The sequence below is a fragment of the Thalia democratica genome, chromosome 5 (genome assembly GCF_965202585.1).
Source record: "Thalia democratica chromosome 5, ktThaDemo2.hap1.1, whole genome shotgun sequence".
NCBI classification, from domain to species: Eukaryota; Metazoa; Chordata; class Thaliacea; order Salpida; family Salpidae; genus Thalia; species Thalia democratica.
In genome coordinates, this window is record NC_139169.1 from 52,903,643 (window position 1) to 53,016,733 (window position 113,091).

The window sequence follows — 113,091 nt, forward strand, 5'->3', positions numbered from 1 at the left end:
CTTAAATACCTAGTTAAAATATCATCATTATCAAAAAGTAGACAAAATGTAAGAAAAAAAGAAAAAATTACAATCAGTAAACTACACTACAGTCATAAAAACTATTCTGAGAATTGAAAGATTTCTTTAAAGTGATTTAAATAAAAGTTTCACACACACCTGAGTTTTCAAGCTTTTAAAATAGCCTGTTTGTGTAGCAACCCAGTTAAAATAAAGTTCACAACATAAAGAAATAACGAAGGTTATTAACAGTAAATAAATTACATGCCAAAAAAATATAAGTCAGCTGGAATGGACAATTAAGATTCTTAAACAAATTTAACAAAAGTATAAAATTCTATTCAGTCATTAGCGAAGTAGAAAAACTTATTTTTTATTAAGCATTTTAGCAACTCTTTATCTGAAATAAGAATATTGTATTTAAAAATAGTAATTGAAAAATATAAGATGAGCTACAAGAATAAAAAATACGTTAGTTAGGAGTTATTGCGAGAAACGATAAAAAACAAATCACCAAAGTCAGTTTTTCCATAAAGCACATGATTATCTTCAGTAACTACAGAATGATAAGAAAAAATTGTTAAGGCAAATTATAAAGTAGCAAAATTTATTAATTAAAATGAGATACCGTTTATAATTGAAGACTTTTCTAAAGAATTTATGTTGGCGGTAATGAAAAGCTTTTGTTTATTTCTTCAATGACAACTAGACGTCGTGTTTAGGAAATGCATTAAGGTTATAGTCGCATAAATCAAATTAGGACTTTAATCAATCTGTTAATATGAGAGCACTGACAAAAAAACTATTGTTCATATGAGAATTTTTATTAGAGATGTTTTTACTAACTTTGATATTTTAATAGAATTTTTTGGTTTAGTTTCAAAGCGAAGCACAACAATCGGTGAAATTTTACAAGTAAAGGTTGAAAGCACCAAAACAAAGTTTTTGAAAGTACAATTCCTTCTTTTATTGTTAGTAGAAAGTTTAATTTAAGTTGATAAAAATGACTTAACAAATATATCAATATTAAAAAATACTGTTAATCTACTTCAATATATTTTCTAATGAAAAATATTTATTTGGTATGTTTTTTGTGTCAAATCGAAATTTTATTACTTTACAGGTTTTTTCAAAAATTCTCAATTTCAAGTTTTTTTCCAGAACTTTTAAGCATAAGTTTTCAAATTCAAAGCTTTTCCGGGATTCAAGTTTTTTGGCAACACTGATTGTTCACACTTAAATGTACACAAAAATATAAATAGCATTTTAAATTATATTAGCTGCAAGACTTAAAATTTAACATATATTATAGCTCAAACTAACACTGTGGATTGAGCAAAACATACATCATAAGTTTAATTTGCCACTCTTTCAAGCAAAAAAGTCAGCCTGAGTCAACAAAAACATCCTGATATTTTTGTATACAAAAAGCAATTCTAGCCAAAAACTTAAAAAATGACTTAGTTGGCTCAAGATTTAAAGTCTTCAAATAGTGATAGTCTGAGTGTGTGACAATGTTTAGTTGTTTATTTGCTTGAATTTGAACTATTTTGATTAACAATGTACAAACTTAATAAACTTACCATCCCTAAATCTAGTTTATATTAAATAGGTAGCTCAAAAAAACAGCAATTGTGTGTATTGATTGATATGCAAGGCATAAAAAGTTTGACAAAAAAATGTTTGAAAAATTAAAATGTGTACCTAACAAAAACTATATTAATTCATGTCATATTGTTTTAAACGTGTGTGTATACTTTATATATTACATGTAGAAACAACAATGTTAGAAAACTAAGCATAAACTAAACTTTAACTAACTAAAGTATTAAATAAAAAGTGGTTTAAAGTATGAGCATCTTTTTAAGTTGGTGTGCATAGAAATTAATTCAAAGTGCAGAGAAAACTTTTAAAAAATTAAAATGTGTCAAAACAAAACTTAAATAAACCTTTTTTCTTATTACTATGTTATTTTAAATGTTTTTACACTAAAACATAACACTTACAAATAAAAAATATATAAAAGAAACTTAGGTATAAAAAATATTGGAAAGAATATCTAAGCTATAAAGAAATGACACTTTAGTTAATTACTGTGCAATACTTTCGTACAAAATGGAAAACATTTGCATTTATTTTATTTAATAAATAGCTATTATATATCTAATTTATTAAATCCGAGCATTCTTTATACTCTTTTTTCAGAAAATTACTTGCTGTTGTTAAAAAGGAGTTATTATGAAACTGAGAAAAATATCCTGTTAGAAAGCTAGTTTGTATTTTTTACATTTTTAAACTAAAGCAGTAACTTCTTCTAATTATTTTTAAATATTATACAGAGACTTAAAACCAAACTAATCAAATTAAATTGAATTACCAAAAAAATTCAACTTGAAATATATTTTTGCTCAGCGGGCCACATTTACATACTCGCGGGCCACGAAATTTTCTTTCGCGGGCCGCATTCCATTCAAAAAAATACCGTGCTCGCGGGCCGCAGATTTACCCTTCGCGGGCCGCAATTGGCCCGCGGGCCGCAGTTTGCCGACCCCTGAGATAGGGGTTTTAATTTGTGAGTGCGATTTACCTTTAAAGATAAGAAAAATAATTGGTTATAAAGCTTGGATAAAATTGCAAAAAATGCTAATCGAGCTAAGTTAACAATAGTATATTTTATTGACCTAATTTAAATTAGCGCAGCTATAAGGTGTTTACCTAAAATATATAATGACTTAGGTGAATACCCTAAGTTAAAAACAAAACTTAAACAAATGTTATTGGTTATCAATAATTAAAAACTTGAGTTTTAGCTAAGTCCTATTAGTAACAATTTAAAATAACTTGATTATAGCTAAGTTTTGAAATTGGCTATTTTTAGTTAATATTTAATCTTGTGCTATCATATAACTTTTTGTAATTAACTAGGATGATGTCGCACCAATATCAAACTGAAACTGTATTCATATTCATTAAATTTAGGCTCTAAACCATAACTTAAGAATGTGCTTTTAACAAAATTAATACATCTATAAGGTAATAATACACATTTAAAGTAACTTTACAGTATATTTTCAATGTTTTTATACTGTTTTACACAGTTTCTTACATTGAAACTCAACTTAAAACAAAAAATAGACTCAAAAATTTGTACTTTAAAAAGTCTGGAAGAAATTTGAAAAAATTTGAAAAAACAAGTGACAACCCTGCCTGTATCAACGCCTCGGGGCCATAATAGAAATTTATGCTAGTCATAAGCAGCAAAGGGGCCATGAGGTCATAAATTGAATTTTACACTAGATATTACACTTACACTAGAGTTGATGAAGAAGAGCAAAAAAAAGGTTTTAAGCGCTTATAGTGGTAGTTTTAAAACTTTTATTAGATATGGTGGTGCAAAATCATCCTTTTTTTCATCCTTGTTAATTACCTTACTTTTTTTAAGTAAGATTTTTCTGAATTTTATAAAATTTAAATAGTGTTAAACAGTACGTACACATTTCATTTTGATGTTCATTATTTTTGTATTGATATTCTTCATTTCATTGTTTGCTTGATGCCAGGGTAAAATAGTTTATATCATCTTAATAATTAAAACAAACTCTATGTTTTATTCTTATTATTAATTTAATATTATACTTTAGGGTAAATCATTTTTAATTTGTTCATGCGCTAAAATAAATATAGTTTATGTAGTTATTGTTAAGGTCTTATATAATTATAAAAATTAAGCTAAAACAACTTATACAATTTACAAAATTTATTTTATTTTTACAAAAGCTATTTTTACTTTCTTAAATTGATGGTGTCTCTTTAAATTTTAGTTATAAACTAAAGACAAAATATGCTTTTTGATGTGATTAACATATAATTACCATTATAATTCACAAATAAACTAATAAAAATACTTTATAATTTTTATCAACTCATATCTTAATTTTTACCTAACTATAAATAAACCAGGGTAGCAAAACTGTACTAAAGTATTTCTAACTGCTTATAAAACAAAACTAACTCTAAATACAATTGTATTTATAATATTTATAAAAAACATATTATTATTTAAGCATAAAAAATATTTATATACAATACAAAGCTGATTTTTATTTTTTATTAAAGTTGAGATTAGTAAAATAGTTTTATCATATTAAAATAATATTTTGTAGCGCAAAAGCAGACTCAAGTTTTATTAATAAAAAATAAAGCAATAATTAATAGAGGGAATATGTAATAGAAAAGCACATTTTATTTTAGTTAGGCAGCAGTAAAAATAATGCATTTTGTCTGTGTTTTTTTATTTTCCTTTTCCTTTGTGTTATAGATAGTAAGTAATAATTTTTTTGCTTTTATACTATTTTTAGATGTCTTTTAAACTCTCATTTACCCTATAATTAAACTCCATGTTTATTATTTCTGTCATAAAATTGTCGTCAAATGCACTAGAAACGTTTTGACAATCTCTGGACTACAGCATTCAAGGATTACGATAAATAAGTGTATTTAACCATTAATTCGTTATTATTTTTTTTTACAAATCATTTTTAAAATAGCAAAGAAAGTTTTTTATTAATAGTTTTAATACTAGTGTTAGCAAACTTTGGCTTGCATATCAAAACCAAAAATATGCATAAAATAAACTTTTAAAGCATTAAATAAGACTTTGTTGCAAAAACTTACAATTAGGCTCTTTATTTCATAATATATATTTTTGTTTTTCATTTTTGATTGTGTTTAGTTCATTCCGCAAAAATTTGTCTAAAAATATTTTCTAGTTACTTTGTTCTAATAAATAAAAATACCAGTTTAATCTAAAATATCTTCTTAAATTGCATTACAATGTGTGCAGTGCAGATGTTTTATTATTTAAAACAGTTAAGTTTATAAGTAAAAAAATGTGTTTTATCATTACTTTTTAGATTAGTCATCAATTTATATTAGTAAAACATATTTTATAAAATAACATTTCAGTTAAATTAATGTTTATTGAACAAAAAAAAACACTCAAAACTTTTGGTCCAAATACCTGGTGTACAAAGGAACCTCTCGGTTAATAATTTAAATACAGTTTTAAGTCATTTTTCAGGACTATATTAACGTGGGACTTGAATCCCACGACCGTTGGATTAAGATTCCAACTGAGCAAGCCGGGCACATCTATGTGAATAATTATAGTCATTAAACCATGTAACAATAATACTGAAGTTAGTTAACTTTGTTTCGTTAAAAAATAAAAAAATAGTTACAAAATCAAAGTTAATTACTTGCAGAATATTACAGAAAATTAATTAGTAAATGTTTAAATTTTAATTTTATAGTCAAGTAAAGTATTAAAAATTTTACAAGTTTAAAGTTACTTAATAGCAAGGTATTGAAATATATTTTTAACTAGATGTTAAATTTTTAATTAACAACTAGTTTTTAGAATTTTTAGGGTGTAATTTTTAATAGTTTATTTTATCATTGTAACAGTTTGAATTTGGCTTCTAATAACAATTTTAGTTTTTATTGAATTTTTTAAATGTTATTGAAATGTTTAAATGACATCATGTACTTTTGAAATAAAGACACTAACCATTACAGTTAGTAATAAAGTATACTTATTTGAACCTGGTATTAAGCAAATAATGAAATAACAACATCACTACAAAAAATAATGAATATCAAAATGAAATGCGTGCAGATGTTTTGTACTCAATAACCATGAGTTTTAAGTATTGTAAATATTCAAAAAAGATTTTTGATAACAAGATTTGAAAGTTTGAAGTGGTATTATAAGTGATATTAAATTAATAAAATCTTATACAAATAGAGATTCTTTGCCTGCAATACTGTAGCAACCAGTAAAAGCAATAAGCAGTAGTTAGTCAACTTTCCATCAAGCAAATTACTTCAATTAACTTTTTTTTAAACTTATTTTTGAAATTGACATTAGACTCTACTTTTGTAACATTTGTTTTTTTAATCAAAAATTTATTTTGTTTAAAATATTATTTTTTAAAAAGTATTAGTAAAGCCTATCTATAATATTGGTCCTTTAGCAACCAGTAAGATGTTTAACGATATATTGTTTATTGAAAAACAGAAAAAAATTGCACAAAATATTTTGTTGTAGGACCTGGTGTACAAAAAACCTTACGGTTATTGTTATCAAGTTGCACACAACTTGGTTACCTTATAACGTCTTGTCCAGGACAGAGCTTAGGGTTTATTTTAGCACATGAAGAAATTATTTAAAATTATTTTATTCAGTGCTCATGGGCAATTATTTTATAAAAGATTTTTATGAAATTTTATAAGTTGACTTTTTAAGTAATTTCATACATATTTATACAAGAAAAACTAATTTTACATTAAGCTATTATTTTACATTAATAATCTCACATTAAGCTGACAATGTCTGAGACATTGAGCTGTAAATGATTTAGCTGTGTCATTTTTTCAACTTTACCCTCAAACGGTCGCTTCAGTGCTTTGTACATAAGCCCGCTTGTTTAAGATCACAATAGCCGTTTCTCGGGACTGTTACTGCCTGATGAGTCCTAATAAGGACGAAACAGGTTGTAGGATTGTCTCGGATGCTGCTGTTGTTGATCTTGCAGTAAAGTTCATTGTTTATTATCAATGGCATAAAACATCTCAACTTTGTTGAAGATGGCCAAAATAAATACTGGCTGGTTTATACAGTAATGCACATTTCTGCTTGACCCCACCTTTTAACCTACTGTGCAGATATGTCTACTGCTTTAAAAAGATAAAGAAAAATTTAATCTACATTTTGCACTTATAATACTCTCTGTAAAGTTTAAGTTTTCAACTGCTTTTTTTTTTCAAATAAAGTTTATTTTTAATGACTTGCTGTACTTGTTTAAGTAGATTTTATTAATTATAAGTTAAAAAAACATGCATCCTAAGTGAAGTGAAATAAAATTCAGAATTCTACACAGATGAAAAACTAATGGAGCTTAAACAAGATAAAAGATACAGCAAGTAAGTTATCATTACTGCTTTTATGTATGTTGTATTAAACTTTCACAAAAAAATTCAAACTTATTAACTTAAAAAAAAGTAACTGTTTTTAAAATGAGAAAGTATTTATTAAATTTTAAGTGAAACAATCAATTTATATTGTATCTTTTATTTAATGACATGCAAATAACCTTATACTTGTTATATTTAAAATCATAACAGTATTAAAGTATATTAAGTTTATATTATATATGTAACTTACTTTTAAAGAGATGACTAATAACTTAAGTTAATCTATGAAAGTGACTAAATAATTGTATATACTCCATTTTATGTTTGCACTAAGTAAGTTTTTCATTTAACCTTATCAATTGTGTTAAGTTTTATTAAAAGGGACTGTATACAATAAACAAAAAGCCTATTATTATAATAAAGAAATACTTTAAAAATTGGTTGAACAATAAACTCTTAATTTTTATTCCAATTAAAACTTAAAGAGCTATTTGAATGTTTGTTTTTATTCTTATCAATTATTATAGTATAGATTAGGGTACATTTTAAATAAATTAACTTAGAATACAATAGTTTAGTTAGCATGCATCTTCTAAAAATAGGATGAAAACTAGACTTTAAACACAGACAATTTGAAAACTTAAAGTAAAACAAATTCCTATACAATGTTTTCTTCAGTTTGAATGTATAAATTTAATGTATTTTAAAAAATTTGAAAAAAAAAATTGAAAATGTATTCAGATATACTAGATAAAAAAAATGTGTTTAAAAATATTTTTTACTCCATTTAGATTTAAGTTCAAAACAAGCTATTTTTTATAAACTTTACTATGAAAGTTTTTAGAAACACTTGCATAAGCCACAAAACACTAAGTGACTGATGGGTTTCAATAATTAACTTACAATATTGTATAGTAGCTAGCTGTGCTTAGAAGCACCTTCTAGTAAATTAATAATTTGTTTCTGGGTTTTTTTCCTAAACGTTTTTTAAAACTTTAGTTGGAACCCTGAATTTTAATGCACTATTAAAATTAATTCTTAACTAGGCTTTGCTTCCAAAGCAGTTTAGGGCTTTAGACATAGTTAATCTTACTGTTACTTTCACATTGTGCAAAGTTTTAATTCTTTTCTTCAAGTTAAATTTAAGTTTATTTGAAATCTAAAGCTAACAAATACATGCCTAATTTTATTTTATACATATTATAGCTACAAGTACTTTACTGTTATGAAAATTATTAGAACATTTAAATAATAACTCAAAAAGTGATTTTGAATAATTTATTTTATTATTTGTGAGTTAATTTATCATTAGGTTAGAATGTATGCTTAACATTTGTAGTACCTTTAAAGTATCACATAAGTGTTTATAAAGTTTGGTATAGTAATCAAACTATTGACTGCACTCAAAATATAATTGAAATGCTGAGAAAAGATGATGCTCCTGAATATCATAGATATCTAGTATCTGATGATAGAAGACAAATGCATTTTAAGGCAATTTCAAAAAGTTCTACAGATATTTTAAATCAAAATAAAATAAGAAAGCAAAAAAGGAGAGCTTCTCTATTCTATTTTTTTCCAACTACAAGGTTGCATAAGTCACTTTTGAAAAAAAAACATGCTTGTTAAAGCTTAAATTACAAAAGTAAAAAATTGTAATCAATATGTTACTAGAGTTTAACTACTGCTTCTTAACTTAATTTATTTTCTGAAGAATTAAATTACCAAAATTTTGACTCCAATCGCCTTGAACTAATAATGAAAAAAGAAACTTGAAAGAGTAGGTTCCTATAATGTTTTTGCTTTATGCATTTTTGATATTGGTTAACAGGTTTGTTTAAAGCTAAATACAGGGTTGCCACTTTACCTGGAAACCTGAAAAAAACTTTAAAGACCTGGAATTTGATAATTAAGGCAAAAAAAAAACTGGAAAAACTGGAGTTTGAGAAATTTTGAAAAAAACTGGAAAAACCTGGAATTTCAAACAAAAATCACTAGAAAAACCTGGAATTTTAACAATTTTCACATGTTTAGTAGTAAAATTTCGATTTGACTCAAAAAATCTATCGTATAAATAAAAACTTTTTGTAATCATCAAAAAATATTTTTATTAAAAAACGTATTTAAAGTAGCTTTACAGTATCTTTTTAATATTTTTATACTATTTAACACAGTTTCTTACCTTTAACTTAACTCTAAACTATAAGCAGACCCAAACATGTGTACTTTTGTAGAAAGAAATTTGGAAAACCTGGAAAAAATTTTGAAAAAGCAAATGGCAACCCTGTAAATAATTAGGCAAGTTAAACTAATATTTTAGTAATAATTGTGTTGTGATAGCTATAAAATGTTTGTTAGATATTAAATATAAAGCTTTCATAATGAAAACAAACATGTTTTGTATTGAAATTATTAAATAATACTCAAAAAAAAGTTTTGCAGGGTATTTTCAAATAATACGTTAGCTAAAACTTTGAAATAGTTTTAAAAAACTGTGAAGTTGTAAATAATGTCTTTGTTACTTTACAAAGTTTGCATTTAAATATTTATGTATAATTATATTTTCTGGTTTATATTTTTTAAGTGTTACTAGAATAATAATAAAAACTGCCAAATTACAAAACTTTAGTTAGCATATTTTTAAAGAAAAATTAACTCATAAGACTTTTATAAAACTACTGATTAAACAAAAATTAAACAAAAAATTATGTTTAAACAAAACTTTTAAATATATTTTTTAAAGTGCGGAAAAAATGTTTTAAGTGAAACTAGTCTTCAAAAAGTTTTTTTTTGAGGCTTAGTTTTCCATTTTGAAAGACACTAAAATTTGATCTATTTAAAAATCCTTCAAATCTCCTCTCATCAAATCTTGTTTTGTAAACGGAAGTTTAAATTAATATCTGAAGCTTTAAATCTGTATTAGTCTTAACTTTTTGGGCATCAGTTTATAAATATTTTTTATAACCATTTAAGGGTCTATTGTATAACAGATATACAGGGATTGGTCAAATATGCACAAAAAATACTTTAGCACAAGTGGCAGGGTTGCCACTCGGTCAGGAAATCAGGAAAAGTCAGGAAAATTAAAAAAATGACAAAAGTCAGGAAAAAGTAGGGGGTTTTGAAAAAAAGTCAGGAAAAGTCAGGAAATTTGATAAAATTTAAGAAAAAGTCAGATTTTTTCAGTTTAAATTTACAATATTCCTTGTTTTCCAAAGCCTTAAAATGGTAAAAATTAATTAAAAGTCCTTTAAAGTCAGAAACAAAATCCAAAATTTTCCTAGAAATTTTCAAAAATATTTAATTTTATTTCCAATGCCTTCATCTGGTATAAAATAGTAAAATATCCTTTACAAAACTGCAAAAATTTTCTGTTAACATATTGTTCAAGTACCCTACTTGAACAAGCAGATTTTGTAAGCATTTTAGTATTGATAATCTGTAGCAAGGTCACTTCCATAGTGAAACTATGGTATATACACAAAAGTTTATCTAGCATAATTTTAGAATCAAAGTGTTTTTGTTTATGTAAATAACTGAGTTTTTTATAACTAAGCAGCTAGTTTAGTATTTCATGTAACAAGTTGATAAGTATACTTTACCTCTTTATAATTTTTTTAAAGTTGTTTAAATTTATAAAATAAGTTATAAGAGAGGTATATGCCAAGATTAAGTTTACTTATAATTTGTATTTTTTGTAGAGTAACTTAAGTTTTTAAAGTAAATAAGAGTATATTTATTTGTTACAAATTTTATACTAAATGATAAGAGGAAATATTTTATAAATGGAAGTAAAAATAAATGAGTGCTAAAAGAAATGAAGCCCACAAGTTGTGGCTTGATTTAGAGAAAAGGTTCTCTTCAACAAGTGAAGGGGCAGTAGATGAGAGCGATTTAAATAAAATGAGGCAAATGATTTTAACTGCCAAGAAAATGAAGCGAAATGCAGTTCAGATGAAGGAAACCATATATTCATTAGATGAAGAGGTTAAAGTGCTAATAAAAAAACAGAGAAAATAAATTTTAGTACATACATTTAAAAAAACAGTAAGTTCTTTATTGTTTTAATGTTTTAATTGTAAACGTTTATAATTGTTTTAAGGTTTGATTTGTGAAAGTTCCTTATTGATTTAAGGTTTTAATTGTAAAAGTTCCTTATATGTCGTTTCGTTTATTTAGATACATTTATGCTAGGAAATTCTAAAAAAATATGTTCTTTATTGTTTTAAGGTTTCAACTGTAAAAATTTGTTATTGTTTTAAGATTTTAGTTGTGAAAGTTCGTTATTAATTCAAGGTTTTAATTGCAACAGTTCCTTATATGTCGTTTGTTTATCTAGATACATTTATGCTAGGAAATGATTAAAATTTGTGTCTTTTTTCAGACAAGTTGTGTTTATAAGGTAATGATACAAGTATTTTAATGATAGAGCTGTTTATTACAAACACCAATCATACACAGATGGTTTAAGTGATGTACTGGAAGTTTGATGATAGAATTCAGCAAAAAACTGTTGTTTTTAACCTGTATTAAAATTAGATTGAAAGCTTTATATACTTTAAAGTGTTAGATTATTTATTTTAGAATAAGTTTAATTTAAGAGTTTGATTTAGAAAAGTCGTAAATTTTGGTAAAAAGTCAGGAAAAGTCAGGAATTTTTTTCTCAGCTTGATCAGTGGAAACCATGAAGTGGTCACTTTTGCACAGAGAAACTTTTTCACAAAAACTCATTTTTGCACGAAGGGTAAATTTTGCACAAGAGTAAAATAAATAGTAATATTAGAAAAATTACAGACAAATGGTAAGGGGTAGCAGTGGTATTAGATAAAATATAACAAAAATACCAAAATAATAAGAAGAAAAACTTTTACTGATTAAGGATAAGGGTTAGGGGTAACAATGATAATAATAAAATAAACAAATTATAAAATAAGAAAAAAAAAACAATTAAAAATATAAATAAATAAAGTGTCTACCTGTGCAAAAGTGACCCCACATGCAAAAGTATCCCTTCGTGCATACCTACCCCAGATATGTACCTACACGCACATATTTATTGTGGTTAACAGAAATTAAAATTAAATCCTTGATTTGCCTGTTAATTAATAATTCTCAGTATAGTTTTACTTCTATTATTAGGAATTATACAAACAATAAAAAATAAAAATAATAATTTTAACAAAAAAAAAAAACTCAATTTATGAAAAACTAATTGAGTTTTCATATTTTAGATTAATAAAATAGTTGTTTTATTCGGATGTTTTATTAGAAAATGTTACTAGCATTTAATAGTTTTATATAACATGGTAATTTTTATGTATATATTTTTTAAGTTGTTTTATAGTTTTGGTTTAACTAAATATTTTCTGAGGATTATGTGAGACATTTTTATAAACAATATCACATCAAAACAATTGTAAAAAAAATCGTTTATTATTTAAGTAAATAAATTCATTATTGTTCTGATGGTATGCTTAAAGCATAGAAACTATAGTAAACAAATTAAAAAAGATGCTCTATAGATTATGTTTTTATTTATTTTTAATTGAATAAATAAATAAATAAATATATATATATATATGTATAATTACTGATTCAGCTTTATGATAACAGCTAATTACAAAGGTTATTTAAAATATGAAAAGACTATTATATCAAAAAAAAGATAACGAAAAGTAGATATTATATTTTTAAACCCACTGTTTAGTTCAACTGTAAGTTCTAAGATAGGCAAACAATTTCAAGTTTAACTAGCACATCTTTTGATAAAAACCATCCATATAAAAAGTATTCAACCGAAACACAATTAAAGTATCATACAGTTGTACAAGCAATTTTAGAAGCAAAATGATAGCACACAAAAATAAAGTTTTAAATAAAAACATATGTTATTTAAGTGATAAAAGTAACACAAAGTATAAATTTTGCAAATGTCACAAAGAACCCTGCCCTTTAAACAACTAATGCCTATTTTCTAACATATTCTATAGATCAACAGTAGCATCCAATAAAGCAATCAAACAGTACGTGGGTCTAAGGGAAACAGTTAAAGTAGGAAAAGATGTAGGAATCACAGATTTTCATTCAATAATATTGACAAAAGACATGCAACAGAAATGCAGGGTTGCCACTCGGTCAGGAAATCAGGAAAAATCAGGAAAAATTAAAAAAAATGACAAAAGTCAGGAAAAATCAGGAAATTTGATAACATATTTTTTAAAAGTCAGATTTTGTCAGTTTAAATTTACAAAATTCCTTGTTTTCCAAAGCCTTTAAATGTTAAAAATTAATTAGAAGTCCTTAAAGTCAGAAAAAATTTCGAAAATTTTCCTAGAAATTTACAAAAAATTTTAATTTTTTTTCTGATGCCTTCACCTGGTATAAATTAGTAAAATATCCTTTATAAAACTGCAACATTTTTCTATTAACATATTGAACAAGTTCCCTACTTGAACAAGCAAATTTTGTAAGCTTTTTAGTATTGATGATCTGTAGCAAGGACACTTCCATAGTGAAACTGTGATATATACACAAAAATTTATCTAGCATAATTTTAGAATCAAAGTGTTTTTTGTTTAAATAATTGAGTTGTTTGTTACTAAGCAGTTAGTTTAGTATTTTATGTAACAAATTGATAAGTATACTTTACCTTTTTATAGTTTTTACAAAGTCGTTTGAATTTATAAAATAAGTTATAAGAGAGGTATATGCCAAGATTACTTATTATTTGTATTTTTTGTAGAGTAGCTTAAGTTTTTAAAGTAAAATTAATTTTGCTAAAATAGTATTTTTGGTAATGAATGCATCTATTTTGTCTTTTGCTTTTCTTGTTTAGTGCTATGTTCTTGTCTGATTTATCAATTTCGACTTTTTCTAAGTTGCAAATTCTGCAGCCGAATTTAGTATTAAGTTTTTGTTTCGTTCTGTTTAGTATTGCCGATTAAATTATATAGTATATGTTATTATCTTTTAAATTCCAAATACAGTTTGCCAGTTTTGTTGTATGCCTTTTGTTAGTGTTGTTGAATGAACACTTGTGATTCCTATATCTTTGTTTTAAACTATTTCCTGTAGATCTCAATTACTGTTTGGTTGCTTTATTGGATGTTACTGTTGCTCTATAGATTATGTTAGAAACTAGGCATTGATTGTTTAAAGGGCAGGGTTCTTTGCAGCAATTTAAAAGTTTATCATTTGAGTTACTTTTGTTGTTTATATTGTTTTTCTTTAAAATTTTATTGTTAAGTGCTCAGATTTTGCTACTAAAATTGCTTGTACAACTGTAAAATATTTTGATTGTGTTTCGGTTGAATATTTTTTCATCAAAGGAGGTGCTAATTAAATTTAAGGATTGCTTGCCTATTTTAGAACTTACAGTTAAACTAAACGGTGGGTTGAAAATATTACATCGTTTTTTCATTGTTTTTTGTTTCTTTTTGATATAATGTTCTTGTCTTATTTTAATTTATCTTTATAATTGGCTGAAGCTAATGCTTTTTGGTATTCACTTTTTACATTGTTAAAAGATCTTTGATTGTTAGATAGTTTTATGAGTCTTCTGTTTATTGTTCGGGTAGTTGTATTAGTACATGTCAGGGTGATTGGAGCTGTTCTTTACATATAAAAATGGTGAGTTTGGTCTGTTGTAGGGTTGGTAACTGAGTTCAATATGTTCAAAGATACATCTAAAAAAATTGGTTTGGATTAATCCGGATTTATTTGTTATTTTATAGCCGTTTTGTTTAAATAATTTAAGTAAATATTTAGCAGTAATTTCAGCTGATCGCAATGATTTGCTTCTTATTATCCGTAGTCCGTCATCTCTATATAATCCGACTTCATTATCTGTGAAAATTTTACTTTTTTAAATTTCATTCAGTAAAAATAACCATATCAAATTGCAATTTTCTGCCCCATTAAATGATCCTATGCTAACATTAAACAACTGGTCTAAATTTTTTTTTCCAGGTTTGATGGTTATATGTTAAAATTGTCTTACAAGAGTGTATGATTAGATTCATATATTTATCTATTTTTGGGTAATAGTTTTAGGCGAATTCTAATGCTTAAATTAAACAATGTTGTTTTATAGTTGGGTAAAATTTAGTAATATGGAAATTTATGAATCTGTAGTATATGTTAAATTTTGAATTTTCGAACCAGGTAATTACTTCGTCTGAATTCTATTTGAATAATCATTTATATTATTTTTAATGACAATATAAGATGAAATTTAAAAACTTCATACGTCGCAACAACAAACAGCCTTGCACAAGTTGTCTTTGAAATAAAACTCAACTATTATAAGGAAAAGACCTTGGAAATTCTCAAGAGACCTATCAAGCTTTACAAAATAAGCGAAATCCCCAAGTTTCAACCAAGCTATCCGTACATACTTAGCTGGTACAGGGCTCTGCTCACAGCAAAAGAATGCCTTGTTCCAATCAAACGAGTTCTACAACGTCTGGTCTAATTTACTAGGCTTTTTGTGCTTTGCGGCGTTTTTAGTTTACGATCAAGCCGTTGCAGTCAACGCTGCCGGAGGTGGTCTAGCGGACAAAATAGTCTTTTTGGACTTCTCCGTCTTCTACCAAACCTTCAATTGTCATCTACATCTGGGAGTCGTCGCAACTTTCCTATCCATGGACTTGCTGGGAATAGTAAGCGCAATACTCGGGTGCTACATTGTGGGCCTCTACTACATTTTACACGACCAATATTTTTTTCATGAGGTCCTACATGCTGGTCAGCTCTGTCGTGATCGTCAGTTCGGTTCCAGTGGTCACCAGCAAAAGTTACGTTGCCTGGAAGCACTTTTATCGGTTCCTTGCACCTATCCTGCGTCTTCCTGATTATATCTCATATACAAAACGGTCGTCTAAATCTATTTGTTTATGATATATTCTAATAAATAAATAAATGTATATATAAGATGTAACGTTATAAGGCGTTAAATCCTGGAGATCCTGATAAGCTAAGCTTATCGGAATGTATATCACAGATGTTCTTGTGCTAAAACTTTATTTCGACTAACGGCGTTTCACTGCTCTCAAATAAATTTAAGAACAGATCTACGGAGTCTATAAAATGTTAACACACATTAGAAAAAAAGCAGAAAAAAGCATGTATAATTATTTATAGTGTTTATCTAGGTAGTAACTATAAATGGACTTTATGGTTTAAAAACAAAGTTTGGGATAAAAGCGTAAAATTATAAAATTGTCTACAAAAAAAAAAAAAAAAAAAAAAAAAAAACAAATTTAATAAAAAATTTTATTAAATTTGTTTTTTTTGTAGACAATTTTATAATTTTACGCTTTTATCCCAAACTTTGTTTTTAAACCATAAAGTCCATTTATAGTTACTACCTAGATAAACACTATAAATAATTATACATGCTTTTTTCTGCTTTTTTTCTAATGTGTGTTAACATTTTATAGACTCCGTAGATCTGTTCTTAAATTTATTTGAGAGCAGTGAAACGCCGTTAGTCGAAATAAAGTTTTAGCACAAGAACATCTGTGATAAATGTATATATATATATATATATCTAAAATGTCTGAATGAAGTTAATTTCAGGATAATTAAACTATTGAAATTTTATGCTATCTCAGTAGAGTATATTTAGTGATAACTATATTTAGTATAAGTATTTAAATATGATAGTTATGATTTTTATTTGAAAAAAAAAATGTAGAACGAATTTGGTTCCTTAACTTCCAAGGTATTTGCTTGCTCAACTATTTCAAAAGCATGTTGCTAATGCAATTAAACATTAGATTGAAAAAAAGTTCAAATGAAATTAAGATATATACTATTGCTTTAATTTATTTTAAATAATTAAGTTGTAAAATTTAACTACAAGAATGTTTATGACTTTTTGAAAACTAATTTATTCACATTTAATCAACAAATTACAATTAAGTACATTATAGAATTAAATACTTTTTAAACGAAACAAATCTTAACTAAAACACTAAATATTTTTTTGTGCATTGTTTTCACATTAAAATTTAATAAGATGGCTTTACAATACGTGCAAATTTATTTAGTTTAAAAAAAAGTTTTAAAAGTTTTGATAAGATACATTTTATTTTGTACTATTATTTAATTTATTTATTAACTTAAGGACATAAGGGGGTCTGACTTTTTTTTTTAAACTAAAAACAACATTGTATCTTATATGAAAGCTTAAAGTTCAAACTACAAGCCAGTTTTTATAGAATAAAAAATCTTGTTTAACTTTTGAGGTATTTTAAATTTTATTAAAAAGTTTCCAATACAAACAAATCTATCTTCTCCTTTATTTTTTGAGCTAGAGACCTCTAACTTTTAGCAAACATTTCTTTTCTAGTTTAAAATACTTTGAATGTTGCGATTAAAAAAAAAAAATAGGTGATTTTTTTCCAATAAAAGTTTTGTTTTTCAAATTAAAAAAAAATTTTGCATTTAACCATTTTAGAATTTAATAATAGACTTTGTGTGAAAGTTTTAAGAAGATTGCTTAAAAAATGAAGGAGATAGATTTTTAGTGAAATGGTCTTTTTTTGTCTTTTTAGTTTTCGCCTTCCATTAGGAACCTATTGAGGTAACTGACTTTGATTGCTCATATCTCAAAAATTACTTTGAATTTTACAAGCGGTTAAAAATATCTGATAGCTTAGATAAAACTCTATAAAATAAGATCAACTTGTCAAAATCAAGGTGGACCTACCTATGCCCTTGAAGAATGTTAGATTAGCTAAATAAATTCTGTTTTCAATTTGATTACTATATCATAATACTCATAACTTATAGCCTTGCATTAAACTTCTCATCGTTTCTTAAAATGCAGTTTTTAATATTTGGTGTCTTTAAAAAACCTGAAAAAAGTCAGAAAACATTGAAAAAATTTACAAAAAACCTTTGGTATCCCTGTAATTATTAGACCTGAAGCAGTTGTATAAGATTTATTGTTATCTTACACTACAAATTAGTTTTATTGTATATAAAAAAAATCTAATTTTAATTTGTTTATAAACCAACAAAAGTTAAATTTATGGTTTTGTCACATTTATATAAGCATTGTTAACTATAGTTATTAAAATACAGTATCATGTTACAGTAATTTTTAGTTTCTACATATAAAGTATGCATCAAATCTATTATGATTTTAATTAAAACTTTTTGTGTATCTACAATGTTTAGTACAGGGTTCTGCAGCCTTTAAAAAATAATGGTCAATATTGGTGGCCCAACATCTAAAGCCTCAGTTTGGTCAGGGTGACTTACTGTGGGCAGATAGTCAACCTGACCTTTTTGTTCATACTTTTCCTGCAAGCGGGGTGACCTTCTAACAGGCTTATTTTCAGGACCCGCTGCAAGCAACTTATCATTAATATTCTCTAAGTTAGACATAGTACTATAACTAATTTATAAGTGCTAATTTGTAATTATCAGTGGCCAATATATATAAAACACTTAAAGCTACTCTAGGCTACTTTATATAAATCAGACAGACAGTTTTAAGTGATGAATCTTTTATATAAAACACAACAAGAAATAATAGCATATACAAAACTATAAATTACTATGACAAACTTTTTAGAAATTACAATCTATTTAAGTCTATTTAAAAGACTTTAAACAATAAACTAAATATTAAATAAAACTTTTAGTAAAGAAGAAACTGTAAAAGAATAAACTATTAACTATAAACCTGGCTTAAATATTTAAACAATTAAATACCAGTTGAAATATTCACTTTTAACACAAAACAATACTTACAATACACAATCACAAATCAGTTTAAGCTAGTTCCAGCTGCACACAAAACTATCACGCATTGACGCTACGTTGCATCAGTATTTAGTTTCAAACATTACATCAGATGATTCTCATTGGCTCGTGCATTCAAGCATAACTAACTCAAAACAATGACAATGCAAGGAATTTTGCACTGTCATTACACAGAGAAAGTTGTTTTCAGTAAATTATTATTCCGCGCGCGGCAATTATTATAGTAATAATAATACATAGTACTTTAAATCAAAAATGAAATAAACAAGGACTAGTAATTACTTATCATTAAATAAAAGTCTTGTGTATGTTTTATTGTTGTAAAAAAAGGCTGCACTTTGTTAGCCCCTGGTATAATCAGGGTTGCCACTCGGTCAGGAAAAGTCAGGAAATTAGGAAAAGTCAGGAAAAATTTAGAAAAGTCAAAAGTCCGGAAAAGTCAGGAAAAAATGGGGGGTTTTGAAAAAAAGTCAGGAAGAGTCGGGAAATTTTATAAAATTAAAAAAAAAGTCAGATTTTGTCAGTTTAAATTTACAAAATTCCTCGTTTTCCAAAGACTTCAAATCGTAAAAATTAATTAAAAGTCCTTTAAAGTCAGAAAAAAATTCCAAAATTTTCCTAGAAATTAACAAAAATATTTAATTTTATTTCCAATGCCTTCATCTGGTATAGATTAGTAAAATATCCTTTATAAAACTGCGAAAAATTTTCTATTAACATATTGAACATGCACCCTACTTCAACAAGCAGATTTTATAAGCTTTTTAGTATTGATGATCTGTAGCAAGGTCACTTCCATAGTGAAACTGTGATATATACACAAAAGTTTATCTAGCATAATTTTAGAATCAAAGTGTTTTTTGTTTAAGTTAATAATTGAGTTCTTTTATAACTAAACAGTTAGTTTAGTATTTTATGTAACAAGTTAATGTGTATACTGAAGCGGAATGCAGATCAGATGAAGGAAACCATATCTTCATTAGATGAAGAGGTTGAAGTGCTAATAAAAAAACGGAGAAAATAAATCTTAGTACATACATTTAAAAAACAGTATTTGATAAAGTTTTTTATTGTTTTAATGTTTTTAACTGTGAAAGCTTGTTATTGTTTTAAGGTTTGAGTTGTGAAAGTTCCTTATTGATTTAAGGTTTTAATTGTAAAAGTTCCTTATATGTCGTTTCGTTTATTTAGATACATTTATGCTAGGAAATTCTAAAAAAATATGTTCTTTATTGTTTTAAGGTTTCAACTGTAAAAATTTGTTATTGTTTTAAGATTTTAGTTGTGAAAGTTCGTTATTAATTCAAGGTTTTAATTGCAACAGTTCCTTATATGTCGTTTGTTTATCTAGATACATTTATGCTAGGAAATGATTAAAATTTGTGTCTTTTTTCAGACAAGTTGTGTTTATAAGGTAATGATACAAGTATTTTGCTAGTAGAGCTGTTTATAACAAACATCAATTATACACAGATGGTTTAAGTGATGTACTGGAAGTTTGATGATAGAATTCAGCAAAAAACTAGTGTTTCTAACCTGTATTAAAATTAGATTGAAAGCTTTATATAGTTTCAAGTGTTATATTATGTATTTTAGAATAAGTTTAATTTAAAAGTTTGATTAATAAAAGTCGTAAATTTTGGTAAAAAGTCAGGAAAAGTCAGGAAATTTTTCTCAGCTTGATCAGTGGAACCATGAATTTGTTTATGTATTTTTTTAATTAGAAGTGTCTTTTATTATTTATGACTTAATATTTGAGAGTGGTTTATAGGTAATTTGTTGTATTTTTTTTGATTATAAATTATTTAAAGTTTAATAACGCTTTGTCACGTACACATTTATGTTCTGAAATTAAAGCTTTTACTATTAAAAATCGTTATTGTTTATAATGTAGTTAATAAACTTAATTAATTATCAAATTATACTTATGTTTTAAATGTATGTTACTTTGTATTTTTTAATATTGAAAAGAGCTACTATCTAAATTTTAGACGTATTGCTCTATGACGTATTAATAAAATTAATTTATTCAGAAAATTAGCGCCAACTTCTTTTTACAACAAAATGTACTTTTTAACTTTATAAACTTTTTTAGAGATTGAATATCTCCTTATTTATCATAAAAAATGAGCAGCCATCTCGCATCCCCAAGGGGTGCGAGCACCCCTGGTTGGGAACCCCTGATCTAAAACTTCAATAATACAAACATTAGTTTTTGCAAATTTTAGTAACTAATTAACATAAATAATCTAAAAATTTTATTAAAACAGTAATATTTTGATTAGTTATTTTAAATACAATAAATTATAAAAAGTCTCAAATAAAACTTTATACATGTATTAAACTAAAAATCATTAATGAGTGAAAAAATATAAATTAATAAAGATAAGAATATTCAAACGATTGTTATACAATGTAATATAAAGAAATGAAATTTTAATGAAATAAAAATATTTTTAATCAAACTAATTTTTCATCTCACAGCACAGGCTTGTTTAAGTGTAAAACAATTTCTTTAATTTTACTAAATCCTTTATATGAATTTATTCTTTCAAGAATTTATTTTACAAACTAAGTTTCGGTCAAAGACCTCGTCAGTGCTTAAATAGATCTAAAAAAGATATGTGACAGTCATGGAAAATAGCATTTAAACAATTAAATTAAAATAAAACCAAATTTATACTCCAAATTTTTACTTAAGAAACTAAACAAATCAAGTTTTAGTATTAAGACAGAGTTTAATGTAAATTTTAGATTTTAGTTAAGTTTTAAAATCAATAAAATAATTTCAACAATAATAATAATAATAGCTGTATGTAGCTTTCTTTTTCTTCTAGTTAATTTACAAAGTAAACATTGCTTAGGCAAAAGTGTAATTAATAAAGTGAGCTTAAAATTGAGTTGAATTTAATGTAGATTATTCTAATTGTGACGTAACTATTGAAAATTTAAATAATTTTATGCTTGTAATTGCTATGAAAATTTGAAATCCCGCTCAAATGCTTTATATAAAGCCTTATAGTTCAAACAAACTTTACCTAGAAACAAAACAAGTTAAATTATAACACTAAGATAATAGAATTTGTGGCAAAGTTTAAATTTTAGTTAAGTTTAACAATCAAAGAACAACACAAGAAAATAATAAAAAAATCTGTGTGTAGCTTTCTATTTTCTTCTAGTTGATTTTCAAATAAACATTGCTTAAATAAAAATGTAATAGTTATAAGTGAGCTTAAGTTAAGATGCATTTAAATCAAGCTAATTTTTGTTATGACTTGAATATTGAAAAATTTAAGTAATTTTGTGCTTGTAATAGTTACGAAAATTTGAAATTTTGCTTGAATGATTTATATAAAAAAAAGTAATTTAGCTTAAAGAAAATAATAGCTACACAAAAATTAAAAAGCATGCATAAAACCTGTATTACGGGTGACTAAAGATTCGAAGTGGAGTTTTTGGAAGTGCGGGCAGGAATAAAAGAGCTTGTACCGTTTGTTTAGATCAGGGGTCAGCAGGTCAAAAAGAAACGTTTTTTTTATGTGCTTTAAAAACATATTTAAAGACAATTTTTTGAACAAAAAATAAAAAAGGCGATATAATATCCTTTAAATTTAACACTAAAGTTTTATTTTTGAGTTTTCGAAAATATTAGTATATTAAACTAGCTGAATGAAAATTTTAATGTGGCCTGCGGGCCGCAGTTTGCCGACCCCTGGTTTAGATTGTCCCTTCTGTCTGCTTTAGCGATCGTAACCTTTTCTAATATGCAAGTTCTGCAAATGCTTTGTGGGTATTTGGCTTTGCCAATATGGTGGATAATTTCCCAATCTATTTTGTAGTCAGTATTGTTATTTTTAAGCTTCCATATATTCTTTGATATTTCTGTTCCGTTCTCTTTATAGTTTTTAAAGTCACTAATATGGTTGTACCATCTTTTTTTTTTTAAATTCCACCTGTTGAGCCCAAATAGTTTTTTGTTCCGTTTTCCGATCTGATTGTTGCTTTATATACCACATTTTCAACTAAGCATTTATTCTCAAGGAAACATTTGTTTTTTGTTTGACAGTTGCAAAGTGTTTCTTTATGTTCATCGTTTCTTGTTTTTAAGTATTTTCGATTATATTTTTGGATTAGTCTCTTAATATTGCTCATGCAGCTATATGAACATTTCATAGCAATTACAAGCACAAGATTGTTTAAATTTTCAATAGTTACGTCACAATTATAATAATCTACATTAAATTCAACTCAATTTTAAGCTCACTTTATTAATTACACTTTTGCTTAATCAATGTTTACTTTGTAAGTTAACTAGAAGAAAAAGAAAGCTACATAAAGCTATTATTATTATTATTGTTATTGTTATATTGATTTTAAAACTTAACTAAAATCTAAAATCTACCTTAAACTCAGTCTTAATATTAAAATTTGATTTGTTTATTTCTTAAGTAAAAATTTTGAGTAAAAGTTTGGTTTTACTTTAATTTAATTGTTCAATGCTATTTTCCATGACTGTCACATATCTTTTTTAGATTTATTCAAGCACTGACGAGGTCTTTCACTGTAACTTAGTTTGTAAAATAAATTCTTGAAAGAATAAATACATTATTTCTCCTCCAGTAGTTGAGATCTCTCTATTTGTTTTCTTAAAACCAAAACATTTAAATCCTTTATATTATGATTAATCATTAATATTACACTTAGAATCTTGACATTTTATAGTTTTTTGTACACTTTGAGTTAATTATTGAATAATCTGAAATAGAATACATTTTCACCATATTCATAATAATTTAAGTTTTTCTAAGTTTTTTGTCTCAATAAAAAATATTTATTTGGAATATTTTCTATAGTTCTCGTTTTCAGATGTCTAAAGTCTGGCTTATATAACTCCTTTCACAGGAGCATTCAAATTTGTATATCAAAATACTTTTTATCTAAAATTGGTATCAAATCTAGCTTTAAAACTGAAATTGAGACACAAACGATTCTTAGATTGAGTGCATTGTCTAAGTATTACAGTAGCTACATAAAGAGGGCAAACAAAGATTGGCTTACTTAAGTTTTGAAAACTTCTTTAAATAATTGATGTCACAAAAAGCTAAGAAACCAAATAGATAAACTTGTTTTTAAAGCAAATACAGTTGCCACTACCCACAACTACAATAATTGAACTCCTTAAAAGAATTCGGCTTTTAATTCTTAATAAACAATCTAGGTCATTGAAATATTAAAAATAATATCAAGTTGATGCTCATCATACCACATAATAAATTAAAATGTTTTGCTTAAATAATAATTATGATAATAATAGTAGGCCAGCTTCAGCCGAAATTGGTTATGCATAATGTAGTTGAGAAAGATAAATTATTTACAAAAAAACAACAACAAAACATAAAAACACAGTGATGCAACAAAAAAACAAATTATCAAAATAAAATTTGATTACCATTTCTTTGTCTGCTTCAGTTACTTAAAGCTATTTTTTGCTTTCTTTTAGTCTTTTTTATATAAAAAATTGCAATTTGAAACTGTCATTAGCATGCAGTAGGGTTCTAATAAAGTGTACAACCACACTAAAAACCACAATTAAATCTATACTTAACTTATACTAAATGCTACTACTAAATAATACTTAGGGCTATTGTATATAAAACTAGGCATGACATGAATGAATATATTGTGTTGAAGAACAATTGTAAACACTAACAGATATATAAAGAACATCAAATTAAGAAAATACTTTAAATTTGGGCAAAACTTTTACATAATGATTAAATCTAACAGTAATTATACTTTGAGAATGTTTAAATTGAAATGAGAGTTAACTGTTTGAAACTAAAATTATAAAAATATTTATGAGAAGAGAACACTGTTATATAAAAACTTTACACAAAACAATCAAACAATATGAATGTCAATTCTCGAATGACATGTTTACTGCAGCAGGCTGTGACTGGAATGCCTCCTGCTCCAACTGTTGAGACTTTATATAGGGTTGTGTATAGTAATGCAAACTTGCATCAGTAAACTCATAACTGCTCTTTATTTTCTTTTTATCTAAACTTGCATCAGTATAAAACGTAGCCTTGCTAGCTTTCACTTAAACGCTTGGATGAACAGGAACTTTAACTTAAAACTTTCCATTAAATTTAAACAGTTATCAAATGCAGTTATAATGCTTCTCTCACTCGTCAGTGCTGAAATTTAAGCTCTAGGTCGCTTTTCAAAACGTCCTTAAAGTGTTGTTCAACCGCGTTTGCCAATGACCAACTTTCTGTACAGCAGAGAGTTTGGGTTTTGCTCTTTGCCTATCCATAGAATAGAACATGACTAAGCCAGCAAAGCTTGCGCTGTCTAAGGGTAAAGTACATGGTGGTGAGAGTGTAATGAAATACCAGTTACAGTTGCTGTTCCATTTAGTTGAATATTTAATAATTTAAAATCAGTCAACTGGAACGTAAGTTACTGATGCAATGTTGGTTAAAATTTAGAAGAGATATATAAACCAGCCGCAGAGATCAGTAAAACATTTAAGTCACAAGTGTCCCGCATTTAGTGCTGAGTCAACCTAAATTCCAGAAATTGACTTTATATTGTTTCATTGCCTAATATAGCCTAAATGAATTTATACAGGTAATTATCTGAATTTCAGTCACATTGTGGTCTGAAACGAAAAGTCAATCTAACAAGTTAAATACATTGTTTCATTGTGCACATTTAATCTGTTTTCCGCAATTCTTTGAAGAAGAAATTAGTAACATTAAGGCCTTTAGAAATTAGTAACAGAAATAGGTATCCTCCTAAGTTAGTAAGTAAAGCTATTAAATATCACCTAAATAGTTTTTAAAAAGATAAGGAAGTTAGACCAGGAAATTGTGTAATCACCTTGAAAATTCCTTACATAAGTAAAAGATCTGTTTGTTTAGAGAAGACTATTAAGCAACTACTAAGTTCTACTTTTTCAACTGCAAAACTCAGATTGAAGTAGTTTTTACCTCAAGTCCTATGATGACATCTGAAGGCAAAGACCATGTACCAACATTTAATAAATGGTGGTTAAATACCAATTAAAATGCTATTGCAACAGTAGCTATACCGGTCTTACAACTAGACAGCTGAAGAAAATGGTCAAAGATTATATATCGGCTTGCATTGAAAAGTTTTTGAATTTAACTGAAAATGACAAATAAAAGAATTTTAATAAAATTATGAATGCAATAAAAAGATCTGCTATTGCGGAACATTTAGTGAACGATCAGAGTTAAGCTAAACATTTCAATTTGGAGAGATTAAAGATAATTAAAAGTTGTTATAAAGTGTTTAACATAGTCAAAATGGAAGCTATATGTATTTTAAATAGAAAACCTACCCTTTGTAGCCAAAAAGAGTTTGAATATAATGTTGCTTTATTTACTTAATGCTCTCATTGATGTTTATATGTTTGTATTTAATCAGCTTTAATGATTAGCATTTTGATTAGTTTTGTGTAATTGACTTTGCATATAATTAATATTTGTTTATGATGATTACTACTCTTACTATATAAGTTAGATTTATCTTTTATTTATTGATATGTATTAACTGATGAAAGTAGCATTAGATATATCTGGATTGTTGCACTGAGTGTCTTTTGTATATTGTTTAAAAATTAAATTATGTGTTAGATCCAGTTCTAATTTAACATTTAAAATACACAGCAAAAGCTTTATTAGAGATAGTTGATAAAATTAGACAACCAAACTCAGATAATACAGTCTTCTAATCTTGTGATGTGAAGAAGCTCTTCATCAACAACTCTTAAAACGAGGCTAATTGAATTAATCCTAACATGATTTGGAACAACTAAGTATTGAGAAAAAGTTCTTTTTTAAATTTATTAAAATTGCCACAAGTGATTTTTAGTTAAGTTTCATAGATGAAATATTTTACCAAATTATAGTGATATATTTTAAATAAATAGAGTGACGTAGTTCCCACCTTAGATAATATATTTTAGGTTTCTTGGAATAGAAATATAAGCATTATTTAAATAAAGTTTTGATAAAACTAAATAAAATTAGTTTACTATAATCAAAAAAAACTAATTTAGAATAAAAATACACGAATATCTTATAATTATTTTTAACTATAGCTAAAAGCTTAAATAAAATTGTTATACTTTTTTTTTTTTTTATAAAGAATCAGATTTTTTAATGTAAAACAGCTTTTTATGCTACCAAAAAGCTAAATTAAAACTAAACTAATGTCTTCCTTATTTTTTTTTACTTTTTAAATGCTAAATTTTGAAATACTTAACGACTTTTCATGTAGTTGAGATTTGTTTTTTAAATTTATTATAAGCTGGATAGTTTTAAATAACTATTTATGAAATTGTAATAGATTTAGCTTATTAAAAAAGATAGATTTAGTTACAAAAAGTATACAAAAATATTTATATAAATTAAGTAGTAAAAATAGTTAGATAATGATAATAATAATAGTTATAATTAATTTTATTGTATAACCATTTTAACATTTTAGTATTTTGATTGTTTATAACAGATTTATGATTGGTTTAGTCTACAAATAGAAAAAAAAAATTTGAAAATAATGTAAAGAGTTATGTAGCTCAATATATTATATTGTACTACATATTATTATCTCTACAAGTTTGTTGATTTAAAATTAGTAATTAAAAAATATTGTCTATATATTTGCAGTGTACAATATGTTGATACTGTATTTTTATAGACTAGTGATATTTATAAAAAGATTGATTGTCTACTTCTTACTTTTGTTACTTGTTTTTATTATTTGTTATGGAAGTTATATCACTTTTTTTAGATAAAATTTTGTTATTTACATTAAGATTATGATAGTTAGCTATTTAAAAATCAAATAGATGATGTTTTTTAAACAACTCATTTAGTTTAAAAGTGATTAAATTAAGTTTTAAGCACTTACGATGTATATAATGTAACTAAAGATGTTAAGTGTTATTTAATAAATTTATTTGACAATTTCATTAAATATGTTTAGGCATTGGTTTAGTTAAGGTCATTTAAAAAAAGGTTGTTAAGAATGTTTATTTTTAGTATTGGGTAAAAACATTCACTTATATACATTGAAAAATTAAATATACGACTATTGTTTCAAGTTATAAAAGTACAAAAATTTCTAAAAATCAAGGTATATTTTTAAAAGTGAAGTTTGTAAATAATTGTGTATTAAAAATATTTTATTATTTTATTTGTTTAATTATTTAAAAACTTAATACTAAAAAACAATTGTATTTTAGTAGATTTATTTTAACGCTACCTTAAATTATCTTGAAACAGCTTTTTTATTACAATTTGTTTGACACAACAAATATAAAATTTGTTATACGGTATTATTAAAACATTAAGTATTATTTATAAGTGCATAGTGTAACACTTTAAGGTTAATTAGTTTTATTATTAAGTAAAACTCTCTTCTAAAAATTTTTTTCTACTAAATAATAATAACTAAATATATGCTAAATTTTTGAGTTGTATAAAATTTTAATTAGAAACGTTAGTGTTTAATATTATTATTTTCAATTATTTTATTTTTAGTTTAGCCTTGGTGTTTAATTAAAACAGAAGATGTTACATAAGACTGTGTGAATTATTGTTTTTAAATTAATAATTAATCCATGTACTTTGGTCTGGTGTCATATGGTAGAATAAAAATTCAAAGCAGCCTTCTAATATATCATTTTTTAATCAAAATGAACAACGTTGACAAAGTTTTAGCAAGGTATTGTTAGACAATTTAAATTTTCATATTTTTAATTAGTTGTTATGATTAAATAAATAAAAATTAATACGACTACTTTATCTAAAATTATCTATTCTGATAAGTTTATTTGCTGTAAGTTTATATTGTTATAACGATAGCTAATTATAAGCAAGAGTGAGTTTTACTTATATATAACAGGTTTTTTTGGTTTTGTTTAAGTAGTTGTATGTTTGAAGTGTAAAAGTAGTTTCTATTCAAAAAATAAGTTCATCATTGCAAGGTTTTTTTAATTAGCATCTCGATAAAAAGCTTTATACTATGTATATACAGTTTGGATTAGTATATTAAATAAATTTTAAAAACTATTGTTTTATCCCTTTTTAAATAAGCTTTCCATTATCTTTAAAAACAATACAACTATTGAACTTAAGTTTTACTTTATCAGAATTACCAAAACAGAAGAAAATTTTTACCTGTCTTAAAATGTTAAAAAAGCTTTATAAAGACGTTTATAACATATTTTTTAAATGAACTCTCTTATCTTTTGATTAGTTTTTCGAACTTCTTTTGTAGATTTTTAAATTGCTGCTCCTTGTCAAGTAGTATAAGTTAAATTATAAACAACTTAGTTAGTAATTAACATTGATGGACTTATGCACCATCAGTATATCAGTTGCTTATGTATTTGTTACAGTTGATATTTTTGAAGGCACATAAAAGGTAGCATTAAAAAAACTTGTTAAGTTTTTTTATTGTAACTCTTATGTTTTATTAGTTAAGTCATAAAGTATAATCTTAAAAATAATGTTTGAGTTAAACCATAAATATGATTTTTAGTTGGTTTGTAAACATTTAAATTATATTAAAAGACATTTTTCTTACTAATAACTTGACTGTACAAAATGTAGCTTCGTTTTATTTGTATGAAACTAGTATTTAGTACGAAAACATCATTGAAGTTGACTTTGTTTTTCTTAATATAATTAAGTTTAAATATGTATATAACCTAGTATTAGTTATTTAACAGAGATTGAGTTTGAAAAAATATTGTACCTTAAAAACTTGCCTTATTGCTATTACAAATAATATTTTATGTTTATTGTAAGTTTATTTAATTTTGTAATCAATATATAAATTTTAAAGTACAGTCACCTCTCGTTAATCTACGCACATTGAGTTCACAGTAAAAGTGCGTAACTAAACAACAGAACGTAACTAAACGAGAGGTAGCAGACGTACCTGCTATATTGACTGTTTTCTTATAATGCATTTGACCAAATACAGTTTTAAGATTTTTCAACATATTTTTCACAAATCTAGTTTTCTTTCAAGTTGTACATATATGTGAATGGTTTTTAATAAAACATTCTATCTGTATACAATTTTTTTCTACTTTATTCCTTCTTAATCTAAGAATAAACTTGTGTTGGATGGTATTAGAGAAAGATCTTTCACAAATAAATAAGTTTATAACTAAAATTTACAATATAAAAATATGTTATAATTATTTGTAGAAAATTCTAAAATGCGTAACTAAACAAGAGTTCGTAGGTTCAAGAGTTCGTAGGTTCAAGAGAGGTGACTGTAACTAGAAATGTGAAAAAAAGTAATAAAAATAACACTCGAAAGTTATAAATATATAATTAGATTATTTGAGTTTAAAATTTTATATTTTCCTCAAAAAAAGGTTTTATTACTTGTTTAACACTCGTAAGGGTCCTTTTTTAGATATAAACTAATTTATTCTTTTGATAGTAAATTAAAAACAGTCACAATGTAGTTATCAACGCAGCTAAACTATTTATATAACAACGTTTGCTAAGCTGCTATAATAATTTTCTACCAACTTCCTTTTTACTTTTTGAGACTCTGGTTTTGTTGATTAACTCAGTTTATGATATTATTACTTGTTCTACTAACGTATGTTTTATTACCAGAAGTTTATAGATTAAGTTTCTATCATTGTGGAAGAGTAGTTTATCTTTTTTGTTAATCTTAAACATATTAATTCTAAACTTGACTCTTAAAGACTAAGATTTAACGTAATTTTCCAAAATAATTTAAATATGATAATTGAGAATTGTTATAGATTTGTGAATTTAAGAAAGTATTTTAGAACTTAGTTTTAGTTATTTACTTTCAAATGCGACATCGTTTTATTACATCTGTGTTTACCACGATATAAAACACTGATAAACGTTGTAAAAAGTACTTCTGTTTAGATTATGTGTTTTGAATAAAACATATGTGTAATAATCGAATACGTTGTTTGATTTGTATTAAGTACTTAATAATATTTGATAAATATTGATTATTATCAAATTCTGTTATAGTCAGAAATTAAGTTTGTTTATCAATAAGATAAACTTAAAATTGTAATTTGTTATAATTTATGCCCTACACTTTTTTTATTCTATCTAAGTATTTTTGAAATGGAAAATGTTACAAAACTTTAAGAACAACTAAAAACTATATATGTTGCTGTAGGAATTTTAGAGATTCACTTTAAATTCAACACTTGTTTTATTGAGATTATATATAAATTTTTAAACATCTAAATCACAAGTATTGTTGATAAACCCTAAATATTTTTTTAACTTATATAACATCTAGATTTTCTACGCGAAGACCTTCATCAAAAATAATTAACCAACAAGGGAGTTTACAAGAAAAAAATACTGTTTTAGAAGATAATAATCAAAAAGAAGACAATTTAGTTGAACAAGTCAGTCGCTTGCTATCTATTTTATACCAATAAAATTTGGAAAAATTTAAATAATTAAAGTAAATTTTACTTTAAAAAATAATAATCTATGTACTATGATTACATCTTCAAGGTTTTTTATTTATTTGCACGAGTTTTTCTGTATAACACAACAAAAAAAGTATTTAATTTGATATTTTCGCTACAAACACAAACTCATCTGTTCTTTAATTCATTTTTAAATTTCTTACACTTATAGTGTTTTTCTTGTATAGCTAGTTTTAAATCAGTGAACTAAATAAGAACATAGAATTATACGTACATCTTTTTAGAATTATCAAAATGAAAAATTAAAAAGTGTTATAGCTTTAATTTAATACTTGATTTACTATAAAATTATAATTATAAAAAACTTTTTTTTAATGTTTTCTTTTAATTTTTACCGTGTGTTTAGATTAATACGTATCTAATTTTCTATCTTTTTTAGAATTTATGCTGTTCGTTTTATTTAAAAGTTAATAAGAAGTTTAAAAATTAAAGTAGTGTTTATAACAGTATTTAAGTGAAAGGGTTTTACAATGTTTTATTTTTATTTTTAATGTTTAAAATCTTTTAATGGTAGGCAGGGTGGCTATTTAACCTGGAAAAACCTAGATAACCTGGAATTTGATAATCTGGCTAAAAACTTGGTATTTTGAACAAAAACCATAAAGCAACCTAGAATTTTAGACTATTTTACATAAGAAATAATGTATTTTTAATCATATAAAAATACTCGAAAATATATGTTTACTTATATTATTTTTTATTATACGGCATAGTTAATGTTTATTTTACAATTTTATTGATTCGTAAATTTATTTATGAATCAATGTTTCACTCATTAATAATTAATGTTAATGTGATCCTCAGTTAAAATAAATATCTTAATCAAGTTGAATTCTAGAAATGAATCAAATTAAACATTGAACATTTTGGCGAAAAGTTCGTACTCATACAGTAGATTACTTTTTTTTTTGTAAAAAAAAATTAAAAAAATATTTATTAAGAAAATTATAAATCCACAAATACTTTATTATTTTTTGTTATTTTTACAAGATCCGCGAAGTCACTATTGTTTGTACTCTTTTTTTAGAACTTGTACAAACAGAAATATACTTAACAATAAATATTTACTTTGGAGTTATAAAACTATTGAATTTATTTTAACTGTAAACAAACGAGTTTGTTTTAGTTTTGACTTGGACTTTTAAAAAATATTTAAACATTTTAAATTTTGTTGTTTTCAGTTTTTTTTAAGTTATAAAGTCATAAAAAAGCAAGCTTTAAAATTGTCTTCAAAAGTACAGCCACCTTTCTCTTGAGTACGCACCTGGAACAAAACCCAAAAAAGCGTACTCCACAAAAAAATCGTACTCGAAAAATCCCGTTTTTTTTTTTTTACTTAAAGCAAATTTTTAAATGTTAAATCCCTAATGTTATGAAGAAATCTAAAGTCCCCTAAAACGAAATATAAGCACTCACAATAAACTTTTTTCTACTGAATCTATTAAAATATGTTAAATTGTTCGAGTATGAGAGTAAGTTTTAAATAAAAAGAAATTTGTGTTTCTCCTAAATTTAAGTATAGTAAATGATTGTTTGAATGATTGCTCTTACCTAGAATAATAATTTTTAGCACAAGAATAATGGAATTTAGTTTTAAAATTAAGTAGAATTATTTTTTGAATAAAAACTTGTATAGAATTTGTTTTTCATGGCTTATTTCCTTAGTTTTTTTTTTAAACTCCATTATATTATTTACAATTTACAAAGTTTTTGTGACTTACTTATAACTCTATGTTATAAGGCTATTTTAAAATATTAAATTGTTTAAGCCACTTCGGCTGAGCTAAATTAAATACCCGTGCCTTTTATTTAGTTACACACAATTTGAAATTTTTCTATGTATAATGCGTCTTTATTAAAGTGTTGACTTGTAACAAAACTAGTATTTTTCTGATAATCTTACTATACGAGTTTTTAAGTCTTACACTTGAAACTCTTCGTTTGCTAATCTCTAAGTTTTACTAAAGTTTTAGTCAACTTTTTTTAATTAATATTCTTTACTGTCAAAAACATTAAGTTTGACTAAAAACAGGTTTAAAAAGTAAGTTGTATGTAAATTAACTAAAATTGCAATTAGACAAGGCTGACTTCAATAATTATAAAATCAAACGTTAGCTTCATGGTAAAACATTTTGAAATAATTGTAAATAGACGACTGACTGATGAGTATCAATAAAATGAGACCAATGTCTCAGTTTACCGAAAGCTTTTGGTGAGATGATTAAAGCGGTATAATCAAAAATTTATGTTCATTTATGCTAGTCTCGCGACATAAGAAAGTCCAGGCTTTGTCTCTGATAGACTTTCGCCGATGTTTTCTTTGATCATAAATTGACTTGAGTTGTAAAAATAACAAAGTTTGTTTATAAATAATTTGAAGTTACTACAACAAGTTTATTTACAGTTAATAAAAAACAGGATATTTTTGTTACTTATATTACTAAAAAAACTTGAAGTTTATCTACCAAATTTTGTTTTACACCTCTTCAATTGGTATAGTGCTTACGGTGGTTTTGAAATTCTTATTTTTTACCAAAACTCTGTCAATAAAAACTAGGTATTTTATTTTGATTTCTATTAGAACATTTGTTTTGGTATAATATTCAATATTTATCTTTATTTTTTAGATATCAAGTATTTTGTTAATAGAAGATTTTGAAAAATAATTTAAGGGGTTTTGTTAAAGATTTAACGTAATAATGCGATAAGTCCAAACAAGCAGAATCTGTCTAAAATTTAGAACAACAATTTTGTACGCAAATACTCAATTTAAACGACAGTGCTATGCTGCTCATAATAAACCACTCTAATGGGCTTTGAAAGGATAACGTAAGTTAGATAAAAAAGTTTTTGTTTTAGATATGATAACAAATTTAACTTTTGATTTAACATATAATAATAGAATATAATTTTTTATATGTTACAGTAATTTCGTACTATATATTTATACTGTTGTTCTTTAATTAAACCTTAAATTTAAACACTACAATTCAGTTTTTACTCTTATATAAAAAAGTTTGTATTTTGTTTGTATTTACAAATATATGTATTTAGTAAATATATCTTAAACATTATTACATGTTTTCGTTTTTTTTTTTTGCATTGTACTATAATTTTTACAGACTCTGTAAAGCTGTTCATTAAAGCAGCAAAACGCCATCAGTAAAACAAGGTATTTGTGTACAAATACAGTTGTTTTAGGATTTTAATTTTTTTTTTGATTTGTAACTATTTTTTATGATTAATAGAAAGTTCTGTTTACTTGATTTGGTAAAATTCATTTCTGAAAAATAGTTGTTACTAAAACGTTTTTTACCTAACTTTAAATTTTAAATTGCACATCTTGTTGAAAACCTAAAAAGAATCAAAAAACTTAGGCAAGCTATCATCTTTGAAACTGACGATAACTATTTAAATTATACTATTAAAGTCTATAAACAGCAGAGAAAGACTAGAAAATAGCATCTAAATATATTATTATAGTTATCTTAAGTTTTACCTTTTAATATAAGTATGTGTTTTTTTGAGACTAGTTTAAATATTTACATTAATAAACTAATTGGTCAAAATTTTGTTTAACTTTATTTCATTAGTACAACTAATAATAATATAAGGTCGTAGAATGTCTACTGGATTGTTGTTGATGGTCTTGCAGCTCATTTTAATGCTTAATTCGTATTTACTAACTTTTTTTTGTTTTATATCTTATAAATTTAATGTAGCCAATAAAAATTTAAACAAAACTATTTAAAAACATTTACACTTATTATTGGTGAAAAAAACTTCTTAAAAACCTTTAAAAAAGGTTATAAAACGATTCAAATAACTTTAAAGGACCACACCTGAAAAATTACTTGAAATTAAAAAAACAAATAGTGTACCTGAATGTCTAATTTATAAAGACTATAAAGGTAGAAAAAAATTAGAAAAAAGTGTTTTTTAAAATTTGAAATTAATGGACTTAAAGTATTCATATCTTGGTAACTTATAATTTCTTTAATCTCAAAAAATAAAAAAAATACCTGAAGTCGAATTAATAAGATAATTATGATAAAAAAATTGAAAATAAAAACTGAAATAAAATAAAATAAAAATTGAAAAAAGTTTAAGTTATAATTAACAATAACTTATAATTGAAAAAACTTGAAATAATGGAATTTAAAAAGTTGCACACCATTAAAAAGTACTAAAATTAAGTACTTCAATTTAAGATTTTAAACTATAGAATATTTAATTTATCATTGATACTCCCTTAAGTATTCGTCAGTAGTCATTACATTGTATAAGATCTGATAAGCTACTGTAAAATGTTATATTTTTAAATTATACTGAAGTGTAGTCTTATATTTAATGAATTAACTTAAACTTGCTCTTTGTATTAAAAAAACCTTTAAATTAAAAGTTTCATCAAGTGGCTAAAAGTCAGCTACATTAACTTAGCTGAAATATTTATAAGGTTTTCGAAAGATAATAATAAATAAGTTAGTGGTGTGTATTATTATTAGAGCACAATGACTAAAATATTGTCATACGATACAAGCGTTGTCATTGTTTACATAATCACAACTTTTGTAAAATGAAATAACCGGCAACTAGTGTTTTATTAGTATTCTTTAGTTCTTAGAAAAGATGTTTGAGTTCGCAAAACAAAAGTTGAAACGGAAAAACTCCGAAGTTAGATTTTTTTACTGAAATAAAATTATTTTTTTGTAAAAGTTTGAAAACGTAAATTTATATTACTTTTTAGTTTAAAAAACTAAATGATAGTTTTGGAAAATCTACAAATTTTCGTTGCACAAAACGTATATACATCTTTAATGTATACAAATCTTGTAAAAATTTCTATAAAATACTACTAGTAATTATACTACTAAGAAAAGTATTTGCATATTAATGCTATTAACTACTAAAATTTGTTTAATATTCTATTTAAATTTATTTATAGTTTTTCAAATATTAATATTATTATTTATTACTTCAACTAGTTTTGATTCGTTCAATAGTAAGTAATATGGTTATAAAATAAAGTATGTTATTTTTGTTGAAGAAGTATACGTATTTGAATATAGTAAATACAATCTTAGGATGAGAGTAATTATTTTTTAATACTTAGTTCTTATTTATTACATTCAAAGACTTAATATTTTTTGTAAGCCTAGTATAGCTACAGCATTTAATTGACAAAGAATACTATAAAAGTTTTATATTTTATTAATAAAAAATAATAGTATGAAAATGCTTAGTTGATATATTTGTAATGATAAAATCAGCATAGTATTGTTAACTCAGTAAAGTTTTTTTTTTAATTAAATAATATATTTTTCTCATTATCCATAGAAACATTTCTTAACTTTTAAAATTTTATTGTTTTAAATGAACTAAATAACATAAAATAAAAAGTTTATGTTCTTATAAGAAACCTTTTTTAATTATCTAGTTTAAATTTCGTTATCTTTATTTTTTAACAAAACAAAATATGTTGAAACATTGTTTTTAATTGAAAAAATCATATGTTTAAACTGAACTTTTCAAAGAAAATAAGCTTTGTTTTTAACTGCTGAAACTAATTAAACTAAAATGAATTTCTTAAGCAACGTATTTTGTTAAGTATGTTTATTACAACAGGATGGAATGACGCTACTTAAAAATTTACTTTTAGCATTATAGTGATTATGTGCATAGTTATACAACTTAATTTATGTATGCTTATAGTTTATCTTTTTGTTTCTTGACAAATTTGAAAAGCTTATTTTGCTAACGGTCAAGTTTGCAACTGTTTAGATATTTTTTGTCAGGTTGTCGTGCATTCTTTTTATTAGAGCTGATTTTTTTTTATTAACTAAAAGTTATTTATTAATTTAACTTTAAGTAAAAAAATAATAATAATCATGTAATAAATGAAATGTCATTATTATTTTATTTTTATGGCCAGAGCTAAAATTATACATTCTTTTAAACAGATGAAATAAGAATTTTTTTTTGTACTTGACTAAACCTGCTATAAATAAAATATGTTAACGAGTAATTTTTTAGACTAGTACTTTACATGTAATTCTTTAAAGTTAAAAATACTAAGAGGTTACTATTTAAAATATTAATTAACTTATTGTTTAAAATTTTATATAATTTTTTATATAAATTTAAGCAATTTATATCAAACACGAACTTTATTTAAAAAGTTATAAAGTTTATAAAATTTAATATATTAAATATACTTTTGTGTTACAACTTAAGAACTAAATTTATATAAATTAATTTATAAATTCTTGCTAAACTAAATAAAATACTACCTAATATTTTGTTATTTTTGTATTTCAATAAAATTAACATCAAGTACTAAAGTTTTATTTTAATAAACACTTTTTATTCAATGCAAAAACAATGCGGCATAATTACGTTTTCTCTTTACCTAAGCACGCTAATATGGCGTGATGTTTGCAGTATGGTGGCAGTATAGAATTCAAAGCTGCTCTTATTCTGGGTGTTTTAAGTACAAAAAAGTAGTATTATAATATTTTTATGCTTTAATATTTTAGATAGTTTTTTAGACTGTTATTAATAAAAGATTGTTTTATTTTTTATGAAAAGTTTTTAGAATGAGTATGATAGACAAAAGCTTAACTGTATTTTTAAGTTTTAGTATTTTAGGTATTCATTTCATTACAAATTTATAAAGGTATCAAAAATGTTTTGTTTTAAATTTCCAAATTTAGTTTAGAGTGACTTAATTTTACTGATAAGTTTAATTTTGTAACTATATATGGTTAATAAACTCGTACAGTACATAAAAGCATTTTTGTTTTTGAAAATTAATTTACATAAAAGTAATTTAAAAGTGATAGAATTTTTCTTTAACTACATAACAAAACTAATAAATTCTTTTTTCTACAACTAAGCCGTATAAACTAAGAGTTTAGGAAAATAGTTAAAATATATATAAAATTATTAAAGTATTTGGTTTCAAAATATGTTTACAATTTATTTCATTCCGAATTTATAAATTCGTGAGTCAATAAAACTTTTATTTTTGATTGTAATTGTTCTTGGATGCAAGTTGAGAATTTAATTTCATTATACAAAAAACAATACATAACTTCAAAGATAATGAACAACATAGTTCAAGTTATAACAGAACTAACTAAAAAAATGTTTTCTTAAGTTTGTCTACTTGATAAGAAAGTAAGAATTTAAATAGTTTTCTATTACCATAAATTATTTTTAACGTGTTTTAATTGAGTTTAAGTGTTGTTACTAGATTAGGCAAATTATTATAATTAGAATTATTTAACTACTTTTTTTTTTTACTTTACTTAGGATTACTTTAATGATAATAAATATAGCAGGGTAAATAGTTATATTAATAGTTTTTGATTAAAAGTATAACGAATTTTGTTATAAGTATTTAAACTGTACACATTTTGCTTTGAAAGCTATCTATAATTTAGTAATTAAAGATTTTAAATCTAAAGAGTCACACTGAATCTTTTATAGTTAAGTAGTTATACAAGTATAATGTTAAGCTCTATTTTAGACTTTAAGTTTGATTAAGAACAAGTTTTTGAGCTAAGTACGCTTCTTAAAGTATGTAGTGTTTTTTTTTGCTAGAAAAATCTAACCTATGATAAAAATGATAAGAATCTGTAGGTAATATCTATATACAAAAAATTTTTTGAGATCATTTATATAACTCAATACTTGTTTCTTGTATAATGTAATAATATATTTTCTGATAGAAATCTAAAATTATATTATTTACTAACAGTAGTGTTTCGAGCAACTTGACCCTGATAATGTAAATAGTTTTTTTAGTTAAAAGTTATTTGAAATTCATTAATGCTTGTTTAGTTGACATATTTTTAATTTTACCAAAGACAGTTTGCATTTTTTAAGAATTTTACTTACTTCATTTGATTTAATTGGTTCGCATCAACTGCATATGTTAAAGTATATGAAACTAGACTGTACAGAAATTAAAATTGTTTTAAAGCTGTATTTAAAAAAAAAATTTGTTTTTACCGTAACATTTACAGTTTGAAATACTACAAGCGTTTAACAATAAGCAGCTTAACTTATTACAAATACAATCATACCACAATATGCCTAATCTAAGAAGTGCAATTAAAAACCATGTTAAAAAAATACAGAAATCCTTAGTGAGTATTAGTTGCAAAATTAAACGTTTAAATCTTTTTGAACTTTAATGCATTAGTTTAAGTATTTAATAAAATAATCCTTTTTTACAGCTGACTTTTAACTTATTTTTTTTATTACTTAAAAACTTTATAAATGTACGCTTTTCGATATCTATAATATAAATATGTCGAAATTTTGTACTGCTTAACTTTTGCAATGTAAGAATAATTCACAATTAATCATCTGTAACTTTTTTTCAACAGAAATCAGAAGGACTTATAGAAAAAGTCATTTCTGAAAAACTTGTGGATGCACCCTACAATATAAATAAAAGTATGCTTAATTTTCTACAGTTAACACTAATGAAACCATTTTTTTACTTAAAATTAGAAACTAAAACACTTTATAGACTTTTTTGATTAAAAAATATACAAAACTGATAATTTTTTAATTTGCAGTGCTAGCTTAACTAATAGTCACCTTAATTTTCTGTAGCTTTAATTAGACAACATATTCACTACTTAAGACTAACCTATACTTATATACAAGGTTGCCAAAAAATCTTGAATCCTGGAAAAACCTGGAATTTGAGATATTTTGAAAAAAATCTGGAATTTAGAACAAAATCACTAAAAAACCTGGTATTTTAAACAACTTTTAAATGTTAAGTATTAAAATTTTAATTTCACACAAAAAATCTATAGTATAAAAAAAGTTTTTCATCATCATCAAAAAAATTTTTTAAGATAAAACACATTTAAAGAAGCTTAAAGCTATGTTTTAAATTCCGTTATACTATTTAGCACAGTTTTTATCTTAAACTTAATATTAAATTTAGAATAGACCCTAGAACGTTTAATTTAAAAACATGGATAAAATTTGTCAAAAACATTTGGTGACCCTGTATATACCTTTATTTGATTTTTTCATTCTAAGTTGTTTTTTTTTTCTAAAACACTTATAAAATACCTTTAAATAAATTATTTGTTAACAAATTTTTATAAAACGTAGAAATTTAAAACTTATAATAGTTATAACTTTTTTATACTAGAAGATCAATCACCGGTAAGACAAAAACCACCATCAACATTAAATTTGCAACATACAAACAACAAAGTAGACAGTTTGATTAGCACAAGTTCTCAAAACAACTCACCTATGCCTAAAGTTTATATCTAATATAATCTTTCACATGAATTTGATTATTTTGTACTGGGATTAGTTTTTAATTATCTGTACTACACTACAAAAATTGTATTTTAATTGTACATGTTTTTCGCATGCTTTTTAATTATAGTTTCTGTAATTTTTATCTGAAACCTTTTAAAACATAAAATAAACCTTTTTTTAAAATAAGTTAAACTGGTAATATTAAAAGCAAGGTTTCCAAAATTAATCATCAAAATCGTCTACATTTTGTTTTAAAAATAAAAGTTGCCCCACTGACAGAACATATTTTTAGCTGAATATTTAAAATGTTACAATATGTTCTACAACTACCATATAGAAAAACTGGTATTGTTATAAATATATTTTAGTATGTAGAGCAATGTCAAATGTTTTGAAAGTTTTAAAATCTATGAAAAAGGCTAACTAGCAAAGAATAGTTTAAAATTATTTACCAAATATTAGTAAAATAACTAACTCAGGGTTGCCAAAAATTTAGGTAAAAAAACCTGTAACTTGAGTAATTTTGAAAAAATCTGGAAGTTTAACAATTTTTACATGTATAGTAATAAAATTTTATTAGATACGATCAATCTATAATATACTACAGTCCTTTTTTGAAACCGTTTATTTATTAAAAAACACTCGTTAAGTAGCATTTCAGTATTTTTTTTAATGAAATAAACAAAACAGGTTGTTTTTTCAAAAGCCTGCAAGAAATTCGAAAAACCTGGAAAATAAAATCAAAAAGCCTTTGGCAACTCTGGTTTTTTTCAGTTTATTACTTACTGTTCATGGTAAAACTGTTTCATAGACACTACTTATATAATTAGGCAGGAAGAGTAAGAATAGGTATCAAAAGTAAAAAAAAAATACCTACAGTAGTAAAAAAGATTTTTTAATCCAAGAATATATCAATATAATAACTTAAGAAATTTTAAGGAGATTAAGAAATTAAAACATTTTACAAAAATATTTTAACATAAAAACTATTTTTATGTTTACTCATTAATTGTCTATTGATTAGAATTATTTAGTACTTTTTACTTCATTTAATGAAACTAAAGTTGATTAACTAAGTTCTAATTTAAAATTCTATACAAAATATAAAATTCCCTTAAACTTAAAACGCCCTTGCTTTTGCCGTATTGCACTAGGAAATAATAATTCTCCACTTTGGAAACCCTTGTCTAAAGTATTCTTTTTTTTTTACAAAAACATAAGCTACAGTTATTCAAAATTTTGTCATATATTTTGAAGTGTATAAAAAACAGTCATTAATAATTAATCTTAAAATGCTTTACAATCGTTTTCAGTCTTCTCGTTTTTAAAAAGATAAATTTTGTCTAATAACTTTTTAAAAATTGAAATTGTGTATTAGTATTTTTCTAAAGCAACGTTTTTATCCTAAGGAAAATTCTTGATTTTTTTACCAGAATTACCTAACAGCACTACTTAATATTACATAACTATTTTACTTGATTTTTATTTAAAAGGAAAACAGAGATTCAAACCCCCGTAGTGCTTCTCCTTCGAAACAAATGAATAGTCCAAGAAGAAGAAAGAAAAAGGTTTGTTGCTTACTCTTTGTTTTACTGCAGTTATATAAGATTGGTTTTTATTTTTTGCTAAAATTTCAACTTGGTTTTTATTTTTTTTTAAATAGTTCAACCTGGAAATTTTCTTAGCAATGTTTTTCTACTTTTCTGTTAACAAGTTATCCTATTTTAAAAATTTTATTGAAAATTAGTTAAACTCTATTTTTCGTGGATTTCGGTTTTGAGTTATAGTGATATGATAAATTTTGTGCACTTATTTATCCAAAAAAAAAAAAAATTTTTGCGCGCTTTATAATACCAAAAAGTTAATTAAGTTTTATTTTATTTTTTATATTTAACCTTGCTTTTTTACTTTAAAAAAGATATATTTTTTTAAGTTTAATTTTAACTCATCTAGTTTTTTTTTCAATTTTAAGCATGTCTTTTAAATGTTAAGTGAAATTTATTTATTTTTATATTTGAGTTATGTTAAACGTATATTAAGCATATTTATTTGAATTTAATGTAACAACAGCAATAATATTAAGACACTTTTATGATCAACTAATCTTATTTATTGTAGGCAGTTTCAATAAATACTAAAAAATCATGTGATTTTTGATATTTAAGTTTGCATTCATCAAGTTTAAACAAGATGTAAGAGTTTTTTATTACAGGGTTGCCACACACTCAGGGATTTCAGGGAAACTCAGGGAATTTTCAAGTTATAGAAAATCTCAGGGAAACTTAAGGTATTTTGATTCTTTTTTTTTAACTCAGGGAAGCTCAAGGCAGTTTCAGGGAAATTTTAAGATTTTTTTAAAATATCAGGGAAATTTTTTTTCTAGATCTAAAATGGGATTTAGTTAATCCAGTTTCAATATTGTTTTCCAAACAGTTAATTTATTTATTTTTAGATGGTTATTTAGAATTTTTTTAGCCTTGCGGCTAGTATTTCAATATTCTTAGAATTAACATTGTAATTTTTTAATAAATAATATAGTTTTTAAGGATTTTAAAAAAAAACTCAGGGAAGTTTAAGGTTACTCAGGGAAGTTTCTGGTCACTCAGGGAAGATTTTTTTAATTAAAGAGTGGCAACCCTGTTATTAAAAACTTTTTAAAACAAATTTTCCGACTGAAAAAAATGTAGACTATACGTTTTTATAAGAAACTATACTTTTTTATTGTTATATACCAAGAGCTTTTTGGAATTTTCACCATAAAATATAGTTTAAGTTTTATACCTAATTCATTAAAAGACAATGTTAATTTTACTTAAATTTCAAACCCTCTTTTAAATTAGTTAATTTTTTTTGTTGTTTTACCAGATAGTATAGGAGATATTAAAGTGAAATATTTAAGTAATTGATATTTTTAAGCTACATAAAATTGTTGTATATTTATAGTTATGTTTTCAACTAATTAAATGTTTTATTTAAACTAATTGTTGTTCTTTAAAATTATAAATTATTACTTTTATGATTTCTTTTTATTTTGTAGCGTTCTTCTGCATCATGGTATAATGTGAGTTTTTGTTATCATTTTTTTCTATCGAATCATGATTTTTGTTTATGTAACAATATTATGTAATTCAGTTTATGAATTTACTTATGTTTACAAAGAATACTAATTAAAGTTTTTTTTTGCATCGAATTAAAAATATCTCTTAAGTTGTTGAAATACTTAAGAGTTTCAATTTTTATTACATAGCATTAAGACTGTTATAGTTAACACAGGGTTGCCACAACTCAAGGAAACTCTGGGAATTTTCAAGCCATAGAAAATCTCAGGGAATTTTGATTTTTTTTAACTTGTGGCAGTTTTGATTTTTTATAAAAATGTCAGGAAATTTTAAGAATTTTTTTTTTAATCTCAGGGAAAAAATTTTCTAGATCTTAAATGAGTTTTAGTTAATCCATTTTCAATATTTTGTTCAAAAAAATTAATTTTTTTTTTTTTTTAAGTGCTTATTTATAAAAATATTTAGCCTTGCGGCTAGTTCATTAATATTCTTAGATTTAACATTGTTTTTTTTAAGTTTTAAATTTATATTTATCATGAGGAAAGTTGTTAAATAAAAACAAAAAAGATTAGGTATTAAGTTTTAATTTGATATGAGGTATTTCTGATGTTAGTTTTTTAAACTTTTTTTGCAGGTTTTTTTCCAGTATGGTTAAGCTTTTAAACTTAGTTTACTGCTTTCAGAACAGTTGTTAGGAAAGACATACATCGAATTTATTATTTATGCATTTAAATGAGTACTTCATGTGAAAGTTATTATTATAGAATAATTAAAGTTTATCAATTAAAATGTCAAAAAAGTTAAACTATTTTTATTATGTATTCTGTAAATTGTGCACAAACTTTGTTTTTCAATCTCAATACATTTCACCTTTTAGCATTGAATTTTTGAAAACAGTTTTTTTTCAAAAGTTTAGTCAGCATCTAATAAAGAAGCATACGCATACAACCTTCCTTTTATCATTGAAGAAGAAAAATGAGCATGAGGTTTTAGTAATTTGCTCCAGAAACAAAATAAAAGTTTTAAGGATTTGAAAAAAACTCATGGATGTTACTGGTCACTTAGGGAAAATTTTTTGACTCAAATAGTAGCAACCCTTTTATCAAATGGTCCAACAATATTCTTGTTAAAGTCATCAATATCTTCAATTTATACAATAAATGTATTTTAAATATAACTTTAATTTAGTTTGTACCACTTATTATTTTTGTATCTCTTTTACTATTACCCGATCAATATTTAGTTTTAATAAGTTAGAAGTTTCGTTTCTAAAACCTTGTTTGGCAACTAGTAAGGATTTGACTATATTATACAAAAGTAAGTTTATTATATATACTTTTTTTTCATAATAAAGTAAAGTAGATGCAATTTTTTTAACTATGTCATTATATTATATTTATATAAAAGCAAATTAAGTTGATATATGTTCAAGTATTTTCTTATTATCGGTAAATTTCAATTTAGCAGTGTTATAGTTCATACTCAGACTTGATATCTTTAAAATCTTTGTTCTCACAATACTAATTTTTGTCGAGTGTCAACTAAAATTTAGACTTTATATTTTATAGTATATTGTTAGTAAAGCATGATTCACTAATTTTTCGTATTACAAGTAAAAAAATAATCTCTTTAGATTAAAATTTGATGTATAGAAATCAATATTCTTTATTGAAAATTGTGTTTATATTTTTTTCATCTTAGGTTTTAGAGAAATAGTGGTATTATAGAATAAATTTTTTTTGTTTTTGGTATATCAAAATAGTCAAATTATTCTATTTTTTTTTAGTTTGTCGATGTAATTATCGTTAGTTTTACTATAACTAAACTTCAGATCTTTTGTATGAAATCACGTACTTTCAAATGCAAATATATGATTATATAACGATATCAAAAGAGAGAATAAGTAGTAAGGAAATTACAGGCTTCAATGCTCACACAAAAGGCATTTTTTATTCCGCATACGTTGCAATGTATGCTTTGCAGATAAACAGTGTTTTGTTTAACAATTTTAACCAATTATTTTATTTATAAAATTTCATTAATAATCAAAAGACTTTTTTAAAACAGTTTTAGTAATCTTTTTAGCATTTAAAATATTATACAGTTCTAAAAGTCATTAATATCATAATGAATATTAAACTCTATAACTACCAAACCAATGTTTTTGTAGATATCTTGTATTTTCTTACAAACGAAAAACCTGTAAATCTAGTCAGTTTTTTTAACCTAACAAATCTAATGGCGGAAACTAAATTGTTGCAAAATTTTAATGAAAATAGGGGAAACTTGACAAGATGGTCATCAACAGACGATTTGCTGCTAAGTGTAAGCAATTCACCACGTTCTAGTTTTAAAGAAAAATCAAAATTAAGACAAAGTTTTTCTAAAAAGAGAATGAAACAAATATACAAAAATGCAAAAGCTGACAGTATACAGGTTATAATTTTTAAGTATATTTTTTAGCTTGATTAGTAACAGCTAGGTTTTGCATTCTTATTTTTTGACAGTCTATCATAGTTTTGTTTTACTACTATTTTTATCTTTATGTTTGTAAGTTTTGTTTACAGTTGTTTTTTATAAAGTTATTTAGTTTTATAAGTATTTTTATCATAGTTCTGCTTTTGAGAAAATTTGTAGCTTTTTTTGATTTAGGCAGTTTATAGACTTAAATAGCTTATTTTTTATAAAAATAAATTCAGTATTTACTTATAACAATTGTATACATAGTATTTCAAATACTAACATATAGAAAAGTTAGAGACATATAAATTTTTATCTCGTCTAGTATTTTACTATATAACTTTTATAAATGACTCAGAAGTTTAGTTATGTTATATCATTATTTTGTTCTTAATATTAAGAAATATATTTTAACTATTCAGAATTTAAATTTAATCGTTTGCTAATAAAGGTCCTAGCGAAACAAGCTCACTGGAATATATAATAATAAAAATAAAAGCTAAAGTAGGTGTATATATGTGTATATTAAAATAAGAATAATTACTATAGATTATTGTATATAGATTAATGGTTAATAATAGATTCAATATATAATGTTAAATTCGATTGTTATATTGTATCTATTATTAACCATTAATCTACAATAGTCTGTAGAGTAATTATTCTTATTTTAATAAACACACATATACACCATGTTTAGCTTCTATTCTTTCCTAGCAGTATTTATTTTTTACAGAGCTCCGTTGAAGTGTGTTAAGTTGTTAACACGCAGAAACATATGTTAGTTTAATAAAGAAAGACTACTGTTTAAGTTTGATATTATGAAACATATTTTAATGTATTTACGTTTTATAAACTGATATTTCATCAATTTTTTTTGTTAACTCAATGTCAAATAGTTTATTTTTACTGATAATTTATATTAGAATAGTACTAAGACTTTTCATATAAAGGAATGTTCTAAAAAGTTGTTATTGTTTGTAACTCAATTAGTTTTATTTGTGTAAATTTTAAATAGTATAAAACTAAACCTTTTATATTATTTTATAATAAAAATGAAGTATATTTAGTAGTTTGAAACTTTAGGTTTTGAGCCCAAGTTATCGACAAAAAAATCTCGATTTTCACAAATTTTTTAAAGACATTCCTGAAAATGAACGTCTTATTATTGGTTAGTTTTTTTTTATTACACATTTCCTTAAATTTATAGTATATATTATATAAATTAATGATTTTAAGCAATAATCAAGTTAATAGAAAACGTCTGTAGAAAATTTAATTTTTATAAAAAATGATTTTGTTTACAATTTTATGTACCAAAAGTATTGCTTTTATAAGTTTAAAATTGAGATTTTTTAAAGATTGGTTTTTAATTTTAAGCAGAATTTTAACAGCTTTTACGTTTGTTTTGTAATTCAAGTTTTATAATGGGTTGCCAAAAAACCTAAGAACACCTATAAAATACCTATACAATCTTAGATTTTATACAATTTTCATGATATTGTAATTTGCTTTGAATTAAACAATTGAAAATTCTCAGCTTAAGTAGCTTTATAAGATTAATTATATTTTATTTTCACATTTTATTATAGACAAAACAATGTTTTATTATTATATTAAAATATAAGAGATCATCAGCTGTTAAAATAATTCTGAAAAATAATAAATATAGTTTTTAAGCTATAAGTTTTTCACTACCTAGTTTTATTTTTTACTTATTATTTTTTTATACAGCATCCATTTATTTGTTCAAAAACGTTTTAAGAATTATTTTAACAACTGGTGATATCCTATATCTTCATATGAGAGTGAAACATTGTTTTGTTTATAATAAACTGTGAAAACAAAATATAACAACTTTTATATGTAAAATAACGAAACCTAGACTAGATTCAGGGTTGCCACTTTACCTGGAAAAACCTGGAATTTTGATCGAAAAACCTGGAATTTTTAATAATTTTAACATTGTCAGTAGTTAAATTTCGATTTGACACAAATAATCTATCAAATATATTAGATTTTTTTGTCATCATCAAAATTTTTTTTATTAAAAAACACATTTAAAGTAACTTAACAGTATATTTTCAATGTTTTTAAACTATTTTACACAGTTTCATACATAGAAATTAGCTTAAAAATAAAAATAGACCCGAAAATGTGTATTTCTAAAAACCTGGAAGAAATTTGGAAAACCTGGAAAAAATTTTGAAAAAACGAGTGGCAACCCTGCAGATACTAAATATTTATTATAAACAATCATTTTTATTAACTGTTTATATTTTTTTATTATAGAACACATTTAAAGTAGATTTCTTTTCATATTATATTACAAAAATAGACTAAAAAATATGTACTTTTAAAAACCTGGAAGAAACTTAAAAAACCTTGAATAAAGTTTCAATAAAACCTTTTGCAATCTTGCTTATAGTAATAACTTGCTACATAAACAGTTTCTAAAAGTTTAAATAATCTGACTAACATAATGTGAAACTACAGTTAGTAGCAATGTAAAGTATTCACTTTAACTTTAAATTAAGTTTAGACAAAAAAGTAATAAAATTTTTAAAGCTTTCAATAATAAATTTCATATTACTAAAATTCTAAAAATCATTATAAAGTTTAATCAAAAAATTATTAAGTTTAATAATTTATCATTAATACTTAAATAGATTTTTACAAACCAAAATGTTGTAATATTTTATAAAACAAACTAATTAATGAATATGTTACTTAATTTCTACAGATGCTTCTTGTGCTTTAGTACACGATATTTTAGTTCAAGGAAGGTTGTATGTTTCACAAAATTATGTTTGCTTCCATTCTAAGATTTTAAAGTGGCAAAAATCTGTTAGTTTTTGTTAAGTCTTAAGTAAATAGTTTATTTAGCCTGAGATAAGGTGTATTAAGCTTTGTTTTGATCCATTAGTACTTTACAACACAATTTTTAAGTAGAAACTATACTTTTTGAAGCAACTGTAGTTAAATTTAAAAATAATAATGTATATTTGTTTAGTAAAATTTTTTATATCATATACATATTTTGTATAAGCATCAGGGTTGCCACTCGGTCAGAAAAAGTCAGGAAAAATTTAAAAAAATTACAAAAGTCAGGAAAAAATGAAGGGTTTTGAAAAAAAGTCAGGAGATTTGATAAAATAAAAAAAAATCAGATTTTTCCAGTTTAAATTTACAAAATTCCTTCTTTTTCAAAGCCTTCAAATAGTAAAAATTAATTAAAAGTCCATTAAAGTCAGAAAAAAATTCCAAAATTTTCCTAGAAATTTACAAAAATATTTAATTTTATTTCCAATGCCTTCATCTGGTATAAGTTAGTAAAATATCCTTTATAAAACTGCAAAAATTTTCTATTTACATATTGAACAAGTACCCTACTTGAACAAGAAGATTTTGTAAGCTTTTTAGTATTGATGATCTGTAGCAAGGAAACTTCCATAGTGAAACTGTGATATATACACAAAAGTTTATCTAGCATAATTTTAGAATCAAGGTTTTAATTGTAAAAGTTCCTTATATGTCGTTTGTTTATCTAGATACATTTATGCTAAGAAATGCTAAAAAATTGTGTCTTTTTTCAGACAAACTGTGTTTATAAGGTAATAATACAAGTATTTTGCTGATAGAGCTGTTTATTACAAACATCAATCATACACAGATGGTTTAAGGATGTACTGGAAGTTTGATGATACAATTCAGCAAAAAAACTGTTGTTTTTAAACTGTATCAAAATTAGATTGTAAGCTTTAAATAGTTTCAAGTGTTAGATTATGTATTTTAGAATAAGTTTAATTTAAGAGTTTGATTTAGAAAAATCAGGAAAATTTTGGTAAAAAGTCAGGAAATTTTTCTCAGCTTGATCAGTGGCAACCATGAAGCATACAATAAACTACATATTAGTTTGTATACTTTTATTGCATACTTTTAAAATTATATTAATTAAACTTAAACTTAACTAAAACTTAAACTAAAACTGTTTAAAACTTAACTAAAAAACAACCTAACTAAAAAGTAAAACAATGTTTTCAATGAGGGTTATTTATTTTTTCTAAATGTTTCAATATTTAGGTTGTTATAAAGCTAGAAGAATGCGAAAAGATAAGCAAACAAAAGTTAGCAAAGGTAATTCCAAATGCAATTTGTTTTCTAACTTCTTCTAAAGGCGAGACATTGTTTACAAGTTTTACATCTAGAGATCGAACGTTTGCTGCTATTAACAAAGTGTGGCAGTTCAGCAGAGAAAACACTGTTAGCTATTTTAATTGTTTTTTTTAAGAAAATTCCAAAAGAAAACCTTACTATTTTATAGATTTTTAGTTCTCAAAATGCGCTGTGTTTTTTCATTTTCATGAGAACACAAAATTTAATATTCATTTAATGCAAAACAGTTATATTATCTTATTTTGTTAATTTATCTATTCAACTTTTTTTTTAACTTGTAAAACGTATTGTTGTTCATGAGTTGAGTATTAGTACTTATTTAAGTATAAACTAATTAAATTAGTGGTTTGTACTACATCTTTTCTAATACACTTACGTTTAATTTATATAATTTTAACAGCCAATGACCCCACAACAATTATGGGATAATGTTAGAGAGCAATATGGGAGTGACCTCGGATGTTCTTCTGAATCTGATTATGTAAAACCTGGTTAGTAATACACACATTTAATTTGTTTTTACGTATAAAAAACTATTCGTTGTCTATAGTTTTCAATATGTTACAAATTAAAGTAAAGTAAAGCACATATAGAGATTTGAGACAAATAAATCAAGTTATACATAATAGGTAGTTTTAATTGTTATTTATTACAAAAATAGTATATTTAATATAATCTATTGTTATAATTATTAAGTGTTTTTTTCTTTATTACTTATTAAAAATATTCATATTTATACGTTTAGTTTTTAATTACTAACTAAACTTAATTTTATGTCTTATTAACTTAATTATACGTAGGTACAGCAGTTGACCTTTTAAATCGATTAAACCATTTTAGACTTATAAGCTTCTTATACTTTTTAGAAATAATATATCACAAAAGAGTAAGTATATTTGTATAGTTACAGTGGTTTTATGCTACTTAAACTAACTTCATTTATTTCATTATCTCTATCATAGTAAATTAGCTTTTTAACATACTACTTATTTATTCGATTGAAAATATTATATTGATTTGAAATTTTCTCAGACTCAGCCGAAGAAGAGAGTAAAAAGCATAAAAAGAAGAAAAGTACTAAGAAAAAGGTATGTATTTCTAATAACTTTTGAAATTTTGATATACATATGGTATTTATTTTTAGTCACCTAAAATAAAAATACCCACCATAAAAAACTTAAGGTTTTTACAAATTTTTTCTTTCAACGACTAATTTTTTGAAATTTGAAAATATTTTTTTCTAAATGTAGTATAAAATACTTGTGTGTTCAAATATTTTTCACTGCCGTTTTTAGTAAGTTTTGTAACACCATAGTTATAGTTTTATGACACATATATCAGGAGTTTTATCTGAGCTATCAGAAAATTTTAACCATTTAAAAAAAAATCCAAAGTAATATTTTGAGATATAAGCGATCAAAGTATGTGACTTCAATAGGTTCCTAATGGAAGGCGCAAACCAAAAACGCGAAAAAGGACTATTTCATTAAAAATCTATCTTCTCCTTCTTTTTTTCACCAATCTTCTTCAAATTTTCACAGAAAGTATATTATAAACTTTGAGAATATGTAATGCAGGGTTTTTTTTAATTGTGAAAAATATAAAACAAAACAAAAACCACTTTTTTTTTTTTTTTGTCTACAAATTTTATTTTTTAATGTTTTCAAAATAGAAACATTAAAAGTCTTTTATACTATAAAAGGAACGTTTCCTAAAAGTTTTAGGTCTCTAACTCATAAAATGAAGGAGAAGATAGATTTTTTGTAATTTTTAAAATTTCCAGAAAATTGAACCCGAACAACTTGCAGTCTTTACATTTGTATCGGAAACTTTTTATAAAAATTACAATATCTCAAAAAATTTATAAATATTTTTAATTCTATAATAACTGGCTTGTAGTTTGTAGCTTTTAATAAAAAAATAAATTTTAAACTCTATGCTCCCCTATGCACTTAAAAAATGATATTTATAACATGATAAATCTATTTATATTTTTAATAGCACTTAACGGCTTTTTGTACTGAAAGATTAAAATACTAAACGTATTTTTATAGTCAATTTAAAATTAGGAACATTTTTACTTAGTACAACTTAATTTCTCATAAATTTGTGTAAAGTACTGCAACAATTTACTCATACTTTGTACTAGTTAGTACAATTGTATTACTACTAGTCGTTTATTCATAAAAAAAATTAGCTGAGTTTCTAGTCATAGTTTTAATCCGTAATTCATAGTTCTTCTAGTGCTTGTAATTATATTTGAAAAACTAAACTTCAAGCAATCAAAATTTCTAACGTTTATGCTAAATTTTGCCTTTAATCAACTAACAAACAAATTAAACTAACATATTTTTTACTAATACCCAAAGGTGTTGCTTTAACTAAAATAAATAGGCCTCAAATAACATATACTTTAAGTTTGTTACTTCTTATACCTTATTGTCTTTTTAAATTGTTTACCTGTAATTTTCAATCCTCACGTTCACTGTTCTGCTGCAAAACAGTATAAAGTTATTGTGATTTACGGACTAAAACTGAAACTTCTTTTTAACTTAAATGGACTAGTCCTAAAATTATAAATATGCTAGTATAATAGCATAAACAGTTATAATCATGATTACTATTCAATTATAAATCCTACAATTACTCATAAATAGAAGTTTAAAAAGGATTTCATAAGTTTTAATTGTAGTTTAAAACTTAAACAAAATACTGCTTTATTAAAAGTTTTTTACTAAAATGCATCTTGCTTACCAAAGCTATTTATCTCTTGTAGTGCATTGTATTTATGTGTGCATATATTTAAATAAAAAATCACTAAACAGTCAAAATCAACCCCCGGAGACGATTTTAACCCAACGGTTTTTACACCTCATCCTTCCACTATAAACACTACCAATTTGCCGGTTGGTTGCTTGCTTATTCTGGTATATCTCTGTTATAAGGTTAAATTTTATCAAAACCATAAGACTTTTTTCAATTTATTCTATCACAGACAACCACAATTGACGATGCCATTTGTAATGAAATCGAATCTCAAAACTCTGTTGTTTCTGAAAGTTCAACAAAGAAGCAAACGGATAGTAGTTTTGTTGGATGCATTTCAACTGAGTTCGTAGATAATGATCCTGGTTTGTTTGACAATCTTAATTTATTTTAAAATAGGTCACCTCTCGCGAATCTACGCAAGTTGTGTACATAGCAAAAGTGCGTAACTAAACGAGAGGTAGCAAATATACTTTCTATATTGGCTGTTTTCTTATAAGGCATTTGAACAAATACAGTTTGGGATATTTTCTTTTTTTTAGTTTAAAAAAATATGTTTTATTCAAGATGTTCATATTTGTGAAAAGATTTTTAATAAAAATTAATTACCTAAAAATAAAGGACGCCTAAGATATAAAGAGCAAAGCCATAAAGTTCAATATGTTCCTTATGAAAGGCACAATCTAGAAATGTAAAAGTATTAATTTCATTTAAAATCTATCTTCTTCTGTTCATTTCTAAATATATACTTAAATTTTTCTTGAAATTTTACATTTATAGTTGTTGTCAAAAAACCTTGAATCATGTAAAAACATAGAAATACCTGAAGTTTGACAGCTTAGGCAAAAATTAAGTTGGTAATTTTAAACTTGAAATTTTATTTTGAAAACCTGAAGTTTTGAACAATTAAAGTATTCAATTTATATATAGAAATTTAAATATATTGTTAACTCAATACATCCAATGTATTTACAATAATATTTATATTTAATTTTTTTTTTTTTGCAAATTCTAAAAATGCTAATTAAACGAGAGTGCGTAACTAAATGAGGGCGTAGATTTGCGAGAGGTGGCTGTAGATTAAAAAGCATTAAAAAGTTACAAGTTTATTATTTTCTAAACCAGCGGTAACACTTCTAAGCAGAAGAAGAAATCAGAACTAGAATGAATTCAGTTTTTAAGTTTTTTATTTTGTCTTCGTTTTTAATGTTGTGTATTTTGTACATGATTAATTTTTTGAGCACAACAAACGTAACTAAACTTGGCTGATAGCGAGCATATTATTAAATTAGTGGTGGTAAATGTTTAATAATTTTTTCTTAACATTTTTGCTGTGAAGTATATTTTACATTTTTATTCCTCGTTTACAAAAAAAAAGGGTGGGCTGTGAAAGAATTATTGTTTAAAATACCGTATGCTACCCTTATACATATATGAAACGATTTCGACTTATTTTTGAAAAGTATGTAAGTTACATTACTTAGTTAAGATTATGTTTTTTGTTTCCTTACTTTTTTCTGGTACATAGTTTTATTATACTCACTTAACAACATACATTTCATAACAATTTTTATTGAAAAGATATTTCCAGGGTTGCCAAAAAACCTTGAATCCTGAAAAACCCTGGAATTTGATAATTTCGGTAAAATAGACTGGAATTTGAGAAATAAAGAAAAAACCTGGAAATTTAAACAATTTTTCGTGTAAAATTATGCAGTTTAGGTTAGATACAAAAAATCTACACAGTACAATATTTTTGTTTTTGTTATTAGATTTTTTATTATATAGCATATTTAAAGTAGCATTACAGTATCTTTTTAATATTGTTATACTATTAAGACAGTGTTTTTACCTTAGATTTAATTTATACTAAAAATGAACCAAAAAACTTGTTTTTTAAAAACTCCAAAGAAAATTACAAAAACTTTTGGAAACCCTGTAGAGATATTACTTAAACAACTAGAACTTAAACTTACGAAAACATTTTTATCATTGCAACTTTCTAATATTTTATGAATTTTGTCATGTAATTTGAGTATTTGAAACTAGAATTACGCTTATTCACAAAAAATATTTATCACTGTTAACATAAATTCTGTTTTAGTTTATATTGCAGTTTTGTAAAAAAAATAATTATCATTTCAGGACCGGCAAAGCACGTGACAACAAATTTAAAGAATGTTTACATCAATGAAAAATACAAACTATCACCAGCTGAAGTTTTTAATGTAATTTATGGAGATAACAGCTCTTTTTACAAGCAATACCTTGAAAGTCAAGGAACGAGAGGTTAATTTTAATTAACTGATAAAATTTAGAAAAAAAATAAAAACAATATCGTTACAATATATTTTTGTTCTTTTTATTTTACAATATTTTTTAGTTTATTTTTTTCGAGGTCGCTTTATTTTTATTTACTTTGAAGTTTGTGATATGTACTGTAAAATAGGCTTAGTTAAATTACTCTGAAATTTAAGAATAAAACACATAAAATCCCGAATAAAATCTTAATTAAAGCTTTCTTTGCAGAGATTAAATATGGTAAATGGCAGCCAATTTGTGAAGATGGAACTAGAATCCGAGTATTAGATTATGTGCTACCATTAACTAGTTCTATTGGACCTGATTCTTCTAGAATTGTTGAAAAACAAGTTAGTTGTGTAAATTTTTATTGTATTTTTTCATGTACTTCTAAGTTTTATATTTAGAAAAGAATGATCTAAAGTTTTTTATATTTGTTGTTAGTGTATTATAATAGTTTTGTTGTTTTATAGTCTAAGTATTTTTTGTTTACAACATTTTTCTGAAAATCGATCTTTTAAAAAGTTTTGAGATAAATATTAAGTTTTCCTGCACTTTACTTAATTCAAAATAAATAATTGACAATAATAAGTACTTCTAACTAGCGTTTGATAACTCGCGTACAACAAACGTTTAATAGCTAATGAAGAATGACATCACTAGTTGTAATTTCACTTAGAAATATCTATTACTTTTTTATTCTTAGATCTAATATCTAATGAGAAACACTTTTAGTTTTGCTATGAGTAAAGCACCTATAGCTACGCGTGTTGACGTCGAAGAGATTACTAGCAGCATCAACTAGTTGTTTTACATATTTTTTTGTAATTTTAATATAATCTGCATGTTTACGTATAACAAGGGTGGCTATTTTACCTCGAAATACCTGGGTTTTGAGAACTTTTCAAAATAAATTAAGAAACCTGGAATTTTTAACAAGTGTTAGGTATAAAAAGATAAAATTTCGATTAGATAAGAAATTACTATTATTTATAATAATAATTATACATTATTCAAAGTTTAAAAAATTATAAAACACATTTTAAGCAGCATTACAGTTTATTTTCAGTAGTTTTGTACTATTTAAGTGTTTTTAACCTTAATTAACAGGGTTGCCAAAAAACCTGGAATCCTGGGAAAACCTGGAGTTTGACAATTTAGGCTAAAAACCTATAAAAACCTGGAAAAATTTTGACAAAAAGCTTGGAAATAATAAACAATTAATACATGTTAAGTAGTAAAATTTCTATTTGACACAAAAAAATTATCATATAGATTAAAAAAGTTTGTCATCATAAAAATAAGAATTTTGTTAAAAAGTACATTTAAAATAGCTTTACAGTATCTTTTCAATGTTTTTATACTATTTAACACAGTTTTTTTTACCTTAAACTTAACTTTAAACTAAAAATAAATCCAAAAATGTGTACTTTTAAAAACCTGGAGCAAATTTTGAAAACCTGGAGAAAATTTTCCTAAAACATTTGGCAACCCTGTAAATAAATATTCTACTAAAAAGGAACAAAAAAATTCTTTGAAAACCTTTCAAAAAAATGAAAAACCTCTACAAAATTTCTAAAAACGGTTGGCCACCCTGTAAAAAAAATACCATTTAACGTAGTTTATGTATCACTGCACCCCTTATGATATCATGTTTCGCCCCTAAAAATCACCTTAAGTTTTATTTAAGCTAAATTTCTAACATATAGTTCATTAGAAAGAGGATTCTATCTTTTTATGAAATATTTTCTGTTAGAATAAAACACAAAATATGTTTTTAATATCTTTAGTCTAGAAGTTTAGAAATAAAATCGAGTCACTAAAGTTGTTCCGCATGAAGTTTTTCTATATCAAAATAAACTTAAACAATTAGATTTTTGCTTTATACGAGCCAGACCTTTAAAGCCTTTTAATATAATAAAGTAAGCATTAACTTGCCATTAAGCATTAAAGGAGACTTTATAGTATCAGATTTTAAACTCAAATAAATATTCACAAAATCAAAACTCGACAAACTAAAGATAATCGTTTGGTTCTTAATCTAAAAACTTAAAAAAAATTATGTTTTGAAGGAATACCAGAACTGTTTCTAAAATTTAAAAGAAGTTTTTCTAGACAAATTTAACAAAACTGTTTTTTTTTTTGTGAAATAAATTTGTCAAAAAAAAATTAATATTATATTGTAAGCGCTACCGCTCGCTCGTCTTAGATAATTAGAAAAAAAGTTATATGTACTTGCAAAACATTTTAAAAGCGAGAACGGCAAGAGTTTGACGTATGAGTTTTTTTACTAAAGAAGCTTAATTTTTATAAACGCTTTATGACTTTATGTCAAACAAGATTATAAATAGTTTTAAATACCTTCAATTGTGGTATTAAGTACGCTTAAAGAATCTTTTACTAGGTAGTATTTTGCAACTTGTATGCTTTAGATTGTAGTACAAATATCAAAATCGGAAAGATTCGGTTTTCATATGTTTGGTAAACTCTAAAACAATCATTGATCATTTTTACCAAAGCAAGCTTTTATGACATTTTATGAATATATTCTCCTAATTTTTTGACAAGACTGTATAAGTGTGCAATCAAATATACAAAAATTAAATAAGATAAAATTTGCATTTATGAACTGCGCGCATACTAATTATTAATATAGATACTCCATGCAAATTCACAATTAGGAAGATCGTATTCTGTAGACAACGTTGCGCAAAATCACGGAATTCCTTATGCTGATTATTTCCAAACAGTTGTACGATACTCTATTAGAAAAGTTGATAATGAGACTGCAGAAATAAGGTTTATATTTTATAACTTATATTCTTTATTTTCTTTTTATACTTAAGGATATCCAAAACTTCTAATTGGTTTTGTCTCACTTTTTTTATACTAAAAAAAAATTAGAAATGAAATCTTTATGAAATGCGACTTAGTTTTTATATTGCTTAATTATACAGACAATTTTTTTGTTAATAAAAAAAAGGCAAAAAAAACTTGAATTTTGAACAAAATCACTAAAAAACATAGAAAAACCTGGAGTTTTAAGCAATTTTTGCATGTAAAGTTATGAAATTTCGATTTTATATAAAAATATGTCATATAGATTAAAAAAAATGTTGTTTGTTTTCTTATAAAACACATTTAAAAAAGTTTTACAACATCTTTTCAATGTTTTTATACTTATTTAGACAGTTTTTAACATAAACTTAATTTTATACCAAAAGAAGACCTACAAAATTGTACATTCAAAACCTGGAAATAAGTTCTTAAAAACCTTTGGCAACCCTTTAATTATACGATACCTTATTTTAATTAAACCAGGTTGTAATTTATTTTTAATAAACTTATTTTTATAATTATTTATAATTTACATACAATACACGCAACAAAATTAATAAAAAACAGAGTATCTGCTGGGTTAAAATTTCTTAAAGAGCCTTGGGGAATGGTACGAAAATTTATAGAGAAAAATGCATATGCAGGCATACAAGAAAACTTTGACAAACTTTGTTAGCCTATGATTGTACTTATATACAATAGAACATCTTTTAAAGTGTAATCGTTTAACTCTTGCCTTAACCCTTACTTTAAGTTAACAACAAAAAAAAATTAATGTTTTTATTTATTAAAACGAATTATACAGTAGTCATCCTTTACTGTACCAACATATGTTTCTGTGTGTTGACGGATTAACACACTTCAACTGGGTTCTGTAAAAAAATAAATACTGTAATGAAAGAATAGAAGCTGAAGTAGGTGTATATATGTTTCATTAATATAAAAATAGTTTCTACTGATTTTTAGAGGTTAGTAGTTAATAATAGGTAAAATAATTAATGTTAAATCTTAATGTTTACTTTACTGAGTTTAGACTTAATAATTACAACTATTATATAGTTTTATAATAATCGGATTTAACATAAAGTATTTTACCTATTATTAATTATTAACCTCTAAAAATCTTTAGTAATTATTTTTATTTTAATGAAAACATGTATACACCTACTTCAGCTTCTACTCTTTCAATACAGTTATTATTTGTTTACAGAACCCAGTTGAAATGTGTTAATCCGTTAACACACAGAAATTTATGTTGGTACAAAAAAGGAAGATTACTGTATAATTTGTTTTTATTATACTCCAGTGAACTTGTTTCACTAGGATCTTTTGTTAACAAACACTTAAACTTATTCTTAGGTTAGTTATTATTAATTATACTTTTTCTGACTGCTTATTGTTGTTTTATTGTTGATACAAGGCTAGCTTACTTTATTTTTAATGTTTAAATCTCGAAAATTTTTAGCTGTTATACTACGGAAACATGTCAACAAAATAAGTGAACAAAAATTAAGTTCCATCAAAAATGAAAGCTCTTCTGTGAAGCAACATGGAACTTTACCTGTTTTAAAATCGACTTCTAATCAAATTACCTCAAACGATATCACTGAAGTTATACAAGGTGTTTTGCAGATTTTTATTTACTTTTAAACACTTTATTTTCTATAATTTTTAATTTGTCATTTCTGCTAGCTCAACTTGTAGACTAATAAAGTACATTTAAAACTACTTAAATAAGTACTACAGCTTAAAATAAAACACTTTACATCACTAGGAACTTAGGAGGATCAAAATAAGGATAATATTAGAACAAATGTAAACTACTATTTTCTACAAAAATAAAACGTAAATATTTGCAAAACAATATTTGTTTTTAAACAAAGTATAAAACTTACGATAATTGTATATCTAAATCTTTTTAACATAATATTTTCAGGAAGTACATTAGCTACTAGAAAAGTCACAGACTTATCGAAGAAAAACTCCACATTAAGTTCTATTTTGTCTACAATAAATCAATTTGTTTATTTTGACAGTTCAACGCTATTTTATGCTCTCATCTTTCTGTTGTTAGTTTTATTAATGATGATACAACCATATACTAAACTATTCTTAAACTAAAGCGGTCTTACATAATATTTTTTAGAATGTTAGATGATTTGTCACAACTTAAGATTTTTGTAATATTTATTTTTGAATTTTAGTTTTTGTGTATTGTTTAGTCCAACTAGTCAATTAAGTTAAGAAAAATTAATTAAGTTGTTATGTTACAAAAATGTTAGATATAAATATATTCAAACAATTAAAACTAAGTTAAGTTTATTATAGTTCTTTAATTTAAAAAATATATATCTATCATGGTGTACTAATCAATAAGTATTTATTTCTGTTCAGTTAAAATAAAAAAACAAAGTTTCTATTTTTAAATTTGCAATTAATTGACTTAATGTGCACTTTTAACTTTTAAAATTACAATGAATATTTCAAATTATAAATAAGAAGAAAAGTATGACTTTACATTTTTTAATCTGTTAAAAAAACAATGCATTATAAATTTTAACTATTTAAACGAGATCTTCAGTCGATAAATAAAGTCTGTAAACTATAATATAAACATGAAACAAGACACTAGGCTAAATTTTATATATATAACTGGGAGCCAGGTGTAAAACCAAAGAGAATAAAACTAATAGGCGAATCATGTTAAGATTAGAAAAATATAAACCGCTTAAAAATATTGCAAAATTGAATTAATATCAAACAAACGGGAACGGGTCAAATATGCACAAAGGAATATTTTTGCACAAAGACACTTCTTCAAGTAGGGTAATTTTTGCACGAAGGATCACTTTTTTACGAAGACACTTTTTTAATTACCACTAGTTTTCGTTTACTTTATATCTTTAGTAATATGAGTTAATTTTTTTAGAATAGCATGGCTATGGGCAAGCAATAAAAACTTACAAAATCGTTTGGAAGTACTGGAAAATAACTTACAGCAGTCAAACAAGTTTGTATTTTAATTACTTTAATGTTGAATTTTTACTTATAGTTTTGAATTTCATAAAACAACAACAATAAGACCACTCATTTAGTAATATGGAATTGGTGTTCTTATTGTTTTTGGTTGTTGTAATGGTTTACTCTATAGTTCAGTAAAGTAATTTTTCTGCAATTTAAAATTTTTCATTATCTGAATTCTATCTTAAAGTATAACTTAATTCAAATTTAAACCTTGACACAGATTATGGACTCATTATGACGTATCTATTTTTAGCTAAATGTTAAAAATCTTTACAATCATATAAAATACTATTTTGTCAGTTTTAGGCATGTTTTCCTGAAGAGAGCTAAACGAAATTAATAAATAAACCCCTAACTTTAAAATAAGTAGTTTGTGTATGAACTTTCTAACAAAAATATGTACCGAAACAAAACTTTCTTTTTTAAGCAAAGCAACAATCTTATTACACTTCTAAAAATAATTTTATTTCTCTTTTATAGTGAAGAAACTGCTACACAAACAATATTATTAAAAGAAATAGTAAAAAAAATAACTGAAATGCAGCTAGAAGACTCTCAATACAAGACTTTTAATGAATTTCGATGGAACCAACAAACAGACAAAATCAATAAAATTTTTAAACAGGTAAAAATGTTTTGTCATATCTACTGTACATTGTTTGTACAAGAACAGATCTACGGAGTCTATAAAATATTAACACACATCACAAAAAAAGCATGTATAATTATGTATAATATTTATGTGAGTAGTAACTATAAACGAACTTTATAAGTTTGGAATAAAAACATGAAAATATAAAATTGTCTACAATAACTACAAATTTAATAAAAGCATATACTAACCTCAAAAAAGCTTGAAGAATAGGCAAGTTTTTAAAAATGAAACATAAATTAAGTTGTGCAGAAATGTTACGTCATAATAAATTTAACAAATTAATGAAAAAGTTTTTCAGCTTAAAAACATGTAGTATTAAACTTAGTGTTTGTGATTGTATATGAAAATGTTGTGAAATGAATAAGTGCATAAGTAGACAGAGTTATTTAAAGTAGAATTGTCGGTTGTGAGGACAAATATTCGATAAATCTTGTCGCTTGTTCAGAAGTAGGTCTTTATTTTCTGCTGCAATTACTGCTCTTTCTGTATTGCAAGTTGGGCAAATTTTACATACTCCGTTGGATGTATGTTTGATCTTTGAAACAATACTCCACTCCATGTTTGGCCTTTTACCGTACCTGTGAAAAAAGCTCCAGACATAATCCGGTAAACGCGTGCTTTGTTTTTTATTTACATTTTTAAAAGTATGTTTATGATTAGCATATCTATCTATCTTTGAAACTACCTGCTGTACTTCCGATATAAATTTTATTATTTCCGATATAAATAAGGACCCTGATAAAATTTATATCGGAAGTACAGCAGGTAGTTTCAAAAATAGATATGCTAATCATAAACATACTTTTAAAAATATAAATAAAAATAAAGCACGCGTTTACCGGATTATGTCTGGAGCTTTTTTCACAGGTACGGTAAAAGGCCAAACATGGAGTGGAGTATTGTTTCAAAGATCAAACATACATCCAACGGAGTAAGTAAAATTTGCCCAACTTGCAATACAGAAAGAGCAGTGATTGCAGCAGAAAATAAAGACCTACTTCTGAACAAGCGACAAGATTTATCAAATATTTGTCCTAACGACCGGCCACTCTTTTTTAAATAACTCTGTCTACTTATGCACTTATTCATTTCACAACATTTTCATATACAAACCTTAAATTTAATATAAAATGTTTTTAAGCTGAACAATTTATTGATTAATTTGTTAAATTTAATCTGACGTAACATTTCTGCACAACTTAATTTGTTTCATTTTAAAAAACTTGCCTATTCTTCAAGCTTTTTTAAGGTTAGTATATGCTTTTATTAAATTTTGTAGTTTTTGTAGACAATTTTATATTTTCATGTTTTTATTCCAAACTTTGTTTTCAAACCATAAAGTTCGTTTATAGTTACTACACACATAAATATTATTCATAATTATACATGCTTTTTTTCTAACGTGTGTTAATATTTTATAGACTCCGTAGATCTGTTCTTAAATTTATTTAAGAGCAGTGAAACGCCGTTATTCGGAACTTAGTTTTAACACAATTACATCTGTGGTATATATTTCTCTAGAATTTAACGCCTTTTGACGTTACATCTTATATGTATATATAAATTATATATAATATATAATTTATTGAAATGCACGATTTTAAAAATACTAGAACATATGTTTCATGAAGACAACAAAGATTGTCTTTAATCTTCAGCCAGTTCAAATTTAAAATAAAAAGCACTTTGGTAAACAAAGATGCAAAAGTTTACAAAAAAACAAAAACAATATGACGTAAGAATTGTACATTACAAATATTCGGTGCAAAAAATTGATCTTCCATCTAACTAATCAAACAACTAAAATTAACAAAAACAACAGTTAAGTGACTATAAAATACTTCAAAATTTGTTGTATTTTAAGAGGAGCTTTTCCATATGTTGACAAGACGGTATGAATTCACTCCTCTTATTTAAACAACCTTCCTTTTCTAAAGCATACAGAACGGCTGTTGATTCTTTTAAGCACAGCCTACAAACAGGGTTGTTACCATCTGCTATTGACTGTGCTCTTTTTATCACCTCCAAAGTTAATTTAAAATCAATGTTTTTGCGCTTAAGGCTGCAAACATACTTCGAAAGCTCAGTTTCATTTTTGTATACACCACCTTTAAAGGATTTTTATGGTTAGCATATAGAAATCTGAATTGAGTGGAGCATAAGCCGATGTAGAACTTCTTTTCAAGGTCAGAGTTAACTGTTGCCTTGTAAATAATGTTCTCTGAACGGCAATAGCCCCCTACAAATTATATTTACAGCCACCAGCGCAATTACACTGATTTTTGATTAAATTACTTTTGTTTAAAATCCTTTGATTATGTGACTTAATTAATCTCTCCAAATTCGTTATACATGAATAAATGATTCGCATATTATGTTTATTAGATATATTTGATAAAATCCTTTATCCTTTAAAGGTGGTGTATACGAAAATGAAACTGAGCTTTCGAAGTATGTTTGCAGCCTTAAGCGCAAAAACATTGATTTTAAATTAACTTGGGAGGTGATAAAAAGAGCACAGCCAATAGAAGATGGTAACAACCCAGTTTGTAGGCTGTGCTTAAAAGAATCAACAGCCGTTATGTATGCGTTAAAAAAGGAAGGTTGTTTAAATAAGAGGAGCGAATTTATATCGTCTTGTCGACATATGAAAAAGCTCCTCTTAAAATACAACAAATTTTGAAGTATTTTATAGTCAATTAACTGTTGTTTTCGTTAATTTTAGTTGTTTGATTAGTTAGATGGAAGATTGATTTTTGTACTGAATATTTGTAATGTACAATGTTCAATTCTTACGTCATATTGTTTTTGTTTTTTTGTAAACTTTTGCATCTTTGTTTACCAAAGTGCTTTTTATTTTAAATTTGAACTGGCTAAAGATTAGAGACAATCTTTTTTGTCTTTATGAAACATATGTTTCAGCATTTTTAAAATCGTCATTTCAATAAATTTATTAGCAAAATGGGATCTTAAAAATTCTAGAACATATGTTTCATAAAGACAAAAAAATAGTCTTTAGTCTTCAGCTAGTTCACAATTAAAAATAAAAAGCACTTTGGTAAACAGAGATGCAAAATTTATACATATGTGATTTACGGGGGGAATTCCCGGGGTGGTGGACACATTAGTGTCCATGCTAAAATATGGGGAAGTTTTTCTAGGGGGTAGCCTTGCTACATTTAGACAAGATGGGGTTTATAGTTAGGGTCCATGTTAAGTATAATTTGAGACTAAGATAATTTAATTTAATAAAAGAGTCAATGCAAGATAATGAATTTATTAAACTTTAAATTCAATAAATAAATACAAATCTACAAAATTGGCAAATTAGTCAATTATAAAAAATAGTTTGAATAAATATCAGTCCTAACGAGGTTTTATAAATTAGCTAATAAGACAAATATAAAAACCTAGCAATGTAATAGTATAAGCCCCTAATAAAATTGTACAAATAGGCAGTTAAAAGTGTTCTTTTATTTTGAACTAACTGCTGAGTTGAAATTTAACTGTTCAAAAGCAAATATAGAGTTTGTGTCCAAAGAAGTAACTAATCCAAGTCAAACAAGCTGTAAAAAGACTGATACCAACACTCAAATCCAAATATCAAACTGTGACCAAACAAGTAACAAATCCAATTCAAAAAAGCTGTAAATGAACTGATACCAACACTCAAATCCAAATATCAAACAAATAACAAATCCAAATCAAATAAGTTGTAAATGTACTGATACCATACTCAAATTCAAGTATCAAACTGTGTCCAAACAAGTAACAAATCCAAATCATATAAGCTGTAAATGGACTGATACCAACACTCAAATCCAAATATCAAACTGTGTCCAAACAACACAGAAGTTGCTGCAAGCCAGTGATAAAAATTGTGTTTAATTCTTGCATCATCAATCAACTTTTATGCATAATAATAAGTGATTTGACAATTAGTAATGTGCTGATTATGATTAGCTACACAGCTTCGACCTGATATTCATAACCCAACATCAGGAATGAATTACCAATGCATTACACAAAAAACAATATTAAAAATATTTTGACACTTTATTTCAAAAATTATTTCAAAAAATATACATAAGACTCAAATTTCAGAACAATATATATTTAATGCTTATTCCATCAGTTGTATACTAAGCAATAAAAATAAAGTTTCAAATCTAGCTTATATAGTGAAAATGTAATTAACGTAAAATTAATAATAATAATTAAGCAAAGGGTGATTAACAATACATAAGTAATTCTAACTACAATGCAACTTAAAAATAAATAAAACATAGTAACAACTTACAAAACAATTAACAAATAACGAAACACTATAATCAAAGTCTTTATGTTTTAATTATAGAGTTTAGAACAAATAAATAGGACACAGTAATCTATCCACTAATAGGAGATTGATAATTAATAATTAATTATTTTTGAGAATAAACAATTACTCAGTTTCACCGCAGAGCGGATTTTCAAATTATAAATCTGTTGTAAAATAATAATGGTAAAAATGACAAATATTTAAAAATTTGTTAGAGTTAAGTTTTTATACAAAAAAAATAATTAAATTAAAAAATAATATTGATTCTAAACAACCTTTAATTTATAAACTATTAAATTATAGTCTATAAACAAATACAATTAAACCATGGTATACAGGGTATTGATATCTAATGGATTTAAAAAGATAAAACCTTTACAGAGTTAGAAGTTATGGAGTAGTAGATACATATTATTAAGCACAAAGTTCTAAAAATAACTTAATAATGTAATAATGCTTAAGATAAAACTAGGGAGTAAACATTAGAAAATTTATGAAAGCATTGTTGTTGTTGTTAACACAGTTATATTATGATGACACAGAATAAAATGTTTTTTTGTGGAAAATATTTTATAAGTGAAAAATAGAATGAGGGTTAGATTTCAAATGTTAAATTTAAAAAATAAGATAAAAATTAAATATATTTAGTTGAGAGATAATCAAAGAGAGTATAATCTACTAATAATCCAAGTCAAAAAATTATACTAATTCAACTTAAAAAAAAACCAATAATAATAATTTACAACTGGAAATGGGTATGTTATATAGCGTGCACAATTTATCTGAAATCTTAATGAAATATATTTTACTAATAAACAGATTTGAAAAAGAGAAAAAATGAAATTAAAAAAGTTTTTACAATTTAAGACTGAGAATGGGAATACTATTATAATGCATGTACAAATAATAAAGTATCTTAATAAAATTTATACCTATGTGAGATATAAACTATAAATGTTCATTTAAGTAATGTGGGCATTGGGTTATCAGTTCGTTTCTATTGTATAAGGTTTTTCTTTTGTCTGCTAGGGCTATATGGAGTCTTTCTAGGTTACGTAAAGTGCACATGTTAGTATGGTTTGTGTTAGATTTTGTTGATTTTACTATTTTCCATTCAATCGAGTATTTTATATGGTTACTGTATAGATCTACATGCATTATAATAGTATTCCCATTCTCAGTCTTAAATTGCAAATTTTTTACTTTTATTTTTTCTCTTTTTCAAGTCTGTTTATTAGTAAAATATATTTCATTAAGATTTCAGATAAATCGTGCATGCTATATAACATACCCATTTCCCGTTGTAAATTATTATTATTGGTTTTTTCAAGTTGAATTAGTATAATTTTTTGACTTGGATTATTAGTGGGTTTTACTCTCTTTGATTATCTCTCAACTAAATATATTTAATTTTTATCTTATTTTTTAAATTTAATATCTGAAATCTAACCCTCATTTTATTTTTCACTTATCGAATTTTTTCCACAAAAAGCCATTTTATTTTGTGTCATCATAATATAACTGTGTTAACAACAACAACAACAATGCTTTCATAAATTTTCTAATGTTTACTCCCTGGTTTTATCTTAAACATTATTACATTATTAAGTTATTATTATTGTGCTTAATAATATGTATATACTACTCCATAACTTCTAACTCTGTAAAGGTTTTATCTTTTTAAATCCATTAGATATCAATACCCCACTGTTTACCATGGTTTAATTGTATTTGTTTATAGACTATAATTTAATAGTTTTTAAATTAAAGGTTGTTTGGCATCAAAATAATTTTTAATTTATTTATTAATTTTTTTTGTATAAAAACTTAACTCAAACCAATGTTTAATTATTTGTCATTTTTACCATTATTATTTTACTACAGATTTACAATTTGAAAATCCGCTCTGCGGTGAAACTGAGTAATTGTTTATTCTCAAAAATAATAAATTATTAAGTCTTTATGTTTACACAATTTAGGTTTTATTAACAAAATACAAATAGCCTCTTGTATAATTAAATCAGAAATGTGAAAACTGTTTTTAGTTATTTTAAATCTTTTCAAGTTGTAATTACTTGAACAATCAAGGTTATTTACTAGATCTTTTTGTATCATTTACTACTCTGATAGATTTATATAAAAATTTGAGACAACAATTCATTTTGCTGTATATTTTATTTTTTGTGAACTAAAAATTTTTCAATCTACCCTTTTCAATAGTTCTTGTAGATAACTAAATAGATTTTTGAAAAATGGTAAAATTAATAAAATTGTAAGATTTTGCGTCATAATAGGTAAATAAAATTACATGTACTAGGCGATGCTAATATAAAGTTGTTTAAAAAATTTAAAGTATAAAGCTTAAGTACTAGAAATTGAAAGTATTAATAGCAATTTTATTAAGAGGAAACCGACTTATTTAAACTTTCTTAAAATGAAATTAAATAACAAAAACAAAACTTAGTAGCGAATTTACAATAATTTAAACAAATTAGAGTTATAAACAAATTTTTGTTTGCATAAACTTGGCTTATTAGTTTTAATAAATATAGACTCTAAAACACTTAAATGATACATGTTACGTCCTTTACAAACAATTGAAAACATATTATCGTTATAGTTTTTTGCGCATTTTAAATTATTTAACAAATGTTCACCTATTGCCGATTGACTTTTTATTGGCTTATTAGTCCCATAGATCATCCAGTTTCTTAAGGCGTTGGTCACGTGTTGGTCCCTTCTTATGTGAAATCGTTGCGAAGTTCTCCCAATATACTCACTATCACAGTGGCATTTGTATTTATAGATTATATAGCATTTTTCTGGAATAGGAGTGAGATCTTTAACAATTCCGTTAAGGGGTTTTCTGGTGGAATGAGTAATTCTTAAATTAACTGCCCCAAAAGTGTTATCTACGGTTTCTAAAACTTGGATTTCAAGAAGCTTAGCTTCCTTTCCTAAATATGGAAGTCTTAAATATACTACACATTTATTTGGGCCGTGTTTTGTAGGGCTGACAAGCTTCGCTGTAGTCCTATTAATTGATTTTTCAATAACTTCTAAAGGGTAACCTAAGGAGCCAAAAATACTTTTAATGTTATTGATTTCTTCACTTAGTTTCACCTTAGAACATATTTTATGTGCTCGAAAAGCTAAGCACGATATTAAGTTGGTTTTTTGTGAGGTGGTACAAAAAGACTGCCAAAGAATATATTGGCCTACGAAAGTTGGTTTTCTATAAATGGATGTGTTTAAAGAGGTTGGTGTTCTTTGAACTAAGACATCAAGGAAAGGTAAAGAGCCATCAGCTTCATGCTCACGAGTGAACTTAAGTGAAGGATGTAAGTTGGAGATTTGGTCAAATAAATCATCCACATTGTAGTCTTTCTTGTAAGAAATAAAAATATCGTCAACATATCTAAAGTAATTAAGTATTGAGTAAATCATAATTTATCTACAAGAACTATTGAAAAGGGTAGATTGAAAAATTTTTGTTCACAAAAAGTAAAATATACTGCAAAATGAGTTGTTGTTTCAAATTTTTATATAAAGTTAGTACCGAAAAGAAATTATTTACTGATAGATTTACTTTCATTATTGCTCATTTTACAAAATTCATCAATACTATTTGGAATATGCTCCTTTATCCTTTTGCCAAGTTGCCTTGAAGTCATTCCGACATAACTAACTCACAGAAGTAACAAGAAAAAAAAAACAATATGACGTAAGAATTGAATATTGTACATTACAAATATTCGGTGCAAAAAATTGATCTCCCATCTAACTAAACAAACAACTAAAAATTCACAAAAACGACAGTTAAGCGACCATAAAATACTTTTAAATTTATTGTATTTTAAGAGGAGCTTTTTCATATGTCGACAAGACGATATGAATTCACTCCTCATATTTAAACAACCTTCCTTTTTTAACGTACTTTAATTTTTGTTTTTTGTATAACTTTTGCATCTCTGTTTACCAAAGTTCTTTTTATTTTTTAATTTGAACCAGCTAAGGATTAAAGATAATATTTTTTGTCTTTATGAAACATATGTTCTAGAATTTTTAAAATCTCATTTTGCTAATAAATTATTTTAAAGCCTTTCAAGTGGGCTCTGTAGAAAGTGATCAAGTTTAAACAATCACTTTTTTTTCTATATATATATTTTTTTTTTTTAATCACTTCATTTTTTATAATTACTTATGTTTAAAGTATACTATAAAGTTAAATAGTTCAAAACTACACAGGGCGCAAATAATTGATTCTCCAAAGCTGTTTGCCTCAAAAAGCATCATTCCGAAAATTTAGTAGTTAAATTTGAGTATAAATTAGTTTCTATTAAATTTATCTTAATGAAATAAAGTGCTCAATGCTTACTCTAATAAAAGTGCAAATTTATTCAACAGAGTTTTTTTATAGTTTTTTTTTTGGAAAAATCAAATTTACTTCCTGATTTTTGTTTTGTTACTGTTGTTTTTTATCTTTAATTTATAATTTAGATATATTAATGAGCTTAAAAAGGCAAATACGTAATATAGCTGTTGCTTTGTTTATTTCATCCGATAAGTAGTTTTTTCGACAGATAGGGTATACTTATGTATCGTAGTAAGTTACTGTTATGAAGACTTTTGTAAGGTCGGAACAAGTAAAAGAATTATTTATTAGATTTGTTACATTCTATAAACTTTTGCAAAAACTTGTTTATGAACTTTTTTTGTTTGTAACCACTGCTTAATAATCATGTTGTTTTATCAGTTATATTTATTTTTTTATTAATTACTTTTTTTGAAAAGTATCATTTTTTGATTTAGTATTTATGAATATTTTTAATATTAGTTGACTTCAATATTTTACGAGCCATCAAAAACTGTGAATTAATTTTTATTTAATAATTTTATTTCCTTACCTGGTTAGAATTGCAATAAATTTATGTCGTATCTGAAACTTGTTTTTTTTTATACTCTAACACCAAAAAAAAAACTTTAGATGTACTATTTAAAAATTGGTTTTGTTAATTGAAGACCTATCTAATGTATATAAGTATGTTATTATAAATTTAAAGCTTATTTTATTTATATTTTTTTAATTTATAACCAAAAGTTTGTAATGGTACCAAAATATTTATTCAGTTGGTATTAATTAGTATTGAGTCATTAATAAAGACCTTTTATGTATACTAGTAACTTAGTAATACCTGTATTTATTTAAATTTTAAAAGTATATTTGCACGAAGTGAGTTGTTAAAGTGTCTAGAAGTAATCTACCGAATCCAGATCTTGTTTTTGAATTAAAATCTATATATAAAGCTTCCAGTATATATAACTGGAATGAGTTCTCAGTTCACGTAAAATTTAAAAAATTCTTATTGTAGTTACTGGCACACTCATGATTGTCAACTGAATTTGTCGAATCGCAGAAAACAAATTTCTTAGATTGTCCAATAACCCTCAATTCAGCTTTTTAAGAAATTTAATTAGTAAGTGAAAACTCTAAGGAGTTTTCTCCACGTAGTCACTATCAGGGGCGTCGCGTGGGGTGGAACGCTGGAGCTGTAGCTCCACCTAAAAGAAATTTTTAAATTTTAGAGTTTAAGCCTTTAAACGCTGTTTAAATGGACCCCTGCTTCAGCTGTACAACCCCAAACTAAGTTTAAGTAATTTTATTTTAAAGTTGAGGAAATGAGCTTTTAAATTGATATAAATATTTTTATATTAGCTTAAAAAATAAGAAAGTTATGTTATTTTGAAGTTGTAAAAAAATACAGCCAAGTGTTTATATGAACGTCGATAAATTTCCTGCTAAATTTTTATTTATCAAATTTTCGTATTTGATGTTCAATATGTTCGTAAAATTGGAGCTGCTAGCTCAATCTGTGTCAGCTGCATCGTAAATGTTGAAAAGTTAAATGCACTGAGCTGCATGAACTTGCAGCACCATGTAAATTAAATCACGATCGTAGTTGAAAATATACTATAACGCGGGAACGGTAAGACAAGTTGAACTCGAGCAGAAAAAACTAGAGGAGGGAATACTCAAGCAGAGGCAACTCGAGAATGAGCAATTCAAACAGGAACAACTCGAGCAGCAACAACTTTTATTTTACTTGTATAACTTTAAAATCATGTTTAAACTGTTGTATATGTTAAATTTCAAAAGGATACCTATTCAAAGACTTATCACAGCTTAAATATTTTTTATACGTTTCCTTTAACTTGCCTGGTAACAATTTTTCTAAGTATTATTAAATGCTAAGTTAACAAAAACTCTACAACTAGAGTTTCATAAAAATAACTTTTTTTATGCAAATCATTGTCTTTTACTTAAAAACTTTTTTTATTAATATACCTCAGAAGTTTGAAATGTAAAAACTTTCAATAATTAAAGTGCTTTCCTTAAGATGTAATTTATTTTTGCACTAATTTCAACAAACAGTAAAATTTTTCAAAAATAAATTAATGTAAAAAATGTGGTAAAAAATTAATTAAACAATTTGATCAAAAACAACTTAGTTAATTATGGCATGTTATGTAGACTAAGTTTACAAAAATTATCTAAAAATAAATTAAGTAAACAAATCAACAAAAATAGCATTACTTTTTCGATAAGTTAATTTTAATAATTTGTTTACTTAATAATTAATTATTTTAAAATAAAAATAAATGCTTGGTTTAAAAGTGTTATAATTAAAATTACACAAAAAATAACCTTTATTATGCAAACAATTGTCTTATACTTTTAATTTTTTAAATTATCAATCTTAAAATAATAATAATATTTTAAGATTAAAATTTTTCTATCCTTTCCTTTGTAGTTTTTTTTATAAAAGAATAGTGCTATTTGAATAAAATTTATTCAAGCACTGACGAGGTCTTTGACCGAGACTTATTTTGTGAAATAGAGTCTTTAAAGAATTAATTTATAAATAAATAGTAAAAAAATAATCAATGAGTTATAATAACTAAACAGAAATAGCTTAATTATTGTTTATGTTCTAACAATAATGGACACTCTAATTTTGGTAAAAAATACTTAATTAATCAAATGAAGCTACTTTATTTTACAACAAGAACTTTATAAGTTACCCATTTTTATAATATCATATTAATTATCTAAATAACAATTACATTAAAATTGCAGTCAAAACTCTGAAATTTAAAGTTTATCCTGGTTTAACTTAAAATACCAACTTCCTAAGAGTTGCACCGTTTTTTCAACTTAAAATATTTAACACAAAGTGTGATTTAAAAAATATTTTGTAATTTTATGTTTTATTTTTTTACTAATTTTTAGGCATTTGTAACATAATAATAAGCATAAATGTTTTTAAAAAATAACATTAGATAAGTTGTAAGTATCACATGACCTACTCTGAATTTATTTTAATATCTAGCTTGTAGCTATTTTTTTTTAAATGTTAATAGCCAAAAACTATTTTATGAAAATTTTAAAAAGTGATGAAGTATAATTTAGTGTTATCTAGTGACTAAGACTTTTTTTGAAATATTAAATCTATTTACTATTTGATGTTTCTGGCAATTTTACTAACAATTGTATATATTTAATACAAAATGTAACACATTTCAATAGGCCTAGTCAAAACTTTTTGAACATTGTAATAGCATTTAATACGTAAACAACAAATTTTAAAACTTGGCTAACACACAGATATTTAAAGATCTTTTATCATGTAAAACTATAAAAAAAATCAATTTCAATTTCTGTTAAAATTTCAAAGGTATGGCCACAACTTTTTAAAATTATAGTAGCATTTATTAGCTTTCAAAGATATAAAATTTTTAATTAAGCTTATAAATATTTTTTTTTTAATTTTTACAGCATTTGAAACAATATAATATACCATAAATAAGTTTCTAATACAGATTTTTTATTTAGATCTACTATGTATACATTTGGAATTTGTTTTGATTGCTTCTACATTGTTTTCTTTAATTAGAGAATGAAAAATATATGCCAGTATTTTTAATATAAATTGGAGAATTTTGCCAAATTTTGCAAAAATAAACTGCTGCAACTAGGACACCCATAAAAGGATACCTATAAAAAGACCTACCGGACTTTAATGAATAAAAATGAATTATGTTTTTGTATAAATTGAAAAATAAAAAGTTATATTTGGAAATTATTACAAAATATCAGTTATTCAAATTAAAAAAAGTAATAGGTACTCAACATGGGCTTATCTGAACAACCTATAGTTTTTTTGACATTGGTAAATACCTAATTAAAAACCATGAGTGCGGTTATTACTTAAAAGGTAAAAAAAAAATCCAAAAAATCCGTTTATAATTTGAACATTTTATATAGTTTTAAAATATTAGTTGCTAGTTTTTATTATAATAATATTTTAGAAAGTTTCAGCTAAGTAAACGACTCACACGAATTTTATTCATAACTTTCCTTAAGCATGGTTTTTACACCTTTGGGCGACAAACTAATAAAATCTTTATTTGAATTAAATGTTGTTGTTGAAGTTTAAACTTATGTGAACTTTAAATCATTATAAATGTTGTAACTGTCAATAAAAAAAAAATTTAACTCAATAACATCTAGAGTTTTTTAACAAGTTATAATACTTTGATTAAAACACTACACACAAAATCAGTTTGCAAAGTTGTAGATAAAGAATTTAATAAAAAATTATAACTTTGTAATTAGCCGAGCTTGTCCTGTACAAGACGTTAAAAGGTATCCAAATCAAATACAGTGGTTAATTTAAGTGTTTAAAAACTTTAATAACTTACTTTAATGAATAAAAATTAATTTAATTTGAAAAAAAAGTTACTATTTAGAAAAAATTCCAAAATTACAATAGCTCTACTTTAAAAAAAAACCTACCGACAAAGGTTTACTTTATCGTCATTGTTTTATATGTAATTGCAGCTATAAAAAAAAAAAAAATACTACAAGTATAAAATGATAAAAATCGTAAAAATTATCTTATTTTAAAAATACTCTACTTTTATAAACAAAAAAAGTACCTGCAAAAAATTATATAAAGTTTTAATAATAATATAACGATATCATTTCGTTTTATATTTTGAACTAAGCGCTTTTTATTTTTTTGCTACTAATTATGAACTGTTTTAAAGAGATATAACTATTGTTTTTTGAACGACAAAAAAAATTAGCGCTCAAAAAGCTTAGTACAAGGACCTGGTGTACGAAAAAACCTTTCGGTTATCGAGTCATACACCATGGATACAGTTTAATGTCTTGTTATAGATTAAATTAAAATATTAGTTTGTTTAGTTCCTACTTTGAACATCATTTACGTTTCTGTTCTATTTTTCTTCTTTTTGAACGACATTAGACTGAAATAGATAAAAGTTTTATTTTCAGTTTTAAAAAATAACTTTAAAAAAAGTATTTTAACTATTTTTAAAGACAATGATATATAAAAAGGTGCTTTAGGACAAAACATTGAACGGTATACATGGTTTATGACACGACAACTAAAAAAAAAACTTTTGTACACCAGGTCATTTGACCAAACTTTTTAAGTGGTTTTTTTGTTGTTTCATAAACAATTATTAAGAGCGTATAAATAAAATTCAAAATATAGTACAAAACTTAAGCTTTTAAAAACTAGATCATTATTTTTATCTTACTTGTTTGGTTTATTTAATTGTTTTGTTGTAGTAGATTTTTTTTCATAAGGTGTTTCTTAACATTTTATAAAACTCTAATAGTCATCAAGAAATATGTATTTTGTTTTGGCATGCATTTTAGCTGTAACAAAATAAGGCCATAATAAACACCAAGTAAAATTTCTTTCAAATTGTGTAAGGTCAGAAATGATCAACCCAAAATGTTTACAAATTTAAATAAATATAGCTGTCAGGCGTTGCTGTACAATGTTGCGTTTGACTACCAAATCATTTTTTTATTCCATCTCAATTTCCTTTAAAGTTTTCATTTAGGCTATAGATAAGTTTTATTTTTGGAAAATATTTGGGTTATGCTTAACTTTAGGTGAGCACACTTTGGTATATTATAAAGGAATTTTTCAGCTTTAATTTCAAAGATTTAAAATTTTATCTGCCATATATTTGGATTATTGTTTAAGGTTTCAAAAATAAAATCAAGTTTTTTTTTGATTATTAAATAACAAAAAAGAGTGCTCAAAATATTTGGTCCTAGGATCTGGTGCACAAAAAAGCCTTTCAATTATCAAGTTGTACACCACTTGGATACCTTAAAACCTCATGTCCAGGAGAAATTAAAATGAAAGGTGTCTGTTAAAGCAAAATATCTAAAGAAACTCAAATTCAAAACAAAAATTATTATACTTAACAGGGTTGCCACACACTTCAAGTAACTCAGACTAGTTTGGAAATAATACAAATCAGTATCATAAAATAAATTATTTTAAATATGTAAAGCTAGGTATACTAATAAATAGAAACTCATGCAAAAAGTGAGAGCAAATTTTAGTCAATGTATGTTTTAGTATATTCCAAGGTTAATTTTTAGCAACCCTTATCTGATGACCTCCTAAGCAAAAATTTTGTTAAATTAATAAAAAAATTGATCATGTATAAATAAACTGAAACAAAAGCTTGAAAATAATATAATTTTGACTTAAAAAAATAAAATAAGCTGCTATAACAAAGATTCAAGTTGGTTTTCATGAAGTACAAACAATTCAATAAACTTCTAAGTTAAATTTTTTTTGTTAAGCATTTTCAATATAAGCGTTCAAACTATAAATTTTTCATTATACATTTTCTTAAAAAATACTAAATAGAGGTGTACAAATTGAATATTATATTCACTACTATTTTTAGTGGCAATAAATTGAGACCTCTTCAAGCCATTTTTTGCCACCCAAACCAATCATGAATAAAATATTTAATTTGCACACCTCTATTTAAATAAGCTCATTACATTCTAGTAAAATAAGCATTTTTTTTAGTCAAGGCAAATAACTATAATAAAATACTCAAATTCTATTTACTTTTTTTTTGAGCTAAAAGCAATTTCCAAAAAAAAATTCATTAAATTTTTCATAAAGTGTAGTTTTATTATTATTTTTTATCGCTGGTTTATTTTAGTTTGATTTAAATCTAACAAATTTTATTAGTATAGCCAAGTTCTTTAGTATTAACATTTTGATAGTTTTTACTTTGATTATTACGTCATTTTATATTTTTAAACTTTAATGTTATAACTACAGTATAGCTTTATTTCAATTCAGTTTAATTTAATAAGATACAATCTTTGATAAGACTTACTTGAAAGTACTCCAATAAATTTAAGAAAAACTAAATGTGTATTGCTATATTTTTTGAATAAGTTGTTGTTGCCTTCTAAAACCTATATAAACTTACTAACTTTGATCCCTTACATCTTGAAAGGTACTTTTGATTTAGTTTAGTTATAATGGTCGAACATTTTTTCTTAAAAAAATATTAGCTTAGTAGTATATACCAAAAGATACTTTTTGTAGAACAATAAAATTTTAATTAGCTTATAAGATGTAATAAGTTGAGTAAATAAAAGTCTTTACAACCATACAAAATAAAAATTTTGAAGACTTATTTTCTTGGAATTTTGAAAGATTAATTATAAATTTATCTCCTTTATTTCAAATTTTTAGGCTATGTTCTTTTTATTATTACAAACAACTTCTAGGATAAGATTTTAATAAAACAAAGAAAGTTAAATTTCTGACCAAAAAAAAAAAGAATATTTAAAAAAATTTAAATTAAAAACATAAAAAAATTGGTTTCAACAAGTTAATTCAGTTTAATTCAAGTTTAAACTTACAAAGTTTTTGAAAAATTACCTAAAACCTGAAAAATATAAGTTTTTAATGAAATAGTCTGTTTTTGATTTTAAAACTCATGATAACGAGGGATGTTTTGAAACTTAAAAATTATCAGGACAGGATTGCAAAAAAACCTGGAACCCTGGAGTTTGACAATTAAAGCTCAAAATACCTGAGAAAAACTTGAAATTGAGAAATTTTGAAAAAAAACTAGAAAATTTGGAATTTTAAATCATATTTTCAAGTCAAAGAATAAAATTCAAATTTACTCTTAGAATCTTTCACGTAAATAAAAGTTCCTTGTCATCATTAAAATGAAAAATAAAAAGCATTTAAAAGTTGCTTTACAGTATCTTTTCAATTTTATTATACTATTTAAGACAGTTTTTTACCTCAAACTTGTTTTTATACTAAAAGTAGACCTACAAAATTTGTACTTTCAAAAACCTGGAAGAAATTTTTCAAAAGCATGTGGCAACCTTGCTCAGGATATCATGAAAAAAAACTTATGATGAAACAGGATATCATTTAGTTTTTATATTAACAAACACTGAATAGTTTCAAGATTTCTCAAAATCTGAAAATTTGTTTTTTTTTATACATAATTTTAGGCTTAAAATCAATGTTTTAAGCCTAATATGTTTGATCTAAAAATATATTTAGTTTTAAACAAGCTTAAAATATAGATTAAATAGATAGATAGTAAAAATTAAATTCAATTATTATAAACTAAAATACTTAATTGATTTTGTTTTACAGTGTTGAAATTTATAGAAATGATTGTATTATTAAGTTTTATTTGTTTATGATAAATAAGTAGTATTTTACTTAAGTATTTATAAAATATAAATTAATAATAATTAATAATTGTGGTTAAAAATAACATTGAGTAGTTGTAAAATAATTTCAGCTTGATATTGGTGCAACATCATCCTAGGTTTACCCAAATTCTTTCTAGATTTTGAATGGGATATATTGATTAAGTTTCAAACATTTGTTGTAATTACCTAGGATGATGTTGGACCAATATCAAACTGAAACTATATTATATTTGATGTCTTTTTTAACCATAATTTTAGGCTAAACATTTATATTTTAAGCCTAATATGTTTAATCTAAAAAGATACTTTGTTTTAAACAAGCTATCTAAATACTTTTTAAGAATTATATTTATTTATTTTAAAGTAAAATATTTAAAAAAAATTATTTTACAATATCATAATCAATATAGATAATTGTATTCAGGGTTGCCACTTTACCTGGAAACCTGGAGTTTGATAATTTAGGCAAAAAAAATCTGTAAAAACCTAGAATTTTAAACAATTTTTACATGTTAAGTAGAAAATTTTTGCTTTGCCTTAAAAATTCTACTGTAATAAAAATGTTTTGTCATCAATTTTTTTTTAAACAAATTTGAAGTAGATTTACAGTATCTTTTCAATGTTTTTTTGGAGGTATTTAAAAGAAATCAAATATTTAAGTTTTCATAAGTACTATTATAGGAAGGTTTTTGAAGGTATTTATATACCATTTGCAACTTAATATCAATAGATCGTTCATTTTGTTTTATTTTTTATTAAACAAAGCTTTTCAAAACTATACTAGTTTCATTGTCATCAACAATCTGTTAATAAACTTATCTTTACTTAAGTTTTACTTGCTAAATCTCTAAAATTTGTATTTATTTGAATTTATTCATACATCATTATCTAAAGTTATTCTTTAAGCTGTTCACATACCAAAATTTTTTTCAAATTTCATTTATAATTTATCACTTGATAATGAAACTTGTATAGTTTTAAAAAGCTTTGTGTAATAAAATATAAAACAAAATGAATAATCTATTGATATTAAGTTGCAAATGGTATATTAATTCAAGTTTTATTAGTTAAGTATAAATAAGTTTAATTTTATTTCTGCATCTATAAAATATAAATTTTTGTTATGATTAAAAAAGACATCAAATATAATATAGTTTAAGTTTGATATTGGTGCAACATCATCCTGTCATGCTAGGTCAGGGGTTGGCAGGTCAAAAAGAAGCGTTTTTTATGTGCTTTAAAAAACATATTTAAAGACAATTTTTTTGAACAAAAAAATTTAGGCAATAGAATATCCTTTAAATATAGCACTAAAATTTTGTTTTTGTGTTTTCAAAAATATTAGTATATTAAACTAGTTGAATAAAAATTTTAATGTGGCCCGAAGGCCGCAGTTAGCCGACCCCTGTGCTAGGTAATAACCTAATTTTGTTGTGGTACCTGATTTTTATTGACTTTTTAATAAAAAAAAAATTTAAAGAATGAAAAAAAAAACTTAAGATGACTGATGACAGGTTTTTGACTCAAAGAATAGCAACCCTGCTCATATCTTAGAAGTTACTTATAATTTTAACAATTGGTAAAAAATAACTTATATCTTAATTATCTTAAGAAAAGACTATTTTTCAAGAAAAGTACAATTAAAAACATAATTTGTTTAAATTTTGAAAGTCTCCATTATATGTTCAATAAAAATAAATCATTTTAACTATTTTATTACTGATAAAATGAATTTTTTGACCATACTTTAAATCTTTTTATGTTAACAAAAGGTTGATAGTTTTTTTTTTATTACTTAATACTTTAAATAAAAATACTTGTCATTTACCTTTAAACTAGATCTAAACTATCAATTCATAGATCAAAGATATTTATATGCCATAAAAGCTAAATTGGTTATTTTTTTATTTTAGTTCAATTTTAATTCAGTTAATTATTTACATCTTATTTAAGTTATGACAACACTGCTTTAGTAGTTTGTTTTATATTTCTATAAATATGAAAATTTCCAAATCTTACAAGAGTAATTTATTTTGATTGTGACATTTAGATATAAAGCTTTTTTGGAATTTAAATCAATCATTTTATACTTAAATCAGGATTACTAAGTAAAAATGGAGGCCATATTAAACAAAGTTGCAAAAATAGGAGTTGCTGTTGCAGCTGGTAGTGCTGTGCTTCAGTCTTCACTTTATAATGGTTAGAATGTATTAAAAAACACAAATTGTATACAGACAAAGTATGGCTGGTCTATAATAAACTTATTTAAGCATTTTGAATTCAAAAGAAAACAGATTTTTTTGGAAAAACTTAAGCATTTAATTTTTTCTCCTTATATTTTTTAACTTTTACTATTCATGAAAGCTTGAGTCTTTTTTATGAAGTAATGTTTTAATAGTTTTTTTGTTTGCAAACCAGTATAAAACAAAAGAATATGAAAAAAAAATAATGGAAATCTTATTTTGAGTATTAAATTTCCACAAAAAGTTTAAATAATTTAAAATAGTTTTAATTTGAAGTACGTTTAACTTACATTTTGTTTTAACCAAGTTTTTTATACAGTAACATTATTATATAAAATGACCCATAGTATTAAGTTCTTATGGTTTGAAATTTATAACATAGTGCTAAATTATTAATATAATATCTTGTATAGTAGTCAACTTATCTAAAACATTTCAACAGTTGATGCTGGGTGCAGAGGTGTAATTTTTGACAGATTTCAAGGAGTTAAAGAAAAAGTGCATGGTGAGGGAACTCACTTTCTGATTCCTTTTATTCAAAAGCCTATCATTTTTGACTGTAAAGCAAGACCAAGAAACGTGCCTGTTGTAACTGGTTCAAAAGGTACTTACTTATTTTTGTTTAAGTAACTTATCTTTTATACTGAAGAGAAAATACTTTAAAAATCTACTATGTATATAACGTCTAATGTATACAGTAGTAATTTAGACTGGGATGAGTATACTAAAAACAATATTTCTTTTACCAAATTGTTTTGTTTCACATATACAACTGTCTTATTGTTTGTTTCAGAAGATAATTAGCTGTTCTTTATTTAAGAATATCTTGTAAGCCATTTAGTTCTTAAAGTTTTACAATTCTACTATTTACTCAACTAAATAAATAAAATTAAATATTTTAGATTAAAATAGTAATTTTTATAAAAATTTATTTGACTATTTACCTATCTTATAAAATTGTGGTTGGTATCAATGTATACTTAAGATTTTTATAATAGTTAAAACTTAAAAGTAGTATTCTATCAGAAAAATTAGGATCTGGTTGGAACCAAATACTTCATTTACTTCCAATTTTTCTAGAATATCTAGTGTAAATTCCTAAAACCTTTATTTTTGCTGTTCATCACAAACTTGAGAACATTAAGTGTAATTTTTCTTGATTGATTATGTAAAATTAGTGATCTACAACAAATTTATGACTTGATCTGATACGGATCAATTTTTAAATTTGAATCTTGGATCTAATAGATCAGTACTCAAAACTTGTTGTTAATTTTTAAGTACAAAAAATCTTTTAAAAGCATAAAACAGTGTTGCAGTTTCAATTTTTATTAGTTTTACATTTAGATATGTAAAGACAGCACTTTTTTATGGAAACTAAGTATTAAACTAGTTGACTCCTAAGAGTATCCTGACTCATGTCCACTGTTAACAGTATTCTATAATATTAATTGCATTTTTATTGTAAATGTATACGTGTAATAAACCAGGTAGTTTTCGATTTTATAATTTTAGTGAAATTTGTTGCTTAGTTTGAAAAATTGCTTATATATATTCACTATTAAAAAAACATAGTATATATATGATAATATTCTTTTAGGTTATATCTTCTCAAGAGTTAAAAGTGTTTTTATCATATTGAAATTTAATAAAACTAAGTTTAAAATATATCTCACAATTACTTGTACTGTATAGTATGTTATATGTATATATTTATGCATAGTATATATTTCTATTTGAATAAGATTTATAATTTGAAAATCTGCTTTGTGGTTTAACAGTGTAATTGTCTTTCTTATAATGATAAAAATTTAGTATATTTTATAACAACTTTTGCTGAAATGTGAGAAATTTAATTTGAGAAAACAATTGTTTAGCTTATTTTCAACTGTTTGAGTATACATTTTTATAAGTTTCTGTTACAAACTATGTAATTGAATTTGTTATGAAAATTTTTAAACGGACTGTTCCTTATAGAAGATTTTTATTATTATACATTCATTTTAAACAGATTTGCAGAATGTTAACATCACATTGCGCATACTGTACAGACCCCAGCCATCCCAACTGCCCTCTATATTCAGTCAGGTTGGAGAAGATTATGATGAGAGAATCCTACCATCTATTACTAATGAAGTTCTCAAAGCAGTTGTAGCTCGATTTGATGCTTCTGATCTCATTACACAGCGTGAAACAGTTTCTAGGCAGGTTTGTACAGTTTGTTATTTGATTTGTTAAAATTTGATATTTGAGCTAGTTCACATTTTAATAAAAACTACACACTAATAATTAGTAGGTTATTTTGGGTTGAAAGTTTTATCAGTCAACATAAGATATAGTAGAAATATAAAGTCCTAATGAGAATCTATAATTTTTTTTTGGTTTTTAAACAAGTTTGAATATATGAACTTTAATTGAGTCATTTTGTTCTTTTTTTCTTAAATTTTAATTTAGTTTAGTTATGTAACTAACTTATTTTGACCACATTTAGTTGTAAAATGTTAATTTTTTCATAGTCTTTGAAATACAAATAATACTCACAATAGATGTAGAAACAATTTATTAGTATAAATCAGTATTTAATACTTATATACATGTTTTGTTTATTAAACTTAAGTGTAACAAGACGTTTGTTGTGATTAAAGCCTAGTAATTTATTTAAGACTAGAGTGAGAAAGTTTAAAAACAAATACTCAAAAACTTAATGAGGAGATGTATTTTTAGGAAAATAATCTATTTTTACCTTTTTTGTTAGCTTCTTTCAAAAGGATATTTAAGTTATTTTGAATTCCAAAAAACGGTAACTTTAGGCCGTAAGGGGTCTAAACATTTTTTACAGAAATTAATATTGCCGTTTATTTGTAAGCTTAGTGTGTATACTGTAAGATACCTTTAATAGAGGGTGGCACTAGACCTGGAAAAACCTAGACTTATAAACAATTTTTACAATTAAGTAGTAAAAATTCGATACGACACAATACAAAAAGTTTTGTAAAGCAAAGTTTTTTTTATTAAAAACAGATGAGAAGTAGCTTTACAGTATTTTTCAATGTTGTTATACTATTTAACACAGTTTTTTACATTAAAGTTAATTTTTTTTTAAAAATTAGACCCAAAAACAAGTACGTTTTAAACCTGTAAGACATTTCTCGAATACATTTAGCCACCCTGATAATAGTAGTAATGTATCATTTAAGTAGTTGAAACTATCAAAACACACCTTTTTTTATATTTTGATAAATTTAATACTAAAAATGGTAAAAAAATATACTTTCAAAAACCTGGAAAAAATTATGAAAACCTGCAGAAAATTTGCCTAAAACCAGTGGCCACCCTATTTATATAGCAATATTATGGCAGATTATCTTAGACTTTTGAAAAATACACTAAAACTTTATGTCTCTGTTTTTAAAGTAATTTACTTCAAATTTACTTAAAGTTTTTGTTTCAATATTGCAAACAACTTGCAGGTAGCAGTTTTTATTTTATAAGAGATTGAGATTAATTATTTAGATTTATTTAGATTATATGAGATTTATTTAGAGTGATAAAGTTTTAAAATTGTTGTTCAAAAACTGAGGCGAAGAAAGATTATAGTAAAATAGTCTGTTTTTATCTTTTTAAAATACCCCTCCCTTTAACAATCTATTGAACTCTCTAACTTTGATCGCTTATATCTCAAAAATTTTAGTGTTAAAAAAACAGCTGGTAGCTTAGTTTTTTATGTAAATATAAGACTCCTTTTAATTAATAGTGATTTAACCTCATGCTTTTATTTAAGTTTTTAACAAAGTTAATCACATAGACATGCAACTTTGTAAATGAGTTTTCACATAATTGAATCATTTGTTAAAATATGAAATTAGTAAAACAATAATGATAAATAGTTAATAAGGTATAATAGAAATTGTCATACGCATTTTACGAATACAGGTTTCGGAAGACTTAGAAGAACGCGCTGCTCAGTTTGGATTGATTTTAGATGATGTTTCATTGACACATCTTACATTTGGTCATGAGTTTACACACGCTGTAGAACAGAAGCAAGTTGCTCAACAGGAAGCTGAAAGAGCTCGTTTTGTTGTCGAAAAAGTTTGTTCATACATTTTTAATTCTTAATTTTTAAGTAATATAAAACAGTATTTGAAATGTTGCTGAATACAAAAATAAATTTATGATCATGTTGAAGTTAAAACATTTTGAAACCTTTTATAATATTTATAGGGCTGTTATTTTAAATAAAATACCTATATTGTTAGTAAGATTGAACATTTAAAATTTAATTATATAATGAAATAGATTGACTAATTTAAGTTTAAAGTTTATTTTAATTTAGATAAGCCATAATAAAAGCACAATTTTTATTCACCAATGTTTAGAAAATTTATTAAGAAATAATTTCTAAAAAAATAAATGAACTTGTCATTGAACTGGTATTTGAAAATATCTTATACAGGGTTGCCACTCGGTCAGGAAATCAGGAAAAGTCAGGAAAATTTTTAAAAAATGACAAAAGTCAGGAAAAAATGGGAGGTTTTGAAAAAAAGTCAGGAAATTTGATAAAATTTAAAAAAAAGGTCAGATTTTGTTAGTTTAAATTTACAAAATTCCATAAATTCCAAAGCCTTCAAATGGTAAAAATTAATTAAAAGTCCTTTAAAGTCAGAAACAAAATCCAAAATTTTCCTAGAAATTTACAAACATTACAAATTTACAAACAAATTTTATTTCCAATGCCTTCATCTGGTATAAATTAATAAACTATCCTTAACAAAACTGCAAAAATTTACTATTAACATATTGAACAAGTACCCTACTTGAACAAGCAGATTTTGTAAGCTTTTTAGTATTGATGATCTATAGCAAGGACACTTCCATAGTGAAACTGTGATATATACACAAAAGTTTATCTAGCATAATTTTAGAATCAAAGTGTTTTTTGTTTAAGTAAATAATTGAGTTCTTTATAACTAAGCAGTTAGTTTAGTGTTTTATGTAACAAGTTAATGTGTATACTTTATTTCTCATAATTTTTTTCAAAGTTGTTTAAATTTATAAAATAAGTTATAAGAGAGGTATATGCCAAGATTAAGTTTACTTATTATTTGTATTTTTTGAAGAGTAACTTAAGTTTTTAAAGTAAATTATAGTATATTTATTTGTTACAAATTTTATACTAAATGATAAGAGGAAATAATTTATAAATGCAAGTAAAAATAAATGAGTGCCAAAAGAAAAGGAATGAAGCCCACAAGTTGTGGCTTGATTTAGAGAAAAGATTCTCTTCAACAAGTGTAGGGGCAGCAGATGATAGCGATTTAAATAAATTGAGGCAAATGACTTTAACAGCCAAAAAATGAAGCAGAATGCAGTTCAGATGAAGGAAACCATATCTTCATTAGATGAAGAGGTTGAAATGCTAATAAAAAAAACAGAGAAAAAAAAATTAGTACCTACATTTAAAAAACAGTATTTGATTAAGTTCTTTATTGTTTTAATGTTTTAACTGTAAACGTTCGTTATTGTTTTAAGATTTTAGTTGTGAAAGTTCCTTATTAATTAAAGGTTTTAATTGTAAAAGTTCCTTATATGTCGTTTGTTTATCTAGATAAATTTATGGTAGAAAATTTTAAAAAATTGTGTCTTTTTTCAGACAAGCTGTGTTTATAAGGTAATAATACAAGTATTTTGCTGATAGAGCTGTTTATTACAAACATCAATCATACACAGATGGTTTGAGTGATGTACTGGAAGCTTGATGATAGAATTCAGCAAAAAACTGTTGTTTTTAACCTGTATTAAAATTAGATTGAAAGCTTTATATAGTTTTAAGTGTTAGATTATGTATTTTAAAATAAGTTTAAGTTAAGAGTTTGATTTAGAAAAGTCAGGAAAATTTTAGAAAAAGTCAGGAAATTTTTCTCAGCTTGATTAGTGGCAACCATGCTTATAGTTTATTATGTTTACCACTAAAACATAAAAAGTTTTCCAGATCAATATTGAGAATTTATGTACCAAAAAAGTATTATGTACAGGGTTGCCGAAAAACCTTGAATCCTGGAAAAACGTGAAATATGACAATTTAGGCAAAAAAACCTGGATTTTGAAAAAATTTAACAACAATCCACATGTAAATTAATGAAGTTTTGATAAGTTACAAAAAATCAATCATGTGCATTATTTTTTGATTATCATTTAGTAAAACTTTAACTACTATAAAACACTTAAAGTAGCATTACAGTATCTTTTTAATAATTTTTTACTATTTAAAACAATTTTACCCTAAATTTAATTTATACTGCAAAATGTCCAAAAGAAACCTTGTACTTACAAAAAAGGAACCTGGAAAAAAGTTCAAAAAACCTTTAAACAGTTAAAAAATGATAATGCTAGATTGTCAATAGCTTAATTTAAGAGAATATTACTTGTTAAAGATTAAATAAAATTTCTGTACGAAAATAAAGACGATATTTTTAAGTATAAATTATTAAAAATTCTTTGTTTATGACTAGGACGCTTCATGTTTTATTTAAATAACCCGTAGCAAGAGATGACGTACCTAAAAGCTAAATCTAAAGGATTCTTACACGTATTTAGTTATAAATTTTTAATTGTTACGCGTCTAGCAATAAGAAATAAATCTAAAAATATATGAACGTTAAAGTTGACAAATTTAAAGAAGTTTTCATATGTTTTGATTTTGCTTTAAAAATAAATACCTAGCATCTCAATGAATGCCTGAAGCATCTATTAACCTTAAAATTGTATTTTTAAGCAACACAGTAAATGTCCTAAGCTTAATGACTTTTAAAGTTGAATTTAAAGTTATTAGGTAAAAATTTTGCTTGTAAATTTTGTTCAACAAAAAAGTAAAAAAAATTGCTCAATTTTTTATTACCTTCTTTTTGTCAAAGCTTCTAAATTCACAGCTCTTTTAAATTCACAGCAAATTGTTATGGGTGAGGATTAACCTACACTTAATTATGGTTATTTTATACCGTTTTTATTTAAGCACTAACAAGATATGTATGTATAGTATTTGTATATATATTTATAATAATTACTTGGTAAAAATTAATTGAAATTACAACAAGCACGTTAAAAAAATTACTCTAAAACTAATGAATTGTTAAAATATGTTTGGAAACTTATAGATTTAAAAATGGTAGTTGAATAGATTTTGAAAAAAAAAGGATGATTTTTAAAAATAGCTTATTAAGAATTGATATAAATTGTAACGCAGAGTCAACGTTTACATGAATAAAGGTATTTAAAACTAATAAATTTCTTGAGTAGTACGGACACTAATTGACTAACTCTTTTCTCCTATTTAATTTTTTTTTTTCAGTAGAGGCCATGTGTACATATTTAATTATATAATAAACAACAGTTTTATACAGCTGTTTCATTTGTAAGATATTTCTATCTCATATAACCTTCAGGAAGGCTTTATTTTATCAACTTGTCGAGCATTATTGACCGAAACTTAAAAATAACTACTTATATATATATATATTTATTTATTTAAAATTAAATTTTAAATTCGAACTAGCTGAATATTAAAGGCAATTTTTTTGTCCTTAAGAAACATATGTTCTAGAGTTGTTAAAATCTCATTTTACTAATAAATTATATATTCATGTATATATATATATATATATATATATATAGTTTTCATGTTACATTAATTGCCAAATATTAAGACTTAAATTTACTTTTTAAGTTTATTGACAGGGTTGCCACACACTCAGGAAATTTTCAAATTGAAGAAAATTTCAGGGAAACTATGGGAGTTTTATTTTATTTTTAAACACAGGGAAACTCAAGGCAGTTTTGATTTTTTCTAAAAATTTAAGGGAAGTTTTAAGATTTTTATAGAAATCTCGGAGAATTTTTTTTCTAAATCTAGAATGAGATTTGCTAATCCAGTTTCAATATTTTGTTCAATAAAATTAATTTTATTTTTAAAGTTCTTATTTAGAATTTTTTAGCCTTGCGGCTAGTTCTTCATTATTCTTAGAAATAATAATAAGGAATTGAATCTATATGGATGTATATTTAAGGATTTGAAAAAACAAGTTTAGGAAGTTTAAGGTTACTCAAGGAAGGTTTTTTGACTCAAAGAGTGGCAACCCTGTATTGATCTCTATTCAACAGCGTGCTTAAAATTTTTATATGTATAAATTTCGTAAACAGTTAAGTACAGTTATTAGGTTTTTCTTGTCCACTTTTAGGGGAAATGCTTAGTGCTCATACAATCTGGTTTAAAATTACTTCCGTGTTGATTCAATATATAACATATTGCATTGTTATCTGAAGAAACTTTGACCTCATATTACGCATTTCAACTTACACTTATTACAAACTGGATAGTAATTTTTATTCTTACAGATACAGAGGTTTTGGTCCATTGGTTGTTGTTTTAAGTATTTTTTTGTTGAGACTTTTAATGATTGCTTTTGTGTTTGGGTAGCAACTTTATGAAGTCTTAAGCAGCTATTTTAAAGGTTTTTGTGTGTTGATGTGATATAGGTAAATGCTTATCTAAAGTATCTATGATGTTTTGTAAAGTTTTGGATTTACAGACTAATAATACAGTAGATTGTATAATATAACTTTTATGTTTTTAAGTTTATTTATATCATTTAATAGGTAGTATTCAGCCTTAAAGTTAAAACTTGTTTTATAAGATTTCTATAAGATATGACTTGAAATATTGAATGACCCATTGGTTTGCTTAATTTTGATTTTCTTTTTTGAATCATTTTGGGTATATTTTATTTTGATGGTTCGATACGTTATCAATGTAAACAGTCTTGGCATCAGGTTTATGATACGTGACGTAATTATTAATAGATAAACATAAATAAATATATATTTAGATTAATTAAGTTTTCACCAGCATTAGTAATTTTGAATCTAGTTTCTTGTATTTCTTTAGTAATAGTGTTTTCAAAGCTGTTTGTTAATCTTTTATCCATTTATTTGTCTGTTAATGTCCAAGCAATCATCTCTGTAGATTCTTATACATTCGACCAATAATTGTAGATAATTGATAGAGGATAAAATTTCATGGGCGTATTAAAGTTTTTAGTGCTGTTTGAAATCATCAATATCATTTTTGTCAAAAAACATTGAAAATTCACATGTATGCATAAGTTATCCAATTTGAAGTTCCGACAACTAGGAATGAGTACCACTCAATGGTACCTAATAGGAGATTTCTTTTTATTGAGGATAGAAGGTTTTAATGTCCAAGTATATTAAACACTTAATTTTTTGTCATAAATTAAAGATTAAGTTGTTTGCCTAAATTGTGCATACTTGATTATGCATTATAAGCAATTAGGGTAGTACTTTGTCTAAAAGATTAATAACCCATTTCAATTCTTAAAATTTCAAAAAAAAAAAGAATATAAAGTTATGTTTTAAAGTTTATTCTAAAGAATAATTAGTTTAGGGTAGGAACTTATCTAGTCGGCGCGCAATGTTTACTTTAAAGTTTCTTTTGCCGTCCGGGCTTACCCAAAATAGTCTTTGCAGACAGTATGATTTTACAAACTGAAGTATAGAATTTTTTTCAAAAGGTAATTCTTATAAAACAATCTTTTAACAGACACTAACTTTTATTGAATATCACACCAACAGAACTTTTCAAAAAAAAAATTGTAAACACCTCAGTTTGTTTATTTTATCCAAATATTTTTTAAGCTAAAAATTACGTCGCGGGCTGTACGTTGCCCATCCCTAAACTAATCAGTAATTGTTAAACTTTATTGTAATACTTTTATATTATTTTTTGCAAACTTAAAAAATAATTGTGTTATATACTAGTAGTATGTTAGTTATTGTTTATATAGTTATTAACATATAAGTATCAAACAACAGGCTGAACAACAAAAAATAGCAGCTATAACAACGGCTGAGGGAGATTCCGTTGCTGCTAACTTAATCGCCAATGCAATGAGTTGGTTTAATGTTACAATTTGTATTTTGTTAAAACAAAAATATATTTTATTACATTTTTTTAATTAGCTGAGTCGGGTGAAGGATTGGTTGAGCTTCGTAAATTGGAAGCAGCTGAAGAAATTGCTCACGTCATGTCAAAGAGCAGAAATATTTCATATTTGCCCGGTGGTCAGAATGTTCTGTTGAACCTTCAACAGTAAAAGACAGACTTAGCTCAAATTTGAGTAAAATTTATATAAAAACATTAGTTACTAATGTTAATAATATAAATTTTTGAGTCTTGTTTTTTTTATCAGAACATTTCTTGACATAATCTTGTTATCAATAAGTTGGTCTTAAAAGTAAAATAATATTACGTTAGAAAATAAAACTATTTATGTAATCTAATTTTTAACTCGCAATTCCTTTAGTTTAATAAATTCATTAGTTTCTTTATAAAAGCTCATGTGTGTAAAAGTGTTTATTTGAAAAGTCTCACTGTATTTTTTTTTTTTAAGTTGAAGATTAAGATGATTTATCAATTGGTTACTTAACTAATTCGTATAGTTGATATGATAACTAAATTCAGTTATTTTTAATTACAAACATATGAATAACTAGAATTTCAGTATTATTATAACGAAGTATTCACATTTTGTCTATCATCAGTATAGCTGAAATCGTTTTCGTTTTTTATGATTAATGCTAGGCGCTTTTTTGTTAAACCCATATGAGAGTTCTTCGTAATAAACTAAGCTACGTAGTCTACTATTTAAGTTTTAGTAAAAAAGAGAAATTGGTATTGTGAAAACTGCAAGCTATTGACTTTAGTTGTGCTACAAAGCTAATCATGTTGAATTAGCTCCCATAGTTATGCTACAAAATGATAAATAGAATCATTTCTACGATTGTCGGATGGGTAGGGTTGCCAAAAACCTGGAATTAGACAATTTTTTGAAAAAAAAAAAACAGCCTCAAAGTATGAACAAAAATCGGTGAAAAACCTGGAAGTTAAAGCTATTTTTACATGATAAATAATAAAGTTTCAATTAAACACAAAAAACTATCATAAAGACAGTTTTTTTCTTTAAAAAACTCACTTAAAGTAGCTTTACAGAACCTTTTCAATTTTGTGATATTGGGGACGGGTCAAATATTCACAAAGATATTTTTGCACGAGAGTAAAACATAAAGAAAAAAGCAGAAAAAACATTTTTTTAATAAATAAAAAAAAAGAGAATAAAGCATACCAACCGACGGTACGTATTGGGGGTAACAGAGATAGTAAAAAAAAAAACAATTTGAAATAAAAGTTACCGACCGAGGTAAAATTAGAAAAAACAAATAGAATAAAAAGTTACCGGCCGAGGGTAACAGTGATATTAAAAAGAGAAAATAATAAAAAAATCAACCCGTGCAAAAGTGTTACGAGCAAAAATGACCCTTCGTTCAAAAGTGTCCTTTCGTGCATAGTTGATACCTACCCTCTTATACTATTTTAGATAACTTTTTTAGCTACATTCTATTTTGAAAACCAACCAAAAACCTGGAAGAAAATTACGATAAACTTTTGGCAACCCCGAAGGGGTTATGTTGCATTCAAATACCACATTTAAATTAAGATCACTATTTCAATTAAAAAAAATTAATTAACTTTTCGAATTATATCTTAAATATTTATGACTTAATTAGATGTAAAACTATTTTGAAGAATGATTTATAAATTAAGAAGTAATTATACAATGCTATAAAAAAAAGCTATTCAAACTTAAATTAAGAACGTAGGTAAGTTAATTAACTTGAATAAAGCTTTACAGTAACCTCTCGCTTATTTACGCACATGTCCATAGAAAAAGTGCGTTAATATACGAGAGATCGTAAAGATACGAGAAGTACAAAATATACTTACTATAATTTTTGTTTTTTTATATTGCTTCTAATTAAAATTAGATTGGGGCCTTTCGCACTTTTTAGATAGGTTTACTTAATTTATAAATATGAAAACAAACGATAAAACTATACGTATATTGATAAAAAAAAAATTTAATTTATGAAAAATAATAGTACTTGTAAAAATATTTACTAATTTTATTAATAAGTAGATTTTATCTTTATGTGACTTATTTGACACTTATATTCTACTTGGCAAATTTATAATTAAGCATTTGTTTACAATTAAGAAATAGTGTGGTGTCTATATTAAAATTTGTTTCAATAGCCTTTTACAAAAGTATACATTTGGTGCTGTAATAGATTTCTTGTTTTGAACAAAAATATAAGAAAAATGTTTAATAAAAATTGTTTATGATACTACAAATTTTTTTTAATTTTACCTTTGCCCACATAAGGATAAACTTGTCTTGCATTGTATTAAAATTATATAGATGGATTTTTTGAGTAGGAATGAAATTCTGATATACTAAGGTATAACTAAATATTTATCAATTAGTCAAGGAAAATAGTTTTACAAACTTTAAAGATATAGAGTGGTGAGTTAGCACTTTAAAAAATATTTTAAATTAAACATATACAATACTAAAATAAATAAATCTAATTTGTGCAACATTAAAAAAAGTTATGTTTTTACTTTTTGAATTTTTTAAAATTCTAAAATGCGTAACGTCACGAGTGCGTAAAGATGCGAGAAGTTACTGTATTTCCATTTTTCAGCTATTATAGTTCTAACTTGAGTTTTCTTTTTTGGTTAGCTTTAATTCTAAATTGTAGACAGATAAGATGCAAATGGTTTTATAATTTTAACTTCTTCCTCTACTTGTGTTTCTCTTGTTCGCGTTCATTACTAAACTCCTCGAACGTACATGATGGCTTGCAAATACATTTGTTTGACTAGTAATGGGTTTGACCAAGATATACTATTTTATTTTCATGTATTATCTTATTACTTAATACAGGGTTCCTGAATGTATGTAAGTAAATTTTTATAATCTTCTAAATAACTTAAATTAAGCTTTATAACAACTTTTATGGAGCCTATGATATTTAATCCTAATATATAGATCTACTAGATATTGCTCCTACACTTGTTTTGACAATGTTAAATTTAACATTGCATACCTATTTATATTGTAAGTATGCTATGCGCAAGAATCATACGCGTTAGGCTAAATATTATTTTTTTTAATTTGGAAAATGTCATTTTTTTAATTTAAATGCTTAAAAAATTTTGGAAAAAAAATTGAAGAGTTGTTATTAAAATATGAGTCTGTTGCTCAAAAATATTTTGATTTGTCAGTACAGATTTTGAAAATAGTTTAAAATTTGAGAATCTTTTAAGTTTGCTAAATAAGCACTTAGCTTTTTTAGTAAGATTTAAGAAGACTTAAATGTTCACATTTAGTGCACCCATTCATTAATCCGGTTATATTGGGCTGTTTTTTGTAGTTATTGCCGGATAAGAACAAAACATTTTTTTTAAGTAATCGACCTTTAATTATGCATATAATAAATCGAACGCTAATTTTTCTATTTTTATCTTTGTTTTTTTTTTTTTTCAACGAGCCTAGCATTTAAAATAGACAAAAAATGACTTACTAAAGACTTTAATAAAATTGAAAATTAGTTTTGATAAACAACTAGCACAATGTTTTCATTACTATATTTTAGTTTTTCAGTCAAAACTTTGATTTTAGACAATTTAATTCAAAATATGTCTCGACTTAAACCGGTTAGATTAACGAGGTAATGAACAAAAGAGAGCCGGGTTAGCAAGGATCCACTGTACAAGCTTCAGCTAATATTTTTTTACTTAAACAATTTGAATCATACGAAACATAAAATGAATTTTTTTTTTATGTTTTGTTTATAATTTTAAATATTTGACAAAAAGATTTATGATTCAAAAGAGATGAGTATCAAAAAAAAGTATCAGTTAACTCTATTTAAAGGTATTTAGATTAATACTCAAAAACAAATTTTTAGATATATATGCAGAAATTAAATAAAAAATAACGCTACTTAAAATAATTTATTTTGATTTTTTCGAGGTGCCACATCTAATTAAATAATCTGAAGCTAAAAAAATAAAAACCTACTGAAAAGTTAAATCGCGTTATCGTTTCAAGCAATCGTTTGATAGACTACGCAACTTATCTAATAAGTAACTAGTTTCATCTGGTTACAAACCCAACATGGCGCTGGCAAACAAATTTTAGGGAAAACAACAGTCTAAAACTGCACAGTTTTGCGTAAGAACTCTGTATGCAGTAGTGCAACGTTGATGGCGAATAGCTTTTAAGAGAAGAAAATCAAGATAGTCCATCTACGATGGCTCTGTGCGCAGGCTTCACTGACTTTATCTTGTTATAAGGATGGATAAGAAGCGAATTCATAAGTTTCTTTTTTATTAATGAGTTGGAAAACGTGACTGCGTTCATTTTAGGAAATGTCTTTGCAATTGCGACCTAAAGTGCTTAAACGTTAGCACTGAAAATGGAAAGAACTTGCTAACGACCGTAACAAATCAGCTCTGTAAGCAGCAGCTAGCTTTAAAAAAAATCTTGTTAGCGCTTTTCGTTGTAGTTCGCCTTTTTTAGTCTTTTAAGATTTGAAACTTATTATTAAATCAATAAATAATGGAAACAGCTATCAATATTTTTTAAGAAAAGTTTTAAGACTTTACATCAAAGAAAAAAAAAATTAATCAATTGTTAAACTTATAAACTAATAGGAAAACTTTGTTTGATAGTTAGTACTTTATCATAAAACAAAAATAAAAACCTAAAGCGCATGTATCGACAATCGTAATTAAATAAAAAAACTAAAAATATCCTTACAAATAAAAGTTTAGGCTAGAAAATATTAAAAAGAATCTAAACGTACATCAGACCTACAGAACACTACTTCAAATAAGGATCAATCATTATACCTATACTGTTTAAAATAATGACTCACATGGTAGTAAGTTTATTGAACAAAAACACATAAACAAAAATAATGTCAAAAAAAACTTTACTTCAAGGGCCTGGGAGCACGAAAAGAGCGCACACCCAGCTTAAACCAAAACAATAATGAGCTAATTAGTTAAAAGAACTTAACAGTCAAAAATTAAAGCTCTAAAATGAAAAACTATAAAAAATGAGACTATTAAACTTTATAACTTTAAATACGTTTTTAAACAATTGATATCCAAAAAAACTATATGTATTTATAATATATCATAGCATCTGACATTAAAGATACAAAATAATATATTGAACTCTAAGGTAAAAGGTACAAATTTAATCTGAAATGTTTTTTACTTTAAATTTTATCAATAGTTTCGGCAAATAAGTTGGCTTTTTATTAATTTTTTAAAAACAAAAATATATTTAAGTTGTAAAAAAGTATGTTTTAAATTTACGTACTACTATAAACTTAACTCAACTTATAACAAAAATATTTTAAGAATATGTATAACTTTCAGAAAAAAAAACAGAGTAAAGCTGTAAAACTTGAAAACAATAGTAAAATAAAGCTATAACCTTAAAAAAACTGGAATTAAATTAAATAGATTTTTATATAATTCAAATTTATTTTAATATTAAAAAATGTAATGATCTTTAAATAAGCGCAAACCCAAATTAAATCAAAATTGTAAAGAGATTAAAAAATAGATAAAAAAAACCTAATAGTAAAAAAATATATTTTTAAAAAGAAAAACTTTGAAAAATGAGACTTAAAATAATTGCCTTAAGTTTTTTAAACAAAAACACTAAGCAAGAGATCTTTCGTTTATTAAAAAAACAACTTTTTATTCAAATACAAATAACTTATAAACTTAAAGTAAGAAAGCCTATAAAAACTGAAACAAAATTAAATCATAAAAAAATAGTAAAACAAAAAAATAATTCTACTTCTTAAAGATTTAAAATTAGTAAATCTAAGGTCATTTATTTAATGAAAAACTCGATTTAAATTGGTAAAGGGACCCTGCAGTATACAACTCTAGCTGCTTTTAAATTGATAAAAGAAATTCTCAAATAACATAAAGCTAAGGGTTTTACCTTATAAGTATCTTGTCGACTAAAAAAACACATTAATTTTAAATATACAGAAATCTAAGACAATATTCATTCAAAAACATCTTTATTAAAGCAAACAACAAATAAAATCGATTTCGGCTAATGCTTTTCAACTACTTTTGTTAGCAACTAATTTTAAGATTAAATTTTGAGTAAATAAATAGTTAGAGGTTACATCAGAAAAAATCAATTAACACTAATTAGCATAATTGAGCAAAAATTAATTAATTAGACATTCACAATTCATAATGCATATATAAAACAGTTGATCAGTAATTTAAATAAGATAAGCAACAATAAAAATAAAATAGGCGACAAAATTCAAATTTAATCTATAACAACTTATAAAGATTAGATTTATAAACGTATTGTTGCTTACACAAATTAGTTCTAATTAATGTCAGGGACAAAAATGGTTACATGACTATTCGAAGTACGACATTTAAAAGTTTTAAAAATCTGATTAGTAGAGTTAAAAAAAAAAGAAAAATAAGTGACTTGTCTTCGAAAACACGTTTATTTATTCATTATTCATCAGTTTTACTAGTTCAATAAAAAGTCTTTAATTAATAAAATAATATACAACAGTATTTTATACTGTATCACTTTCTAACCGTATAATTATTTTAAAGTTTTTGTTTGGTACGATCAGGTACTTTTCATACAAGCTTTATAAAAGTTCGTTTTTAAGGTGTATACTTGTTTTAATGATCATCGATTTTTTGTTTGTTTAAAGTAAACGTTATTAGCTTATGAATAATTTTTTTGTTAAAGGCTTGAAATTTTTTTTTCGCTTTTGTGTCTGATGAGTTTATTGAATTACAAAAAAAATGTACATATAATTGGTCCTAGGACCTGGTGGCGTAAAATTCCTTCGGTTATCGACTCGTACACCACGGATACCTTTTTACGTTATGTCCAGAAAAAATGAAATATTTTTAAGAATAACTTACGGTATGTAATGAAAATCTACATTTTTGAAGTTTAAAATATCTTTTAATTAAATTTTATTAATTTTATTTATTAAAACCCTTAAGCTTAATATAAAAAAATGAAAATGGTTTCAAGTTAAGCACCAATAGCGACGCGTGATGAGTCGAAGAGATGATTAGCAGCATCAACTAGTTGTTTTATATAGGTAGTTGTCAAACATGCACGAAGGGACACTATTGCACGAAGAGTCACTTTTGCACGAAGACATTTTTAAACGAGTTTAAACTTTTTTGATTAATTTATTTTGTTTTTATTTTAATTTATTTTGTTTTTATTTTAATTTATTTTTCATTTTAATTTACTGACACTGTTTCCCCTTACCCTTAGCCTTTTTTTTATAGTATATATGTACTTTTTTATTAGTTTTTTTTTTCAATTTATTTTTTTGTTGTCTTTTTTCTTTTTATTACTACTTTTTTACTATCTTAGTTACCACTAAACCTTGATATTTATTTTTTTTTAATTAATTATAAGTTGTTTTTCTCTTTCGTGCATAATTGACCCTCGTGCAAAAGAAAACTCTTCGTGCAAAAGTGTCTTCGTTCATATTTGACCCGTCCCCGTTTTTTATATATAAATGTTCAACTTTTATTTATTTTTTGTTAACTTAAACTAATTTACATGTTTACTTTGTTTTCAGGGTAGCTATTTGATCTGGAAGTACCATGGTTTAAAAAACTTTTCAAAAAACAGGTTTGCCAAATTTTTATGTCCATTTTTTGTATAGAATTGAATTTAAGGCAAAAAACAGTATAAATAATTTAAAAACATTGAGAAAATACTGTAAGGCTACTTTAAATAATTTTTTTTTAATAAAATTGACGTTTTTTTTAACGATAATCAAATTGTATCTAATCGAAATTTTATTACTTTACATACAAAACTCTTAAAAATATAAGGTTTTTCAAGTGTTTTTTCAAAATTTTTAAATTCTAGTTTTTTTTACGCAAGTTGTCAAATTCAAATTTATTTGGCAACCCTGAAAAAAATGGAAAAACGAAAGTTTAAACAAGTTTTATATGTAAAATGATGTAATTAAGATAAGGAATAACTGTTGTATAAAATAAAAACTAATCTATTAAGAGTTAGTTATTTCTAAAACAAATTTTTAGTTGCAAAACAGTATCTTTTCAGTAATTGTGTACTATTTAAGTTTTTTTATCTTAATTTAATTTTTTACTAAAAAGGGACAACAAAATTTTTTTTTGTAAACCCTGAAAGTAAATTAAAAACCTTCAAAAAATCTCTAAAAAATTGTATTTAAACCCTCTAAAAAAACAGTACTATTTAACGTATTTTATATTACTTTGCACCCCTTATGACATCACGTTTTGCCCAAGAAAATCAACTTAAGTTTTTTAATCTAAATCTTTAATATATAATTCACTAGAAACAGTAAATTCAAGAATTTTTTCTGGTTAAATATTAAAACAAATTTTGTATAGTTTATTATATAGTAGTACAATTCTAAGCTTAACCTAACAAATTTATCTGTAAACAACATATAATAATTTTTGCTTATATATACAACTTTAACAATTTTCAAATTATTTTGTTTGTTTTTAGTTTTGTTAAACAAACTAATAAACAATTACATAGCATTAAAATTTCTACAATGTGTTTTTCTATATATTTTTTTTTCATAAGTTCAACTTGGTTTTTGCATAATTTTTCTTTTATTTTTATTACAAAATTGCAATTTAATGGTCTGTTCAGCGGTTAAGCTTAGTAACTGTCTTTTTTGTAGTAAACATTATTTAATTTATTAACCTTCAAGTTTAATTGATTCCGTTGATAAACCTGTTTTCACTATATATTTAATCTAAGGTCATTTACAAAAATATCTATACTGAATCATTTATATGATGAACTAACCTGAAAAATTAAGATATAAAAAAAATGAAATTAAGTATTACACATGTACTTATACACCTTTAATTTGTATATAAAATAAATAACACTTTTTTCTAAGAAAGGGTCCTTATATGTTTTTGCTGTTTTATTTTTAGTTTACATACAAATTTATTGTTCAGTAGATTTTTATTATCATAACAGTTAAAAAGGATGGTTTTACAACAATTCGAACAATCTAAAAAGCTTACTCAATTACTATATAATAAATAATGAAATTCACCACACGACATCAACAACAGTATCCGAGACAACCTACGACCGGTTTCATCCTGATTAGGAGTCATCAGGTAGGCATAGTCGCGCGAAACCGCTGTTGAAATCTATAACAAGCGACCAAATATGCACTGAAGCGACCGTTTGTGGGTAAAGTCCGAAAAATTGATGAAGTCAAATTGTTCACAGCCCAACGTCCTAGACATTCTCACCATATTTTGAGATTTTAGTCTATGCTCTTTTAATCAGTTTTAACCAGTATTTACTACGGCCATTATCAACAAAGTTAGAATGCTACGCGCCATCAGTAATAAATAATGAACTTCGCCACACGACTATCAACAACAGTGTCCGAGACAACCTACGATTATTTATTATTTAATATAATTCAATTATTTGTAGTAATGTTTTGAAACGCTTTCAAAAGACCTATTGTGCCAAAAACTATTTTGTAAAATATTTTTTTCTAGTTTTTGTAACTAGTATGGATCTTAAATTATTCTTAAATTACTTTAAAGTTAAAAGTCATAAAACCTTGTACTCTTTTAAACTAATTTTGATTTTTCCTTGTTTTCTAAATTGGTGATTAATGTCTAACTTTTAAAGCCTATAAGCTAGGGGTGGGTAAGTAAATGCTACATCGCTGTGTAAGCAGCGATACTATTTTTACTGACTTTGATCATTATTGTAGTACAGTGCTTTCTCGCTTATCTGGCCATGTTTTTTTTTTGTAATTATGACCGGGTCGGGTTAGCCGTTGGCCGGATAATAACAAAACATCGCTTATTTAAATATTCTTCGCCTTTTACATTAACAATACATACAATATAACGCACACTAAACTTTCCGTTAATATATTATATTGTTTTAATTAAGCAATACTTAAAACAGACATAAATTAAACGACAAAACTTGATGAAATTCAAAAATCATTTAACTAAAACAAATTACATTAATAGTTTGATTAATATCGGAACTATCGGAATATAAAATTAAAAGTTGTTTGATAGAACTTGCTCGTTTCTTAGCAGAAAACATAAGGAACTGATTGAGTTGTGACACTCTTTCTTGCGTGCCTTCTGACTGGCAACGATAGTAAGCTAAGGAGGACTCCGTGCTCCTACTTTTTGGCTTTAACTATTTTAATCTTTTTTGCTTCCCAAAGCTTCGTTTAAAGAAGACTTCCCTATGCTAAGCTGACTTATTTTAGCAGACCTAGGCTAATTATCTTTTGCCGTTTCGCCAATTTTTAGATTGTTTTTAATTGATAATTTAACTCGTTTTCCTTTTTTTGCTGTCTTATCTATTTTTTAAATCAGATATGATAAATATATCAAAAATATGTAGTCAGTAAAGCTTGCAAATGAACACTAAAAAGTATTTTATTAGTTATAACATTAAATTGAAAAATTGTTAGAACTAACTGTAAACTGCTTGCTTAACAAAAGCAATTAAATTAGAATACTTCTTGACTAAAATCTGCAGGTTAAGCGAGGAAGCGGATAAACGAGAATGCATTGTACAACTATTTCTAATAAATTAGTGACCAAATTCGTAAAATCAAAGTTAAAATTACTATAAACTACCTAATAAATTACGAGTCATCGAACAAAGAACGCTTTTATATAAAATAATTGCTGTGTTATTTGTAGAATACAAACAATTCTATGCAAAAAAAAAAGACTAGAAAAATAAATGATATCAATATAATAATAACAAAAACTTAAGTTTTTCCTTTAAAAATTTTGAAACTTAAACTGTTGCTGAATCTTACCTGTTAATTTAATGCCAAATACTTAATTATATTTTTTATTTGAAAAGCTCTTTGTGTACTTCAAAAAATAATTATATAAAGTGTTCAATCAAATTTTGAAAAAAGTATTTTTATTTTTGTTATGATAATAGTAAGTATTTACCTATGAAAAGTAATTTTTTTTAATTTGTTTGCTACTAATAGTTTTGACACTTTAACAAAAAAAAACGTTATTTTGAACAAACGTTCTAATTAATTGCTAAAAGTTGAAGTGTTGTTAAAATATATAGTAATATTTAAAAAAAAGTAATTATAAACTCAAATTTTTTAATTTGGAAATGCAGTATATAGTTTGAATTGAATTATAATAAAGTAGTATTAACTGATAGCTTTTTGTTTTTAAACAAAGTATGTTTCGCCCCAATTATGATTAATTTAAAATAGTGATACCCGTATGTATTGATATAATATTTTTACTTCATCTAGATTAATTTTACTCAAACAAAGATTCTAATGCAATTTTATAGTACAGTTTTGTTTGCTGTCAATTATGTACATCCAAATAAAAAGTACTTCCAAGTCTTCAAAGTCTACAATAGTCCCATTATTTATATTTAATTCTATATTTATCTTAAACTAAAAAAAAAAGGTTATTTGAAGTTTTTTTTATTTTTTTTTTTTTAATAGTAAAAAACATCAGTCTCAAACTCTACCCCTTGCAACCACAAACTCTACCCCTTGCAACGATTTTTGATAAAACATTAAAAGAAGTACAATATATGTTCTGGACTGGTAACAATAAATGTCATGGACAACATGTAATATGTGATAGGGAGTCTGTAGCTTAATGAATTACCTCTAATGCTTCTGTGTTTTATTAAAAATAATTGGTTAAATTTAATTTTGTTTTAAACTTCAAGAGCATTTATAAGGAAATAAAAATAAGAGATATAAGTACAATGTAGGTTATCAATCTTATGAAAAACTTTTCTAAGTGTAAACAAAAATTTTATTTCTTTTATTATAATTTTAAAATACTTTTATTATTAGTATTCAATGATATAAAAAAATTGTTATTTTATTTGTAATAACATAAAAGAAACAACATTTCAATTTATCATTTTTAGTCCCTGGTACTTGTTTATCTCTGGTTCTCATTTTCCACTGTGAGAAGATTTACATATCAATCTTGCTCTGCATCCTCTATGCAGGGTTGCCAAAAGATCTGTAATCCTGGTAAAACCTGGAATTTGAAAACCCGGAACATACTTACTAAGTATTTTTTTAGTTTGTTATAATATTTAGTCTTAAATTGTTACAAAGCAAACTTATAATAAATGAAGCTTCATTGAATTTAACTGTTTCACTATAAAATTTATACACTTTTGACTAAAAATACTTTTTTTTCTTTATTTTTTACATTAGGGATTTTATTTTTTAATTTTTTTAAAAAATTCTTCCAACAGAATATTTTAGATACTGCAAGGATTATTCCTAAAAGTTTGAGGTATTTATCTCAAAAGATGTAGGAGAAGATAGATTTTTAGTGAAATAGTCTTTTTTTGTGGTTTTGTTAAAATTTGTAAAAACCACCATCTTATAGCTTAGTTAAAACTGTATAAGATAATATCTAATTGTAAAAAAAAGTGATAACCCCCTATGCCCTTAAGGCTAAAAGCTTGACACTCTAAGTTCAAGAAACTTAAGTATTCACAATGTCTAAATTTGCACCATACTCAAATTCTGGCAACTTTGAACTGACGCAATTAAAAAAAAAATTGTATATATTAAAAAGAAAATTACAAATATGTAATAGACTTAATTTTTATATGATGGACATTTTAAACAAAAATTACATTTTTAATTGTAAACTATAATGTTAAGTACTATATGTAATGAATAAACACCTATTTTTTAACAGAAACCAGTGTTGCCATTTTACCTGGAACTACCTTGAACATTCTAGAGTTTTCAATAAAATTTTTAATAAAAAAAAGAAGCTAAACAATTAAAGTTGTTTTTTCAGAGTTTTTATTATAAGTAGAGTAGCAATATAGTATATTATCAAATATTTTTAATAATTAAAAAAACACTTTAAATAATGTTTAATTTACTACTAAAAAGGAACAAGAAAACTTTTACTTAAAAACTTAGAAATAATATAATAGAAATTTCAAAAAAACCAGTGGTTAGTTGAATAAAGTTTGCAAATGTTGAAAATTTGAGTTAATAAGTGTAACAATTAAGAGTTCTAGTTCAGCTTGGTTGCCACAGTCTTAAGCTATTTAGAATATTTAAATGTTTAAGAAAAACTCAGGCTGAGTCATGCTAGTTTAAAAACAGGTTATTTAAAATAATCAGGCATGTCTACAATTTGTTAACAAACTCCCGCTAATTTGGAATTTTTACAGAAATCTCAGGCTAAATTTCTAGTTTTCTATGAAGTAGAATCTTATTTGCCAAAACTAGAAAGTAGCCAAATTTGCATCAACAAGCTAAGTCAGCCTTAGTTTCTTAATTATAAAGTTTAAGTCCTTTTGTTATTATTTTAGGTAATTAAGTATTCAAGTTTTGATTAACAGTAAATTTGTACAGTTATTGGTTCAAAATACTTTTTGTTCAATTATTTCATATACTCAGGCCAGAGTTGCCACTTAACCTGGAAAAATCCTGAAAAACCTGGAATTCCACAATTAAGGCAAAAATAACCTGGAAAAACCTGGAATTTTAACAATTTTCAGATGCTCAGTAGTAAAATTCCAATTTAACCCAAAAAATATATCACATAAATAAAAAAAGTTGTCATCATTGAAATTTTTCATTAAAAAACATATTTAAAGTAACCTTTTATTATCTTTTCAATGTTTTTATACTATATAACACAATTTCTTACCTTAGACTTAACTTTAAACCAAAAATAGACCCAAAAATATGTACTTTTAAAAACCTGGAAGAAATTTTGAAAACCTGGAAAATTTTTTGAAAAACAAGTGGCAACCCTGCTCAGACTAACTTGGCTAATTGATGTAACTCTAGCTAGTTTCTTGTCTTTCAGGTTGGCTTTTTGCTCCAATTTGTGGCAACCTTTATAAACTCTAATTTATTAAAAAAAATGTATACAAGATTTGTTTTATTAAATATAATAAAATAAAATCAGAAAATGTATACAAGATTTGTTTTATTAAATATAATAAAATAAAATCAGGACTGCTAAAAAAACCTGGAATCCTTGTAAAACCTGGAATTTGACAATTTAGGCCAAAAAAATAAACCTATGAAAACTAGGAATTTAAACTATTATTTTTAAATGTCAAGTGTTGTAATGAAAATTCAAATAGATATGAAAAATGAAAAATAAAATGTATTGCTAATTTTTTTTCATTTTATAACACATTTAGAGTAGCTTTACAGTATCTTTTTAATGTAGTTATACTATCTAACGCAGTATTCTAACTAAAGCAGGGTTGCCACTCGGTCAGGAAAAGTCAGGAAATCAGAAAAAGTCAGGAAAAATTTAAAAAAATGACAAAAGTCAGGAAAAATCAGGAAAAAACGGGGGGTTTTGAAAAAAAGTCAGGAAAAGTCAGGAAATTTGATAAAAAAAAAAGTCAGATTTTGTCATTTTAAGTTTAGAAAATTCCTTGCCTTCCAAAGCCTTCAAATGGTAAAAATTAATTAAAAGTTATTTAAAGTCAGAAAAAGATTCCAAAATTTTCCTAGAAGTTTACAAATGTATTTAATTTTATTTCCAATGCCTTCATCTGTTATAAATTAGTAAAATATCCTTTACAAAACTGCAAAAATTTTCTATTAACATTTTGAACAAGTACCCTACTTGAACAAGCAGATTTTATAAGCTTTTTAGTATTGATGATCTGTAGCAAGAAAGAAAGAAAGAAAGAAAGAAAAAAGTGAACGCTCACAACTATGGTCAATGGATTAATGTGGAGAAACCCCTTTTGGTCATCGAGCCTCACACCATATATGTATAAATAACTTTGATAAGCTTTATTTAAAACTTTGACAAAATCTAATTTTTAATTAAATGTATGATTTTTTTTTAACTTAAACTAACTAAAGAAATTAATTCTTAAAGGAAAAAAATGGTATGCACTCTTTTTTAAACCCATTACTGCCAATATTAACCATGAAAATCATAGTCTACCATGGGCACCACACCGTCTCCTCCCAAAGATTTCAATTTTTATGATCATGTATGTTCACATTTTTCTTGTTGCCCTCTCTACAAGAGCAACCTTGAAAAATGCAATAAAAAGGTCAATAATAGACCAAAAAGGGAGAAATTGTGAAAATGCTATAACTAACATATTTTCTTTTTCTAAAACTAAATGTGTTTAAAAAAGAAAACAAAAAATAAGAAAAAAAACTTAACAACTACTTAAGTAAATAAAAAATAATTAATAAATCTCACTTAGAAATAAAAATAAACTAAGTAAGTTTCAACTACATCTGTTCAAAAACCCTGTTACTCTAAAACAAACTCAACAATTATTTTAAAAAATTTAAAAAATAATAATAAATAAACAAAAATAATAATCATACTTAATTATAAACTCACATAAAAAAAAGAAAAAAAAAGTTAGTAAATAAAAACTGCTTGTTCAAAAACTATACCCAAGACCAAATCAACTCTGCTCACACCCAGCCAACACAGCTGCCATTGATTTTTCTCAAAAAAAAAAAAAATAAATAGAGAGTAAAACCTAATAACTAAGAAATCATTTTATGAGATACTATTTAAAACTGAAAATTAAGATTGACTTTTGTCTGATTGAGTTCTGAGTAATACATTTTTCAGTCCAGATTGAAATGCTATAAGATAGTTTTGTTCTTTTAAGCTTTTTGGAATTTCCTCCCATACCTTACATCCAAGATATGACAAGGACTTAGAACCGTAAAGACTATTTACTCGAGGAAAAAAGTAATTTGTCTCTGAAAATCTCGTTGAATGGTTGTGAATCTTGTTTATACTTGTAAAGTAAGGATTGAAATTAACAGGAAACATTCTTTTTTTGAATTTGTACATAAAGACTCATAACTCATACTGAAACATGTTTTCAACATCTAAACTTTTTTTTGATATTTTTATACTACTAATATTTTCATTCCAACTTTTAAAATGTAGGCACCTTACAGCTCTATTTACAAGTTTATTGATCTCAGAAATTTTGGTTCTGCTTGCTCTACCCCAACAAAGTAATCCATATCTAACATGACTCATAAGAAGTGAGTTAAAAATGTAATACAAAGAGTTTTGATTTAAATAGTACCTTGTTTTGTATAAAATACCTATTGTCTTTAATAATTTTGTTTTTAATGTTTCAATATGGTTAGACCAATTAAGATTACTGTCAATTGTAACACCCAATTATTTATAATTATTTACCTTTGATATAGTTGACTTACCAATTTTTATATCTAAGTTTATGTTTTTCCAAATATCAATCTTGCCGCAGTGGAAGAGCATGTATCTTGTTTTATTTACATTTAGTCTAAGCATGTTGTCCATCAACCATCTTGATATGTTTTCTAATTTGGAGTTTAGGTATTCATTATCTTTTTTATATGTGTTTTTCTTAAATGTTGTATATAATAAAGTATCATCAGCAAAGTTTATGATTTTTAGTGTTGTATTATTCTGTAAGTTATTGATGTACACCAGAAAGAACAAGAGCAAGGACACTTCCATAGTGAAACTGTGATATATACAAAAGGTTTATCCAGCATAATTTTAAAATCAAAGTGCTTTTTGTTTAAGTAAATAATTGAGTTCTTTATAACTAAGCAGTTAGTTTAGTATTTTATGTAGCAAGTTAATGTGTATACTTTATTTCTCATAATTTTTTTCAAAGTTGTTTAAATTTATAATATAAGTTATAAGAGAGGTATATCCCAAGATTAAATTTATTTGTATTTTTTGTAGAGTAACTTAAGTTTTTAAAGTAAATAAGAGTATATTTATTTATTACAAATTTTATACTAATCAATAAGAGGAAATATTTTATATTTGAGAGTAAAAATAAATGAGTGCCAAAGGAAAAGAAATGAAGCCCACAAGTTGTGGCTTGGTTTAGAGAAAAGGTTCTCTTCAACAATTGTAGGGGCAGCAGATGAGAGTGATTTAAATAAAATGAAGCAAATTATTTTAACTGCCAAGAAAATGAAGCGGAATGCAGTTCAGATGAAGAAAACCATATCTTTTTTAGATGAAGGGGTTGAAGTGCAAATAAAATCGGAAAGAATAAATTTTAGTACATACATTTAAAAAAACAGTACTTGATTAAGTTCTTTGTTGTTTTAACGTGATTGTTATAAGGTTTGAGTTGTTAAAAATCGTTATTGATTTAAGGTTTTAATTGTTAAAGTTCCTTATATGTCGTTTCGTTTATTTAGATACATTTATGCTAGGAAATTCTAACAAATTGTGTTCTTTATTGTTTTAAAGTTTCAACTGTAAAAATTTGTTATTGTTTTAAGAAGATTTTAGTTGTGAAAGTTCGTTATTAATTCAAGGTTTTAAATGTAAAAGCTCCTTATATGTCGTTTGTTTTTCTAGTTACATTTATGCTAGGAAATGCTAAAAAGTTGTGCCTTTTTTCAGACATGCTATGTTTTAAAATAATAATACAAGTATTTTGCTGATAGAGCTGTTTATTACAAACATCAATCATACACAGATGGTTTAAGTGATGTACTGGAAGTTTAATGATAGTATTCAGCAAAAAACTGTTGTTTTTAACCTGTATTAAAATTAGATTGAAAGCTTTATATAGTTTCAAGTGTTAGTTTCTGTATTTAAGAATAAGTTTAATTTAAGAGTTTTATTTAGAAAAGTCAGGAAATTTTTGGTAAAAAGTCAGGAAAAAGTCAGGAAATTTTTCTCAGCTTAATCAGTGGCAACCATGCTAAAGTTTAGTTTTATACTAAAAAATAACCAAAAAAATAGTCTTTTAAAAACTTGGAATAAATTCAGAAAAAACTTAAGAAACCCTGACCAATTAAATCTCTTATTAAAAAGTGCTTACATTTACACTCAAACTACAAATTGTTCTTTACAAGCTTAGTTGAAAAACTGAAAGAGACAGTAATTAATTATGTTGTCCTTAGTTGGTAAAAAAGTTTTTTTTTCTTTAAATGTACTAGAACTTAATGGTTTAAAACTTAGTAGTAAGTTTGTTAAATTTTGATAATTGTATTGATTTAACAGGATTACCAAAAAACCTGAAATTTTAGAAATTTTCAAAAAAAAAAAAGGAATTTTGTACAAGAATCACTAAAAATCCTGGAATTTTAAACTTCTTCACAAGTAAAGTAAAAAAGTTTTGATTAAATTCGAAAATACTATCATAACAATAAAAATATCATTAAAAAGTTTTTCCATGAAAAAACATATTTAAAGTAGCTTAACAAATATATTTTAATAGTTCTTATGCTGTTATATTTTTTACCTCATTTTTATTTTTATACTAAAAATGGACCAAAAAACTTGAGTTTTAAAGATATAAAAGAATTCACCAAAAAAATTTAGCAGATCTGATTTGAAAATACTTTTTTTACAAAATAATATATCAAAAACTTAATTTTTTCAATTAAGTTTTAACAAGTGTTGCATAATCAATAAGAATGTTTAGGTTGTCTAAGAATGTTTTAGTTATTTAATAAATACATTTATTATATTTAGTTTGTGTACAGCACAACAGATTGCAGTAGTTTTAATTGTTAGTTTTGAGTGTTTGTGTGACTAAAAATAAGATAAGTCTTCTTAAATCTTATTAAAGCATTAAGAAGGCCTATGATAATTTATCTTAATTTTTATTTATGTTGATTAACTTAAATTCAGTTCCTAACTTATTTTAAATTACCTTATAACAGATGCTTAGATTAGTGTTGATATAGTATAAAGTATTTAAAACCTTCACACAAGTTTTATTATCTAAAAGTGAACATATAATAACAGTTAAGAAATAAAAATAGTACCAACTAACAAAAAACGCTATTATATGTAAGTAGAAGTAAAGATGAACAGAGACTAAATTAGTAGTTTTGTAAAAATTAAAACTCTGTGCACAGTTGATATCTAAAAGATCTTTTCACACTGTTAACTAAAGAGGCTCTTATGAGTATATTATTTGTAGCGGTAACTGTAGTAGTTAAATGAAATTGTAAAATCTGTCATTAGGAATAATGATTGTAAATTAACATAAAAATTAAAAAAAAATCCTGGTCTAGTTGAAGAATTTTTTAGTAGAACCCTGTACACAAGATTTTTATGAACTTATTTGGATTAGTTCAATTTACAAAAACAAGAATTCAAAGAAAATTGATAAACCATGGTAGTTATAAAATAGTTTTCTAAAATAAAATTAAGATTTCAAGATAAAGTGAAAATGTCACTATTATAGTAATTTTGTAGTAATTTTAGTAGTTGAAATGACAAGTTCAGTTTCTAAATTTTAAAAATATTAAAAAAAAATTAGAATATCAAAATAAAAATATGTTTCTGAAAAATATTTGGGACTCTGATATAAAATTTTAATGTTTAAAAATTAATATTATTAACTTATAAATATCTGTTTTAAAGCAAGTAAAAAAGTAGTTGAAAAAGAAGTAGAGTCCTGAGTTCTTTAATTTAAATAACTTTTGTTAGAACTATAAGTCATGCTATATATGTTATACAAAAATAAATCAACTTATAAGATATAGTGATTTTTAAAAAACAATTGGTACAAACCTACGAACTACAGTTTTGTCATTGTCAGTTTTCTATTTACTAATAGTTTTTATTTATTTTTGTTATTCTACCTATAGATCTAAAGTTTTTGGTAAGCTTTTTTTAATATTTTTAGAAACTTAGTTGAAACGCAAAAGTGACTTATAAGTTTTTTTTTGTCTATATTTAAAAAATAATTTAGTTGAACATTGTTTTCTACTGATTTTTCTCAATTTAATAAAGATTAGAACAAAAAAAAAAAAAAAATGTTTAATGATTGTAGAAGATAGATTTTGAGTAAAGTAGTCTTTTTTTACCTTTTTAATTTTCCTATAAAACTCTCTAAAAACAATCAAATATATCTCTAAATTTTCTTAAAGTTTTAAGTAATTGTAAGCTTGTTTATAGAGTTGCCACACATTGCTTTTTATGCTTCAATGAAAAGCAAGGTTGTAAAAGTTAGTTTAAAAGACAAGGTTCAAGTTATTTTACCAGCACATGCATTGAAAACATTATGCCTTCAAAGGTAAAAAATGAACCTGTTTGACTTAGTTAAATTAAATAAAATTAGTTTTTAGTCCATGTTAGTTTTTGCTTCAAACTCAGAATGCTATACAGGGTTTTTTAAATTAAATTTGAGTCCTGATATTGAATTTGTTAAAATGTGTTTAGAAAAAACCTGTATAAAAAAATCCTATAAAAAAGCTAATAATTATTTTAATCTTTTGTTATACCTTCTACTTTTTTAATAGTTATGTATTAATTTTAAATTCTTATTTTTTTTTCCAAAGCTGTGGGTGGAAATTGGTCTCAAATAGTAGAACTTTTTATTGTTAAATATGGTTTAATGGTCACCAGCATACTAAATTTAGACTATTTCAGGGTTCGTGCACGTCAGGCTAAGTCAGGCTAAATAAGTTTTCTTATTTAAAAATTTGAGAATCTCAGTTTTTCTCAGTTCAAATGCTTGAAAATTTTTGATTAAAAAAGATTGAGAAATCTTTTTAAGATCAAATTGAGATGTGAATTATTTCTAAATAAAGATTTTGTTATTAAAAACAAAATCAGTCAGTATTTGTAAAAATAAATACTAAAAACCTTTTGTTGAATCTCTAATATTTTTTAATAATCTTCATTATTTCGTTTCGAGTAGATTATGTATTTATTTTTAGTTTAGGATTTATAATTATGTATCAGTTTTAAGTATTAGTAAAAATACTATAATAAACATTTTTTACTTATTTTAAAGCTCGTGTAAGCGTTTTGTTTTAAATTTTAATAAAACACGACAATGCACGTTGTTTTATTATAAATCTTCTGGTTATAATGTTTTCACTTAGTGCTTAATTAAATTGAACAATTGTATATAGTAATATTATTTAAATTTTTACATTAGTAATAGATTAGATGTAACACTTATTTTAAAATTTATCATTGAATTTGTTATGTTAAGGGCATAGGGGGGGTCAATCACCTTTTTCACAATTTAGTCTTATTTTAATGAGTTGTAAATAAGCTATGAGTTGCTTTTTGCAGATTTTTAAAGCTCAAAATATTTTTGAGATAAAGCTGGTTGAAGTCGGAGACTACAATAGTACTAATCCACACCCCCTAATACCTAAAATGACTTCTAAAGGGGATTTCCTTACTTTGAAAAAATTAAAGCTAAACTGGTCTCAGTCAGGCTAAATGAAAAAATGATGCGCACGAACCTTGCTATTTCCTGTTTACTTGCAATTAGACAACTAGTAAAAATTTTTAAAAGTGTTTGAAGCTAATTATAATTAATTGGTATAATAATAAACTACTAATTAAAAATATTGACATCAACCATGAAGAAGCTGTATTTTTTTCTGGAAAGTTTAGACTACAGTGTATAAAATTAATTTTATAAAAAAATATGTGAAGTAATAACAACAAATTAAACAGTATCCTTCTTTTAATGGATTAACACACGTCAACTGAGCTCTGTAAAAAATACTGTAAGGAAAGAATAGAAGCTAAAGTAGGTGTATACATGTGTTCATAAAAATAAAATTAATTGCTATAGATTTTTAGAGGATGGTTAATAATAGATAAAATACTTAATGTTAAATCTGACTTATGTCAGTGTAATAAAAGAAGCATACTGTATAGTTTGTTCTTATTATATATTCCAGTGAACTTGTTTCACTAGGATCTTTTGTTAACAAACACTTAAACCTATATTTTTGAATAGATATGTGAAGTATATATATATTCAGTTTAATTTTGAAAGAATTTTTCAAGTTTTTTATTTCTCTATATTTTGAGAAAATGTCTGTTGTATGTGTAGTTTAACAAAAGGGTTGATCATACCAATTTAATTATCAGACCACAAGTCTTTGGTAGACTGAGACTGGTTTCGTCCTTATTAGGACTCCTCAGTCAGTCACAACCAAATGCTAATCTTAAGCTAAGTTTGAAAAATAT

At 24.8% G+C, this 113,091-nt stretch overlaps 2 protein-coding genes across 7 annotated transcripts; both read left to right on the forward strand.

Annotated features, from left to right (window-relative positions):
- Positions 1 to 6,870: 6,870 nt before the first annotated feature.
- LOC145835706 (protein Aster-B-like) lies at positions 6,871 to 71,135 on the forward strand. 6 transcript variants are annotated; one of them, XM_082943405.1, is made up of 22 exons: positions 6,871 to 6,984; positions 31,111 to 31,222; positions 39,706 to 39,775; positions 40,494 to 40,609; positions 42,106 to 42,180; positions 43,650 to 43,673; positions 47,218 to 47,302; positions 48,875 to 48,978; positions 50,215 to 50,394; positions 50,708 to 50,798; positions 51,340 to 51,395; positions 53,133 to 53,213; positions 53,303 to 53,438; positions 55,219 to 55,362; positions 55,603 to 55,724; positions 58,031 to 58,173; positions 58,780 to 58,883; positions 59,678 to 59,833; positions 60,149 to 60,281; positions 61,142 to 61,222; positions 61,717 to 61,861; positions 70,446 to 71,135. In XM_082943405.1, exons 1-22 carry the CDS (start codon positions 6,953 to 6,955, stop codon positions 70,473 to 70,475), a joined length of 2,220 nt encoding a protein of 739 aa, XP_082799531.1. In that variant the 5' UTR covers positions 6,871 to 6,952; the 3' UTR covers positions 70,476 to 71,135. The 6 variants fall into 6 exon arrangements, with proteins under 6 accessions (XP_082799531.1, XP_082799532.1, XP_082799536.1 ...); XM_082943406.1 differs by having other exon boundaries at positions 70,461 to 71,135; XM_082943410.1 differs by lacking the exons at positions 6,871 to 6,984; positions 40,494 to 40,609 and adding an exon at positions 14,549 to 14,604.
- A 9,747-nt stretch (positions 71,136 to 80,882) lies between these two features.
- LOC145837270 (prohibitin 1-like) lies at positions 80,883 to 91,530 on the forward strand. Its single transcript, XM_082945074.1, has 6 exons — positions 80,883 to 81,024; positions 81,511 to 81,672; positions 83,080 to 83,276; positions 85,002 to 85,160; positions 90,957 to 91,035; positions 91,104 to 91,530. Exons 1-6 carry the CDS (start codon positions 80,940 to 80,942, stop codon positions 91,235 to 91,237), a joined length of 816 nt encoding a protein of 271 aa, XP_082801200.1. The 5' UTR covers positions 80,883 to 80,939; the 3' UTR covers positions 91,238 to 91,530.
- Positions 91,531 to 113,091: the final 21,561 nt, after the last annotated feature.

What these genes read in the sequence shown, in the direction of transcription:
- LOC145837270 (XM_082945074.1), top strand. Translation starts at nt 80,940, where the DNA reads ATGGAGGCCATATTAAACAAAGTTGCAAAAATAGGAGTTGCTGTTGCA. An exon ending in TCAGTCTTCACTTTATAATG is followed by an intron (nt 81,025 to 81,510) that starts GTTAGAATGTAT and finishes ACATTTCAACAG; the next exon opens with TTGATGCTGGGTGCAGAGGT. An exon ending in CTCGTTTTGTTGTCGAAAAA is followed by an intron (nt 85,161 to 90,956) that starts GTTTGTTCATAC and finishes ATCAAACAACAG; the next exon opens with GCTGAACAACAAAAAATAGC.
- LOC145835706 (XM_082943405.1), top strand. Translation starts at nt 6,953, where the DNA reads ATGGAGCTTAAACAAGATAAAAGATACAGCAA. An exon ending in TTTTAAAGTGGCAAAAATCT is followed by an intron (nt 48,979 to 50,214) that starts GTTAGTTTTTGT and finishes TTCAATATTTAG; the next exon opens with GTTGTTATAAAGCTAGAAGA. An exon ending in TGAAAGTCAAGGAACGAGAG is followed by an intron (nt 55,363 to 55,602) that starts GTTAATTTTAAT and finishes CTTTCTTTGCAG; the next exon opens with AGATTAAATATGGTAAATGG.